The following is a 106,893-nucleotide window of genomic DNA, read 5'->3' as shown; positions in this document are numbered from 1 at the left end:
TGCTCGCCGGGCGCGCCCCCAGCCTCAGCATACCCTGTGGCCCCCAGGTTTGGGGCCTCGCTCCGCGCAGGCTGTACTGGGTGACAAAGATTCAAGTTCAGGTTTGTAGCCCAACAGGAAACGGGATGAATAGGTTTTCCAGCCAAATGGTGTGAAGGGCAGCTGAATGGAAGCTGTATCCCCACATTCAAGAGTGCTGTAGCGGGATTAAGCATCTTCTCTGAAGAAAAAAAGTTTACAAAACGGATTTCCGATTTTAATTTGCCGTAGAATCCTTTCCAGTTACATCTGTTACACTTCTACTGCCGGCTTATCATCCTGTAATTGGAAAATAATCTCATTTCTGAGCTGAGGGTGGCATTAGACTAGAAGGAAACGCGTGCTGTATTTATATCTGGTTAAGTCCCCAGTATACAGATGGTCAGAGAACATCAAGAACATAAGAAAACCAACATTTGAAAACATGTTAAACTTTGCAGGTAATTAAACGTTTGGAAAAATAAGGTAGCCAGAAGGCACTATTTCATACCTACTTAAATTGGAAACTTTAAGTTAAAAAAAATTTTTTTACTATCTTTATAACAGAAAAAGAATTGGAAAAATCTAATTATCCAAAAATGAGGAAAGATTAAACAAGTACAGCTGTCTAACAGAATGATATGCAGGGAGTACAACTGAGAAACAGAATTCCCAGATTAAATGGAAAGGCATACTTGAAATAATATTAAAAGTAGAGCAATTATATTGTTAACAATTATGTAAAACTATGAATAGCAATTAGAAGAAATAATGGAAGAATTGTGATTAGTGAAAGGGTTTATACTGTATAAATTAAATGTTAACAATTTTGAATTGGCTAAGATACCTTACAGTATTTCCACTCCGTTTGAATTTAATAACTGCATCTAAATTACTTTAAGTTAGCCTTTGTACTAGATGATCTTCAGTTTGTTGTTCAGTTACTTAGGTAGCCTTACTTAAGCGTTGTTTTTTTCATTTTTCTGTGCATAGCAAGTTCACATTTTGAATATACTTTTGATAGATGTAGCTAAATCATGGGAGGGCACAGGTGAAACAGTCCAGGAGTGGTTAGTTTACCTCAGAGGTAAGCTGGGAATAATTAGGTTTGTCAAATAAGCCCTCTGAGACTTGTAGAATATTACTGATATCGAATGGGTGAGATGTAAAGAGGTATTAGTTGGTAGTGAAAGTTCTTTACATATTTAACATAATGATGGAGTAACCCAATTAAAATGGCTTGTGATTAATAGTTGAAAATAATGTAATTGGAAAGCAAATGAAAGCACCCAGGGCTAAAACTTTAGATATATAAAACCTTTAAAGTAATAAATAAAGGCTAAGTGTTAGGAAAGCAGCTTTCAAAATAATTTGGAAGTTCTGGTTCTTTTATACATTTCTGAAAGCCTCAGTGTTTTTTGCTTTTGCGTTGGAGATTGTTTAGAGTCTTGGGTTCTTACTTGTTTTCATATTTACATAAAATGTCAAAAGAAGTGCTAAATAAATGAATCTTCTTTGATTGTATAACCTATTTTGCACTTAGACTAGAAATACCAGTAGTGATATCTGCAGCAATAAAGTAATCCTATCTCCACTCCCCAAGTAATGAGTAAACATGCTACCAGGGAGATCACTTGAGGAAATTTACTTTCACTAAATGTGAATGGCTTTCTTGATTAATTTCAGTTGATAATAAACACAAGTGAAAATTATGAATGGTATTTAGTTTGCAAACTCCATTTTATTCATAGTTTGTTTCTGAGTTTTTTTTTTTAAAACTAGTTCACAAATCTGGTACATACAGGCAGTTAAAACTGGTTATCACTTTGATAATCAGAAGCCTCTGGTATAACACAATCTTTATGAAAACGTAAAACAATACATGATAGTAATCTCTTCGAAAGCAATGGTTGCAAACATCCATGTTTCTAAGAAAATATAACTTTACATATATATTTTAAGCAAGCTATACCCTCTTACATAAATCCAGACAATAGAAGAAGTATGCAATCATAATGCTTATTTTATGGGGAAAATGAAAATTATAATTATAACCTAAATGTTTTAAGTAATTAGAGTCCTGGTCAATTGAATATAGGGCATAAAGATATCTTCCTTAATGTACAACCATCCTGGTCAAAAAGAGCTGAGAAGTTGGTCAGTTGGTAGGATTGCCATTTCAGTACCAAGTAAATTTAACCTAAATTCTTTAGGTAGAAATTGTAAAATTTTCCAATTCTAGCTACTTTAGTTAACTGAGTGAGAATAGGCTTCAGTTTTTAAATGAAGACTGTTTAAGGAATTGAACTTTTTATTAACTTAGTTTTTATGACAGGGTCATTTTTTAAATTGGGTTTAGAGATTATTTCATGAGCTCTAAACATTTCTAGTTCTTTAGTCAGTAGCAGGATGGACTGTCCCACACAAATGCCAGCAGGGGGCAATACTCTTAAGTCAAAAGATCTACATATCAGATAGGAGACAGTTCAAACCAGAATGAATCAATGCACACTCCTCCTGGAATAGGCTCCGGTTTAGAAACTGGAATGAGGATTACCAACACATTTTACAAAAACATACTGGCGTGCCATCCTGTAATGGGGGTGCTTCGTTATTACCCATGGCCTCTGAGGTTAATGAGCTATGAAATCAACTTAAGCTTTCTATGGAGGCACCAAGGCCACGGAGCTTCTTTTCCAAAGGACACAGAGATTAAAGACAAAGAAGGTAAAGGACTCTGAAAATTTTCTCTGATTTAATTTCCTCTGAAAATTTAAATTTACATAATGGGAAGAATGTTTGCTGAAAGAATACTGACAAGTAAAACTGATTTAACAGTCAAGATAAATTGTACTGAAAATACAATAACAAATTTTAGTCTGATAACCCTCATGCTGTCTTACAGCAAAACACAAATTCATGCAGCAGAGAAACTGGTGACGAGAGGACTTTTTCTCCAGACTTCCTGGGGGGCAGAAAAGGAAAAAAAAAAGGCAAATATACTGTTTTCTTCTGTCTGCTTTTGTAATGAATTATTCTTCCTTTTAACTGACTTTCCCAAATTGTCCCAGTCATTTCTGATGAGAAATCATTCTTCAGTAGGAGGAAACCAGGTAAACCAGGTGTCTTTTGAGTTCCTTCTGTCAGCTAAAGGAGCCATCAAAGAGGTTCTGTAAAACTAACTCCACAACTGAAATGGCTGGTAGAACTGGAACAGGAGTTGTCATCAGTATACCTGTAATAAAGCTTGTTCTGAAACCACAAGGGCTGGTAAGAAGAAAGGAGCCTGTATAAAAGCTACCGGGTTCCCTAGAAAATGGATACAGTATACAGAATGTGAGAATATATAGAACTCACACTCAAGTTATAAAAATAGACATGGTTCTTGGACGAAAAGCAAACGAGTACAAAAGAATTCTCCAAACGAACTATTTTTAAAAGACACATCTATATAAAACAAAATGTCATGTCAGAGCTCCAACAAGTAGTCTGTTGAAATGGCTGAAAAGGGGAGATGAACTTGAGACAGACAGGTCAAGAACCCAGATCTGTCTGACTCTTCTGCTTGGCAGTGTACATTGGTGATCACAGGCAGACTGCTTTGGAGACTGATATATAGATATATATTTATAGTATATATTTATACTGACTATATATATATATATATATATATATCTGGTTGAATGAATGAGAAAACTCAAGATACTAAGTAATCTCTGAAAGTTTATCTCTTAGCTTCTACACTTGACAGTGTTGCACATGAGAAAGGATTCTAGGGTTTTTTCACCCAGAATCAACCCTGCCATTCACAACTCTTGCCCCCATGGTTTCTATTGTGCCCTAAAGGATCAGCCTAGACTAAATATATAATAGAAAATAACTCTGGCCTTGACATCAAAGAGGGGCAGACCAGTAACTCATGCTCAGTACTTATAATCACAAACACTGAAAGTAATGATTTGTTTCCTTTTGACTGCAAAGGAGATGCCATGGGCTAAAGACAAGTCATGAGAGAAAGAAAGTCAAGAAGATAAGGGTAGCAGCACCTTTCCATACCCGCCTGGATTTGAAAGGAGATTTTCACTCCTTATTCCTTTCAAACACAAAGTTCATCAGTTAGAAGAGGGGGGGAAATGGCTCTAAAGTTAGAGAGTCCACAGAGAAAAACAAGCAGTACATGAAATACGCCTTCTGTGGGCTAAAGGACAATTTGCAGAATCAGTTAAGACGCAAGAGGCAGCCCAAGGTCTTAATTATGGTTTTAGCATAGTACAGCACAATATGGACAGCCCTTTTTCAATCCAATTAGCAATTCAGCACCATCCACGTCCAGTCCAAAAAAATTCCTGAAGAGTGGGCTTTCATCTTTGGTACCACCTTTTGAGTTATTCTTGGTTTGCAATAGCTGCAAAGAAGCAAAAAAGCTGGTACCTCCACCTTGTCTGTGAGTACAAATGCTGGGACCCTGATTGCTGCAACCACTGAGGCCAATTAAAATGAAAATAATACTGTAACATATAGGAGTGATGCATCCAGTTCCCGGGTTCCAGATAATAGCAGCCATGCCCACATAGGAGCGGGATCATCCATCCCCGTTGGTTAAGGCCTTCGGTTTGTTGTCCGCAGAGTAGAGTAAAACAGTGTGTTCCCACGGACAAGGAACTCCAGAAGAACCTGTGGTCTACTTTTGGACAGAGATTTTAGGTACCACACATGCCAGGCACACAAACAGGACTGGCCTATGGCTGTCACACTTGGAGAAGCTTCTGTTTTGGCAGCACAAACTTCCTGTGTATTCTGGTTTTAGTCCTCTTTCCTGAGTGAAGCAGCCAGGGTGTGCCAACTTCTGCAAGTCCCCAATCTAATACTCAGCATTAATTTTCTCCATGGTCTTCTTCTACCCAGGCTACAATTTTGCCTTCCCATCCAGGAATGGCATCATCATCGTGGAAAACCTAGAAAAAGAAAAAAGCCACCATGAAAAAATAGAAGATAGGGAGGCCTGCTATACATCTGTGGTTGATTAAAAAAAGATCCCAAACATAAAGGATAAGAAAGTGTATAGGAAAGTCTTGAGTTAGAGCCTGTGTCCCTTTAGTTTTGTCCCTAAAGTTACAACTGGTAAAAATATATGTGTGTGTGTGTGTGTGTGTGTGTGTGTGTAGTGACCCTTGAACAACACAGAGACAACACCCGCCCCCTTCCCTGCCCCAGCCCTGTGCAGTCAAAAATCCACATATAACTTCATAGTCAGCCCTCCATATCCACAGTTCTGCATCCTCAGATTCAACCAACTGCTGATCATATAATACTGTAGTACGTATTCATTGAAAAGCATCTGCATATAAGTGGATCCATGCAGTTCAAACACATACTATTCAAGGGCCAACTGTATAGTGTATATATGTATGATTTATATATCCTTAGTTCCACATCTACAAAATGGTAAAAGCACCCCTCTAGTACTGCTTTGCTCAGAGAGATTTATAAGATTTAATAAATTACTAACCATAGAGCACTTTAGGCTTCTCAGGAGAAAGCAGTACTATAAGCATTTAAAAGAGAAGGGGGAGAAAAATAAAAAAAGAGAAGGGGGGAAATTTTGGTCCCAGGCATTGTAAAGAAAGGGTCAGAAAAAAGGCTAATCTTAACGTGTGTGTGCAGTCCTTTTCATTCATTTATTCATTTCCTAAGTCGGTAATAGAACAAAGTTATTAAAACAGTCCAGTGAAGAAATTTGGTTGTTTGTGTGTGTGTGTGTGTGTGTGTGTGTGTGTGTGTGTGGCTGTGCCATGTGGCATGCAGGATCTTAGTTCCCCAACCAGGGATTGAACCTGTGCCCTTGAAGTAGAAGCAGGGAGTCTTAACAACTGGACTGCCAGGGAAGTCCAGGAAATCTTTACAAAATAAAAGATTGGCTTTTCCGATCTTTTTCATTCTGTAACCACTAATGAGACCACAGAACTCTTAAAAAAAAAATGTTTCTGGCAGATGTTCTATAAAGTGTAGGCTAAGAAAATAGTCAAGGACTGAGAATAAGCATAGATGACTTTGCAGTTTCCTCATTTTCATTTTCTGAGAAACTAACACCACAATGTACCATTTCATATATTCATGCCAGTTTGTTTATTTTGCTCTACACAGGAAGCAGAAAGTTTTCTAAGGTTTGGCTATAGAAAGAAAAAAGACCCCAAAGCCAAGCTTTTCTTCAATGTGGGTTATTTTCCCTAACAAAACTTTTTCCTTTTTTTTAAATTTTCTGGCCACACCCCAGGGCATGTGGGATCTTAGTTTCCCAACCAGGACTCAAACCTGCACTCTCTGCATTGGAATCACGGAGTCTTAACCACTGGGCTGCCAGGGAAGTCCCCAAAACTTTTTCCTTTTTAAAATAAAAATTCTAAGTTTCATCAGAGTGATTAAGTCCATGAACTAATGAAGCTATCAACTTCTTGGGCCATTCCCTGAAACTTCTTGGTCTAAAGTAGTCAACTGGCTTGAGGCACTGGGAAACTCCACTGCCCTGGTTAGGGAATTCTGGTATTTCTGGGTACTAGATCTTAAGTAGGAATCTGTAGAGTTCAAGAACAACCAGCAATACCACTCAGACTCCCCGTGGGTTCTGTACCTCTTCCTTGACAGTGCCAAACTCAGGATCCAGTGCTTTGAAGTGATACCGATGATTTCCGTCCCGGTCAATAGCCGCTTTAAAATCCTTCAGTGTCACCTCCCCCAGCCTGCAACAAGAGGAGAGAACACTAAAATAGACTGTTTATCAGTGGGCTGAAAAGATAAGATGCTAGTTTTAAACCCAGGCCCCTGTCAAAGTCTCTGCTGGGAGAAACAGCATGGCCTTGTTAGGTCACTGGCCTTGGTAACTCAAATGATTCTATTAGCAGAAGTTAGGGAGTTAGTCACGGTTACGGAATGTAAAGTGTGTTAGTCGCTCAGTTGTGTCCGACTCTGCAGAATTCTGCAGGCAAGAATACTGGAATGGGTAGCCATTCCCTTCTTCAGGGGATCTTCCCGACCCAGGGATAAAAGCTGGGTCTCCTGCAATGCAGGTGAATTCTTTACCATCTGAGCCACCAGGGAAGCCCCATTAGGGAATGTAAATAGCATTACAAATGGGACAATCTGAGGATTTAAAATAGATTTACTGCTTTGACAGAAGCCAAATCACTTTTTTTTTTTTTTTTTCTGTTTCACTCTGGAAATAAGACACAAAGTGTCTGCAATCTAATTTGTTAAACTATCAATATGTCTAAGTTCTCTTGATTTCCTTCTTTGCAGCAATTCCATTTCTCCAGGCTGGGAGAATTCAAACTATACCACTTTACTTCAGAAAGCTCCCCTCTAACCCAGACCCTTTAGGAACGGTAAATCTTAACACCTCTCCTCAGCAGTTGGTTCCAAAGATTAAAAATCTTTATTACAAAGCCATCTACCTTAGAAAGGAGTATATTAACTGAAAAGTTTGAAGGTTTTTAACATGAATTCTCTTTAGATTAGTTGTAGTCATCCAATAGCAACAAAGGTCAATAAGCAATAAATAGCCCTGGAATGCTAGGCTGTAATCCATAGCTCTCAGCAGAAGCTATCTTGAGCACTTTAAAAACTGTTATTCCTGACTTGGAGCATCTTTGTATATCAGGACTGGAAGCATTATTGTGTCTATAGCAGATCCTGACATGTCCCTTGTAATGCTGAAGGTTAGTGGTGAAGCTGGAACTCGAATCTCTATTTCCTGTGCCCTTCTCACTACTCTGCTACACCTTGCAGCTGGTTAGGTGGGCAATAACTAATGATTCTGCCTTCCTGTCCTTTTTAAAGAAATAATGATTCAGAATCTCACCTCTTTGGTATATTAACCATGAAGGGTGTAAGTGACCGGTCAGTAAAATAGAGCACTTTCGTGCAGGCGCTGCTGACAGTTGGAGAACTCTGTGAGTGAGGCAACTCTGCAATCAGAGAGACACCTTGTGGTCAGAACATTCAGTTTGCTTCCAGTAACCCATATGATTTCCAGTTATTCAAAATGTCCCAGGAGAATGAAGCTGCCTGAGGTCATAGCACAATTTTGAAACCCTTGCCAAACACCTTGTCCATAGGGTGTGACCCATAGGAAGTCACCGCTGGGGCCACTAAGACAGGAGGTGCTTCGGACATGGATGCTATCACAAGGACCATCCCTTTTCACCTGTTCCAGGTGATTCTAGCAGGGGAACAGCAACTGTTCTGACAGGCACTGCTGCCAAGAGTCAAAAGAGGTCAGAGAAGCCAGGCAAGACTTCAGGTAGGGGACTTCCCTGGTAGCACAGTGGATAAGAATCCACCTGTGAATGCAGGGGACACAGGTTCAATCCCTAGTCTGGGAAGATCCCACATGCCATGGGGCAACTAAGCCTGTGCACCATAACTGTTTAGTTGCCGTGAGGCACGTGGAACCTTCCAGGGCCAGAGATCGAACCAGTGTCTTCTGCGTTGGCAGGTGGATTCTTAACCACAGGACCACCAGCATAGTCTCAGTCCCCACAGTTTTTAACTCAGATTTCTTGATCCATACTTTGTCTCTCTTCTTTGAATAGGTACTGATGGAAAAAGCAATAAATAGCCCTGGAATGCTAGGCTGTAATCCATAGCTCTCAGCAGAAGCTATTTTGAGCACTTTAAAAACTGTTATTCCTGACTTGGTTCACTGATGCTCAGTGAATTACTTATGATTATGAATTTAAGAGAACAGAAGAGACCAGTTAAAAAGTTTTATCATCAGGACCAAAAACAAACTTTTATTAAAAACATCTCCTGCAATTCCAGATACACAGGTTTTCTTAACTTATTCTAGGCCATTGATCCCAATCAAACTGGCAACAACCAGAGAATAGTTCTAGGAAGAGTTTTCATTTTTTTAAATATTTGTTATTTGGCTACACTGAGTCTTAGTTATGGTGAGCTTAGTTGCCCTGGGGGAATATGGAATCTTAGTTCTCCAACCAGGGATCGAACCCCAGTCTCCTGCACTGCAAGGCAGATTCTTAACCATTGGACCACCATGGAAGTCCCCAGGAAGGGTTTTTTTGTTTGGGGTTTTTAAGGCTTTTGTTTTTTTTTTTTTTGGCTGCACCTCACATTTTGTGGGAATCTTAATTCCCTGACTAGGGATCAAAACCAGACCCTTGGTGTTGAAAGTGTGGAGTCTTAACCACACTTGTGGTTATTAACCACCATGGAATTAACCACCAGGGAATTCCTAGGAAGAGGTTTAAAATAAGGAAGTAGGAGAGATGAATAACACAGAGAAGAAAAACAAGGGAACATTCTCTCTCTGCACAGTAATCAGTTAGTTTTCAGAATTTTTTTCAAAGAATGCCATTTATTGAAACCTGCATGCCACGATGCTCCTTTGACTCCAGCACCAAGGGCCTGGCACACAGCAGTGTTTTAAATAAAACATTCACTTTTATCATTAAATTTTATGATTGATCTTTTCATTCACTCATTCAACAAACAATTATTGAGCACTTACCATGTACTAGATTTTGAGAATATAAATTTAATTATATGTGACCTCTGATCTCAAAGAGTTTATAGTCCAGTACAGATGACAGGTGTGATAACAAATAATTGTTGTTGTTATTTAGTTGCTAAGTCGTGTCCAACTCTGCAATCCCATGGACTATAGCCCACCAGGCTCCTCTGTCCATAGGATTTCCCAGGCAAGAATACTGGAGTGGGTTGCTATTTCCTTCTCCAAGGGATCTTTCAGACCCAGGGACTGAACATGCGTCTCCGGCTTGGCAGGCAGATTCTTTACCACTGAGCCACCTGGGAATCACCTAACAAATACTTAATACATTAAAATCAGATTTGTACAAACTGCAAAGGAAGACCAAAGGTGGAGTAGTTAATTCTACCTGGAAGAGGTCAGAAACTTCCCTTAGTTAAATTGTTTAAACAATTTGAGAATTGTTAAACAAAGCACCTAAAAAAATGATCATATGTAGAATTTGGAAAAGGCATTCCAAGAATGACGGATACTTATAAAGGCATGAAAAAGGATCACGTATCTATAAAACTGGAAGTTGACTAGTAAGGCTTGAGCATAATACCTTGGGAAGTAATGGAAAATGAGGATAATAAGGTAGGCACGGCCCAAATCACAAAGGACTCTGCCAGGCTCAGACATTTAGATATTAGTCTTAAGCTCTAGGGAGATATTAAAAGGAATTGATATGACCAGACTGGCATTTTAGAAAGGTCAATCTAGCAGCAAAATAAAGGGTTGGATGGGAGAAATTCTGGAAATGGTGATCCCATTGAGAGGCAATTAAAATAATCTGAAAGGTGAGGAAGGGTAAGATATAGCCCTGGAGCTAGAGAAGGGATGAATTTGAGAGAACTTTAGAAGATAAAAGTCTTAGTACTTTGGATATAGTTGAATGTCAAGGATAAAAGAGAAAGTGAAAAATAACCAAAATTTATGATCTAGGAAATAGATTCATGGTAGTTACCTAAGACAGGGGAACAGAAGTGTCATCCATTTAAAATGTTTACTGGGTGCCTATTATGTATCAAGAACTAGAGATGCAAAAATAGTGAAAAGTCAAAGTGTTAGTCGCTCAGTTGTGTCCGACTCTTTGCAGCCCCATGGACTGTAGCCCACCAGGCTCCTCTGTCTGTGGGATTCTCCAGGCAAGAATATACTGCAGATAGGCCTTAAAGGAGGGATTAAAGTTAAATGAGGTTATAAGAGTGCACCACTTCTCATCCCAAAGAACTGGTGCCCCCATACAAAGAGGAAGAAACACCAGAGCTCTCTCTCTACCATATGAAGACGCAGCAGAAGCTGACTGTCTGCAAGCCAGGAAGAACACCCTCCCTCAGCAAACCTGACCACACTGGCATCCTCATCTTGGGACTTCCAGCCTCCAGAACTATGAGAAAACAAACTGCTGTTAAGTCACTCAGTCTGTGGTGTTCTGTTATGGCAGTCCAAGCTGACCAATAAAATGTTATACACACACTTTGGGTGAACTGGAGGGTAAGAGTACGTCAGATGTCACACAGAAGCCTGGTAGATAAAGACAGGCGTGGTAAATAGGTCACTGATGACATTAATGAGAGGACTTTCGGGTGACTAGTGAAGAAGGCCGAGTTGGACTGCACAGACTCTTTGAGTAAAAAAGAAAAAGCATAATGAGAGAGAAATAGTCTTACTCCACTTTAAATCATATTGATAAAATGATCACTGTTGTTTCAGGGTGACATTACTATAGAAGTTATATACGAAAACCACAGAGGGAGTTCTCGGGTGGCCTGGTTAGGATTTGGTGCTTTCACTGCGGAGGTCCGGGTGTGATCCCTGTTTGGGGAACCATCTTCTATGCTGCGCGGCGCAGTGAAACTATACATAAATACATAAAAGTAATTTTTAAAAATCTTGAAAACCTCAGAGAACAAATGACCCAGAAACACAGTGTTGTGTATATGTATGTGTAAATAACATACATGATTTTAAAAGGCATCACAAATCAATTTTAGCTTTTATACTGACATGTATGGTTCATTTGGAGTCAATTTTTTATATGTGGCATGAAGTGTGGGTCAATGATCTTTTTTTGATATGGGTCTTTAATTGTTCCAGGACGATTTGTTGAAAAGCCTACCCTTGAGCCATCAAATAGATTTTGCACTGTTATTAATAATCAACTGGTCAAATTCAGTGAGTCTGTTTCTGAACTTTCTATTCTGTTCTAGTGATCTCTGTGTCTGTCTATGCACTTATATGCACTGTGTTGATTACTCCAACTTCATAGCTAGTTTTGAAATCAGGTAGTGTGGCCCGCCACCTCCTTTGTTTATTTTTCTCAACTTTTTTTTTCTTTTTCTATTCACTATGGGCCACAGGTCGGGATTTTATACCTTGAAATTTTTTTTTTTTTTTTTAGTTCTGCAACTTGCTTTTATTTTTTTATTTTTTTATTTTTTCTTCTTTTTTTTTGATGTCTGCCATCAGAAGAACCCAGCTAGGAGACTACCTCCTGACCACCACCCTGGGCTACCCCAGGGCTCTGTATCCTTATCCTTAGCACCACCTAGGCTAGAAGTCCCACGGTTATGCCTGGTTCCAGAGACTGTATTCCTACATGGTTGTGGCAATAAATCTGTCACATTTATTCTAGTTTGTCACATTTTTTAGAGTTAATAAAAGTCCTCTCATGAACAAGATCCATAGTAAGGACAGAACACATAAAACACATAAAACAAAACCACTGTTCTGACTCTATGAATTTGCTTATTCGAGATAGCTCATGCAAGTGGAATCACACAGTATTTGTTCTTTTGTGACTGGGCTTATTCCATTTAGCTATTTTCAAGGTCTGTCTATGTTGTAATCTGTGTTAGAATTTGCTTCCTTTTTATTTTATTTTATTTATTTTTTTATGTTAATAAACTTCTGTTTGATTTTGTCCTGCTATTCTGTCATTTCTTACAGAGATCCTCAGCTAAGAACTCAGAAGGGTAAAGGGAAATATGCCTCTATGTCACCCTAAGTCAGCTTCAATAATTGCCATAGTGAGCAGTCTTTTTTTTGGGGGGGGGGGGAATGAAATGTCCTATAGCTATCAATTAGGTCTAACTGGTCTATTGTACCGTTTAAAGTTTGTGTTTCCTTGTTAATTTTCTGTTTAGTTGATCTATCCATAGGTGTGAGTGGGGTATTAAAGTCTCCCACTATTATTGTGTTATTGTTAATTTCTCCTTTCATACTTGTTAGTATTTGTCTTACATACTGCGGTGCTCCCATGTTGGGTGCATATATATTTATAATTGTTATATCTTCTTCTTGGATTGATCCTTTGATCATTATGTAGTGACCTTCTTTGTCTCTTTTCACAGCCTTTGTTTTAAAGTCTAATTTATCTGATATGAGTATTGTGACTCCTGCTTTCTTTTGGTCCCTATTTGCATGGAAAATCTTTTTCCAGCCCTTCACTTTCAGTCTGTATGTGTCCCCTGTTTTGAGGTGGGTCTCTTGTAGACAACATATGTAGGGGTCTTGTTTTTGTATCCATTCAGCCAGTCTTTGTCTTTTGGTTGGGGCATTCAACCCATTTACGTTTAAGGTAATTACTGATAAGTATGATCCCGTTGCCATTTACTTTATTGTTTTGGGTTCGAGTTTATACACCATTTTTGTGTTTCCTGTCTAGAGAATATCCTTTAGTATTTGTTGGAGAGCTGGTTTGGTGGTGCAGAATTCTCTCAGCTTTTGCTTGTCTGGAAAGCTTTTGATTTCTCCTTCATATTTGAATGAGATCCTTGCTGGGTACAATAATCTGGGCTGTAGGTTATTTTCTTTCATCATTTTAAGTATGTCTTGCCATTCCCTCCTGGCTTGAAGAGTTTCTATTGAAAGATCAGCTGTTATCCTTATGGGAATTCCCTTGTGTGTTGTTTGTTTTTTTTCCCTTGCTGCTTTTAATATTTGTTCTTTGTGTTTGATCTTTGTTAATTTGATTAATATGTGTCTTGGGGTGTTTCTCCTTGGGTTTATCCTGTTTGGGACTCTCTGGGTTTCTTGGACTTGGGTGATTATTTCCTTCCCCATTTTAAGGAAGTTTTCAACTATTATCTCCTCAAGTATTTTCTCATGGTCTTTCTTTTTGTCTTCTTCTTCTGGAACCCCTATGATTCGAATGTTGTAGCGTTTAATATTGTCCTGGAGGTCTCTGAGATTGTCCTCATTTCTTTTAATTCGTTTTTCTTTTATCCTCTCTGATTCATTTATTTCTACCATTCTATCTTCTAATTCACTAATCCTATCAAATTTTTTTTTAAACTATTCTAATCTCATCCATGTAAACTTTAGCATCAGCTTGTTTATATCTACAAAAAGTCTGACGGGACTTTAAAACATATTTATTGGGCTGCTCTGGGTCTCAGTTGTGGCACTTGAGATCTTTTGCTCAGTTCAGTTCAGTCACTCAGGGGTGTCCAGCTCTTTGCGACCCCATGGACTGCAGTACACCAGGCTTCTGTGTCCATCACCAACTCCCAGAGCTTACTCAAATTCACGTCCATCGAGTCAGTGAGGCCATCCAACCAGCTCATCCTCTGTCGTCCCCTTCTCCTCCTCCTCCTTTTGCAGCATGCAAATTCTCAGTTGCATCAGGTGAGATCCACCCTGACCAAGATCAAAACTCAGGCCCCCGGCACAGAGTCCTCGCTACTGGACCGCCAGGGAAGTCCCCTGTTAGGATATTTTTCAAATTTATTTAATTGGACGATAACCCTGTTAGGATTTTTATTGGAATAACATGATGCTACAGATCATTTGGGGAGAATGAACCATCTTCACAAGGTTGAGCTATATTTATCCCATCAAACAAGGCTGTTTCCCAATTACTATAATACTGATAAAGAATAATTTTGTAAGTGGTAAAAAAAAAAAAAAAACCATGTCATAAAAACCAGATTATTTTTTAAAATGTACCATCTCCCTTGTTTCTATTTGTTCCATATATTTTTTGTTCCTTTTCTCCTTTGTCTTTTTCTCCCCACCTTTGGAATGTGTGTATACATGTACATGCATATCTGTATATACATATAGGGGCTTCTCTTGTGGCTCAGATGGTAAAGAATCTGCTTGCAGTGCAGGAGACGTGGCTTCGATCCCTGAATTAAGAAGATTCCTTGGAGAAGGGAATGCTACCCACTCCAGTATTTTTGCCTGGAGAATTCCACAGACAGAGGAGCCTGGCAGACTACAGTCTATGGCATCACAAAGAGTTGGACACAACTGAGCGACTAAGCACTCATGCAGATATGTGTCATACTTCAAAACCCAGTATGTTTAGGTTCTCAGTTTGGATACATCACTTCAACATGTAAATGATATTTTAAACAGTGAGATATTTTACTTTTTTTTTTTTTGGTATTGGATTATTTTTACAATTTCTTATATCTGCTATTAACTTGTTTATTCTTTAAAAATTTAGTGGTTGTTCTTAGATTTATATATATATCTTTAGTCAGTCAGCTCTCAAAGGATATTATACTGCTTCACATGTAAGAACTACAGAAGTTACAACAGTAGAGTCCTAATTCCTCTTTCCTGATCTTTGTATTACTGTCATACATTTCACTTTCAAATATGAAATAAACCAGTAACACATCAATACTATTTTTGCTTAAACAGCCTATTATCTTTCAGAGTAATTAAAAATAAGGGGTAAAAAGTCTTTTATATTTTCCTTCATTCTGCTGCTGCTGCTAAGTCGCTTCAGTCGTGTCCAACTCTGTGCAACCCCACAGACGGCAGCCCACCAGGCTCCCCCGTCCCTGGGATTCTCCAGGCAAGAACACTGGAGTGGGTTGCCATTTCCTTCTCCAATGCATGAAAGTGAAAAGTGAAAGTGAAGTCGCTCAGTCATGTCTGACCCTCAGCGACCCCATGGACTGTAGCCTTCCAGGCTCCTCCGCCCGTGGGATTTTCCAGGCAGGAGTACTGGAGTGGGATGCCATTGCCTTCTCCAGAAATTCCTTTAACATTTCCTGCAGTGAAAGTCTGTTTGTAATGAATTCTCTTGGGTTTTGTGTATAAAAACATATACTCCAGCTACAGAATTCTAGGTTTTTTTTTTTCCTTTCAGTACTTTAAAGATGTTCCCCCACTATCTTATCTACCTGCAGGTTCTGATAAGAATTCTGTAATTCTCATTTTTGTTTTTCTGTTTGTAATATTTTCCCCCATCTCTGGTTACCTTCAAGATTTTCTCTTTTCTTTGATTTTCAGTAATTTGACTCCTTTATTGTCATTGTTATTCATACTTCTTGCAATTTTCAGAACTTCTTGGATCTGTGGTGTGATGTCTTTATATATTTTTGGAAAATAACTGGCCTTTATGTCTTCAAATGCTTCTTCTGCCCTGTTCTGTCTCTTTTGGATCAGAGATTCTAGTTACATGTATCTTCATCCATATGGATATTACCCCATCGCTACCAGGTTGTTTTTCCTCTCGCCTACTCTTTTTCTTTTTGTAGTGCAGTTTGGGTAACTCCTATTCAAGTTCACTGATTCTTTCCTTAGCTATGTTTGTTGAGTCTTCTGATGTACCTACTCAAGACACTCTTCATCTTTGTAATATTTATTTTTATTTCTAGCATTCCATTTGACTCCTTTTCATAATTTCCATCTCTCTGCTAAAATTCCTCACCTGTACATGCATTATATAAACATTTTTACTTCAGCCATTAACACAGTTCCTAAAAACTCCTCTTCTGATGGTTTCAATATCTTAAGTCATGTGTGAGTCAACTCTTGAATAGACCCTTATTGACTTCTGACAGTGGCGTGCATTTTTCTTGTTCCTGTGGATGTCCCATAATTTTTTTATTGACTGTCAGATTTCCTGTGTAAGACTGTAGAGACTAAGGTAAAAAATGTTTATGTCTAGAAATGGGCACATTGCTTGTTCTTCCCGGCCACTGGTGGGAACAGCGGAATCAGTCACATCAGGAGTTGAGCTGAGACTGGAATTTTTGTTAAAGTTACTTTCAGTGCACCATCACCTTCACATTTCTCTAGGGTTATGTTAAGGAGCTGCACCCCGCAGGGTTTTCCCTTAATACCCTCAACTTTATCATTATTAGTTTGGTCACACCACGCCGCATGTGAGATCTTAGTTCCCTGACCAGGGATTGAACCTGCGCCCCCTGCATTGGGAGCACCAAGTCTTAACCACTGTACCAGGAGGGAAGCCCCCACCCTCAACTGCAGACTTGATTTGTGTGCCCCTCCCTCAGAGGCAGACTGCTGGCCCTTCTTACACAGCACTTGCTCACCCTGCGGGGAGGGCTGAGGGAGGCCTGTCTGTGATCCAACCTCAGTCTTGAGGTGGGGCTTTCTCAGTGATCCTACCCTTTCCCCAGTGGAAGGCAACCTCTAATGATCTGAGCTCAAGGCAGTTTGCTGCCACTCCCGGCGGGGTTGAGAGTTCTTTTCTTTCTTTTTCCCCCCTAGCTGAAGTAGGTCTTCACCTTTGCCTGAGATGGGGATGAAGGGGAAACAGGACTTGCTGCCCTTCCTCAGCAGTTTAAAACTTTTGTTCTTTAAGGGATCAAGGCCCAGATGGTTCTTCATGCTTTTCTGGCAGTGGCAGCCAGTCCCTCCTCTGAGCCCCCATCCCCAAAACAGATTTCTCTACACTCTGTTCCCACAACCAGTCTTTGCCATAAGCACCCAAATGGAGGTCAACAGAAGCGTCAGCAAGCAGGTGCAAACTCCTCTTGCATTTGTGGCCCCCAGGGTTCCTAGTCTCTGCCCAGCCTTTACAATTTATTAAAATCTTAGCTGAATTCCTATCTTTGTACAGTGGCCCCATCTTTCTCCTGCGCTCTGCCATAAGTGAGCCAGTGCTGGTATCCTATCTGTGCTTGGAGGCACTGTTTACCTTTCAGGCTGGTTGGCTGCCCTCTGATTTCATCTCTCTGATGGATTTAAGACAGTTATAATATGTTAGACTATTCAACCTTTTCTGTTAGCACAGCTCCTTGCAGGCTTATTATAATTCACTTTTTAAAAAACTGAGGTATAATTCATGTAACACAAAACTCACCATTTTAACAACTTAAAGTGTACAATTCAGTGGTGCTTATTACATTCACAGCCATGTGTAACCATCACCACTATCTAGTTCCAGAACATTCTCATTATCTGAAAAAGAAACCTCATACTCATTGAACTCCCTTCCTAATCCTGACATCTGTCTAATCTACTTTCTGTCTCGATGGATTTGCCTATTCTGGATATTTCATAGAAAAGGATCCTTCCAATTTCTGCCCTTTTCTGTTTGGCATCTTTCACTTAACATTTTCAAGATTCATTTATGTTGAGGCAGGTATCAGTAATTCATTCTTCTTTGTGGCTGAATAACATTCCATTATATGCATATATGCAGAAATTGTTTACCCTTTTATCGACTGATGGACATTTGGCTGTTTGCACCTTTTAGCTATTGTGAATAATTCTGCTATGAACATGTGTGTACACATTTTTCTTTTTTGAACACTTGCTTTTCATTCTTTTGGGTATACACCTGGGAGTGGAATTGCAAAGTCATAGAGTACTTCTATGTTTAACTTTTCGAAGAGCCAGCAAACTGTTTTCTACCATTTTACATCCCTATCAGCAACATACAAAAGTTTCAACTTCTCTACATCCTCACCAACACTTTTACTTATTTTTTCAGAATCATCAGTAGGCATGAAGTGGTAGCTCACTGTGGTTTTGGTTTGCATTTTCCTAATAACTAACAACGTTAAGCATATTCGCATGTGCGTATTGGCCATTTGGGGCTTCCCTGCTGACTCAGCAGTAAAGAATCTACCTGCAATGCAAGAGACGCAGGAGACATGGGTTCGATCCCTGGGTGGGGAAGATCCCCTGGAGGACAGCATGGCAACCCACTCCAGTATTCTTGCCTGGAAAATCCCATGGACACAGGAGCCTGGAGGACTACAGTCCATGGGGTCACAAAGAGTCAAACGCCACTGAAGAGACTGAGCACACGCACATAAACCTTGGCCATTTATTCATCTTCTTCGGGGAAATGTCTATTCAAGTCCTTTGCCCATCTGTTATTAATATCAGATTTTTTTTTGGTCTTCTGTTGCTAAGTTAGAAGAGTTCTTTATGTAGTTTTTATCCTAGGCCCTTAATAGATAAATAATTTTGAAATATTTTCTCTTATTCTGGTTGTCTTCACTTTCTTGATAACGTTCTTTGATCCAAATAGTTTTTAATTTTGATGAAGTCCATTTTCCTATTTTTTTCTTTTATTGCTCATGCTTTTAATGTCTAAGAATTCAAGGTCATGAATATTTTCCCCTGTGTTTTATTCTGAGAGTTTTAGTTTTAATACTTATATTTAGGTCAATGATGCATTTTATATTAATTTTGTACATAATGTGAAGTACAGGTCCTTCTTTTGCATATGTTCTTTTGCATATGGATATCCAGTTGTCCTGACACCATTTGTGGGAGATACTATTTGCTTGTCAAATTATCATAGATGTGTGGGTTTTATCTGAAATCTCAATTTATTCCACTAATCTAATGTGCATGCCTGCTAAGTTGCTTCAGTCATGTCCCTGTGGACTGTAGCCTGCCAGGCTCCTCTGTCCATGGGATTCTCCAGGCAAGAATACTGGAGTGGGTTGACATGCCCTCCTCCAGGGGATCTTCCTGAACCAGGAATTGAACCTGGTCTCCTGCAGCTCCTGCAATGCAGGCAGATTCTTTACCACTGAGCCACCAGGGAAGCCCTCACTAATCCACTGTATTAGTTTTAAAATAATTATTGTTGTTGTTGTTTTCCCTTAAGAGTAAATTGCAAGACAGGAAGTAGGTTCAAAGAGAAGATTTCAGGAGATTTGGCCATCATGAAAAGGAGAAAGAAAGGGCACAGACTTGCATCTCTCATATGCCACACTACACCAGATTATCCATATATAATATTTCACTTAATGTTCACAATCCTTCAAGATTATCTCCATTTCAAAAACACGAAAACTAAAATGCAAGGACGGTCATTAACATTCTTGCTCGTGGTATACTCTGCTGAGAGCTACAGCTGCATCCCAGATCTGTTTGATTCTACACTCTTTTGTTTTCCCCCTCTATTGTTTTGTTTCCAGTTTTGGACATGAGTTTTGAAGTGTCTTCTGACCTGCAGAGAAGATATCCAGATGGCATTCAAAAATACAGCCCTGCAGCTCAGAAAACGCTTGCAGTTAGAGATAAAGTTTAAAAATAATTGGCATACCAGAGTGGTTGAAGCCATGGAAGTAGAAAGGATCACGGATAGAGAATATCAGAAGGCCTAGGTCTAGACCTCCAGTGGAATCCCAGGGCACAGTCAAAGGTTAGGCAGAGGAGGAGAAGAGGAGGACGTTGTACCTCGAGACTACAGTCTAGTAAGGCCAAGCACCACGTCCATCTTGTTCATCTTGAGATCGCTAATGCCTAACAAGAACTCTACATAGTGAATGCTCAATAAATACTTGTTGAACGAATTAACTGGTTGGTACTAAAGTTAAAGGAGAGGAATGTTTCCAGAAGGAGACTATTCAAAGGCAGTAAATGCTTTTGAAAAGTCAATGGAAGATAAGGTATGAAACATGACCACTTTGATTAGGCAACAAGACAGTCAACATGGACCCAAGAAAAACATGAAGTGGAGTAACGAGTAAAAGACCAATTAGTGGATTAAGAAGTGAAGGGGAGGTAACAATGAAGAAAGAGCACTTGGAGATCATTCTTTCAAGAAGTCTGATGCAGAGGAATAAGATAAATAACTCAGTAGCTAGAGGGTTATCAAATTGCATGAATGTTTGTATTTTTAGATGAGAGGCATTTCAGCTTATTTGTCAACATAGGTATTGAATTAACACTCCATTTTATAAGAAACTGTGAATTTATTTGCAGTCTTTTAAATAAGTAAGTCATATACAGAAAAGAATTATTCCAGGGAGGGAGAAATTTACTAGACTTATGAAAAAGAATCTCTAAATATTTAGACCTAGGTACATTGGCAGTTTAAACTAACCTAAAGAAAGTACAAAAGAGGACAAGGATAAAATAAAAAGCCTATCAAGAAAACAGAAATGACTGGTTCAAAACAATGCTAGAAAAAAACATTGAAACTAATTTGGGTACTAATAGTCTATTTCATGGAGAAGGCAATGGCACCCCACTCCAGTACTTTTGCCTAGAAAATCCCATGGATGGAGGAGCCTGGTAGGCTGCAGTTCATGGGGTTGCTAGAGTCGGACACAACTGAGCGACTTCACTTTCACTTTTCACTTTCATGCATTGGAGAAGGAAATGGCAACCCACTCCAGTGTTCTTGCCTGGAGAATCCCAGGGACGGGGGAGCCTGGTGGGTTGCCGTCTATGGGGTCGCACAGAGTTGGACACGACTGAAGCAACTTAGCAGCAGCAGCAGCAGCAGTCTATTTCAGTCTCAGTGTAAATATCTCATTCAAGAGAAAAAAATATATGGAGGTTTGAGAACACTATCTTATCTACTCTACAAAAAATATTTTACCTTTCACATTTGGGCAAATACTTTCTTTAAGTGTTTTACTTTAGCCTTATTAATGTGGTTTTAAAAACTATCTTTAACATATAAAACTGGTTGTGGTCAGCCTTTCACTATTTGGTTTTTATAAATTATTATTTAGATACTTTTAGATCAGGCCTGGGTAAACTATAAAAGATAAGAAAACATGAATGCTATTAAGCCAAAAGGTAAGATATGAAGTAAAATAGAAATTACCAGGCAGGGTAGATTTCCCAACATGTTAGAATTAACAAGAAAAAAAAAATATAACACAGTTAAGTTCAAACAAATTGAATGACCTATGCACTCAAAAGTTTTGGAAATCCCCAAAGAAATGAAACTTCTTGCCTCTGAGAAGAACTGCAAATTTTCTCTATTTGAGACTTTCAAGTGATCTGTATATGTGTTTGTTGTTTTATATTTTGCTTCGTTTGGTGTAACTGTTTGGAGCTTGTTTATTTCCAAAGATATTTTGTTTAAGATATTTTAGCCTTTCTGAATCAGCAGCATCCTGCATGTGGCTAAATGGTACTCGGGGTAACGGTGGTGGTGATAATGATGGTATGATCTTCACACTCCTAGAAGCAACTCGATTCTAGTATTGCTACAGAACAGTGCATTATAAAGGTGAAGTACGGGGACTTCCCTGGTCGTCCAGTGGGTAAGAATCCACCCTGCAATGCAGGCAGTACAGGTTCAGCCCCTGGTTGGGGAACTAAGATCCCACATGCCTTGCCACAACTAAGACAGGATGCAGCCCAAGAAACAGAACAAATGAATGTGAAGACTGTGGTACTTCTTTTTTTAAAAAAAGAGTGAAGTACCACAAGAAAAATTCTGTCTCCAAAATATTAGTAGCATATAAATACTAAATTTCTGATCTAATATGCTAGGAGTCCTTACTGAGCAATACGGAGTACTTACTTGAATTAGGGGGCCAGGACTCCCGGTACTCACTACCTGCTTGAGTTCTGGGTGACTTGCCCCGAACCTGGGGAGTGACACAAAATCACAAGAGTTATGATCAATGGGAGAATTTAACCAAGAAATTTGAATCATAAAAGTATACTTAAAATATATACTTTTCTACCACAGCTTTTTCCACAGAATATAAAATTGGATGTGCTTATCCTAGCAATAACAATGTACACATATAAAAAGCATTCTAGTTTTCAATGCATTGTCTCATATATTTCCTCAACCAATGCCAAGCTCATTCGGGGGGAAGAGGACAGAGAGTAAGCAGTAAAGGGAGACCTGTGGGTCAAGAGCCACAATCCCTTAGACAGCTACACAGCTGCTTAGAGTTATCTGTGAACTCCCTCCTTGACTGTCATACCATGATGAACGGTCAGCTCCCCTGAGAGGAAAACCAAAGAGAAAAGCAACTGTAACCTTCAGCAGGGCCTTCTATCTTAGCACTGCCTTCATCTATATCAAATTGACAAGAGCAGGCTTCTTCGGGGGATGAGAGAAACATCACAGAAAGAGGGTTACCCTTCTTTCTTGCTTCCTCTGGGTCTCCATGGCATGCAGGCGCTCCATGAGGCTGGAGATGCCCTGTTCCAGGCTGTCGATGGTGTGGTGCTGAGGGTCGTGGCCACTGAAGCTGGTGCGTAGGCTGCGGAGGGCGTCTCGCACAAGCTGCAGGTCGCTGCTCTGTGGGCAAAACCGTGGGCCCGCGGTGCCACCTTATTAACCACTTCCCAACCGGGGGGGCTCAAGAGCATACAGGGGAGGGGTTTCCAACAGATCTCTTATTTTTGATGGAGGAGGTGGAAATTCTAGGAAAACTTTTTCCTCCATAGACACGAGCCCACTGATGGCTCACTAATTCTTAACTTTGGATAGTAAGTGCCTCGCAGCTTTACACACCCAACAGATGCAAGAATTGGGGAACAGGGATATAAAAGGCCGACTCCACTGGCGATGACTAGGGTACCCTTTTGGTTTTGGCTGGAAGTGGCAAGTCTGTACTCAAATCCTAAAGACATACCCCTCTGTGAACGACTGAAGCAGCTCCTTTTCCTGCCACTGGAAGGAGAAAACCATTGCTTTGAGAGCTGTGATTGTTGTAGTTGGTCACCTAGAGCAGCAAGAAGAAAGGATGCTTGTACAAGGGAAAATTCCAAAGCAATTCCTCTTATTTTTCTTCTTTACACGAATCACTTCCTGATGTAGTGCAAAGATCTTTTTCCCTTTGGTTCACTGCTGTATCTCCAATACCTGACACTCAGAAGGTACTGCTGAATGCAGAGTTAACAAAATGAAAACCTCCGTTTGGAGTCCCTCGCCTAGCCTCTGCCTGCCCCCAGGAAGGCCTGAGAATGCTGCTCCAGCATCTCCTGCCTTTGCTTCAGTAATAAAAAGAAAAAAAAAGAACAGTGACTAAAACGTTTTGAGCCCAACTCTGTGCCAGGCAGATCTACCAGGACTGTGTTGTTATTTAGATGGACTATCTTATGTATTCTTCATCATGGCAGAGAAGGGCACTGCTATTTCCATTTTCCAGATGAGCCTTATTTCTAAGGTTCAGAAGCTAAGCAACTTAAGGTCACACAGTGGGAAAGTGTGTAAAAAAAAAAATGTTTTTTTTAAAAAAGAGGTAAAGCTGGGATTTGAAACCAGATTTTCTTATCCCAGAACCTGCACTTTTATCCTCCCCATCAAACAGAAACCAACCTGTGGTGCTGGTTCAGCCCTGAGTTAATAACTGAATCTCCCTCTTTGCCCCCGTCAATGCGTGACAGAGACCCCGAGCGGCAGGCAGGTTACCTCGTCTGCCTCTCTTTTCATACAGTGAGCCAAAAGGACATCCTTGTGTTCCAGCTCTCGCTCCAGGTCCACCTGCAAATCGCATACACTCAATCAGACAGGGAGTCCTTCAGGTCGGAGGGGCAGGAAAGTCAGTGGTGAAACCCGGTCCCCACCTGCTGGTAACTGGCCTCGGACAGTTTCCGAAGTGCTTCTTCCAACTTGGCCTGGTTCTGCAGCAGGAGGCGATCTTTCTGCCCCAGCTCCTTCTGCAACAGAGACACAGCTTTCAGACGAGTGGCAAAGCCAAGGACATCCAACAGTTCACCTTTCGTGATGCCATTTCCATCTAAAGAAAGTAGAGTCCCACACAGTCAAAAGCTTTAGCATGGTCAGTGAAGGCAGTTGTACATGTTTTTCTGGAATTCTCTGGCTTTTTTTAATGATCCAATGGATGTTGGGAATTTGATCTCTGGTTCCTCTGCATTTTCTAAACCTAGCTTGTACATCTAGAAGTCCTCAGTTCACGTACCGTTAAAGCCTATCTTGAAGGATTTTGAACATTACCTTCTAGCATGTGAAATGAACACAATTGTATGGTAGTTCAAACATTCTTTGGCATTGCCCTTCTTTGGGATTGGATAAAGATAAAGCCTGGCTGAAATGAAGCTTCCAGACTCCTAGCTCTGAGTTCCTTCTCCTAGCCATGCTATTGACCTTCAGGGTTAGTGAATCAAAGGAACTCAGAAAAGGATTTCCTTGCAGAAAGCAAGGAGGAGAACAGAGTACTGAAGTGTTCTTTGAACAACAGCAACAATAGGCTGTTCACCAAAGGTCAGGTGGAAATAATTTCCAAACTGATACACATTCTTACTTTATATTCTCCCAAGAGCCGATTCCTCTCCTCTAGCTTCCTCTGCAGATCCACCTGCGAGAAGAATAAGACGGAATTCAATGGTGTGGGGGCATTATCTGCCAAACCAGCTAGGAAACCAGTAGGTAACTAGAGCTGATGTTGGCAGTTTACAGGATACAGCACAGAGAGGGCACATCTATGGTAAAAACACACAGCCACTCTCCACATCTTCAGCGAGATAATCAGACTATAGAACCACAAGGCAGCCCCAGGGTCTCAGTGTCCTCAACATCGCAGGGCTCAAGGCCAGTGTGGTACAGGCTTTCATCTAGGAACAAGGAGGAGTCCTCTGAGGGGGAACAGATCTAACAGGACTTCATACTATATCCTATTTGGGGCTCAGTGGACTCCAAGTTCACTCTTTCAACTCACATTCTGGTTGTGCAGCTCATCTTTGTCCATATTTGCCCTCAGTAGTTCCTGTTTGAGCTGAAGGACAGATGCGTCCTGCTGAGTCAGCCTCTGCTGCAGGGCATCCTGAGGAGAAAGCACACTCACTACGTGGTCCCAGCTCATCCATCAGGAAGCTGTTACTAAACCAGGAGACAAACGGAGCACAGGGTCCTGCCACAAGGAGATGAGCAGCAATTTTTCTGTTCCCTTTCAGGACACTAGAATCTAAAGGAAAATCCTATCTGTTGTCCTACCAGACTGATAGAAACCTGATTTTTCCCTCTGTGCTTTACTTGCCCCCACATTCCCCTGTGTTGCCAACAGCATGATGGTCTAGGGGGAGAATATAAGTGGCCTCTGGGATCAGACAGACCTAGTCTCAAATTACACTCCTACCACTTGCTTTCATGACAGTGCATGCATGCTAAGTCGCTTCAGTTGTGTCCGACTCTTCGTGACCCTATGGACTGTAGCCCTTCAGGCTCCTCTGTCCATGGGATTTTCCAGGCAAGATTACTGGAGTGGGTTGCCATGCCCTCTTTCAGGGGATCTTCCCGACCCAGGAATCGAACCCTCGTCTCTTATGTCTCCTGCACTGGGAGAAGGGTTCCTTACCACTAGCGCCATGACAGTGATCTTGGACAATGCACTCTCCTTCCTCCCTCCTTGGCTTTCTTCTCTAAATTCTTGGCCTGTAAATACTCAATCTAGATGAGCTCTTTTGTCCAAGAGGGCTGGGGCCTATCACTGCCTAACACCCTGTTCACAAAGGAGCCCTGGAATCACTCCCATCCTGCCTTCCAGAGCCCGGCCCCTGCCCGGCTTCCACTGCCTTTCACCGCCTTGTCTGGACCAGGACTGGGATCCTATTTACCTGCTCAGAAATGTTCTTAGACCGATGGTTCCTCCTCCCAGTGTAACAGGATCCTACTAATTTTAGGATATCTTCCTCTTAGCTTATACCATCTTGGTTCCCACCAGGCATAGGACAAGGTGGGTTGTACACACTTACTTAAAAGGAGTGGCTATGATACAATCCTCCAACCATAGTGACTTCAAATGGAACTAACAGACTAGAGCTGCATCCCAGGAGATGTGCCCTGACTCTTCTCTCTTTACAGACCGAAAACAAACCATGCAGGCTCTGGAGGATGTGAGAGTCATTCTTAAATATGCTGTCTGCCATGACAGTACATGGCAAGGTGGCCTCAGATGCCCTCGGCACCAGTGGCTCAGACGAATATTTCCCAAAGTGTGCTTCATGGGATGTTAACAAGTGTTACGTGAGAGGAAAAGCACTTCTGCAGTTAACAGTCTAATTGTTTTTTAGGCCAACCTCTTTATGGCAGACCTTCTCTGGTCCTTTAATATGCTATTATTCACTGTGACTCATCAAGCCTGTATGGCACTTCTCAGACTTATTTGAGCATGGAACATGCTGTTTTTTGGCATCTCAAAGGACTAAGACTACAGAACATACTCTGGAAGATGCTGCTGAGTTACACCCTAGTCTGGCTCATGAATGGGAGTGTAGGAAAACAGCAGTTTTAAGAGCATCCTTTTCCACTTCTGAGGTATTATTCATTTAGCACATCTACTCCTACTGGGATGGAATAACATGTAAGCAAGAGGGGGTCGCACAGAGTCGGACACGACTGAAGCGACTCAGCAGCAGCAGCAGCAAGATTATTAGCTAGATCACTGTTTGTATTAGCAAAAGACTAGACATAACCCAGAAGACTTATCAATAGGAACTGATTAAATGAATTATCATATATTTACATACTATAATACTACAGTCTTTATGTACTAAAATAGAATGATCTCTAAGATATATTGTTAAGTGAAAGCAGCAATGTGTCAAGCTGGGTTTATAGTATTCTATTTTTGGGGGGGAAATTACATACATACGTATCTGGGGATAAGTGGTAAGTTGCCTCCAGGAAAGACAGCTAGGTGACTGAGGGGGCAGGGCTGGAAAGCCGACTTCTCAAGGATTATCCTTTCGTACTTTTTAAACTTCAAACCATTTGAATGTTATTAACTATTCAAACCTAAGTAAATTACAATTTTTAAGAGTATGTTCTTCTTCAGAACTGAAGAAAACTGACAAAATACTGAAACTGAAGAAAACCATAGTAACTGATTGTTTTCACACATAGAAAAAATCAAGGTGGCAGAGGGAAGTGGCAGCATCATGAGTCATAACCACCAGAAGTACGACTCAGCAAAGCAAAGGTATGTTCCTCCAGCTGTCTCACTTCCCATCCACAAAGCCCTGTCTCTGCTGGGAGCACAGAGCCTGTGAAAGAGCCCATCAGATGTACATAAGAGAAGGCTATAGGACCCAACTAGTACCCCAGTTCCCTCAGAATGCTTTATTTTGTAGAGTATTTATTTACAGTGTTATATATCTTTCTTTTTACCTTTATCCCCTGTAAGTTTCTGGCTTCTTGTTTATATTTCAGCAGCTCCTTCTGCAAACCAAATATAGTTAGATCAGATGGTAGCATCTGGGTTGCTTCAGAAGCATTACCTCATTCTGTCAGTAAGAATACAAAACTCAGATAACCATTCCAAGGAAAATCAACCCTCCACTGAGGCCAAAGGCAGGTCTGGTCCAGGAAAAATGAAAAGTTGACCCATAGAAATGAACAGGACCCATCTCATTCTCTCCTGTGGCACCCACGCTCAGCTGCCCAGTTGCCCAGTTTCAACTGTTCATAATCTTTCTGGCCAAGAAAGAAAATGCCATACATTCCCATAGGTTCATCTTTCCTATATTTAGTAATCCTCACCAACAGGGAAACTTAATCATCAATCATAATAATCTAAATCCCTCTCCCTAAAATACATGATATCTCAATATACCTACCCCCAACCTCATGAAGTAATTATCTCACTTTTAATGTCCAGAAAGGGTTACAGAGTTTCTGTTCTCCAAGAGGGTATTGTTCTTTATGGATCAAATAAAAACACATTTGGCCCAATAATAAAACACTTTGTTAACTGTCCCTTACAACAGATTAAATATATGCACACGATTGTCACTAGGACAAAGATTTTAGGAGAGGAACACCCACAACTCAGACTCTACTCTCTCTTTTCCTATTGCAATCCCTTCAAGAGTTTGGAATTAACATATCTAAAATGGGGATTCTTCACCAGGATTCCACAGATGGGCTCCAAAGTTAGTCCACTCAAAACTCAGGTCAGTGAGTGCTCCCATGCAAACTGCTGGGGAGAGGGTTAATGGCTTCAGTCATATATACTTATGACTTCAAAAAAGCTAAGACCCACTGATCTAAAAAAATTCTGGGAAGTATTCATTAATAAAAAAAGACCATACTGAACTGTTGTTAATAATACTGTACTGTATATCAGAAAACTGTAAGAGAGTAGATCTTAAAAGTTTTCTTTATAAGAAACAATTTGTAAATATGTTAACTAAGCTGTGATTATTTCACAATACATACACATATTGAATCAACATGTTGTATACCCTGAAACTAATTATGTGATGTCACTTATTTTAAAAATAATCATATTGATAGTAGATCCATTATTTATTTTAATTAAAAGGATAAATATGAAACATTTCAAACATAAAGAAAGGTATAAGTAATAATGACATAGATATCTATTATTCCCACTGAGATTAAAAAGGTGTTACTCTTTTACCGTATTTATGACATCTCTCTCTCTGTCAGTTAAAGACATAATACAGATACAGCTAGTCTGGAGTCTGCATCTCTCCCTTCTCCCCATGACTATACTAAAGTTGGTGTGTAATATTCCCATAATTTTTTTAAAGGATAAAATGTGCATTTCCTGACATACCTTTAGGTCTTGATTCTCCTCTATACTCTGATCCAGACGACTTTGGATTATAATCTGAATACAAGGCAAAAAGAGATGGTTATGTATCTATGCTGTAAAATTCGGAGGTCATTCATCAACAGATATTTACCGAGCAGCTACTAGATGCTAGCCAGGGTAGAGCAGCTACAAAGAACTGCCTTCCAGTGGATGCATATGCCCTGGGGGTGCGAGGAGATGACTATGGATAAAGTTTAGAATGAGTATGTGTATGTTGTGTGCAGAGGGTTTGGCAAAGGGAAAGAGAAATGATAAGAGATGAAGCTCAAGAGGAAAATGGAACAGGATCATGAAAGCCAGGAAGGATAATGGAGGAACTGATGAAAAAGTTTTAGGCAAAGGGATGACAAAACAAGTTTGCTTTGAAGTGAAGTTATTCTTGCTGTTTTAGGGAAAATGAATTAGAGGACAGGAGAGGAATCAGGGAAACCAGTTCAGAGGCCACCAGAATGCTGGATGAAGGCCTGAATTAAGGCAGTACCTGTGAAAATGGAGAAAAGCTGGATGAAGACATTTTAAAAGTATACTGATAAAACTTGGTGACTAAATACTGGAGTTGGTTGCCATTTCCTTCTCCAGGGGATCTTTCCAACCCAGGGATCGAATCCGTGTGTCTCCTGCATTGACAGGAGGATTCTTTCCTACTGTACCACCTGGGAAGCCCTTCAAGTATGGGTGTCAGATTTGTTTTGGGTATTTGGTTACATGGATAGTGATAAAAAACAGAAACTTAAAGGACAAATAGTTTTGAGGGTGGGGAGAGAAGGGAGAGAAAGCTGTTGAATTTAGGACTCATTGAAATTGAGATGCTTATGGGACATACAGAAGAGATAACAGGCAGGTGCATGTTGCCTTTACAAATGTAGAACTCCATGGAGAGAGCTAAAAATAAATATAAATTTAAATAATTATATAAATGTATTTAAATAAAACAATTAAGTTATTTCATGCAGAGCTAGAAATAAATATTTGAGAGGTAACATATGAGACAGGTGGGAAGTGAATGAAGCCATGGCAGCAGGTATTGCCCAGGTGAACGCACAGGACAGAAGAGAGCCCAGAGTATAGCCCTGAGGAGCAGCAACACTTAAGGTGTAGTTGTTTTAGTGCCCAACTCATCTGCGACCCCATGGACTGTAGCCCACCAAGGTCCTCCATCCATGGGGTTTCCGAGGCAAGAGTACTGGAGTGGGTAGCCATTTCCTTCTCCAGGGGATCTTCCCAACCAGGGGTTGATTCTGCGTCTCCTGCTTGGGCAGATTCTTTACCACTGAGCCATTGGGGAAGCCCAAAACTTTAAAGGACAGGGAGAAAGAGAAAAGCTTCAAAGGGGATGTGAACTATTGCCGCCTGCCGTTCATTAAAGAAAGGCAGCCATCAAGCCACCACGTAACAGCTGCCCAGGCAGTGAGCCTTGAGGGGACTCAGGGTGGAAACAAAGGATACCGGGATCTAGCAGGCAGCTGCCGCAACAGGACACTCAGGGTGAGAAAGCACGGGATACTGGCCCCAGGTAGCTGAGCTGCACATCAGAGGATCGAATTCAGGGAGCCCTGACTCTTGCATCTTCTCCTACATAGAAAAGCGCTAAATTCCTTGAGATAGCTGGTTTTCTTTTACTAACAGTGATTTCTGAAGTTCTGACTACCTGGTTTTGTTGCAAAAATTCCTATAATGTCCTGGCTTCCCCTATTCCTCTTCGGAACAGTCTCTCAGAATTATCTGAGATGCTGTTTCCCAGGCTTAAGTCCTTGGTTTTGTCTACCGAATAAAACATAACCTTCAACCTTTAGACTGTGCTTTTTTTTTTTTCAGTCAACAGGGACCTGAGTGTAAACTCCACAAGGAGAGGGTCTGAGGTTTCATCTGTCGTTTCCGTGTCTCCAGTTCTTCAAACCGTGTCTGCACATGGTCAGCATGCAATAAATATTTGTGGAAGAAAGGAAAAAACAGTCGAAAACATATGAGGAAAACCAGCAGAGCTGAAGTCAGGGAAGGGAGCATTTTACGAAGGCACAGATGAGTGTCCAATGCTAAACATAAATCACACACACAAGCCAGATTATTCCGTGTCCAGTCACAAAAGAGGAGCTCACCAACTGTTCCTCGGGATTGACTCCTGGTTCACAGAGGGCCAAGGGCCTCTCCTGTTCATCTTCAGGTAAGGATCCATTGAGCAGTAAGGCCTGGACAACCACAAAGGCAGAAAGAAATTTAACTCCTGTCAGATGACAGAGTCTAGAGCTGGGCGGAGTAAGCTTGTCCCAAAATGAAACCACAACTGGGCTTCCTCTGGAAATCTGCCTGATAACTGTGGATCTTTAGATTCTGCCAATTGCTCATCATAGATCTGTCTGGATCGCCTTGTGTCTGGCCCATGCTTGACGCCTCTTTCATCTCTCTGGATGTACCTGAATCCTCTGCTCCAAGGCTCCTTAGCCCCAGAAAAAATTCTAAAAATAAACTTAATTTTAAGAAGTGACATTGTTGAACCAGAGCTGGCTGTACAAACTGAATTTTACCAGCTGGAAAGTGAACTAAATGCAGTGCAGAATTATCCTGGCTTAGAAAAGTTTATTATAAGGAATTATCTGGAATACATTTATGTATGTATGTATATATGTATGTAGGCATTGGCTGCATTAGAGCAGCTCGCAGGATGTTAGATCCCCAAACAGGGGTCAAATCCAAGCCCACAGCAGTGAAAGTGCTGAGTCTTAACCACTGGACTGCCAGAAATGTGGGGGTATTTGATTCTTGTTTGACTTAGCAATTCTGCATTTTTGCTCCCTAAGGCAACCTGGATAGAACAAGAAGAAAAACATATTTGCAGAGAGGTGTCCTTATTCAAGTCTTCACACTTGGCTTTGTTTTTATTAGAATATGGTGGGGCGGGGTGGGCAGATTTATTCTGAGGCTAATGAAGCTCAAACCTCAGGGCCCCTCCCAGGCCTGCTCCTCCTAGGGTTCTATATCTAACATCGTAGTCATAATCTGTAATCTTATTCTTAAAGAAGGCCCCCCAAGTGGTACACTTTAGAACCCAGAAAACTTGGATCTACCCCTGCAGGTAGGTATTAGGAGACCTATGGGCTCAATGAAAGATTTAAAAATCTATAGCCACTTTGTATACAATTTTTTTCTCAATCCAGTCCGAAGAGATACAGAGATTCTTATTTCAGTAAATATAACATAAATTGTATCACAAATGTTGGTATATAAAAACATTTTACAATCCAGACACTATCAAGTCTACCAAGTACTAATTAATAAAACAATTTTAGTCAGTCTACTGGATGTGGTTCTCCCACGGAGTTGTGGCAAGAGGTGTAGACAAGTATAAGAAAGCACAAGGAGCTGAGGAGAGTGACACTGCAGAAGTCCTGACTCTAAGAGCAAAGCGTTCACAGACTCTAATGAGGTACGCTAACCAGTCAGCAATCCCGGACGTGGCTCAGCATGCAACGGGTTCATCCCCGAAAGAGTTAAGGAGCCCAGTGGATGCTGAGAGCCCCATTGTATTCTGTAATGGGACTGAATTCTCATTGTGATCATGTGGCTGTGAATTAAAACTCCTCTGTTTGTGGGGAATATTAGGATGCTGACTTTCTGCCTGTTGATTCTCTTTTTTTTCTGTCTAATCTGCCATGGGATTTCTCCCAGACTGAAAAATGCAAACCAAACTGAAAACCAAACTGATGGATATCTATGTTCGTACAATGAAATGATCCTGAGAAAAACCTGGTTGAACGTAATCCCAAAATTCTTCATGCTTTAATCCTTCCTATTAAAAGCACACACACACAAATCCATTGCATTAATTAAACCATTCCTTACTGGAGTAACGAGAAGAGAACTAAAAGGCAGACATTTAAAAATACAGAGCAAATGGGAAAAGCGCAACAACTCTCCCTGGGAATGTTTGGGCAGTAAACATTCCTCAACGCCTCTCTGGGCTCCTGGGGCAGACAGTGTGTAAATTGTTTTACCACTGCACCAACCCCCCGTTTTCTTTAGGACCCCTTTGTGTCCCCACCCTGTTGCTGGCCGGTTGGGAGCACGCCCTCCACCGCCTGCCGCCTGTCAGAGCCACTCACATAATGTGGGCTTTGTTTATGTGTCCATAAATATTTGACAATTCAGAAGCAGTGCAGTTCCCAGCACAAACAGAAAGGAATATTCCTGGGCAATTTCAGGGTCATCAGAACACTATAAGGCCTCCCCCAAACAGGGCCACATACACAAAGGTGGAGGACTGAGGGGGTCATTCAGGCTAGGAACTAAGTCAAGTGGGTCAGTTGGCCTCTGGGGGAGGCTTGCTGGCACAGAAGGTGTAGGAAATACTGAAGGGCTCAGTTGCCCTTCTGTCTGATCACTGTACCTTGGCGTCCACTTACGAACGCACCAAGGGTGAGCTAAATCCCTTAGCTAGACTCAGGTGGAGACCTGTGTCATTACTGGCACTTACAGCCCTCCTCATGGTGAATTCCTCGCAGAAAATCTTGATTCTTCACAATTCCATTCTTTGGGGGAAGCTGCCATTGCAGGTCTGTGGCTGCAAATAGGGGAGAAACCCACCCACAAAGCAGAGAGCCAGGGTGGAGGTTTGGTAGGGGAGGGTGGATACGGCTCCCAGGCAGAACTCCTAACAGCTGTGCTGTCAACAAGCGTCCAGGAGGCCCGTTTAAGCGAACTCACATGTAAGGGATTTTTCTGCTCTTCGCACTCTACCCTCTCCATCTAAACTCAGCTCTGACCTCACAGAAAACCGAATCACTTTATTTTCAACTGATCCTACTGAGTTAATAAACAATTGGTGCGGGAATTCCCTGGCAGTCCGGGGGTTAAGTGATCCAGGTTCAATCCCTGGTCTGGAAACTAAGATCCCACAAGCCTCACAGCATGGTCAAAAAACAAACCAAAAAAAAAAACCCAGCAACTGGTGCACCAAAGACAAACGACAAGGGAAAGAGCTACCTGTAATCCTGATATCATTTTCTTGGCTTCCTCCATTTCTTTTTCCAAATGTTCTTGTTGTTCCAACAGCTGCTCTTCCCATGAAGTCTCCAGGTAGGTCCGGGGGCTGCCTGGTCTCCAGTCCCGGGGTAATGGAGAGTCTGTCTCTTCTACGAGATGGGAGGAGGGAGTACAGCTCATGGTGAAGAAAACTGAGTTAGGGAGCAAGCCCTCGCCGACCTCGGCGTTCACAGGGCTGGGTCACCTGCCTTCCGCACCTGCCTCACTGCGCAGGCTGGACTCTCCACCAGGTGGGGGTGTGGGACAGGAGGAACTGGCCACTGACTCCACTAACCCCGGGCTCCGGGGAGCAAAGCTGAACTTGGTTGAGGCGGTCCACCCTCTTCAGAACCTTAAGGATTCCCTCCCGGGGAACCCTGGTAGGGGACAAGTTTTACTCTTTATCTAGAACTGGCTCTCCCAGGGCTCGGTCCCTCAAGCGACAAAGAGAGGAGCTGTCAGATGCAATGAAAAGGAGCTTCAGAGGGGAGACCTCAACTCATATTCCTTTGACCATTTTGGGAGGACGGAACCCCTTTCACATATAACATTGTGTGAGTCACAAAAACAGGAAGCAGACCAGTATAAGCAAACTCTGTACCTCCCTCTCCCCAGTTTTATTTCCCTGTCTTTACAGTCTCTTTTTCTGATTTCATTGGTAAGAATGAATATTATAATAAGCCTAATCCCTCTGGGTTGTTGTCTGATTTCACGAGGCAACTGTGTGTGGGACCCGTGGTGCCCGGCCCAGAGCAAGCACTCTGTAAAGACCTCCCTCTCCATCCCCAGGGTCCCCGGACTTTCTGACTCAGTAACATAACTAACTTTCTGGGTACTGATGCTAGGGCTAGATGGGGTGTGAAATAAGGAAGTATTTAATTCCAGTTTTCCTTCAGAGGACTTCGGTTTCATTATCTCTCTTCCAGGGAAATAAAACTCTTAAGTCACGCACTTTGCTTCTTCCTTGCTTTCCTCTGTGTTTATCTAAGAAAAAGGAGACTGAGACAGAGGAAGGAGAAGTCTAAACAATGTAGCCTTTACACAAAACAGGATGCAGACCTGCTCTCTGCTGTATATTCTTAGACACCTCCGCTCTGTATATTCCTGGCCCCAATATAAGTTACAGAAGTACTGAAATTACTTGCACAACACAGAAATGATAAAAACTTTTTACTTGAGCAGGCTTCTGACAGTTCCAAAGTCATCTCCTAACTTCACAGGTGGTCAGCTGTCTACACTGCCGCAGGACATCTGACAGTTTGGACAACGGAAGTGACAATTTGTGAGAGGATACTACATTCTCTCGGAGAAGGCAATGGCACCCCACTCCAGTACTTTTGCCTAGAAAATCCCATGGATGGAGGAGCCTGGTAGGCTGCAGTCCATGGGGTTGCTAGAGTTGGACACAACTGAGCGACTTCACTTTTACTTTTCACTTTCATGCATTGGAGAAGGAAATGGCAATCCACTCCAGTGTTCTTGCCTGGAGAATCCCAGGGACGGGGAAGCCTGGTGGGCTGCCATCTATGGCGTCGCACAGAGTTGGACACGACTGAAGTGACTTAGCAGCAGCACTACATTCTCTGGCTCCAAAGCATTAGAGCTCTCTAGAATGGACCCTGCATGCACAGACTATGTGTGGAGAAGGCCAGGGAGCTGATAGTAGACAGTCAGGACCCCCAAACTCTTTGCTGAGGGCTGTTCCTTGAGCCACCCCAGGCAGGCCGAGAAGATAGTACCTGTTCTGTTCTCTACTCCTTCGGAGGGAATAATCACGAAATCTGCCCTCTCCTCCGACTGGGTTATAACAGATTCGCTCTTTGCACTGTGGATAGGACTGGGGGAAGTCAGGCTGTGACCGAAGGAAAAAGAAGAGAGAAACAATTATTGCAAACAGTTGTTTAGAAGCCAACTTTCCTAATTTATTCCAGAGGTGGGTTCTTATTCATCTAACTCCTACTGCCTAACACGGTGCCTGGCCCACAATAAGAAGAAATACTTATTGAATGAATGGTGAACTTGTTAAATGAATGAAACGAATGCTGAATGACCCATCCCCAGAAGCTTCCACAACAAAGTTTCCTTTAAGTCTAATTCACTAAGAGATTTATCAAACTGGTGGATAATGTAGCATTTTAAAGAACTCCACTCTTGTTTGGTTTGGCTTTTTGTTTTTGTCTTTCACTTACCACCACCACCACCTCCTGCATCATGATCCCTGGGCCCAAGCTCAGAGACTGATGGACTATATGCATTTTAGTAGCTTTGGGAGCTGGAAGGAAAATATTTTTCTAATAACATTGATCTATCACACACACGTGCAATACCAGCAGAGTAATCATGGCAGATCTGCTCTGGGCTGCTCCCAAAGGCAGAGACAAGGTGAAGGGTGCCTCAACGGGGAAAAACTGCGGAGTGTGGACAGTGCCAGGCTGAGCAAAGGGTAGTGATATATCAACAACGCTAGGATATGGTACAGAAAAGGGTGTAATATCTCAAAAGGGGACAAGACCTGCTAGGGGACAATAAAGGTTTACTTGATTTACTGCCAAGAGTTATTCATATCTCTGCCACACTAATTTTTACATTGTCAGAGGGCTTCCCTGGTGGTGTAGTGGTTGGGAGTCCACCTGCCAATGCAGGGGACAGGGTTTGATCCCCATTTGTGGAAGATTCCACATGCTCTGGAGCAACTAAGCCTGCGCGCCACACCTACTGAGCCTGTCCTCTAGGTTCCAGGAGCCGCAACTGCTGAGTCCATGTGCTGCAACTCCTGAAGCCCGAGCACCCTAGAGACAGTGCTCCGCAACAAGAGAAGCCACCACAATGAGAAACCCAAGCACCGCAACTAAAGAGGAGCTCCCACCCGCCGCAACCAGAGAAAGCCTGAGCAGCATCGCAGACCCAGCACGACAAAACAACAAATAAATCAATCTTTTTTTTTTTAACTGTCATCAGAAATCTTGCAACAATTCTTAAATTCTAGTATAACCACTAGCTTTGGAAGGAACGGTTTGCATTTGGGAAGAAGCAGAATTTTAAATCTCCAGAAGCAAATCTAGAGGATATGATGGAATGTGAGGCTGACACTGCCATCTGAAGAGCCCTCTTTCTTTGCACCCACCTTGAGAACATCAGCACCAAAACAATCTCAGGGGTTGTGGGGTCTGCAGGCCCAGCCCCCTCTCAGGAATTCTTTCCAAATCCATCACCCAGACAACAGTGAAAGTGTCTTGGATTCACTGACCCACTTAATGTGCCCCTGAAGTCTCCCAGGCTAATCCTCACAGCCACGATCAGGAGTTAACATTTCATCTTCCTAGAAACCACGAAAAACAAGAGCCAAGCACAGTGGAGGCAGCCAGCGATTTCAAAAAGCTCTGAAGCAGCCTGACGACTAGTGTCTCAACCTCCTCAGTGTCCCGGGTTTTGGGCTTTGGTGGGAATGACCTCAACCAGTAATACACTCTCATCCTTATCAGAACCATATGGGAAAAAAGTTGTCTTTTGCTCCTGCAAATTAAAAAAAGTGTCACTTAACAATATCTATAAATTTACAACCCAAACAGGCAGACAGGTGGAGAAAGGCAAGAAGTGCTATTTAGAAAAGGAAATTGCTCCAGGGAACTCTCTTATCCATCTCTCACCACTTAGGCAATCTGACTTCCAGGTCAACATGAATTAGCTGCTGGAAAAGCACCAGTCTAGGGGTACCATTCACAAGAAGAATAGATTTATGCTCTTCAGGCCTCAGCATTCACCTTCTTATAGAAATAGGGATCCGAGTGCAGAAAGAGGCCTGCACCCCAGCTGCTCCTCTTTGAGAAATGGTAAGACCACACTTTCCCAGCTGACAAGGCGCTGTGGCTGACGGGTGCCCCTGCCTGCATCCGGCTGGACCACAGTGGATATGTGTGAGACGAAGGGGGTGGGGGGTGGGAGGAGTGGTGTGAACCTAGGATGCGGGGAAAACTGCTTTCCTGAGAGCAGAGACGCATGCTCAGCTAGATCAGCCCAGCGGCTCCCTCCTAAGTGAGCCGTCTCCCATATAAGGGCAGAAGGAGGCGGATGTCTGCATACCCAGCCCCACTGGGGGAGTGGCAGAGCAGCCAAAGAAAACAACATTTCTCTTTCTTGAATTGGGGCTGCCAGTATGTGAGCCACAGAGAGATAAAACCCTGAAACTAAACGCCTGGGTCTAAAAGATAAAAGAAATCTGAGGAAGAAAAATCCTGAGGCACATGTGAGAGCATGATGCCTTCCCCAAGGAAGAACCTCATGCAGGAGGATGGTACACTAACGTTATTTTAATGCTAATTAATTACATGGCTTGGGATCTCCCTGATGAGCTTAAAAAACTGTTTTATAAACAAGTAACCCCCTACTTGCCATTATAATCCTGTCAAGACAGGGAACAACTGATTACAAACCAGGTCTCACTGATACATTCCTAATTCCCACAGGTCTAACATCTCTCCAATCTTAACTTGTCAGACAAGCAGTCTCCCAGAAAAGATATCTCCAATTAAAAGTCCAATCAATTTTTTAAATGGGTACGAGGCAATAAGAGTTCCGTTATGTCCTGAAGTGCTGGCTTCAGCAGAGACCTGCTGCTGCTGCTGCTGCTACTGTTGGTGCTGCTAAGTCGCTTCAGTCGTGTCCGACTGTGCAACCCATAGACGGCAGCCCACCAGGCTCCCTCGTCCCTGGGATTCTCCAGGCAGAGACCAGACGTGCGGTCAAAAGCCACTCCTTCTCCCATGCTCGTTGCAGCTTCTTAAATAAACCCACTGTATTTTACAGTGCTCATCTCAGGCCCTCAAGCAGGCTGTTCTCCCCAGTACAGCGCCCCCACCGATCCCCCGTCTGTCTCTGGCCAACAGCATCCTCCAGTCCTGGCCCTGCTCCCACCCAAGCCCCCCACACACACCTCCAAAGCCGAAGTGGCTTCAGCTCACCATTTGACCTGCGTCCCACCCATGGTCCCCCTCGTGGCTCCGGCTTCAGCAAGTCGGCTTCCCTGGGTGTAGCGGGAGGCTGAGAGTCACAGCGCTCCCCGATTCGGGCATGTCTCCCCGCGCTGGGGGCCCCCGAAGAACGACTCCCCCTGGCAGGCCAACTACGAGAGCCGATGGCCCCAGTCCCGGCAGAGAGCAAGGAGGGCAGAGAGGCAAGCGTCTCGGCCCCAGGCACGGAGATGCTCCGGGTTCCGGGGCGCGCCGTCCCGGCAGCTTAGACACTGCAGCGGCCCGGCCTCGGCGGAAACCGCCTCCCCTCGCAGGCTGCCGGCCCCCGGCAGCCGCATCCGTGGTCCCCGCGGCCGCGCGGCTCCGGGAGTGCCCCCGGGCGCAGGCATCTCAACCCATCTCCGCGCCCCGGGAGAAAAGCCCTGCCCGCGGCTCCGGCCGAGCGGTCGAGTGCCCGGGCGGGCGGCGGTCCCCGCTCCGCGCCGCCTCCCGGTCCCGCCCTCCCGCGCCCTCCTCCCCACGCTCTCCGAGCTGTCACACGCGGCCGGGCAGCGCCGGGATCCGTCCGACCCCGGCGGGCGCTCGGCGGGTCGGCCGAGCCCCCGGGGCAGAGCGGGGCGGGGCTGCGGGGCCCGGAGGCGGCCCCGCGCAAGGCGGTGGAGGCTTCGCGGGGTCGGCAGAAGCCCGGGAGGGCTGCGTGGTCCCCTCCTTCGGAGGAGCCCGGGACTGGCGGCCGTGCCTTCTCTCCTCTGACCCCTGCTTTCCCGGGCACCGAGGTCGGGGTGGGTCTAACTCGGCTTCTCGCGGGAGGGGGTTCCCCCGGAAACCCGCTGAACGCTGGTCTCCACACCACCGTCCCCCCGCCCCTCCCGCCAACCTTCCCCTCGGGCGTTTCATATGTTCTTTTTTTTTTCCCAACTAAGGAGCCTTTTGCTTGGATCCTGAGAGGCTGGCCCGAGGTTTATGGGTCTGAGAAGCAACAGGCGAGCAGTCCGGCAGGGCTTTGCCAGGATGTCTGTCAAGGAGCAGGGGGAGGGGACCAGACTTAAGGGGCTATCTTCTGAACCACTCTTCTTTCCCGAGTCACATCCCGGGGGTCTCCTGGCCTTCACGGATCACTGAGACATTAGGTGGGCTTCCCCCTGCGTGCGGGTTGCGGGGAGGAGCAGGGCAGAATGTCCCAGAGCCTTCTGGATGCCAACTGAGCATCCCAAAGAGGTGAGTGAGAAGGTGGCCGAGAAGAAAATGACCGAATCAGGAAGAGAAAGAGGAAAGCCATCTGTTCTCTGAACGCTCTCCTAGAAAACGGTCACTGCCAGCCCGATTTCCAGCAGCCCCGAATTTACACTGTCTCATGCCCTGCCCCCAGTCTTGAGTCCTGCCAGACAGGAAGGAAGCAGGTGCTCTCAGGAAAAAAATCCGGACTTTTTTTTTTTTTTCTCTAACTCTGCCAAGCGCTATCAGTCACAGGAAAGTTAAAGGCCTGTAGCCATACAGGAAGCAATAGATCTCATTGTACAACAGAATATCTTTTGATTCTGTACCAAGTGATAGTCCAAGCAGAAGCAAGGAAAAACTGGTTTAGATTCTCAATAAAGGCACATCTACTGCTTAATGGACACACGGCTCCCTTCTGGGGTGATGCAAATCTCTCTGAACCGGATAGAGGTGATGGGTTGCACAGTATTAATGAAGGTGCTACATACCACTGAATCATACACTTTAAAATGATTAATGGTTAATTTAATGTTGTGTGAATTTTGAAAATAAAAAATCTATTAAATGTGAAAATTAAAAATCAAGCAAGGTTACCGGTATATGAAAATGATGGAAAGAATTCTATTTAATTTCCAAGCAAATTAGAAAATGGCCCATCAAATTAAGACGGAATTTTATGAAGAAAAGAAATAGGAGGAAGAAAACAAAGACATGGAAAATACATACATGTCAGACAAAGAACAATAGGTTTAACTGGAACAGACTAATCTGTGTTGATGAGAGAAAACGTCATAAGAGCTTAAATTAAATATGATTCTGCAATGAAATTAGTAAATAAGATGACAACATCTGGGGATGTGTTTACAGGAGCATGATTTACGTAAGCCAGGAAAATAGTCTTTCTCTGCCACCATACTTGGCATTGATCAGGCTTTTATTAGCACACTGTGTCCTGTTTTGGTCTCTGCAATTGGCTCTAAGGGATATAGACAGCCTTTCAGCTACAGTCACTCACATCGCTAGCCCATGCAAATGTGTACTAATCTGCCACAATTCCCAGCCCTACAAATGAAAACTGGAAACATTCTTAAAGCACTAAGGCAACTCTGCTCATTTCCTCTTGCTATGAGCTTTATACAACCTTCTCAGGCACAAAGGCAGTGCAATGGAACTGGCTCTCATAAACACTGGCAGCTGATAAATAAATATCAAAAAGATCCAGCTGGGCGCTGACAGGTCTCAGTCATGCCCCCACATGGACACAGCTAAGCCCTAGCACTGGTATGTGGGAAATTCACAAGCATCTCACCCTGCCCTCTTGCCAGCACAAAACCACAAGGCCGTGCTGAGGGTTACCCCTTGTGAGCCACACATAAACTGAGGGAAGAAGAGAGACTTTGGTGCCTTATTGCCTGTTGCGTGGGTACCTGAAGCTGCCAACCCTGAGAACCTCCATGAATTGAGGACTGTAGCAATGAAGAATCTGAGGCCACGGTTACCTGGAGCAGCTGGACTCAGACGGGGACCTTTGCTGTCCTTCATACTGCTGCACCAGGGCTCGCACGCTCCAGCATGGATTCTCAATCTCCTCATCCATGCTGCTGTTCCTAAAGTCGGAGGGCACCAATAAAGGAGAGGGTGTCAGTCCTTCGGGCCCACCCACTAACTACTGACAGATGCCACTCTGGACTGCTGAGGGTAAAAAGACGGACGAGGCAAAGCCCCTGCCTTAAAGACATTTGAAACCTGGCAAGGAAGGTAGAGAAACCAATAATTTCACCAACACCTCAGAGTCGTGTTCCCTCTCTGACACACAACCCATGAAGCATCTCCAGCCATGACTCTCTGGGACACCCAACCTTCTGGATACACACCAGGGAGAAACTCAGGGGTGAATCAGGATGGTGGTCCCACATACCTCCCAGGGCAGAAAACACACTGTACCAAAGGAATATGTTTAAAACTCTGGGCACCAGAGAAAAGAATTACGTATATGATTCCTTTACATTCTGCTAAAGTCAAAATGTGCACGTGCGTGCTGAGTCACTTAAGTCGTGCCCAATTTCTTCGTGATCCCAAGAACTGCAGTCCGCCAGGCTCCTCTGTCCATGGGATCCTCCAGGTAAGAATACTGGAGTGGGTTGCCATGCCCTTCTCCAAAAGCCAAAATAAACATGCCTAAAAGAAAGGTTGTTTTTTTTTTTTCTCTTTTGGAGCACCCTCTCCAACCTCCACTCCATCCGCTTTTCTGCAATGTGGGCTGTTTAGGTGATATTTCTATCTACCACACCATTATCATTTAAGGGAAGAAATATCAGCGCAGGTCGAATTCCCATCCCCAGATTTCCATCCTTACCTCTGTCGGTATCGAAAGACATCCCGCCCAGACCGAGACATGTCATGACACACATCGGCCAGAGCAGCGGCTGCTCCCTGGGCCACAGCAGTGGCACAGTGAGGCTGGTGAGTCTGCAGGGGGGCTCCGGCATCCCGTCCTTGGCTCACTGTCCTGCCGGAGCCAGGTTTGAAATGAGCTGCCAAGGCCAGGACCAGCCTCATGATAGACTTCAGGTTGCCTTCCACGATATCTAAAGATAAGAACAGACCAAGAGGTCCTAAGAGGGAAGCAGAGTGCTGAGGACGAACTTGGTTCCTATGCATCTGCTAGGGAACAGGAAAGCAAGGCAGTCAAGCTCTCTGTCCTCACAAAGCTGAGTTCAATAGGGAGATCGAAGATTTAAAGCAATGACAATACAGTGTAATAACATAAAGTGAAGTCGCTCAGTTGTGTCCGACTAGTTGTGACCCCATGAGAGGCTCCTCTGTTCGTGGGATTTTCCAGGCAAGAATACTGGAGTGGGTTGCCATTTCCTTCATACAATAGGAAAAGTACAAGATTCTTTGGGAACTCAGAGGAGAAGCATCTGTCTAGTTTAGAGGGCTCAGGGAAGGATTCCCAGACAAGGTGAGTTCTAAACTGAGGCTTGACCAACCAATAGAGGTTCATCAGATGAGCAAAGAGAAGGAAAAATGTATTCCAAGAAGAGGGAACAGCAGGCATGAAGGTCTAGATGCCATCCAGTATGGGAGCCACTAGCCACATGTAGCTGTTGAGCACTTAAAAGGCAGCAGTGTGGTCTTAACCGAAATGTGCCATGAGTGTATTTAGCACACACACACAAACTGAATGAAAAATCTTGTGAGATTTAGCATAAAAAAACAGAATGCAAAATATCTCACTGATAGTTTTTCACATTGATTATATGTTGAGCTGATAATATTCTGGATATGCATGTGTGCGTGCTAAGTCACTTCAGTCGTATCCAACTCTTTGATACCCCATGGGCTGTAGCCCGCCAGGTTCCTCTGTCCATGGGGCTTCTCCAGGTAAGAATACTGGAGTGGGACTGCCATTTCCTTCTCCAGGGGATCTTCCTAACCAAGGGATCAAACCTGGGTCTCCTGCACTGCAGGTGGATTTATTACCAATTGAGCCACCATTTTGGATACATGGGTTAAATAAATGAGGGAAGCCCTCATTTTGGATACATGGGTTAAATAAAATATATTATTAAAATTAATTCCACTGATTTCTTTTTTATAATGTGGCTATTTAGACACATTCAAATCATGAATGTGACTTACTTTATATTTCTATGGCACACCCTGGAAGAGGAACAGAAAGCAGTTTAGCGTAGCCAGAGTTCAGAGTTCAGGGGGAGAGGGGGAAAGACGAGAGGGATGAAGTGGAGGTCAGGTCAGAAAGGGCATAGTAAGCCAGAGAAAGGACCCTGGATTTTATCCTATGGGCCCTCAGGTGCAGAGGAATGGCATGAGCATATCGTACTCTTAGAAAGATCATTCTGGCTGCAGTGTGGAGAGCAGACGGGAGGGGGACAGAAATGGATGCAGTGGGACTAATTAGGAAGCAGTTGCACTTCTCCAGGTAAAAGACAATGATGTCCTGAACGACTGTTCCCTCAAAATAGCCGACTTTAATGGGCCAGATCCCCAAGCCCACTCCTCACGGGGCCTGGATCAGAGAAATATCTGACATTCTAAATTTTGTCCTAGAAAAAAAAAAGAGAGAGAGAGAGAGAAAGGCAGACAGAAAATAACATGATGGGTCTGGTTAATGTCAGAAAATAGACAAAACTGTATTTTTTTCAGCTTCACAGCCTTGTAAATATGCAAGGTTTCCAAAAGGATTGATGGATCCCTGCTATAGGACATTCTCAATGGTCAGTAACTGTCCTGCCTGAATGAGCCCAATACAGAGAACACTAACAACACGGAAAGGAGGGCTCCCCCCTACCTCCATTCTCATCAGAGCCACAGGCAATCAGGCCCAGAAACTGAGGCTGAAACAAACCAGACTATAATCAGTTCCAGAATCAGAGTGAGAGGACCAAAGCCTGTGCCTTCTGAGGACAGCTACATCCTTTCTCCCCTGCAGCCTGGGCTCAAACTGCAGTGAGAGCTGTCCTTCATCTGGCCATGTGGCTCCAGGAGAGTGCATGTGTAGAGGTGAAAGAGCCTTTTGATCCTGCCTGGAGATGTCCTGTGATGTTCAAAAAAAACTGCTATCAAATATTTTCCTTCTGGAAAACTGGATAGAAAAAAGTAGGCTATTATGATCTGAGATAATAACTGGCATGAAACACTAGGAACACACAAAAATATCATCTATCTTCATGTTTGATATCTTAAACAAGATGTTCTAAAATTAATATCCTAATGTTGTCATTTCTTTTCTGTTAATTTTCCTACACACGCTCGACCAAAACTTCATTCAGTTAAAATGAAGAGCTTCTACCTTCACCCCGGTCTCCAAAGCACCTGGATTTTGACAATCATTCCATCCCAAGAGGATGACTTTCCTTATTCGGAAAAAGATGTGAGGTCATCAGCCTAATCCCACTCCAGTCTACTCCGAGCCCTCAGCTACACTGTGGATGGTTCTTCTGAAGGTGGCAATCCCCAGGTAAAGATGAGTGTACTCAGCCACCACGGACAGAAGGAAGCACTGACCTTTAGCTGAAGTCTGGTGCATACGAATCTTTTTGGAGGCTACAAACTGTAACACTTTTTCCACATTATTCTTCATTTCTTGTTGGTTACTGGGACTCAGCTGTACCCCACTCAGCTTTTCTCCTGCTGTTAGAAGAGAGAAAATACATGAAGTTATGGGGAGGAGTACTATCACAGGTTCATAGTAGCCAGACACAGAGAGAATATTTGCTGTAAACACGAAGATTATCTATAAATATGTAAGGGAGTTAGGCCTTCGTGTTTGTAATCTGGATGGGAAATAGGAAAATGAAAGCATTCTGGAGGGGCTTCGAATTTTCACAATTCCCTGGGGCCTGTGAAGTTACTCTGTGTACATTTATTCATTCAACGAATATTCACTGAGCACCCACTGTGTGCCAGGTAATGTTTGAGGCACCAGAGAAAGAGCAGTGACCAAGACATTGTCTGTCTGTCCTTCCATCGTAGAGTTTCTATCTGCAGGGATGAGAGATGGCCAAGATAACAGATAAATGTTTGACATAATTTCAAGTAGTGGTAAGTGCTGGGCTGTGCTAGTCACATCCGACGCTTGGCGACCCCAAGGACTGGGGTCCACCAGGCTCCTCTGTCCACGGGATTTCCCAGGCAAGAATACTGGAGAGGGGGGTACCATTACCTACTCCCGTGGATCTTCCCCACCCAGGGATTGAACCCGGGTCTCTTGCGTCTCCTGTGCTGGCCTGCAGATTCTTTACAACTAGCACCACCTGGGAAGCCCAGTGATGAGTACTATGAGGAAAAACAAAGACGAGTAATCATGGTCTTTCTGATAACACGTTTGGGGGGAGACTTGAATAAAATCAGAGAGGAGAAGATTTGCAGAGGTAGCATTCCAGGCTGAGGAACCTTAAGTACCAAGGCCAAGGCGGGAACAAGATCAGCTTATCTGAGAAACAGCAACAAGACCCTATGGCTGGAGTGGAGAGAGCAAGGAGTCCAGTTCTAAGACAGGTAGGCAGGCAAGCAAGGCCAGGTCATGTGGGGCTTTGGGAACTAGAGCAAAGATCTTGAATTTTATTCTATATGTAATGGGCAGAAAATGCAGGCTTGGAGGTAAGGGAGTTCAGTTCAGTTCAGTTCAGTCGTTCAGTTGTGTCCGACTCTTTGTGACCCCATGGACTGCAGCACGCCAGGCCTCCCTGTGCATCACCAACTCCCAGAGCTTGCCCAAACTCATGTCCATCGAGCCAGGGATGCCATCCAACCATCTCATCCTCTGTCGTCCCCTTCTCCTCCCGCCTTCAATATTTCCCAGCATCAGGGTCTTTTCCAATGAGTCAGTTCTTCATATCAGGTGGCCAAAGTACTGGAGTTTCAGCTTCAACATCAGTCCTTCCAATATATATTCAGGACTGATTTCCTTTACGACTGACTGGTTTGATCTCCTTGCAGTCCAAGGGACTCTCAAGAGTATTCTCCAACACCTCAGTTCAAAGGCATCAATTCTTCAGCGTTCAGCTTTCTTTATAGTCCAAATCTCACATCCATACATGACTACTGGAAAAACCATAGCCTTGAACTAGACAGACCTTTGTTGGCAGAGTAATGTCTCTGCTTTTTAATATGCTGTCTAGGTTGGTCATAGCTTTTCTTCCAAGGAGCAAGCATCTTTTAATTTCATGGCTGCAATCACCATCTGCAGTGATTTTGGAGTCCAAGAAAATAAAGTCTGTCACTGTCTCCATTGTTTCTCCATCTATTTGCCATGGAGTGATGGGACCAGATGCCATGATCTTAGTTTTTTGAATGTTGAGTTTTAAGCCAGCCTTTGCACTCTTCTCTTTCACTTTCATCAAGTCTCTTTAATTCCTCTTCACTTTCTGCCATAAGGGTGGTGTCATTTGCATATCTGAGGTTATTGATATTTCTCCCGGCAATCTTGATTCCAGCTTGTGCTTCATCCAGCCCAGTATTTCACATGATGTACTCTGCATATAAGTTAAATGAGCCAGGCAATGATATACAGCCTTGACGTACTCCTTTCCCGATTTGGAACCAGTCTGTTGTTCCATGTCTGGTTCTAACTGTTGCTTCTTGACCTACAGATTTCCCAGGAGGCAGGTAAGGTGGTCTGGTATTCCCATCTCTTGAAGAATTTTCCACAGTTTGTTGTGATCTACACAGTCAAAGGCTTTGGCATACTCAATAAAGCAGAAGTAGATGTTTTTCCGGAATTCTCTTGCTTTTTATATGATCCAACGTATGTTGGCAATTTGATCTCTGGTTCCTCTGTCTTTTCTAAATCCAGCTTGAACATCTGGAAGTTCACAGTTCACATACTATTGGCGCCTGGCTTGAATAATTTTGAGCATTACTTTGCTAGCATGTGAGATGAGTTACCTGACCTGCTTAATGCTTTTAAAAGTTGACTTCATGTGGACATAGATTCTCTAAAGGGGAAACAGGGAAATCTGTTAGAAAGGAAATGAAAATAGTCAAGTGAGAGATAATGATGGTTTGGGAAGAAGCTGAGAGGTGAAAACTGAGATACCAGGTATATTTTTAATATAAAGCAAACAGCACACGTGAAGCACTGAATATGATAGATGAGAAAAAGAGAATAATTAAAGACAACTTCTAAGTGTTCTGCTTCAACAGCTGAGGGAATGGTACTGTGATGTGTTAGTCAGATGAAGGATCTCAGAGGACAGAGGGATCAGTGGCGTGAAGGAAAAGTTCTGATTAGGACACGTGAAGTGAGAGTTGCATTTTAGACATCCAAGCAGAGAAGTTGAATAGGCAGCTGATATTCACATCTAGAACTCAAGGAAAAGCTTAGGGCTAAAGAGTCAAATTTGGGAAGAGACCACTTAGGGATAGAGAATATACAAAAGAACTAAGGTTTGAACCTCTAAGGAGAACTTCCAACATTTAGAGGTCAGGAGGGCTTCCCAGGTGGTACAGTTGGCAAAGAATTCACCTGCCATTGCAGAAGATGGAAGAGACACGGGTTCGATCCCTGGGTTGGGAAGATCCTCTAGAGTAGCAAGTGGCTACCCATTTCAGTATTCTTGCCTGGAAAATTCCATGGACAGAGGAGACTGGCGGGCTACAGTCGATGGGATCACAAAGAGACACGACTAAGCACGTGCGCACGCACACACACACACACACACATACACACACACACACACACACACACACACACACACACACACACACATTGAGGAGAAAGCCAGCACAGCAAACAGGAAAGGCCAGTGAGGAAGGAGGAAAGCTTCAAGCCCACAGGATCCTGGAGACCGAGGGAAGATGTTTGGAGGAGGAGGGAGTGATCCACCGTGTCAAGTTCTGCTAAGTTGAATAAAATGAGGACTGAGCCCTGGCCACGGGATTTGACAGAGCAGAGTTGTGACCTCAAGGAGAACAGTTTCAGGGGCATAGTAGTAGGGTCAAAAGCTCAGTGAGGGCCAGCTCAAGAAAGAACGCAATCTCAAGTAGTGAATTCAGAGAGATTTTCTCTATAGCCAAGTTGCAACAGAATGCAGCATTTAAGAACCTGGGTTTTGAAAAACAAGAATACACATTCATATTGCCTGTATGCTGCTGCTGCTGCTAAGTCGCTTCAGTCGTGTCCGACTCTGTGTGACCCCATAGACAGCAGCCCACCAGGCTCCGCCGTTCCTGGGATTCTCCAGGCAAGAACACTGGAGTAGGTATTGCCTGTATATGCACCATTAAATATCTCTGGAAAGAATAGCCAGAAACTGCTAACACTGGCTGCCTCCAGAAAGAACAAATTACTGGCAAGAGGACAGATGGAGGAAATGGCTTTTGATTTTCTATCTTCTTGTGCTGTCTGGATTTTCTAACTGATTATATTTCCAGGATAATCTGTTCAAATGTGTGAAAAATTAAAAGTTGAAAATTAGCTTTGGAATTAAAGTAAATCCAGGTTTGTACCTCTGCTTTACCCCTATTCTTATGTGACCTTGCAAAGGTGCTTAAGGGCTTCCTTGGTGGCTCAGACAGTAAAGAATCTGCCTGCAGTGCAGAAGACCTGGGTTCTGGGTAGGGAAGATTCCCTGGAGAAGGGAAAGGCTACCCACTCCAGTATTCTTGCCTGGAAAATTCCATGGACAGACCTTTCTAAATCTCAAAAAATAAGTAAAATACTTAAATGCTATCCATTATCATAAATCAATCAAAGTAGCGTGTTTAGCAATGCTTGATATATATGTACACACACATATATGTGTGTATATATATATAAAGTGCTCCTGGAAATGGGGGTAATATTATGTTTCTCAAACATTGATGATAAAGTGAAATTAAATGAGACAGTGTTCAATACACAGTAGCTGCTATTACTATTATCATGGTTATTATCACTATAAGTGAATAATGAATATATGAACTGTCTGAATGAGGTATTTCTGGACAGGCTGCCTGATGCAAGCCTGCCTTCTTACATATCACTCAAACCCACATCCCTCAAATATGTCAATGAATGTTTGAGTACCTGTTATGTGTCTGGCACTTGGTTAAGGACTGTGGAAACAGGGGGAAAAAAATTATACTGTACCTGCTCTTAAAGAGCTCAATCTATACTGGAGAGGTAGATAATAAACAACCATCATTTGGTGAGATAAATAATAAGAGATGTGGACAAATGCTGTGGAAATAAGGTTATGATACCTCCCTGATTGCTCAAAGGTTAAAGCGTCTGCCTGCAATGTGGGAGACCTGGGTTCGATCCCTGGGTTGGGAAGATCCTCTGGAGAAGGAAATGGCAACCCAATCCAGTATTCTTGCCTGAAGAATCCCATGGACTGAGGAGCCTGGTGGGCTACAGTCCACGGGGTCACAAAGAGTCGGACACAATTGAGTGACTTCACTTTCACTTTCACTTTCAATAAGAATGACAGGCAACAATTCTGGGGCTTCAAGAAAACAAGGTCTTCTTATCTTAGTCGGGTCCTTTTGTTGGTAACGCACCTTCTTTTTGCCTGGCTGCCACTTCCCTTTCCAGCCTCAGTGTAGACATCAGATCTTCTGGCAAGCCATCCTACAATCCCTAACAGTGGGTTGCGTGCCCGCCCTCTGCTCTTATCTGTGCTTGCCCCATCACAGTACTAAGTACATTACTGGAAGTGACTTCGCTCTCCAGTCTTTCCAACTAGATTGGGAGACTCTTGAGAGCTGTGACCGTGCTCCTCATCACACTCCCAAAGTTTAATGTAGCTGAATGGCAACCCACTCCAGTATTCTTGCCTGGGAAATCTCATGGACAGAGGAGCCTGGCGGGCTACAGTCCATGGGGGTCACAAGAGTTGGACACGACTTAGTAACTAAACCACCACCAACAATCTGCTATGAAGGGCACATGGAGGGTAAAAAGGCCATGTTCTGTTTTAAGCTAGCATCAGAGTCCAGGGCCAACCGACCTACAATCTCAATGAGATACGCCAGGATCACCCCATCCCGGAGATCTTGTCGGAGGTCCTGCACTGGCTTCACCGCTGGCCTCTTCTTCAGCTGTGCGTTCACCCAGGCCACGTACGCCTGCAGCTGTTGCTGGAAAATGAAAGCAGGAGATAAGGAAAGGTTGCATGTTACTCATATCCTCTTCCTTGCACCCTCTAAGGCAGCATTGGAGACTGGGCAATCTATACCTGATTTCCCAGGTGGCCCAGTAATAAAGAATTCGCCTGCCAATACAGGAGGTGCAAGAAACATGGGTTCAATCCCTGGGTGGGGAAGATCCCCTGGAGTAGGATATGGCAACCCACTCCAGAATTCTTGCCTGAACATTTCCATGCACAGAGGAGCCTGGCGGGCTACAGTTCATGAGGTCACAAAGACTTGCACACCTGAGCAACTGAGCAGTCTATACCCAGAGAGAGGAGGAGAAGTTTTAAGGATAGAAAGATGGTTAGACATGGAGTATGCTCTAAAATTCTCTGGTTTTATGCTAGTCTCCGGGATGAGCTACCCTCTGACTTGGGTGGTGGGTGTGGACAAGGTATGCAGATGAGCGTTTCGGAGACAATGACTCCTGCTTTCCTTGACTTTAGCTCTGTCGACCAGGAATAAAGCTGGGCCAGAAGCACAGCCCGTTTTCGAGTGTGACGAGAGCTGCCAGTAGCCCACTGCACTTCCCAGGAACGATCTCTCGTGTCCTGTGTGCACAATGGCCTGTGACATTCCTAAGAACTGATCCTGGGGAGCTAGGAATCCACAGTTAAACCGATCTCAGAACTGCCTCTCATAGCTGCTTTCTTCACAAAGAGATTTAACTGAAACCAACCCGGGATTTATCCTCCTGAGCCCATAATCCTGGGATTGCTACAGAGTTAGCTTTAATCCAGGCTTTATGTTGTCAAAGAGGATCTGGTTACCTGAAACCTGCACAAAGAAAGAAAAGAAAGGCTAGGATGAGCAGAGTTCCTGAAGACTGGGGTCGGGGTCGGGGGAGCCTTCATTTTTTTTTTTTTTGGCTGACAACGCTTATGGTCCAGTACCATCAGAAACCTGTCAGATTCAGACAGGACACAGAACTCATGGCAACACTTAGATAACCTTTCATATTCCATTTTAAACAGGGCTTGTATATTCAGGTGTTCATCCTGATTATTTGGGCACTAAATATCAAAATAGCACAAGAGCAAGGTCATAGTACAGGCTGCAGTTCTGGCTGATGTCTGTAGAAACCCAAGACTCTGAACCTGAAAATTAAATTAAAGGGCTAACAGTATCAAATTATAATTTGGTTAAAGTATAGTTGATTTCTAAAGCTCCAAGTACTTCCTTGATGAAATAATATCAGAAATTACTCACTGGCTGCTTCCTGAGCTTAAATTAAATCTTCAGTATTTTCTCTACGTCAATTTGTGGGAATAAATAAAGTCTTTTGGAAGGTAGTACTAAGGCAATGTTCTATCAGCTACTGACAAACTGTAGGAAGTGCAATGATTAGCAGGAGGTAGGGGGAAGAATCTGGTATTTATTGAGTACCTATCATGATGCCAACAAAGGTCCATCTAGTCAAGGCTATGGTTTTTCCAGTGGTCATGTATGGATGTGAGAGTTGGACTGTGAAGAAAGCTCAGTGCCAAAGAATTGATGCTTTTGAACTGTGGTGTTGGAGAAGACTCTTGAGAGTCCCTTGGACTGCAAGGAGGTCCAACCAGTCCATTCTAAAGGAGATCAATCCTGGGTGTTCTTTGGAAGGAATGATGCTAAAGCTGAAACTCCAATACTTTGGCCACCTCATGCGAAGAGCTGACTCATTGGAAAAGACTCTGATGCTGGGAGGGATTGGGGGCAGGAGGAGAAGGGGACGAAAGAGGATGAGATAGCTGGATGGCATCACCGACTCAATGGACGTGAGGTTGAGTGAACTCCGGGAGTTGGTGATGGACAGGGAGACCTGGCGTGCTGCGATTCATGGGGTCGCAAAGAGTCAGACACGACTGAGTGACTGAACTGAACTGAACTGAACCATGAATTAAACACTACTTTTGATGTTTTATATGTCTTTTAATGACTCACTAATGTATCTGGAGGGCTTCCCTGATGGCTCAGTGGTAAAGAATCTGCCTGCCAATGCAGGAGGTCTGGGTTCAATTCCTGGGTCAGGAAGATTCCCTGGAGTAGGAAATGGCAACCCATACCAGTATTCTTGCCTGGGAAATCCCATGGACAGAGGAGGGCTGGCAGGCTACACCCCGTGGGGTAACAAAAGAGTTGGACACAACTTAGCAACTAAACAACACAATAACAATATACCTAGAACGCAGCCACTGAGTTGATGTTTACTAAATGGTCATCATTATTTTCATTATCATCATCTAATTCAGTTTTCACAGAAGCACTGAAGGGTTGGTATCATCTCTGTTCTGTGGATGAGATTCAGAGAAATCATGTAACTTCTCCAAAGTCTCCATCCCTATGCCATGGCAGACCTGATTAGCAAACCCAGTAAAGGCGGTCCAAGGGCCTCCTGCTATACACTCACTCTGCAGGCAGCTGTGCCTTCTGCTTTCACAAGGGCCAGATTCCTGTCCAGGTGAGCTCCTACCCTTCAGCCAAAACAGCAGGACAGGCAAAGGGTGCCTCCAGAGCAAACCACTCTGCTCAGGGCCACAAAGGCATCAGGGTAACAGCTGGGTCTGATTACCTGGCTTACATCAAAATCCCTACCCTCTATCGAGTATCACCCTCAACCCTCCCCCGACACATTCCTGCTTAAAATCCTTCACTGGCCTCTCATTACCCGCAGGATAAAACCCAGCCTCCTCAGCTGCACTTCAGTCTGTCCTGGCTAGTCCTTACCTCTCCTTCAGCTTTGCTTACCCATTCACATTTGCCCCCCACAACCCCACGTTTAAGGTTGGTCCAAACTATGTTTGTACGGAGAAGGCAATGGCACCCCACTCCAGTACTCTTGCCTGGAAAATCCCATGGACAGGGAAGCCTGGTACGCTGCAGTCCATGGGGTCACTAAGAGTTGGACACGACTGAGCAACTTCACTTTCACTTTTCACTTTCATGCATTGGAGAAGGAAATGGCAACCCAGTCTAGTGCTCTTGCCTGGAGAATCCCAGGGATTGGGGAGCCTGGTGGGCTGCCGTCTATGGGGTTGCACAGAGTCAGACACGACTGAAGTGACTTAGCAGCAGCAAACCATGTGCAGTGCCCCAAACACACCATGTCTTCTGGCCACTCTACCTCCCTCCTGCCTCGCATCTCTTCTTAAACCTCAGCTCAAGCATCACCACCTCTTCCAGGCAGCCTTCCCTGACCCTCCCACACACCTCAGACACTGATCTCCTTGAGGATGTCCTGTGCCAGGCAATCAGTTCAACTACAAGGTGGGTGCAGCAAGTGTTCTGTGACAGGGCTACAAAGAGCTTTATGCCTTGAAGAAGTTTGCAGGAAAAAAAAAAATCAAGAAGAGAGGAGAAGGAGGAGCAGCTTGCAGGTTGGTGAGACAAGTGCTAGGACGGGGGTGTGCGAGGTGCTAGGAGTGTTAGCTCAGTCTGAAGCCCATGCTCAGGGGGCTTTCCTGAGGAAAGGAGGCAAAGAGGACAGTGAGCTCAAAGGGGCTCAGGTCTCAACTAGATGCTCCAGGCAGGACGTTACAGGAGTTCAGGATTGTTGGACTCAGAGTAACAGGCGCTCAACAAATCTCTGTTTGAATCAGTGAATAATGTGTCAAATTTCATCAGGCCAAGACTTATGATGATTCTAAAAGTTAATTATGCAGGGGAAGACAAGAACAAGTATTTTTCATCAGGCCAAGATAATTTTACTTAAGTAATCATAGCCTTCTTTTGGCCAATGAATAGAAGTAAGTTGTCTCTGGTGCAAAACTGCTTTGGGGTTCCTCACAGAACTTTTCACACACATTAATCACAGTTCTCGGCTTCCAGTAAAGAGGATTCTATTGCATGCTGCTGCTGCTAAGTCACTTCAGTCATGTCTGACTCTGTGCGACCCCATAGACGGAAGCCCACCAGGCTCCCCAGTCCCTGGGATTCTCCAGGCAAGAACACTGGAGTGGGTTGCCATTTCCTTCTCCAATGCATGAAAGTGAAAAGTGAAAGGGAAGTCGCTCAGTCGTATCAGACTCTTAGCGACCCCATGGACTGCAGCCTACCAGGTTCCTCCATCCATGGGATTTTCCAGGCAAGAGTACTGGAATGGGGTGCCATTGCCTTCTCTGATTCTATTGCATAAGTGATAATTGTCACCACTTTTCTGAACACCTACTCTGTGTCTAGAGCTATGCTAGGTCCTTTAGACACAATTTCTCTAATGCTAATCTGCTAGGGAAATTTTTATTTTATCTATTTTGCTAACTGTAAACCAAGACTCCAAAATGGTGAAATAATGTTCAAGGCCACCCAGACTCTAAACTACGAATATGAAATTCACTCTGTTTCCCAAACCAGTGCTCTTTCCACTCTACCACACTGTCATCTAAATAAATGCATCCCTGAGGTTTAAACAACCTCACCAAAACTCTCAGAATGGAGGTTACCTTAGCCTAAACCACTTCTCCCTGCGCAGCCAGTGCTTTGAGTCTCCTGTGTAATAACCTACACTAGGGAGCTATCTGCTAATCAAAGAAGGCTCAGCAGATGAGCAGCACCATCACCAGGGGCCTCTCAGAAAAGCAGACGCTCACGTATCACTGTGAATCCACACACTTCAAATGCAGTAGAATAGAATATGCAAAATAGGATGGAAATGCAGAATCTCAAACTCTGCTCCAGTTCTAATGAATTAGAACCTGTATTTTTACAAGATCCCTTCATCTTGTATTTTCTCTTCTCCAGCTCTGTCATCAGCTATTTGTCAAAAGAAATCACTTTTGGCTCCTCTTGCTGGAGAGTAGTTTTCAGAAATCAAAATTTGGGCACGAGGTATACTCATCCTACTGGGGGAACACTCTGGGCCCTCTCAGGAGTCAAATAGGAAATACAGGTATGTATCACACCTAGACACATACTTCCATCTACTTATCTTGACAGACAGATGGAGAAATAGACCATGAATTATCTGGATCCTGCCTCTAGCCCAGTACCACAGGGTTCACCTCTCTTCTTCCTTTTCCTTATTTGTAACTCCTTCTTCCCCACAGTGAGAAACCTGACTCTATCCACAATATATTTACTAATATTTCCTCAGTCCTAGAAAACACATCAGAATTTGACTTGCTAACCTGTACCTTGTATGGATTAGTATAGTCATTTTTAAAAATATTTGTTTATCTATTGGGCTATGCCAGGTCATAAAAATAAATTTACTAGCCAGAAATTGATATACAAGTATATAGTCCTTTTTGTCTTTAGCCTTACAGTGTACACTCAAAATACTGATTCCAAAGTGACTTAGGTTAATTCTTTTCTTTCCTCTGCCTTCAGTGTGGTTGTTATTAATTTGTAATACAGTTAAGTACATTTATTACAATTGGTAGACCATTTTGGGTTGTCCTAACATTTTGGTAGATTTTAATTAATTTGGGGGCAGGAGAAAGATTAACATGATTCTAAAAGTCAGAGCTATAGAAAAACATACATTCAGAAGTGTCATATCTCCATCTTTCTCTCTACTCCATTCCCTTTTCTCTAGTCTTTCCACCCTATTTCTATCCACTCCTATAGATAACCGATCTGATTCGTTCTACGTTACCTGGAAAAAAAGATATATGTATATTTTATTTCCCTTTTCTTCTTATGTGAAAAATAGCATAGTAATTTTTTTAAAAAATTTTACTTATTTACTGGGCCCTGCTGGGTCTTTGTTGCAGCATGTGGGATCTTCAAACTTCGTTGCATTCGGGATCTAGTTCCCTGCTGCTGCTGCTGCTAAGTCACTTTAGTCGTGTCCAACTCTGTGCAACCCCACAGATGGAAGCCCACCAGGCTCCCCCATCCCTGGGATTCTCCAGGCAAGAACACTGGAGTGGGTTGCCATTTCCTTCTCCAATGCATGAAAGTGAAAAGTCAAAGTGAAGTCGCTCAATCGTGTCCAACTCTTTGCGACCCCATGGACTGCAGCGTTCCAGGCTCCTCCGTCCATGGGATTTTCCAGGCAAGAGTACTGGAGTGGGGTGCCATTGCCTTAGTTCCCTGACCAGGGATCAAACCCAGGTCCCCTACATTGGGAGCTTGCAGTCTTAGCCACTGGGTACCAGGGAAGTCCCCAAAATAGCATTAAGCACTGATATTCCCTGGTGGCTCAGATGGTAAAGTATCTGCCTGCAATACAGAGACCCAGGTTCAAGATTGGGTTTGGAAGATCCCCTGGAGGAGGGCATGGCAACCTACTCCAGTATTCTTGCCTGGAGAATTCCATGGACAGAGGAGCCTGGTGAGCTACAGTCCATGGGGTCGCAAAGAGTCAGACGCAACTAACATACACACATTCTTTTTACACCTGCATTTTTCACTTCGCTTCAGTTAATATTTGCTTAATATATTCTGGAAATCACTCCAAATTGGTCTAGAAATCTTCCTTATTTTACAGCTACATGGTACTCCATTATGTAGATGTATCATAATTTAGTCAGTCTTCTATATACGGGAATTCAGAGGTTTTTTTTCAATATTTTGCAGTTAAAAACAGTGCAGCAATGAATAACATTATGCATATGTATTTTCATGTTGATTGAGGTCTATCTTCAGGGTAGATTCAAAGAAGATAGCTAAGTGAATATAGATACATTAAGTAGATAACTTCATTCAGTTCAGTCGCTCAGTCGTGTCCGACTCTTTGCGACCCCATGAATCGCAGCACACCAGGCCTCCCTGTCCATCACCAACTCCTGGAGTTCACTCAGACTCACGTCCATCGAGTCAGTGATGCCATCCAGCCATCTCATCCTCTGTCGTCCCCTTCTCCTCCTGCCCCCAGTCCCTCCCAGCATCAGAGTCTTTTCCAATGAGTCAACTCTTCCCATGAGGTGGCCAAAGTACTGGAGTTTCAGCTTTAGCATCATTCCTTCCAAAGAAATCCCAGGGCTGATCTCCTTCAGAATGGACTGGTTGGATCTCCTTGCAGTCCAAGGGACTCTTTCAAGAGTCTTCTCCAACACCACAGTTCAAAAGCATCAATTCTTCGGCGCTCAGCCTTCTTCACAGTCCAACTCGCACATCCATACATGACCACAGGAAAAACCATAGCCTTGACTAGACAGACCTTTGTTGGCAAAGTAATGTCTCTGCTTTTGAATATGCTATCTAGGTTGGTCATAACTTTCCTTCCAAGGAGTAAGCGTCTTTTCATTTCATGGCTGCAGTCACCATCTGCAGTGATTTTGGAGCCCAAAAAAATAAAGTCTGACACTGTTTCCCCGTCTATTTCCCGATAACTTCATTAGATATTGCCAAATTCCCCACCAAAAGCATTGTATCTATTTGCATTCCCATCAGCAATGCATGAGAGTGCATTTTCCCACAGTCTTGCCAATAGAATATGTTGTCACACTTTTAAATTTTTGCTAATATGATAGGTGACAAATTGTATCTTAGTGCTGTTTATATTTTAGTTATGAATTTGAGCCTCTTTTGGTAGGTTTAAGAATTCAATTTAAATTCATCCTTATCTTTATATATTTTGTATATGTACATGAATTACCTGTTCACATCTCTCCCATTTTTCTATCTTTTGTACCTTCATTTAAGAGCTCTTCATGTATTAGAGATGTTACCCTTTTGTCTTTGATACATGTTGCAGAGATTTCCCAGTTCATCAGTGATCTCCCTTTCGGGATATTTATATTTATGTATTTGGCTGCCTCCCGGGTGGTGCAGCAGTAAAGAATCCACCTGCCAATGCAGGAGACTCAGGTTTGATCCCTGGGTCGGGGGAAAGGCAACCCACTCTAATATTCTTGCCTGGAGAATCCCATGGATAGAGGAGCCTGGTGGGCTACAGTCCACAGGTTGCAGCGTCGGACACGATTGGGTGACTGAGCACACACACACATTTCTTGGGCTGTGCTGGGTCTCAGTTGCAGCACATGGGTCTTTAGTTGAGGCACGCAGGAGCTTTTAGTTGCAGTATGTGGGATCTAGATCCTGACCAGACATCGAACCCAGGCCTCCTGCATTAGGAGTGTGCAGTCTTAGCCCTGGAGCACCAGGGAAGTCCCTATCAGTCATCTTTTGACTTAGTTTATGGTGGTTTTCTGGCTATGAAAAGAATTTCATTTTTATATAATCAAATTACTGATATTTCATTCCTCTGAATTTTGGGTGATGGCTAGAAAGGCTTTCCCTACACTAACGTGAAAGAATTCGCTTCTGCTTTTTCTCTAGTTCTCATATGGTTTCAAAATTGCTTACATTTATATCCCTGTTCCATCTAGAATTTATTCTTCTGTATAATGTGAGATATAGATCCAACTTAATTTTTTAAAAAATGGCTACCCAGTTGCTCCAGCACCATTTACTAAAGTCAATCTTTACCCCAGGGATTTGAGATGCTGCCTTTCAGTTCAGTTCAGTCGCTCAGTCGTGTCCAACTCTTTGCAACCCCATGAACCGTAGCATGCCAGGCCTCCCTGTCCATCACCAACTCCCGGAGTCCACCCAAACCCATGTCCATCGAGTCGGTGACGCCATCCAGCCATCTCATCTTCTGTCGTCCCCTTCTCCTCCTGCTCTCAATGTTGCCTTTATCATACGCTAAATTTCCATAGTTCCTGGGTCTCCTCCTGGACTGCATAGTCTGTATCACTTGTATATTTGCTCATTCATGGACCAGTACCAAAATGTTTTATTTGTAGAGGTTATATAGTATAATTTAAGATCTGGTGCAGCTGGTCCCCCCCACCGCCCCCACTGCCCTGAAATTTTTCTCTTTTTAATATTTTCTTGAATATTCTTACAAATTTATTTCTCCATACAAACTTCAGTATATATTTATCTAACTTTCAAAAAAAAGCCTGTTAGAGCTTTTATTGGGATTATATTAAATTTATAAATTGATATAGAGAGAACCATCATTTATATGTTGTTGAACCATCCTACTCAAGAATAAGGAATGTCTTTCATTTGTTCAAATGAGTCTTTCCGGAGAGTTTTAAAGTTTTCCTCCTGTAAGTTATACACATTTCCTGTTAAGTTCATTTCTAAGTATTGAATTCTTCTTAATTGAGATTAAATGAGGTTTTCTCTACCATCACTTTCTCTAATTGGTTACTCTGTGTATGTGAAAGCTGTTAATTTCAGTAGGTTCATTTTATATTCTGTTATCTTATCTTTTATTGAGTTTCATTGAGTTTTACCAATAATTCTCAATAATTTCCAGGATTATTACCACATCATCTACAAAAAGAAATAGTCTTTAATAAGCTTTACGCCTCTAATCAATTTCTATATACCTCTGGTACAACGTTGACTAGTAGTGGAGATATTGGGCATTCTTCCCTTGTTTCTGGACTCAGAGAAAATACTTGAAGTGTTTCCCAGTTTGGAAAGTGAATGGTTTCTGGAATAAAGTATATAAATTTTTATCATGTTAAGAAAGAATTCATCGAGTATTATTTTCTTTTTTTTTCTTTTATTTTTATCACGCACTACAAAATATACTGCATGCTACACAATACACTGCATAACCTTCTAACAGGGGTAGACGAGCATAACCTAGCTATTTCTCATCAATCAAGAAAATGCTCTCTTAATGTTCTCCAAACCCTTCAACACATAATGATGATCAACTCCAGAGATGCACCTATCTCTTTCCATCAAACTTCACCAATGTGAATAATGGGCAACCCTTTTCCCCTTGTTACCATTAGTGAATCCACGGATGTGTGCAGCGGCCATTTCTGGAATGAAGTATGTGGCCATGAGGACAATCCCAGGGAGAATCTCGAATTACACCGTCACTGCTCTGTTCCCAAGCAAGTCTTATTTTCTTCAGTGGTTTTATAATGAACGGATGTTGAATTTTGAGGAAAGTTTTGTCATAATTTATGGAGACAATTCTGATTATTTTTCCTGATAATATTCCATTATTATGGAATACATGGATTTCTTAAAAATGAACCTACCTTGCATTCCTGTGGTTAACCCTACTTGATCATAATGAATTACACTTTAATGTGATGTTGAACTTTGTTCACTAATACAGTATATATATTAGAGCTATATTAGTACTACATTTGTTGTACTTTTTCATGGTTGCTCAGTTGTTTAGTCATGTCCAACCCTTTAAGGGCACCATGAACTGTAGTTCCTCTGTCCATGGGATTTTCCAGGCAAGAATACTGGAGTGGGTAGCCATTCCCTCCTCCAAGGACTCTTCCCTACCCAGGAATCAAATCCATGTCTCCTCTGTCTCCTGCATTGAAAGTAGATTCTTTACCCACTGAGCCACTGGGGTCTTCTTTTCACAGGTATTCATAAGTAATATTTATCTGTAGTTTCCTTTTTTGCACTACCAGGTAGATACATTTTTAAAAAGAAGGAGCAAGTTTCTCCTTTGTTTCATTCTCTGACATCATCTGTAGAGCACTGGGGCTATCTGATAAGTAGAGGTTTGGTAGAATTCCCCCGTGAAATAATCTAGGCTGGTACTTTTTTTGAGGAATAGTTCCTTATTAAAGTTCTCTATTTCTTTCACAGAAATTGGTCTGTTTAAATATCCTGTCTCTGTCAATTTTAGTAATCAGAATTTCCCTTAGAAATTATTAATCTCATCAAGGTTTTAAAGTTTATTTGCACAGACATGCAAAGACTCTTACAGTTTTGTTTGTTTCAACGGTTATTTCTCCACTGTTATTTTTTTATTTTGTATATTTGTGCTTCCTCCTTTTTCATCATGTTAGCTACCAGTTTGTCTATTTTTATAATTTTTTCCCCAAAAATCTTAAAAACAAAATGGTTTCAAGAATTATTGCTATTCTGGCCTAAATCCCTCTAAAACCGTAATACTTAGAACCAAACACAATACCCTGGCTATAAAATCAGACAGTCAACTTTCTCATCCAAGACATTTCACACTCTTTTTCCCTCTCTTCCCATTCTTCCTCTTCTTTTTTTGTTACCACCTCACACTGTTGACTCACACAATATTATCAACCACCTCCCCTCCCCAAATTTTTAACATATTCTGCGGTGAGGCCAATCTCTTCCATTTTCATTCTTGTATAACTGGCCTTCTTGATGCATATTTAACAAATTTCAACTTATTAGATCCCATCTCACAAGATACTTCCAGACCCTGTCATTTCATGTATTCATTTATTCAAATTCAACCAACATTGCCAGGCATTGTGCCAGGCCCACTGTTTACAGGCGTATAAATAACTCTGATACAAAGTGATCACTGCAACAATGGAGCAACGTTTTTTAAAATCCTATCTATGCACAAAAGGAGTAACAGGGTGAAAGGATGAGGACATCACGGGAGGGTCAAGAGGGAAGAAGACATCTGTCTATTCTTTAAGGATATTTGCCAGGTGGGGAATAGAAGGACATCCCAGGGAGAGGTGATTTTAGAAAAAAGAAAGGAAGAGCCTGAAGGTATATGGTATCTTGGAGGAATGGCCAGTTAACAAATTTGTGTATGGGCCGAGCTGTGAGTGGCAGGTGGCGATGATTAAGAAATAGGTCAGCACAAGACCTACCAGAACTTAGATTTAAGTCTTAAAGAGTTTTAACAGGAAAGCATGGAGCCTTGCAACAGGAAAGTGAAACTGTGAGACTTGTATCTTAGAAAGGTCACTCTGGACGCACTAGAATATGACAGCCTAAACTGAAGCAGTACAGTGAGAAAAGGATAAACTGCAGAAATAAGTCAGAGAGATGACTGCCAAGAGGCAGGCAGTAACAACGAGAGAGACAGTCCAAAAAAGTCGCACCTGAATGGATGGTGATGCTTTAACCGAGATGAGAGCATGTGAAGAGCAAGTATTGGGGGGCAGGGCGCGGGAAGGGGGGCGAAGCAAACAGTTTGGTTTTGAACAAGAGCCTGAGCCATCTGCAAAACATCAGAGTAGAGATGTTCTGCCGCCAATTGGCAAAATCCAGGTCCAGGGCACAAGAGATGGGTGTGGGGTGGGAGTGAGATGCTTGAGAGTATCTGTGTGTGAGAGAGCAGGGACCGCTCTGGGATAACAACACCATCTGCTGAGAGCTTACTGCGTGCCGGGTGCTGCGCTGGGCACTGGACCACGTCTTTTCATATATATATAGTGTGTGTGTGTGTGTACAGTTGACCCTTGAACAACACAGGTTTGAACTGCATGGATCCACTTACACAGATTTTTTCAGTAGTAAATGCTGTAGTACTATATGATCCACGGTCAGCTGATGCACTTGTGAAGGAACCGTGGGTGCAAAAGCCTGACTCTAGGTTACACAGTTTTCCACGATGCATGGGGGTGGCACCCCTAACCCCCATGTTGTTCAAGGGTCAAATATACAAATATTTACTCCCCCCTCCAACACTGATCAGAGATGTGGAACTACTATCACCGAATTACAGATGTGCAAACCAAGGTTCAGAGCAGCAATGAGCCTAGAGTCACAGGACAGGTAAGAACAAGGATCTCAACCCCATGCTGACTTCACATCCTGGGCTTTACAGCACTCCCCAAAGTAAGTCGAACTACAAGAAGTTATTCAGCAGCAAAGGGAGTAGGGAGTGGGGGGAGGATACCGAAGGGAGAGAAGACGATGAAAATGCACTGAGTGCTTGTCCCTGTCAGCAGCTGAATGAGGCCCTCGACGTGCACCACCTCCTTTAATCCTCATATCCAGTCAATAAAGTTGATATTATCGGCCCCATATAGGAAAACTTGCTCCAGATAACAGCACTGGTGAGAGGTGAACATGGAATCTGAACCCGCTCCATCTTACTCTAAAGAATGTATTATTTCTATCATAGCAAAGCAAGCATACAGGGACTTCCCCGGTGGTCCACTGACTCTGCACTCCCAACGCAGAGGGCCTGGGTTTCATCTGTGGTCAGAGAGGGAAGTACATCCCACATGCCACAACTATGAGTTCACACGCCGCAACTAAAGATTCCACATGCCGCAACAAGGATCAAAGATCTCAAGTGCCACAACTAAGACCCGGTGCGGCCCAATAAATAAATAAACATTAAAAAGGAAAGGAAAGAAAAGCACACAATGAGAGAAAAGGAAGGAATACTCAGTGCAGAGGCTGGGGTACATCAACATCAAAGGGACAAGTGAAGTGAGCAGCAAAAAAATTATTTGGGGGAGTTCCCTGGTGGCCTGGTGGTTAGAATTCCAGGCTTTCACTGCTGTGACGCAGGTTCTATCCCTGGTGGAGGAACTGAGATTCAGCAAAAAAAAAAAAAAAAAATTTTTTTCAAACACGCAATCAGAGGGAGAGGAGAAGAATCAGGAGAAAGTGTCATGTGGGAATCCAAGACCAGAGAATGTCAGGACATTGACAAGAAGGTCAAATGCGGTAGAAAGTCAGACTGAGGACTGGAAAGCCCACTTCATTTAACATTTAAGAGGCTTTGGTGACCTTTCTGAGAACTGACATCAGAGCCAGGGCGGGGTGGGGTGAAAAGTCAGATGGCAGGGAGAAAACATCAGGGAGCAGGAAAACAGAGACAGCGAGCGGGGGAGAGAGGGTATTCATTGGAGAGGATGGTGGGAAGGAATGAGGGGATTTCAGGATGAGAGGACACTTGCAGGCTGAGATGGGGGATTGGTGAAGGAGAAACAGATACAGAGGGACGGCAGGAATGACGCGGCGAGGTTTCAGAGGAGGGGAAGAGGCCTCTTCCTGCTCTCATGACGAGAAGCAGGAGTAGGAACCTCTGTGGGGAAGCAAGGAGGTGAAGAAGAGGGCTGTTGAAGGAGCTCAGATCCCACTGCCCCTCTACCCATGATGAAGTGGGCAGGTCTGTCTGTTGAGAGTGAAAGGGACAGGGAGAGCGAAGGCGGCTTCAGTAAAGGGACCCTGTGCAAAGCTGAAAAGAGCTAAAGGTTTGCTGGCCACACCAAGGACTCAGCTGGTGCTGGAAATCATAATTCTGTAATTGAGTCAATCCACTAGGTTATGTGATTTCCTCTGGAAGTGCTTAGCAGGCCTAGACCCTGAGTAGAAGCAGCCAGAAATAGGCTAATGCAGGACCAGAAATGGGGCTTCCCTGGTAGCTCAGCAGGTAAAAATCCGCCTGCAATTCAGGAGACTCCAATTCGATTCCTGGTTCAGGAAGATCCCCTGGAGAAGGGATAGGCTACTCACTCCAGTATTCTTGCGGTTCCCTGGTGGTTCAGATGGTAAAGAATCCACCTGCAATGTGGGAGAGCTGGGTTCGATCCCTGGATTGGGAAGATCCTCTGGAAGAGGGCATGGCAACCCACTCCAGTATTCTTGCCTGGAGAATCCCCATGGACAGAGAAGCCTACAGTCTGTGGGGTCACAAAGAGCTGGACACGACTGAGTGACTAAGCACAGCACAACACAGGACCAGAAATAGCCAGAGGAGAGGCAGCTCAACCAGGGCAAAGGCAGTGAGGACAGTGGTGGTGAGAGTGTGCGTGAACGGACTGATCATGGAATCTACACCAGGGAGAAGAAACCAAAGGAAAGTTATACACTGAGAAAGTGGAGAGGAGTAAGGAGAAGAGAAGTTGATGTGACTGAAAATAAGTTGAATGGGAATGTAAGAATGTGGGAATTGGGGCTTTGAGCGGGCTGGAGTTTCAGAGTTTGAGACTTCAGGTTTAGGACAATTCTGTGGAATGAGTTTCCAGCATGTGGCTTCAGTATGTGGCCTAAGTGAGGAGGCGCTGGATGGGGGACAATCATGGCAGTGGGGAATGTCAAGCGACCAGGAGGCTGGACCATCTTCACCGTGGACCCTGAAGTCAATCCAGGAGAACTGTAGATGGTAAGATGTTGAGGCTATCTACTATTCTGCCCAAATTCACATGATTTTAAAAACTGATAAGCATGCCTTCAGTGAAATTACTGATTAAAAAAATTTCAGCTGAAGAAAAGCCCTTGTCAGGTCATTACTATGACTCCTTGTTGATCTATTAAGTGGCATCTAACATAGAAATCAGAGAGTCACAACGGAGTGGAGTGGTGTTTGTCCACAGGTTAAGGGTCACATTGACTTCAGGCCTCCACCCCTCCCTTTAAATCTAAGTTGGGAGCCAACCACTAAACTAAGCCTTGGTTTGTCTCTTCTTTAACTTGAAGATGTCTGGGTCACAAACAGCTGGACACAACTTAGCAGCTGAGCACGTATGCACGCACGCACGCACGCACCTGAACCTCTCACCCAGGGGCCACGCAAGACTTCACTCTTGCTATGAACACCTAGTGCTGGCTCTGAAACAAGCTGATTTGAAGGACAAAGTAGAAACTTGTGAGGACCAGCGATGCTGCCCACTTTCCTTCCCCCACAACGATATCTGTCTTAAAAGAGGCCTGCGGTGCAAGCCCAGGCCCTGACTATTCCTGCTGCTTGCTTTACAACTGACTAGTGCTGTCCCTGCGGCAGAAGAAATACCAGGTGCTTTCTGTAAGAGGCTGTTGCCCTTTGGGAGGTAGACTAGGAGTCTGAGTTTGAGTTTTCTCCTCCTTTTTGCTTCATCACGTTTTTCCAAAGTATAACTCCTTTGAAAATCAGATATGCAAAATAAGGAAAAGCAGGACTTCTCTATTAGGGCAGGGGGGAAGGAATCCATAGGCCAGTTCATTCACTTTCCTTTTCCTCTACCTTCGCCCACCCCTACTCAGACCCCCAGCTATCGGAAGTAACTCCTTAGGGATTCTTTCAGCAGGTAGGGGGCGGGGGGAAACACTGGATTTTGTTTCCTTCTGGCATGGTCATTTTATGTCTATTATTCAGTGAAGACAAGATGCAACAGGTTCCAAAATACAAAAATATCTTGGTTATTAAGAAATACATCTTGAGCATGCCCCCAGGTCTTGATCTGTTTCCAACAACAGCTGGAGAAACACAGTAGGACCACAGTCAGGTTCAAATCAGGCCCCTGGGTATTGTAGCTCACAGTTCTTGGGGGTATCCGCCCAGCTCACAATGATATCTTCTCTAGAAACATCCCTCCTCTGCAAACACAGGGGTGGGCCCCAGGACCAGCTGGTCTCATGTAACCCCATTCACTGGCCACAGGTGATTGTCTCGAGTTGATTGGTTGAATCCAGTCAATTCCTGGAATTTTTTGATTTGGCATTTAGGAATAGAATCAATCTTCTCTCTGACAAAGTTGTAAGATATAAAATTTAGATGTTCCCATAAGCCATGGTGCCCACCTGAGAAAGGAAAGTCATCTGGAGTGAGAAGGAACAGGGCTACCCACAGAAAGAAGCAGAGATAAAGAGACAGAGAGCAGAGGGAGAGATCCTGCCAGTGTTTGAGTTCTTGATTTTCACGTTTCTGAGAACCTGCCCCATTCTTGCCCTTTCTACGGTTTAGTTTTCCAGCCTTCCCTTGGACTCCACGAGTCAGTAAATTCCACTTTCTGTCTCTGCCAGTTCAAGATGGGTTCTTGACACTTAACAACCAAACTAGTAAAGAAACCAACACAATCAAACAAAGTCAGTGACAGCACAGATCTAATCTCAGTCCAGAATTAACACCTCTAACTTGTTCTGAGGGAGCTAGAAGGATGTCTGTATAATCATGAAGTCTACAAAGACTGGGAGTTTTTATGACAACCTGAGTCAGGCCTCAGAAGGAGGAAAAGTAGACATAGCCAGACACAAAGCAGTGTGAGCAGGATTTTACCTTGATGACACTGGACTGCTCTAAAAGTTTTGAAAGCAGTGGTCACACCAGGGAATGGCTGGAGGTATCTCCGTCAGTTTCCTCCTGGTCACTCCAACTAACAATGTGTTAAAACTCTTCCAGGATAAACAATCCTGTCCACATTCTTCCTTTGTACAAGAAGGCTTGACCTTGAAAGCTTTCTTGTCACCAAATGTAACTTTCCTTCTGTTTTCCTTTGGGAGCCGCACTTGCTTCCAAACAACTGTGTACACTCAGCCTCTGCTCTCTATCTCCTCTGAGCCTCTAGGTCAAAGAGAATTCCTACAGGGGGTTAGGCAGTTAGACTTGCAAAAGCACCACCTGGGCTTCACCGGGAAGTCTGTGAGACCTAGTGTTCGCAGTGTAGAAACATCCAAGGTTTTGGCTCCCTGGCTCCCTGCTAGCAAGCAAGAAAGGCAAACACGAAAAGCAGAGGACTCTTGTGATGCACTGGAGACGGAGCTCAGGAGGAGACCTGAATGGCTCAGGAAGGAAATCAGCTCTGCTGTGAAACCAGATACCTGTTCAGAACTCTGAGATCCTCCAGCTGCAGCAGAATGAGATGGGGGTGGAAACGCTGCTGCAAAACGGAGAGGAAAGCAGGAGTTTGGAAATCTTGAGTTATTACTGGCCTAAATTCTGCCCGTAAAATAATGCAATATTATATTTCTTTCCTATTAACTCTTTCAGGCCTTTACTGAATCAGGAAAAGCTGTTCATTGAGCCTGGTGGGTAATTAGGTAAAAATAAAGTTCGTAAGTAAAAATATCACTAACCGTCTTCTTCCCTGTACGGGCAGAGCTCTTTGTATTCCTGTTCAGCCCAGTGATCAAAGAATAATGTAGCAGAAAGCAAAGAGCTGAAAACTTTCTGAAAGCGATCATCTGCTAACCTTATTTCAGGCCTCCCTGGTGGCTCAGTGGTAAAGAATCCACCTGCAATGCAGGAGATGAGGGTTCCATCCCTGGGTCCGGAAGATCCCCTGGAGGAGGGCATGGCAACCCACTCCAGCATTCTTGCCTGAAGAATCCCATGGACAGAGGAGCCTGGCGGGCTACAGTCCATAGGGTCGAAAAAGCGGGACACAACTGAAGTGACTTAGCACGCACACATACAGTCTTATTTTAAAATTTCCAGGGGTCTTTCCTGGTGGTCCCGTGGCTAAGACTCCATACTCCCAACGCAGGGCGCCTAGGTTCAATCCCCAGTCAGAGAACTAGATCCCACATGCCGCAACTAAAAGACTGTGCATGCCACAACTAAAATATCCGACGTGCCACAACAGAACAAATAAATACTTTTTTTAACAAAAATTAAAAAATAAAATTTCCATTTGTTATGGGTTCCACAAATACTTTATTCCTTCACGAGCACACATTCCCAAGTAAGTGCGCAATAAATGCATGTGAACGGATAAATGATCACTGTATGATCTACGAGTGTTCCTTACCCTGGAAACAGGGCCTGGAGCCCACCATTAGGGCCTTTGGGATTGGTTCCCTACCCCCTTACCATATCTGATCACCAAAGGTTATGTCCATGACCACTCACATGGGGCCTGGTATGGAGATAACAAATAAGGAAATACACTCAGGAAAGCGTGTGAGTTGGAACCTTTAGTAGATAACAAGAAAATACACTCAGGAGAGCGTGTGAGTTGGAACCTTTAGTTCTCACAGCCTAGGCAGCGAGGCCAGTCATGGCGGCTGACAACCATCCAGGGCTCCCCTGCCTCTCGGAACCGCCTGGGGGGGTGGCACCTGGCAAACAGCGCCCTGTCGCTGGCTCTACACGCCTGGCCAGGCCATCACTCACAAGGAGGAACATAAAACTGCCTGATAGCCTGCCGCCAGGGAGCATCTGTTTAGCTGGCACTGACTCCTGTGGGAACACAGCCAAGGAGCCTGGGCGAGGAGAGCAGAAATCAGTCAGGATAGAAGAAAGAAGGTTAGGGGGCATGGGGCTCGGTTACCCTGAAGACTTAACAGGCCTTTAATTTCTACAGCAAAGCACAGAGGAATTCATCGTGGAAATGACTGAGCGCCTCTGGCTGGCCCACACTGCAAATCCCGCTCCACGGAAGAAGGCATGGGGCTCTCAGGAGAGATGGCCCCGCAGTTGCTCCCCCTGCCAATTCCCTTCCTCACTGCTTCTGTGTCCCCATGAAGGCACCACACTGCACAACGGCTTTTCCCGTATGTCTCAGGGCCTGGCGGGCAGATGACTCTCCATGTGGGATGTAAATTTCTATTTTTCCAGTTGGAGGGAAACATGTGGGAAACGTGTAGGAAAAGTCTTCCAAGTCGTCTGTTGAAAAGGTTAGGGCTCAGACAACTGACTTCCTGTCGACCAACATTGTAATAAATCATTCCCACAACTTCTGGTCTCTCGGGCCATGACGCTGCAGCCAGGCACAGGCTGGCTCTGCCTGACAAGCAAGATTTCTGTATCGTCACAATTTTCCCAAGGTTCCACTCTGGACACTTGCTCTGTGTTCCCTGGCCTGTGAGCTCCGCTTAGGCACAGATTCTGTGTTATTTGCCATCCATTTCCAGAGCCTGGCACGGTGCCTGGCAAACACAGTAATTCACTGGATGTCTGTGGAATGAGTGCCTGTGTGCATGTTTACCAAACGAGCAGGAAAAGGAAAAAGTCTGGCCTCAGTGATCAGGTCGGTTGGTAAGTATTTGGTGCTTTTCATGATATCATTAAATAAAAGATATCTCTATGATCTCCCACAAGCACCACCTCTTTTATGATGCTTACCACATTAAACATCCCACATGGTTCTTTTAGCACACCTATAAATCTCTCCCTATAAATTTCTTGGAAGCAGAGACGAGGTGTTTTTTCAATTATTTTATCCATCCTCTCAATAATGAACCCAATAATGAACAAAGCAGCTAAATGAACGAATGCCTACTGCCAAAACATACTATAGTCTCAGGTCTGTCAAAACCTTTCAACACAAACACCAAAGTCTTTTTTTTTTTTTAAAGAAAGTTCAGCCCCTAGAAAAAACACTGCCAGAAATTCATGTTGGCACATGAATCAAAGACAACATTCATATGACAACATCAATACCAAGAGGCAGAGAAAACAAATAGCTTTGAGGCAGAGGCAGAATGGGGAAATTGTGACCCACAGAAAGCCTGGCCAGGAGACACAGGAGACAGGGAATGACAGCCAGGGTGAGCCGCAGAGTGAGGCAGGAGCCAAATCTTGTGGATAATTCACAATGCAGATCCGCCATGTCAGTATAAGGCACTGTACTGACAGCTGTGACATGGATCAATCCTGTGGAGAATTTGTTAGGTGTGTGGAGGCAAGGGTTTTCTTCACGGAAGGTGGTAGAAGAAAATTCTGTTGTGCATATTCAGGCAGGATGGCAATCAGACTGAGACCAGAGGCCAACCGTGTAGAAAGGGAAGCCTTGATTCAGAGGGCAGGGTTTTGCTGCTGCAGGGTTCCCTTATAATTAACCAATTAGGGCCACAGCTTCATTTCCTCTGGCAGTTTTCTCTGCCATAGAGAATGAGGTCACAGCCCTAACCACATAGACCTATAAAGCATCTGGGTGATAAAGAACAGCTTCAGATATACTTGGCTCATTCCCAGGAGATGACTGGATACATATGTGGTATTCTTAGCTCCAGGGGGAAGAGTTTCTCAGAGAAATTGAAATGTATTTTGACAACAGCTTTTAAGTCCCTCTTTACACCCTGATCATATGACTCTAACAGAAGGGACTGAACATTACTGGATTTATTAAGCAACCCAAGAGGCTGGAAAAGGTCAAACAGGGCTCATCAACTCTGAAATGACCAACTGCATCATTATTCAGTAGCACTACGTGTGATACCATATGTGAAAAGCATTATTTAATGTATTATGTATATCAAAGAATTATTTAAACTATAAGGGATCAATGAGATTAAATGTATTACTATTAGTATTATTTACATGATGTCAATTTCTCAGAGAAAACTAAAGTTCCTATTGGCTATCAGAGTTCAAATCTACTAAGGGAACGGAATGGACTATACATTAGCCTGTGGCGGGGGTGAAGGGAAGCCTACAAGATGAGTAGAAAAATCCGTGTCAGAGGGAAAAGAGGTTATCACTATATTCTTCTCAAGATGAATTAATTATAAAGTGGTCTGTTGTTCTCATGAAGACTCTTATTACCACCACAAAAAGAAAACTCTCCCACTCTGCTTTGCCCTTGTATTTTCCAAGAATTGAATGCCACGGGGCACTTATGGAAACACCAAAGCATGAAAAAGAAAAAAAAAAGACAGTCCAGCCTCTTGGTGTACCTGGCTCTTCAACTGAAAGGTTTGGAGGTGAAATGAGCGGACGGCAAAGACTAGGACTCACTTTGTGCTGGTTTCCTCCCCCAATAAGACAGTGGAACCTGATCCCTGGGGGCTGACTTACAAAAATGGAAGGTCAGAAGAGGGCCTAAAGAGCTTCTGTGATCAAGACCAAGGCAGGCTCAGAGGCAGAGTGAAAAAAAGAGGAGCCAGGAATCCTGGAAGCACTCAAAGAGCTGGCTTCCTGGCTTGTCTGTGTTTCAGCTCAGACTGTACCTCTTGGTTAATAACCCCCTTCCGTGTGTTCAGAGCATCTGACGCAAAGATGAGGACCTCTGCTGTGCAGGCGGGACACAAGCTCTGCCCTTCCGTGAGGGCCGCGACACCCCCCAGCCAAAGGAAAACTCTGACTCGGTTGGTTGGTTAGGTAGGGACAGCATCTGTGCAGTTTTCAAACTCTCTGCATCAGGAACAAGGCACAGGGGCCAGGACAGGGGGAAGGTTCTCAGACAGGTCAGGCTGCAGAGCTTCTTAATGAAAAACAGGAATTAAGGCAAGAGCCTGCAGTGCAGATGTAGAAAGAAAATGCTATGCACAAATTCATGACAATGGTTACCTCTGGGGAAAGCCAGGATGGCAGCGGTAGACCAGGCTCTCAGTCTTGCTTGTAATGTTCATATTTAAGAAGCAAATGTATTCATACGTTAACTGTTCAACAAAAAAAACTGGTTAAAAAAAAAACAACTGAAACTTAAAGAGTGGCATAAAGGGACGAGAAGAAGAGGCAGAAAGAAAAGGAGGGAGGCGGAAAGGAAGAAAGACCGGACTAAGGGTCCAGCTCTGCTTGCAGGGGTCTCCCTGGATGCTGAGCTAAGGCAACCCAAGGGTGGGGTGCAGAAGCAATGGGAGCGGCTCGCAGCAAATCCCGAGGGGCAACGGTCCTGAACCAGAAAGTCCTGGGTCACGAAAGAGAAGAAAAAGGAAACCTAACAAAATTCTGAGAGAAAACAAGTAAAGAGAGAGAGACTCCCCCTGTCAGCCCCAGCCCATACTGCCAGTCCGGCTGAGACCCAGTTTCCAACTCTCCACAGAAAGGAGCAAACACCACTCCCCCCCGCCCCCCACCCAGGAAATCTCTCCTCTCAGTCCTCTCTGCCAATCATGCCTGAGGGTGAGGAGAAATGCACCGTCCTAGGTTTAGAAAGAGATGCGAACATGAAGAGGGCACTTCCTGTGGACCACCCACTCGCCCTGCCCTCTCAAACTTTCTACCAAGGCAACTGCCACCCCGCCCCTCCCTCAGCTCACCCACTGAACCAAAAGGAGCACCTTTTCCATATATTCACGGGCCTCCCTGGAGGTTTCCTTAAGGTGGACCCCGGGGAGCACGGAGACCACTTCTTCTGGAAGGAGAGGACCTCTGAAATCTGTGGTCCTGTCTTCTGGGCTCTGGCAAGCATTAGTGGAAGGTCATGGCCCAGCATAGCGGGGAGAGGTCAGCCCTTTTGATTTCACCAGGCTCGACAGGACCGTACCCACCACCTTGGCCTCCTTAGGGCTCTGTGGGGGGATTGTCTTTGGGTCCCGATGAGGATGGGGGCACAGGAGGACCCGTCCCGGAGATGAGGCGGGCGGCGCCAGGGCGAGGGGGCCGAGGGAGTGGGAGGAGCAGACGGTTACCTCGTTGAAGCCCTCCTGCAGGACGTCCAGTAAGCTCCCCCGGGTCAGGCAGGCTAGCATTGTTCCTGCCGGCCCCCGGGCGGGGTCTCCGGGCCGGCGGCCGCTGCCTCCTCCTCCCAGTGCACACAAAGCCTCTGGGCTCAGCTCATTGGGATGTCTGCGGAGTCCCGCATGCCACTTACTGGAAACCTAGACCCGGGCCAAACTAGCGGCCTCCACTGGGCATGCTCGCGAGGGGCTCAGCAGGAGGGGCCCGGGCGCTGCCGCGGTTCCTATAGAAACTGCTGGGCGCGCACCCGGCGGAGAGGCGCTGGCGGGGGTGGCCCCAGCCTGGTGTGCGTTAGGGAGAGCCCCGCGGCGCGCACACATGCACGCTCACACACCGGGCCGGGAGTGTGTGCATACGCCGCAGACACACACACACAGAGCAGGCCTGCAGCCGGGCGTGCCGGTGTGTGTGTGCGCGCCCCGAGACTATACAGGCACGAGCGCACACAAACATAAATACGCACTAACACACCGGCGGGCATGGCGGCGTGTGCATGCGCTCGCTAGTGGTCACACAGACGCACACGGCAGGTCTGCAGCCGGGAGTCCTGGAATCTGTGCGCGCCCCAAGTATACACGCGCGTGGGCGCGAACACACCCGCACTGACACACAAGCGGGCAAGCCGGCGTGTGCATGCGCTACACACACACACACACACACGCCACCGTGTGAATGTGCCACACACACATACACACACACACACATGCGCGCGCGCCAGCACGCGCTCTGGTAACTTGAGGCCTCAAATGCCCCACCACAAGGTGGGTAGGAAGGTGAGTGAATTATAAGATTCCCCCTCCACCGACCTCAGACTAGCCGAAAACTGCAACCTTTTTCCACCTGGGGCCTGAACAGTGAGGTCAGAAGGGGACCTAAAGAAGGGGAAACAGAAGGAAGAGACAAAAAGAAGATAGAGAGGCTTTAGTTATTGACGGTATTAGGATACATTTAATAAAATAATGGTAAATCAATCACAGAATAACAACAGATGCATCAAGGGTAAGCCAAGGATGAACAAAGCTTTACCAAAAAAAAACTTTCTTCTTCCTTTCTTTTAAAAATAAAGGATAAAATGTAAAACCTGTATTTTAAATGGGTTTAAAATTAATTAAATGGGGTTTTAATGAAAATCACTGCAAAATCTCCTGGTGCTTTGCAAAGAGCTAGGTAAAAGCTTCCTCAAGTGAAACAGAACTCTTCCCTCTGTTTCTCATTACTTCAGTCAACGGTCTTATTTATTTTTAAAAATACGAGTCATCTGTACTCTCAGTGCACTGCTCTTGTCTCTATAGGAAAATTGGAAGCTTGAAAGAACACCCGTATTATGTTACACCTCGTGATCCCAGATGAGGAGAAGGGTTTCCAGAGTGTTAGGGCTCACAGAAGGTCAGACCTTGCCCCCGGGGACACAGCGGGGCAGTGACAGAGGCTGTGTGAAGAGCTAGAACTCTATCCTGGTGATTTTGCAAAAGGCCAGATTCCCTCCCCAAACCCTCATTAGTACCTTGGCAAGAAAAGTCAATAACGGTTCTTATTGAAGCTAATGGCCTCCTCCTCAGGTCACTAGAGAAGAAAATCCTTTTCGGAGCGGAACTAGCCTTATCTTGCCTGAAAGTCTAAAGCTGCTAAACACAAAGATGCTTCTGAGAAAAGACACACCTCCTTCTGACCACAGCAAACAGGAAGTAGGAGTCAACCGAGGTGTTAAGTGACTGCTGCCGGTGAATGCTGTGGGTTCAATTCTGGCTAAGGCTGGGGGAAAAGCCATGATACCACATCAAACTGAACCTGAGCAGCCCACACGTCAGCAGACCCATCCTTCGAGCTGGCGAATTTGGTTGCCAAGAACTCCCCTTGCCACCTTCACAGTTTATGGTGTAACACCCTCGGTTAAGTCACTGATGCAAATTAATGCAACAAGCCCCCTTTTTAAAGAGAAGTGTGAAATTTCCAAGAGCATAAAATTGTATGCAGCACATCTACATACATAGTGATGCGCAACCAAAACACCCAGCTGGTGGATCCCTGGCTGGAGGATACTGATTGGCTGACAGCCCATCATGCTCTGGACGCAGCAAAAAATACTGAGACACCAGAGGCAGGTCCTGTGACAGTCATCTATGCCAAGAGGTCACTGTTTCTCAGAGGACAAGCTATTTATCAAAGTAGGACCTGTGAGCTCAGTGTTCCTGGGATGAGATTTTTTAAATCACTGAATTTTAAAGCTCCAAAAAAAGATCTCATCTGGCCCAACTCTCTCATCTCACAGATAAAGGAACCAAGGCTAGCAGAGGTGCTCACAGTCACTTAGCAAGTCAATGTGTGCCCAGTCGCTTCCAACTCTTTGGGACCCCATGGACTTCAGCCTGCCAGGTTCCTCTGTCCATGGGATTTTCCTGACGAGAATACTGGAGTGGGTTGCCATACCCTCCTCCAGGGAATCTTCCTGACTCAAGGATCAAAACCACATCTCCTGCATTGCAGGTGGATTCTTTACCTGCTGAGCCATCGGGTAGCAAGTCAATACAGGAACTAAAACCTGAAAAGTCCTCTCAGGCCCAGTCCTATGCTATTCACCGTCTGCTGGAGGAATTAGAGAGAATTGTGGTAAATAGACACACAATCTATTATAGAGCATGTGGTCCAAGATTGCACTATTCCTTGGAAGCCTATAATAACACCAACCACATATCCCACAGCAATAGTGTCCAACAGATCTTTCTGTGATGGTGGCAATATTCCATGTCTGTGCTGTCCAATCCAGTGGCTGCTAACCACATGTGGCTAATGAGAACTTGAAAATGTGGCAAATGCAAGGGTGGAACCAAAATTTAAACAGCATTTAATATCAATTCATTTCTATTTAGGCAGTACAATTTCAAAATATTCTGTTCTACTGTCCCCACACAACTATTAGCATGTTCCCCAAATTATAATATGTTCACATATAGTCTGTGTCTCAGACTTGGAAAAAGCACAAAATTCTTGTTGGATCAGATAATCTCAATTTTTTTTTCTTTTTTTGCTCAAGAGATATGTTCATCATACTTATTATCATGGTCTGAATTAGAAAGTGACCCAGGTAAAGAGTCAAGCTTTAGCTCTAAGCAACACTAACATTTCCTCTTCCTTCTGTCCTCTCCATCTCATCCCATTGTGATATCAACACAAGAGCTAGGAGGATAGATGGGCTAATTCAACGACCTAGGCATAACTAGGACAATGATCTACATCCCGTGATGTCCGAACAAGGGAAAACTGCAAGCCAGTCCAGGTAGCTGGAACCACTCGCACCACTGCAGGCCTGTTACTTACTCTGCCTGGAGGAGAGGCAAAGAGTACAAGCAAGCTACTTTCTGCATAGCTCTGCCATGCTGTCTCGTTTTTGAAATTATACCAAGCTTCCTCAGTCCTGCCTTACATTAACATTGAAGGCAATGGATAAACAACAAGCTCCCACTGTATAGTACAGGGAACTATAATCAGTAGCCTCTGATGAACCATAATGGAAAAGAATAGGAAAAAGAATGTAGATATATGTATAACTGAATCACTTGCTGTACAGTAGAAATTAGCACATTATAAATCAACAATACTTGAATTAAATACAATTTTCCAAAAACCAATAAAGGCAGATACTTTCCTCACTAACGAAAACTTACCCAAGTATCTACCTACAACAGTATTAATAATAGCAAAATTGAGCTTTTACTATGTGCCAAGCCCTGTACTAAAACACTTATATATATTAGTTCAGCTGATGGTCACAGTTACCACAATTAGTAAGTTATTTTTATTGTCCCCACTTTACACATACAGAAAGAGAGATCTGAAGGATAATTTGCCCCAATTCAACTATGAAGCAGTGAAGCCAAAGTCCAGATTCTTAATCATTATGCAAAACTTTTATATGATGTTACAGCATACAAGGAACTCACTATATGTTTTTAGTTGTATAAAAGAATGAGCCAGTGGAGGAAACCCTGGCAAACTCATTCACGACTTCTATTAATACAAACAATAACATGTTAGCCTAAGTAAGCTTTGAACCTTTAACAAAACTGTCATTTGCTAAAAATATTGACTCTGACTTCTCCCTGCGGAGAACTAAGACGTGTGAAATTCACACCTATGTAAAATTTAACACATCTATTACGGGCAATCATTAATGACTATAAAGAAGCAGAAAGATAAGTCTGAATAAACAATGAAAATTGTCAATGGAAATATTCAAAATGACTCTGAAATAATTTCTTAATCTTTTTCTGTTTTCTCACATTAGCAAGTTCCTTGGCAGTAACATATGTTTACAATTTCTATTGCATTTATCTTCAGAGACATCACCATAAATACATATACACAAAAGGGCTCATGTCTACCAGCAAAGTCCCAAACGTGTCCTGGCTCCTAAACTGCACCTCTTTATCCCCAGGCTTTTCTGCCAGTCTGCATCCCTTAATCTTCCTTAGACAACACATTCATCTTGCTGTTGAACTGCTTTAACATCTTCAAACACTGACTTCTGCTAGCATGTCAGATATAAATCCCTCATGTCCAGCTTAAGGCCTCCCCCTCCTCACTGCCTATGCTCACTTTGTTGGCTCCCCATGGTCTCATAGATTCACAAGGCTCATTTTCACCTCTATACCTTCATGACTATCACTTTGCCTAGAAGGTTCCACACTTCTGCTACTCAAATCTTCACGATGCGCAGTTCAAGTTCCACTTCTTCCTGGAAAACTCCTCTGACCACTCTTGATTTTGTTCAAATCAAGACAGAGCTGATCGTAATCTGTCCGGAACACTCACGTCCCAGACAACCCATGGTGCCTCCCTGCTCTTGTTTCAGGTCTCGGTCTAAATGTGTTGATCCTTTTGGCCTTTCCTGACCACTCTACATAAAATGATACCACCTTCTCATGTCAGCATTCCCAGACCTCTTTGCCTGTTGTGTTTTCCTAACATCCTTCACCAGCTTTGATACTCTATCAGTTCAGTTCAGTTCAGTCGCTCAGTCGTATCCGACTCTTTGCGACCCCACGGACTGCAGCACGCCAGGCCTCCCTGTCCATCACCAACTCCCGGAGTTCACTCAGACTCACGGCCATCAAGTCAGTGATGCCATCCAGCCGTCTCATCCTCTGTCATCCCCTTCTCCTCCTGCCCCCAATCCCTCCCAGCATCAGAGTCTTTTCCAATGAGTCAACTCTTCGCATGAGGTGGCCAAAGTACTGGAGTTTCATAGTTACTTGTTTATTGTCAGCCTCCCTTCTGCCCAGAACGTAAGCTCCGTGGGGGCAGGGAGTTTTGTATGTTTCGCTACTGATTTATGTCTAGAACCAAGAATATTTCATGGTGTATAGTATATGCTCAGTAAATACTGGCTTCTTCTCTTTAAAATCCAAAGTGATAGCATGCCCTTATACTATATCAGTTAGTATTTTATAGTTCATTTAGGAATGTGAATTTTTTGTCTCTTTCACTATATTTTGAAGATAAATATAAATAATTTCTAGTATCCTCCTATATTTTCCTCTCATTCACTAATGCAGTCTTTCATTAAACATTCATTAAATGCATATGGAGCACCAGGTCCTATTCTTCGGCAAAAACTTCAAGAAGTTACAGTTACACATAAACACACGCACAGAGGCAAGAAACAAGACTGAAAGGAAAAATAGTAAAAGGAGGACTAGTAAAACAGAGAATCCAATATTAATATATGGGGACAGAGTGTACAGAGTGATTGTGACAGACTGAGTGGGGAGAAAAAAGAAAAAAGAGACAGAATGGTGTGAGACTAGAGTAGGATTTTGCCAAAGTAATCACCAGATGCTAGTGCTTAATATAAACTGTACCAAAGAAGATATGCAAATATATCCTACACGCATTTAAAAAATTCACATTTTAAAAGTTATTTGCCAGCTATCCTACAGGAAAAAAATTAGATTAAGACTAGCGCCCTCTAGTGGATATTCTGGATGTTACCCTAAATTTTTCTCTTACTACACAAAAGACTTGTAAATGCCCACATATCTCTGGTCTGCCACTCATAATGCGTTAGGGTTGCATATGACTAATTCCACTATCATGAAATAATCTTTCTCCAGGACCCTGGGTCTCGCTGTAAGAAGTCGCCCCATTTCTAACAAGGACGTTCCTATCTCCCAACTGATGTCCCTCTACTTCTGAAGAATGTATACAAAATCAAACACTACAATTCCTCTTTTAAAAAGTAAGTTATTATTTAAAATGTCCACATCTTTTGACCTAACATTCTACTTCTGGAACTCTATCCTAAGGGAAAAAAGTCTTAAATGAGAAAATTAGTTAGTTATTTACAATGTGGGGCTTCCCTGGTGGCTCAGTTTGTAAGGAATCCACCTCCAATGCAGGAGACCTGGGTTCGATCCCTGGGTTGGGAAGATGCCCTGGAGAAGAGAATGGCAACCCACTCCAGTATTCTTGCCTGGAGAATCCCATGGACAGAGGAGGCAGGTGGGCTACAATCCACGAGGTTGCAGAGTCAGACACAACTGAGCGACTAAGCACTGACACATTTACAATGCAGGGAGAGGAACCGACAAATCCAGCAACAAAGAAATGGTCAAGAAAATTACAGCTGTTATGATGAATACCAAACATTTGTATTCATATTCAAACAAACATTTTAGCAATTTCATGTTAATAAACATTAAGTCAAAAAAGCAAAAGATAAAAACTATGAGCATATGATCTCAAATACATAAATAATATATGTAGAAAAAAAGAACAGAGGAAAATATCCTAAAATAATAACAGGATTGCTTCTATATGGAAGGATTATGTTTTTTTAAAGAAATGCACTATTTCCCAAATTCTCTATGATTCATGTACATTGTTTATATAAAAAATGTTATTGAAATCTTTTAAACAACCCATATGTTCTGACTGCTGCGGCTGTTAGTCACTAAGTTGCGTCCAACACTTTTGTGACCATGGACTGTAGCCCGCCAGGCTCCTCTTTCCACGGGACTTTTTGATTAATTGCTTGAAATTTTCAATCTCTGCCTGATTTTATTAATTCCAGAAAAAGATAATAATCAAGTGAGCCAGTCTTTCCACAAGAAGGGGAAGCTAGAAAAGAAAGCAAACATATTACAGTTTTGTTCCAGGATCTGAATCCTGATGGAGAAATCCCCCAGTTGTTGAGTTGTACTGAAATTCCATTAACATCATCACACTTCTCTCAATAGAATGCCAGAAACTTACGGAGGGCTCTGCTGGCAGCAGGGAGTTACAGAGTCTCATAACCACTTGGGTACCCATCTTCAGAATCCCCAGAAGAACCAGATCAGGGCCACCTTAAAATAGAAAGGGAAAGATACGGGCAAAAATACAGGTCAGGAAAAAAAATTCCAAAAGTTAAACCTATGTAGAGGGGTCAGGTTCCTACTGCAGACTAACCCTCATTTAAGTCATCTGGAAGTATAAAAAAATAGGACCCCTGTTAGCAGGAAATCCAGCCCAAGATACCATAATTACAACAGAGCTATCCCAATGGCATTTTAAATACTAAACATTTAGGTTTTAATAGTAAAAAAGCAAAAACAAATGCTTCCCTGTCATTAGTCAAGCAAGAATGCATTTTCCCTCTACCCTAAATGTATCACTCTGTTGACAGAAATAATCAATAAACAATCTATAATAAGAGAAGAAAGGAATTTTATTTGAGCCAACCTGAGGACTATAACCCAGAGATAGCCTCTCAAATAAATCTAAGCAACTGCTCTGGAGAAGCATGATTTTCAGCACAGTTTTAAATCTTGTTGGAACAAAGAACATCAAAGAAGTCAGAGATTCGTTCCTTCAAGTTTTCAAAAAAACAGATCAGCATGTACACAGGAAGTTGGTTTGGCCTTGGCACTTGGGAAGGGAATCTTATCACAGAAGGAGTAACAGCACTGGTGTCCCAGGAAGAGAGGCATTTAATCTTTACTTTTAACATGCATGTTCTGTATTTCTAGTCAGTGCACCTTTTTCTATAACGATTAAAACAGATGTAAAATATATGTTTGATAAGCCGCAAGCAGGCTGTTTTAGTTAGCACAAAATACAAGTTAAATCATCTATAAGTTGGAATGACTTTCTCAAACCTCAATATGTGAAAATTTCCTCCATTAAGTCAAAAACCATAGGAAGGATTCTGAAGACAATGAGGAAAAATAACCAGGAGCTGTGCTTCTGACTCACTTTTCCCTGCATCCTCAAGAATTGTTTTAACCTAGAATGGGAGCACTTATATTTCAAGGCAGAAATTTTTATAAAGCACTTGAAGTTTAGAAACGGCTATTACCTATATCAACTTTATTTGAAATAACCCTTGGAAATAGAGTTCATTTTATTATCCACAACTCATAACAGGTGAGTGGGTTGTTCTGCCGATCAGTAGCACAGGCGGGGTTCTAGCCACGTCTTCTGAATCCTCTCTGGAGGACACAGAAAATAATAGTGGTGATAATGATGATGACAGCAGCCAACGTTTGTCCACATACTATGAACTCTTCCTAGTGCTTTAAATTCCCACACTCTAAGAAATTGACCCTATTATTTCTGACTTTTTTTTTTTTTTCGCTGCCATTCCATTTTTCAATACTCTATCCATTTTAAGAAATCTTTCCTTCCAGGAACAAAGCCAGGGGCCGCGGTATTTGGGGAGAATGGTGTACAGCTTGAGAAAGGGAAGTCTTCAAGCTCTGAAAGTATGACTCAAGGACAGCACTCTTAAGAACCTGCAAAAGCTCTGAGAGGGTTTGGAACCTGAAACTTCCACCTCCTTCCCACCACACCCTCACCCCTCCGTTTGCCCCCAGTTCTGATCTGGGAAGTTTAACCGGTGATGATAATACTTTCCAGCTACACACCACCTTTCAGCACCTACCTTTTAAATCGTCGGTGTGTCTGGTTCCTCATCTCCGTCCCCAGCCTTTCTGAGAACCACCTCCTCCTGCTGTAGTGTCGCCTCTGCGTGCCCGTTGCCATGGCGACGGCAGAGCCCGGCCTGGACCGATCCGCCTCCAGCGGGCGGGAGCCCGCCTTCGTCCTCCCGGGCTCCGCCCCCTACGGACCTAACCCCGCCCCCTGCTTGTCCAGATCCGCCTCCTAATGGCCCAGAGCGCATTGCCTGCCAGCCTTCACCACGCCTCCTGCTGGCCAGGCCCCGCCTCCTGAGGGCCAGAACTCCGCCCCTTGCCCGTCTAGACCTGCCTCTTGCTGGCTCGGACCCCGCCTCCTGATTCCCAGAACCCTGCCCCTGCCTACTCGACCCACCTCTTACCGGCCCAGACCCCGCCCCGGAGCTCCGCCTTCGCAGCTGGGAAGCAGCCTTCAGTGCTTGCCAACCGCACCCGGGGGGCTCTGCTTCCGTAGCACCCGGTAGGGTGTTGGAAAGTGGTTGGTCTTCCTTACCGCCCTGAGTCTGAATGAGAGCTCGCAGACCTCCACCCAAGAAAACGCACCAACCAGGTTCCTTATGCGATTTATTGATCCTAACGGCTCCGCATCGCTGAGAGAAAACAGTCCAGCTTAAGGGGAAGTTTCTGGGCCTCGCAGTGCTGTCGACATCAGTGACTTGACGTCCTTGCAATCGATGGTCCGAAAACACTTGCTCCATACTTCAGTCCCTGCCCTCACTTGTTTGTGTAGGGTCTGGACCCTTTTGACCCAGCCTCTGAGGAATTTGCCCAACCCAGATCTAGGAGCTGTGTACAAGAGCTCTGAATGCTTCCCAGAGCATCTCTTCTTCAGCTTTGGAGCTGAAGGTGTATAGAAGAGACACCATCAAATGAACTCCAATAAAGTCAGCTCAAGTGCAAGTGCTTCAAGGGTAACCTGTTCTTTCTGCATTTCCCAGAGGCCAGGAGCAAAGATAGGGGTCAAAACCCCACCTTCTTGCACACTCAACTTAGTGCCCTCATTCTGTACAACTCCATCCACCCCCAAGTAACTCAAATATGACCCCAAGCTAATGGTGGCAAATAAGAGATAGGCCGAGGCAGAGCACAGGACTGGGAGTTTGCAATTCCAGGGTCTCTGGAGTTCTTTAAGCCTAAAAGGTGTCCACTGTTCCTAGGCTGCCAGCCAGTCCCCCGAAGCCGTAGTGATCAAATGATGCCAACAGGTACCTTCCCCATCAGGGCTCACACAAGGGTCCCGTTCTTGCTGTCATAGCGAGGTGTGACCTGGGGGAAGCGAAGGGTCGCATACTCTGTAGCATTTTTTAACTGCAGGTGCTTCACCTCCTGGACAGAGCGTGGCTGGGGAAGTCTGTACAGTTGAATGTCTGCATAATACAAGCTGCCCTCCTCCGACCTGAGGCTTTGACGACTCCTTTCCTGAGACACAGGCTGCCTTAACACCTGCTCGTACGTGTGTCCCATTGTGTCGTGGTCCTGAGAGGAACGAACAGCATTAAGGGAGATTCTTGGCTTGGTTGCTCCCTTTCCCCCTCTGTCTCAGGCTGGACAAGCTGAGTCCTGGGGTGCCAGGTCTGAACGGCCTCCTAGGAGGGACCGAGGCTTGTCATTACCTTCGTGTCATTCAGTTGCCGCCACCACTCATGCTGCGGCTCCTGCTGCTGCCGCCTCAGTGTTCGTCTTGCTTGGCTCCCTGAGAGGAAGAAATCCGACTTTAATCCGCTTTCTCTTCTGTCTCTATTGAAATTGCCCTCTTCAAATCTCTGTTAAACTATGACGGTGGGCTTCTGATTAATCTCCCTACCTCTCCTCTCATCTCTCACTTCCACCATTCCCACATCCAAACTCCTTAGCAGAGTATACAACCTGGCCCTTTTACGATCTGCCAATAATACCTTCCATCCTAATGTTTCAACAGCCCCTAACATAATTTTACAATTTTATGTTGGGACTTCCCTAATGGTCCAGTGGTTAAGAATCCGCCTTCCAATGAAGGGAATACAGGTTCAATCTCTAGTCAGGGAACTAAGATCCCCACATGCCAGAGGAGCAGCTAAACCCATGTGCCATAACACAGTCCTTGCACCGCAACAAAGACCCAGCACAGCCAAAATAAAGTAAAAACAAAAAACCCCAAAACAATTATATATTGAGAGCCCACGGCATGCCAGGCTCTGTGTCCGCATTCTGGGGATAGAAGGATGAGTTGGCTGTTTTCTCCACTGCAGGGAGCTTGCAGTCGACTAGGGGAGACCAAAGTATATAGACACAGTCCAATGTGGTAAGAGCTCAGCTTCAGCAAACATTTGATCAGTTTTCATAAAGTCATTCTCTTCTCTCTCTTCCTGTTTCTGCATGCTCCCTGCTTCTCTTCCACCTTATAAACTTGCTATTATTCCTTCAATATGGGTGTTTTCCCGCCTTCTTTAACAGCCTGAGTGTGGTGCTGTTGGGAGCACTGGTGCATGGCATTACGATTCTTTGTTTATGTGTATCTCTCTCTCAAACTTGATTTTCAGCTCTTCTAGGGCCAGACCTCGGTGTACCCTTCCCCTCATGCCTCTCTGCCTCCTCCAGATCCTGCAGAGTGCTCCACATACACTATAAGTGTTCTGTAAATTTTTGCTGGATGAATGAAAGAATGAACAACCAACCTCGCCACTCTGAGATAATGGAAAGGATGAGGTTCAGAGTTTCAGAGGTGGTCTGGAACACAGTAACCTAAAGATCTCTTTGGTGGACTATCTCCTTTTAGCCTTGCTCCACCTTACACCCTTTCTTAAGACACTGGTTCTATTATTCTCTTTTCTCTAATTTGCACTCCCCCCAGCACTCCCCACCCCCAACTCCCATTACCTATTTTCTTCTTCCTCTGTAAAGTTGATGTACAGCTCCTGTGAAAGGAAAAACAGATCACCCATGTGTAAGAACCTGGCCTCTGTCTTCTCTCCTGCATCCTTTGCTCTGTGGTCTCCTTAACTTTCTGGTGGGATGACTTTCCCTCACCTCCCTCTAACAAAGATTCACCCTGAGCCAGCCCCAGAGCATTTCTCAAGGGTAGCACACCTCTCCCAAGGGGATGGTTCTGGAAGGAGGAGTGGTACAACTGACACAACCAAACCCAAAATATAGCCCCAGGCAAGCAGGCGCTACATGCCGGGGATGTAGCTGGGTTGAGGGCTATTCTGGGATTGTCTAACAGGCTAATCTCAGCAGAGGGTAAGGGAATCCTGCCAAATAAGGGGATATTCCTGGATTCAAAGACCCTCTTGCTTTTCCTTTCGCTTCTTTTTTTCAGGGTCTGTCAACCCAGGATTCTTATCCTGGGAGTCACAGAAGCTGCCACAACCAGGGTTGACTAATTAAGGCTCCACAAAGCCCCTTCCTGACAGGTGACCTCCATCCCTGCTTCTTTGTCCTTGTTTCTTATTAACAGAGAGAGAAGTTTAACCTTTGACGTCCACAGCCCAGGAAGCTCTGAATTTGGTGAGTGACTCAGCTACACTGCCTTCCCTGCAGGACAGCTCTCTTTATACTTATTTCTGAGCCCCTAGGGTCCCTGCTGGAGCCAGCATGTCTACATGATTGTCAACTGTTTGATGGCCAGAGAACAACACTTGTCTGAGGAAATAGGCTGAATACTTCGTGGCTTACTCCGGATGCTTTTTCTTGCTAGTACATTTCCAGCTCTCACCAGAGCCAACTCTATTTGTCTGACTTCTGTCTCCCCAAGGAAGTTTCCTTCTTTAGCTAATTAAAAAGAAAGGGGGAAGAGGACTTCTAAATCATGTTCATTTTACGACTCTAGAAAACTTAGGATTTTTCCACACATATCTGACAGAGGTTTGTGTTTTGGTTTGATTTTTGGTTTTAATGCAGCTTGCTGAGTTGAGAGCAGTTAGTCTCCATCCAAACTCTACAGGTGGTTCAGAAAAAAAAGCTTTGAAACTATTTCTGGGTCTGGGTACTTCCTCTTCTGCCACTTCAGCTCTTCCTTTCTCTTACCATTGCATAAGCATAGCCTAATCCTAGCCTCTAAGTCCTTGCTCCTGGTCACTACTCTATTCCTACTTACTTCTACTTAAACTGATAAAGAAAATAATAATTCTAAAATAAGATCCACTTGGGTGACTCAGATTTAGTGAGCAGAGCCTGTTCCCAAGTTGGATGTTGCACAATGCCGGGACATGAACCCAGATGGAATATTCAGTTAGACTCGTGGGTGATAGGATTTTATTTTTAGCTCAGAATTAAGGAAACCAAATGAGTACTCTCCTGTATTGGTAGTAAGAATAAAAATTGGTGCAATTTTTCTAGAATGGACTTGGCAATAAGTATGAGAGGCCTTAAACATAAATGTATGTAACCACTGATGTAGCAGTTCTAACCTATAATCAGGTGCATATATGGATACTTATTATAGCATTATTTATAATTTCAAAAAATAGGAAATATTCTAAATATTCAACATTGGGAACTAACTAAATAAATGGCATCTCCAATCAATGGAATATCATACATTGATTTAAGAAAGATGTTGGAAGAACACCTAATAGCATGGAAATTTTCCCTCTTTATTAAGATAATAAAAAGCCAATATGTTTTGGAATAAAAACTATGCATATAAAAATTTTAAAAGGATTACATGGAAATACACTGAAATGTTCCTGTCATCTCTGGGTGCTTATATTTATGGTTGTTTCTTACTTTCTGCTCTTTGGTATTTTCCAAATGTTCTATAATGAATATGTATTACTTTTGTAATCAGAAAAAAAATTTCTATAAAAGTCTTTTCAATTGTCGTAGTGCCTTTAAGTTTCTGGAAGTTTGAGAAATAGAGAAGAACAATATTTATCCAATCCTACTAATATTCAAGAGGAAAAAATATATATCTTGGTTAGGTTATCTGGTGTAGTGTTTCTAGCCAGGCTCTAGATTTAGATTGACAGTATCAGACTAGCTCTATGATCTTTAGCAAGTTTTCTACTTCATGAGGCTTCCATTTTCATTTTATTTATTTAAAAAAAATTTTTGACTGTGCCACATGGCATGCAGGATCTTAGTTCCCTGACCAAAGAACAATCCCATATCCCCTGCAATACAAGCAAGGAGTTTTAACCACTGGACTGCCAGGGAAGTCCCTCCATTTTCTTATTAATTAAATGAAGATAATAATAGAAATTAAACCTCATGAAAGTGAAGTTGCTCAGTCGTGTCCGACTCTGCAACCCCGTGAACTGTAGCCCACCAAGCTCCTCCGTCCATGGGATTCTCCAGGCAAGAATACTGGAGTGTGTTGCCATTCCCTTCTCCAGGGGATCTTTCTGACCCAGGGATTGAACCCAGGTCTCCGCATTGCAGGCAGATGCTTTAACCTCTGAGCCACCAGGGAAGCCCTTAAACCTCATGGCATTACTGTAAAAATTAAATAAAAAAATAGATGTAAAATACTCAGCTAAGTGGCTGGTGTATAATGAGCAATGGTAAAAGCTGACTACTATGACTACCGTCATCAAAGGAAGAAATAACCAAACATGAAGGATATGAAAACTTGGGAAAAAAGGGAGTAAAAGACACTTTACACCCCCTTCTCTGGGATTTTTTATGTTTCTAGATGTCTTATGTCTATAGGATATCTCAGAGTTGTAAAAGTGCTTCATTTGTTTTTTCAATCCTGACAATATTCTGGAAAATTATTTGTTCTTGTTTTATAAATGAGCCAACTAGGGACCTAAAACTTTGGTGTCTTACTCAAGAAGGCAGGGACCAAATTTCTTATTTTTACTTTGCCTTCTGACTCTATCATTATGGCTGGTACACATAGGTGTTCAAAAAATATCTGTTTAACAAGTGAATGGATACATGAATGAATAGTAGCAACAGGACATGAATCCAATGTGCTTTTCAATGTACCTCACCTATCTCTCTAAACATGATACTTTATTCAGAAACAGGATACCCTCAAGACAGATGCAGGCCTGGAATAGTATAGAAGAAAGAGGTGGACAGGATAAAACCAGGTCCAGTGGGTTATAGTGTTAAAAAGAAATAACAGGCCTTGAAGGGTGTGGCTTGATGTGGCTGATCTCACATCATCAAACCATGGCTTGATACCTAGCATAACTGGAGTTTCAACCTTCCCCGGGAACATAGTCTTATATGCTCAGTTTGGAATTATCTGGTCAGCACCAGTGGGGTAGTCTGTCACATAGACTTCTTCCATTGCCCAGAGGAAAATGAGGTCATCTGCTCTTCTCTGACTCCTCCCTCTTCTGCCTATGAAAGCCTTCCATTTTGTACAGCTTCTCAGAGCTCCTTTCTACTCGCTAGATAAGATGCTACCTCATCATGAGCCCTTCAATAAAGTCAATTAAATTTTGAAAATTTACTTCGCTGAACTTTTGCTGTTTAACAACAGTGATGATAATACTGGAAAAGAACAATAAAGACAATTCATTTATTTTGAGGCTTTCCCATATTATCTGCTCTTCAAGTCTGTGATCTAAACAACATAAGTAGTGTTATCTAGTGTTATCTACATTAATGTATGAGGAAGAAGAGAAGTCACAGGATTTGCCTAAGGTCACACAGCAAACAAATGTGAAAGTTATATTCCAATATTCCTTAGATATTCTTCTTCTCACTTCTACCCTTTAAATATTTCTCACACAGCAAACAAATGTGAAAGTTATATTCAAACATTCCATGGATATTCTCCTTCTCCTCACTGCTTACCCTTTTAAATAAACATTTCTCCAGTTGATTTACTTGATTCTGGAGATGGTATTATGTAGTGGTTAAAAGTATGGGCTTTGAGGGGCTTCCCTGGCAGTCCAGTGGTTGACTCCATGCTTCTGATGCAGGGGGCGAGAATGCCATCCCTGGTTGGGAGACTAAGATCACACGTGCTGTATGGTATAGACAAAAAAAAAAAAAAAAAGTAGGGGCTTTGAAGTCAGACAGGTCTGGGTTGGAATCTTGGTTTATTTGCTTACTAGCCATGTGACCTCAGACAAATTAGTTAACTTCTCTGAGCCTTAGCTTCTTAGCTGTAAAACAGAAGGGGTAAGGCCACACCTCCCTCCAAATTGTTGGGAAAATTAAAGGAGATTATTAAGTGCCTGGAACATAATAAGTTCTCAAGTTATTACCATTATCTGGGGGAGAAAGGAAGAGAATAAAGGGAACGAGGAGGAAGAGGAAGACAAACAGAAGAAAACATCGATTCACCATTCCATTTCTGTCCTCCTCATTTGGCAGGCAGCTGCCTTGGCTGTGGTTTTGAGGTTTCCTGAAAGGAGGGGGCAGAGAATGGGGTGCTGCTCCTGGGGGTGCCAGGTGAAGAAGGTGACAGTGGGGAGTTGGCAGAGCGCTACGCGCAGGCTTTCTCTTATCCTTGGGGCCTCTGGGTCCACCAGCAGAGACCTTGCCCTCTGACCTTTCCCCCTACTCACCAGCTTCTCCCACAGCAGAGCTGGTTTCCCATGGTGCTCTGTCTCCCGGGGAGCCCGGCTCTTTTTCCACCGAAAGAGGCTTGTGCATTTCCTGGTTCCCGGTTCAGCTTTCAGCAGCAGCTCCCGGGGACTCTCTACCAGTGTCAGATTTCAACCTAACTGGTTGGACTTTGGAAGCCACCTGCTGGAAAGATTCCCAGGTGACTGCTTCCAGCCGGAGGGTAAAGGAACACACACGAGCTCCAGGTGAGAGCGATCTCACCTTCGGGATTTGGAGCTGCTTTGAGAAGTGTCAACTCTGAGCCTCAAGCTTCAGTAAAAAGAAACCTGAGACAGAAAAGGGTTCTGGGTTTCCTTAGGAAATGTCTTTCTACTACATCACACTGTCATTGAAATATATCTTCTATAATAAAAGTCTTACCTATGTGTCCCCAGCACTACTCAGGTTTAATTGCGTTTCACTTTGATGGTTACTGGTATCAGTCTCTTATTATCCTTGTCCAGAATCTGGGTTTGAAGACTGGACTCTTTTGGAAACTAAAATTTAGGGAAATGTATTCCTTTTGTGTTCTCTCTTGCTAGTGGAATGAATGTGGGCAAATCACTTTTTTTCTAGGACCTGTGAAAATAGAGGACTGAACTCATTACTTAATGCCCTTTCTGATTTTATGATTGGAGTGATCTCAGCACTTCTTAACCATTCACTTCTCCCTTGTCAGTACAGAACTATGGAATCTCCATTTAATCTCAACTCAGCTTCTCCAATGACCAAAATTAGACTCATTCCACACTCATTGGCAAGTAGGATGTAGTTGAGCAAATTCCTTAGTAGAAAATAGGGACTCTTGGAGAATTTTTGGACCAATACTGCAGTGTTCCCACCCCATCTTTAGTGTATTGTTTAAACACCCAATTATTTGTGTGTCCCTTAAGGATGTTCAGAATCCAGCACTCAGCCCTGTACTCCACAGAGAGTACCCTGGACTCTTCATTCTTCCTCCATCTTCTTTCTTTATGAAAAACAGGGATAAAAACAGTGACAGACTTATAGGATTGGGGTGAAAATTAAGTGAGATAATGTATATAAAACTCTAATCCAGGACCTGACACATGGGACCCTTTCAGTAAGTCCTAGCTATGGTTATTATTATTATTTTTTGTTCTCAGCTAATTGTTAGATGGTATAGCATCTTGCCTTATTATCTGGTGCCAAACCATTGCACTAGCCTCTTATTTCATGGCCATGCTTCTCCCTGGCAAACCACTCTGTACTCTACTATTAACTGTATTCTTTTCATCCTGTTACCCAAACTTCTTAGCCTGGAACTCAAAGCTGTTCATAATCTGGTCCCTTTTCAGCTACTTTCTCTAATTTAAAGGAAAACGCACTCCAAAGGAACCAGCACTGTGTTGTGGCAGTCAGAAAACCTGATACACTTTAAGCAGCATTAATAGAAGTCTAGAGTGATAAACTGGAGAAGGCAATGGCGCCCCACTCCAGTCCTCTTGCCTGGAAAATTCCATGGACGGAGGAGCCTGGTAGGCTGCAGTCCATGGGGTTGCTAAGAGTTGGACACGACTGAGTGACTTCACTTTCACTTTTCACTTTCATGCATTGGAGAAGGAAATGGCAACCCATTCCAGTGTTCTAGTCTGGAGAATGCCAGGGATGGGGGAGCCTGGTGGGCTGCCGTCTATGAGATTGCAGAGTTGGACACGACTGAAGCGACTTAGCAGCAGCAGCAGCAGAGTGATAAACAAGGGTATTGATTATTCCACTGAAATATGTACCAGTCAGTGCATGATTGGAATAACAGTTTTAGGTTTACATGTTGAATTTCAAGTTACACTTCAAGAGGCAGTGTATTCAAGAGAAAGTTGTCTGAGTTGTAAGTGGTATGGAAAGTCCCATAAAATATGGTTAAAAGAATTAGGTATGTTTTACTGGGAAAGAAAACCAGTGGGAAAAAGTTACTGAAATGCAGATTTTGGTTCAATAGAAGGAAGAATTTATAACAGATGTGTCCAAAAAGAAAATGAAGTGAGCTACTTTATGAAGTTCTAAGCTCTCTGTCACTGAAAACGTCCCAGCAGTTGACTAAGAATCTTCAGAGTGTTTGAATGGATTGGGGATTTGGACAAAATCAGAGGTTGCAATTTTTTTCTAGCTAAGGAAACTTTTCTTTTAAAGGAAGCTCAAGTAAAATTATAAAACAGATCAAAGCAAAGCTGTTGTAATAGAAGTCTAAAGAGGATCCTTTTAAAATTACTTTTCTTCTCAACTAGATGTTAAGATTCTTGAGAGTAGACAGCAAAGGACCATAGTTTTAAATTTATATTTACAGTGTATAACCTCCATGCCATGTTACTTGGGGGTTAAATAAATATTTGTTGAATGAGTGAACAAAAGAATGTATCAATAGTTATTTCTCTAAGGCATGCTTTAATTTTTAACAGATGGCAATCTTTTAACCAAGAATTGAATTATTTAAGTGAGGGTTCTTTTCCTGGGAGTCCACAGATCCTTAAGAGGGCATATAAATGGATCTCAAGAGCTGTGTGAACCTGTTCAAATTGTGCACCACATTTCAGAGCATGTGTATTTTTCTGGTAAGAGGATCTATTGCTTTTGTAAGATTTTCTCAAAAGGGTCTATGAAAAAGTTAAGAATCAACCAACCACTTTAATGGGATAATTTCAGATGTCCATTACAACCTAGTAGAAGATGTATTTGGGGTCAAGGAGGTCTTCTGCGCATTCATTCCTCCAATCATACACATTCACGCTGTCTTGATTACAGAAAGAAATTAAGAGGTCAACCCTCCAGGCTTTTTTGAATACACCATACTCCTAGTACTGAGACTCTACTGCCAAAGGAAGCTTCCCTGGCCATCATCACCAAACCAATACCCTTGGACTGGGTGGAGGGATGCAGGGATTCCTCTCTTTGGGATGTATCACGACTAGAAACAAGTGCTTTCTCTCCCAGGCAGAGAGTGGGGAAACTTTGTGGTTCAGCAACAATGGCAGAGGCTTCTGTGTCTATGTTGCTGGCTCTGCATTCTCGATCCCTCAGAATCAGAGGCCAATTTCCGTGGGCAGACCAGGGCTTTAGGCATCTCTGCATCCAAAAGCCGTTTTCCCAACCCCTACCCAAAACAGGCCAGACAGTCTGGAGACCCTTGTTTTTGTGTCTCTAATCACCAGCTCAGACAGTGCCCTCCGGGCTGTTTGGATGACATATCCCTTTCCCCTCCCAGGATCACACTCTCTTTTGTTGCACTGTGAGAAAATCCTGGCCAGGAATTTGATGTGGAGCCAGTGTCAGCTTCCGGATGTGATCTCAGCATCCACGCGTGAGTTCAGAGTGCTGTGAAGTTGGGTCCACCTAACTGAGGACGTTTTTGTCTCCTTCCCTGCCCATGCCCTCCTCCAGGCCACAGAATAGGGAGCAGCACAACAAGGCCCTGAGATTTGGGTTTATTCAGCTCCACCCAAAACTAAACGACACAAACAAACAAAAAAAATGCTATGACACGTCCCAAGGGACCAAACCATACACTGTGACCATGCACGTTTCCCTTCCCCCAAGGATGCGGCTACCTCCGGGGTGCTGGGCAGCTGCTTCTATCAGGGGCCGGGAACTAGAAAGGGGTTCAGTGGGTGCTGGGTCTGTGGCGCTCAGGGCTCAACACCGACGGCCTCCTCCTCTTCCTCTGGATCAGGGGGCGCTGGGAGCAAGGAGATGTAGACCTCGTTGACCTCTGTGTCCAAATGTCGGCCGCCTCGAGGCGCCTCCAGGTTGAGGATGCCGTCGTGGGAGAGCGCGGCGCGGACCCGCCAGGGGTCAACGTCGGCGGGCAGGACGTAGGTGCGGCAGAACTCGCGCGACACGAAGCCGTGGCGGTCCAGGCGCTGCGGGTGCCGGGCGGACACCTCCAGGAGGTTGTCCACAGTCCTCACGGTCACCTCATCTGGGGTAAAGTGGCTCACGTCCAGAAACGCCTGGAACTTGCCCTCGCTGAGCCGAAGCTCGGAGGCCCCTGCCCGGCTGCCCTCCCCACCTGGCGCGGCCCGGGGCCGGACATAGTAGCCGTGGTAGAGGGTAGGGGTCAGGATCTCTTCTGGCAGGAGGCCTGCGGGACAGAGAGAGAGAGAAAGCGAGAGGGCGGGATGAAGGAGGATGAAGTGAGAGAGCAGGAGGCCTGCTGAAGGCGGCAGCCGAGGAAGGAGAAGCAGGGGAGGGTCCCGCAGGCTGCAGGGAGGCGGCTGGGGAGAGGGGATGGAGAAAGGGGATACACTGGGGTAGAGGAGAGCAAGGCAAACGGGGTCTGGGTGGGCCGAAGAGGGGGGAAAGGCCCTGGGGGGCGGGGTAGGGTGGGGTGGGGTGGGGGTCGCTTAGGGGCAGATTCCGAGCCCTGCGGGCAGCATCTGCACCGAGGCCAATAGGAAGGGGAGCGCGCCCGGCTTGGAGGGGGCGGCGAGGGGGGAGTCTGGGGTGGGAGATGACTCGCCCCAGGAGTTCAGTTAAGCCCGGAGTGGGGTGGAGGCCAGTTACCATTGGGAGGTCAGCCCAGAATCTCCGGAGGTGGGGGTGGGAGGCAAGAGGGGTGGGGTGGCGTCCGTGCCATACCTTCCCCGAAGCGCTGCTCGCCCAGGCGGCTCGGGTTGGCAAACTCGTACTCGGCGGTGGCCGGGTGGGCATGTGGCACCGAGCGGCCCGACATGGCTGCAGACGCGCCGGCGGCCCCGGTCCGAGGTGCGGCCCCAACAGGCGCGGCGGGACCCCTCCAGCTGCCGCGGAGCCGGGGCGCGGCGGGGGTGGGGGCGGGGTCTACACCACCCAAAATAGTGCGGAGCCCGGCGGGGGAGGGGCGGCGAGAGCCCGCGACCAGCGTGTGACCCGCGCCGCCTGGACCCCCGTCCCCTCCCCTGCACACCCTTCAGCTGTCACAAGCCTCTCCCGCCCTGCACCTCCACCCCAACACCCCCCCCCCCACCCCGCACCGGGACAGCTGGGGGTCGGGGCTGGGAAGCGAGCCGGCGTGGAGAGGCTGCTGCCCACGGCCGGGAGAGGCCTCGCTGAGACCCTCACCAACAGTTTGCACGTTTTTCTCCACCTCCTCTTCTCCTCCCCAGTGGCAGACAATCGGCACCCCACTTCATACAGCTCTCCCCTCGGTTTAAGGTTCTGCCAGCCGCGGAAAGTGAAAGATGCAAACAACATTCTACCCTTTATTTGGGGGTGGGGTGAGGAGCCTTCCCCGCGAATGTCAGGGTCCTCTCTGAACCCAGCGCAACCCAGGGCACCACGTGGAAACCCGCCACGGCCATGCTGGTGGTCACTGCTCTCCCCCAGGGACCCACAAAGAGTTAATGTCCCTGGGGCCCAGCCTAGGAAGATTCCAGTTCCTGCCCAGGCCCAAGATAGCTGCTGGCCCCATTCCCTTGGCATGCAGGGCGGCAGGGGAGGAGGAGGGGCACACTGCCCGCCGCTTGGGATTCCTGACTCAGTCCCAACTCCAGAGGAGGGGGTGGGGGTGGGTGCCATTGGGTGTGGACAGAAAGCTAGTGAAACAAGACCAGGACAGGTCACTGGCCAGCTCAGGCGCGTTTGTATTTCTCTTTTCTTAGCTCAGTGAGTACTGGGTATGTGTCATACTGCCAAATCCCCAATCACAAGTCCTCATGAACGGGCGGTGAGCTGGGATAATAAAACTCCTGACATCACCATTCCAGAAGCTTCACAAGACTGCGTATATAAGGGGCTGGCTGCAGCTGCGGCTGAAGGAGCTGACCAGCCAGCTGACGCCCCACACTCACCTAACCACCATGGATATCGCCATCCACCACCCCTGGATCCGCCGCCCCTTCTTCCCTTTCCACTCTCCCAGCCGTCTCTTTGACCAGTTTTTTGGCGAGCACCTGTTAGAGTCTGATCTCTTCCCAGCTTCTACTTCCCTGAGCCCCTTCTACCTTCGGCCGCCCTCATTTCTGCGGGCACCCAGCTGGATTGACACTGGCCTCTCAGAGGTAAGTCTCCCCTTTTCCCGGACAGGAGAGTTCATTCTGGAACCTTCTGGAAGCATCTCCATCCACTGTCCTTTTCCTCCTGGCCTAAATCTATGCCTAAGGGTCCTACATGTCTTAGGCACTTGTGTGTCCTGCAGTGAAGACGGGTGAGGCCCCTAGTTCCTCTCTTCCCCAGTCACCTATTTGTATTTGGTGTGCTCCTCTGTATCCTATTTGTTACATTTTCCATGCACTATGAAGGCCATTCTCTATTCCTTATCTTCTGGGTAGGATGTCCCTTTCTGGTTTGGTTCATAACAATCTACAGGGAAAGAGTTGCCTTCAGACTCCTTTGCTCACCCCTTCTAACACCTCACACTCCTGACAAATACTGTCATCTCACGTTTCAGAGCCAGGAAGACAGTCTTGCCTCATCCTGAGCTTTCCACCCCTGCTGCATGGAGCTGGAGACAGCAACCACTATTTTCTTCCTTCTTATTCCCTCACCTATGATTTTCCGGGTTTCTAAGGGTTGTGACAGGGCGCTGGCCTGGGTCCAAGCCTAATGAGAATAGAATGTAGGTCCACTTTAGGGACCCCCCCCAGTTGTCCTAAGACGGTGGGAGAATGGGGTGAACAGATAAGAGTGACAGAAGCTGTCACAGATAACACTCTGGTTTAAAAATATTCAAGTGTGAGTAAACAGGAGCTGAGTGGGCAAGGGCTTTGGAAGGACAATGGGAGCTAGCAGAACATTCCAGATTGAGTGGGTGGGAAACTTGGCAGAGACCTGAGTAAGAAGAAGGGGCCTTTGTCTTACAGACAAACGACAAGGCCAGGCCTTGGCTTGGAGAAGCAGCACAAGGCACGCCGCGGCCCGTCCTTGTACTTTGTCCCCGGGGTGGCCTGTCTCCTTCCCTGTCCCTGTAAATAAAGTTTGGGCCTGACGACCAAGTGCTGTGCCTGGGGTACCACTACGGTGATGCCCCTGAGCCAGAGGGCATGTTTATTCAAAAAGGAATTTTTAGCTAAAAACAGGAGGATGAACGACCTGGACAGAGAGCAAATCTGCAGAGTGATGAGATTGTACTAGTATCATTTACATTCCTACCCTTTCTCTTACCCCGTCCCCACCTTGCCATTTCCAGATGCGTCTGGAGAAGGACAGATTCTCTGTCAACCTGGATGTGAAGCACTTCTCCCCAGAGGAACTCAAGGTCAAGGTGCTGGGAGATGTGATTGAGGTGCATGGCAAACATGAAGAGCGCCAGGTATGTAGCTGACTTTCTCTTCTGCTCTTTTTCCAGGGCATGCTATATGCCAGATACTGCCCTCAGCCCCTGAGGCCTGCAACATTCCAGTCCTAAGCCACTGGGGTCAGGAACAGGGATAAACCTGTTGTTGTTTTGGCCAGATCTTTGTTGCTTATTTTGATTTGATTGCCTCAGGGATAGATGGGATGTTAACTTCCTGTTTAAGCCAGTGGTTCTCAACTTTGCCAAAGTTAAAATTACCAGAGGAATTAAAAAAAAAATACTCATGCATATCTCAAATCATTTAAATCAAGATTTTTAAAAAGCTCCCTAGGGAATTCTAATGCACAGTCAAGGCTGAAGACCACTGACTTAAATAGTGGTTTCAGACATCTGATTGTTTTACATAATTGTATTAACTGCATGCACTTGGAAGGCCCTTGAATTTGAGACTTTTAGGTATTCCAGAAGTCACTTCTCTTTCAGTTCAGTCAGTTCAGTTCAGTCGCTCAGTCGTGTCCGACTCTTTGCGACCCCATGAACCACAGCACGCCAGGCCTCCCTGTCCATCACCAACTCCCAGAGTTCACTCAAATTCATGTCCATCAAGTTGGTGATGCCATTCAGCCATCTCATCCTCTGTTGTCCCCTTCTCCTCCTGCCCCCAATCCCTCCTGGCATCAAAGTCTTTTCCAATGAGTCAACTCTTCGCATGAGGTGGCCAAAAGTACTGGAGTTTCAGCTTTAGCGTAATTCTCTTTAGCCCATCTTAATGCTGAACTACTTCGTTTGCCTAAATTTCAGAGCTGTACTCAGCTCCTAATACGCTAGACCCGTGTGGAAATCAGTTGACAGCCCATCTAAATAAATGTTTGAGATGCATGAGTTATAAAGGTTAGGGATGGAATTTTTCAGGAGAATTCTAAAGAATGAGATAACTGCTCGTTACTTTCTGGGAGAGTTTTTCAGTGAGTTTGCTTCTTACTGATTAGTTATAACACAGTAACTTGTGCATCCAATAGTCTAGTGTGAGGTCCTTAGGCTGTTTCAGTTTTGCTGATTTAATTTAGATCAGTCTTCTGGGTGTAGTCTTTATTATTGTTTTTGTTATTATCATTATTATACCTATTGGTCTGGAACATTCCTGAAGCATCAGGACAATTTCTGGGCTTCCTTAAGAGATTCAAGTTTTAAATCGAGATGATATTCCAAATCCTGTGGGCCCAACAAACACTGATCCAAAACCGTTGGGAAATACTGCTGAACATATCCACAGCTCAGGGCTTGGAGAGCTAAGAAGTTTGGCTGTTCAGACCTCTCAGATTCTCATTGGTAGGAGTGACCACTTAGGCAATTCCATCATAGACCCAACAGAACAACCATTTCGCTTTCTCTCATGTTGCCATGCATTTGGCCACAGCTAAGGGGAAGGAGGATGTCTGAGTGTTAGACAAGTGATGCTATTTCCTGTTCTTATCTACCTCTTTCCTTCTTCTCTTGGTTTAGGATGAACATGGTTTTATCTCCCGGGAGTTCCACAGGAAATATCGGATCCCAGCTGACGTGGACCCTCTCGCCATTACTTCATCCCTGTCATCTGATGGGGTCCTCACTGTGAATGGACCAAGGAAACAGGCCTCCGGCCCCGAGCGCACCATTCCCATCACCCGTGAAGAGAAGCCGGCTGTCACTGCAGCCCCCAAGAAGTAGATGCCCTTTCTCTAAATGCATTTTTTAAAACAAGAAAAGTTCCCCACCAGTGAATGAAAACCTTGTGACTAGTGCTGAAGCTTATTAATGCTAAGGGCAGGCCCAAATTATTAAGCTAATAAATATCATTCAGCAACAGATACCTGTCTTGCGTTTGAATATTTTGTGTTAATCATCACATTATGTTTTAGGGGGCTCCAGGGACATTAGAGTCTGAATGACTGTTTCCAACACTTACTAATGGGATAAATTTAGCAAACCACTTAAAACTTTATGGTCTTTAAGTCTTCCACTTATAACATGGGGTGCTTATTCCTACACTCATTGTAAAGAGTAAATTAAGGAGAAAAAGTAGGTAAAGCTCTTGGCAGAGCTCAAAGAAGATCAGTTCCTACCTCTCCTCCCTCTTTGATTTTGGCCCTGGGTTCCAATAACACATCTCAATGATGTCTCGATGACAATGCAGAAAATGCCTTAGTGCATCTCTGAAATGAATCATGTCACCAGGGAAGAGATGGTATCCTCAACTTTGATATTTTCCCACTGATAAGCATTGCCTTCAGCAGACTTACAAAAGCAATAAATAGGACAGGTGATTATCACCAAACAAGCCTCTCAGGTGTAGTCTTTAAATTAGCTAGTGAACACTTACTAAGACTGGGAAAAACACAATTCATTGATCCATCATTTAAAAAGTTAAAGTTTTTTTTAATTTTTTAAAATACTGAAATCCAGTTGATGAACAGGCTTCCCAGGTGGCACTAGTGGTAAAGAACCTGCCTGCCAGTGCAGGAGACATAAGAGATGTGGGTTCGATCCCTGGATTGGGAAGATCCCCTGGGGGAGGGCATGTCAACCCACTCCAGTATTCTTGCCTGGAGAATCCCATGGATAGAGGAGCCTGGCAGGCTACAGTCCCTAGGGTTACAAAGAGTCGGAGATGACTGAAGCAGCTAGCACGTGCATGCACAGTTGATTTACAGTGTTGTGCTTATTTCTGCTCTCAGCAAAGTGACTCAGTTATCCATATGTATAGACATTTTTTTTCATATTCTTTTCCATTATGGTTCATCACAGCATATTGAATATAGTTCCTTGTGCTGTACAGGAGGACCTTGTTGTTTATTCATCCTACATATAATAGTTTGCATCTACTAATCCCAGGCTCCCAATCCTTCCCTCCCCATTTGCCCACCACCTCAGCAACCACAAGTCTGATTTCTATGTTTGTAAGCCTGTTTCTGTTTCATAGGTATGTTCATCTATGTCGTGTTTTAGATTCCACATATAGGTAATATCATATGGTATGTATCTTAAGTTTTAAGAATTATAGTAAATGATCAATAAATGATTCTTATTTAGGTTAAACAAAGACGTGTGTGTGTGTGTGTGTGTGTGTGTGTGTTAGTTGCTCAGTCGTGGCCGGCTCTTTGCGACCCCATGGACTGCAGTTTGCAGGCTCCTCTGTCCATGGAATTCTCCAGGCAAGAATACTGGAGTGGGTTGCCATTCCCTTCTCCAGGAGATCTTTTCCACCTAGGAATCAAACCCGGATCTCCCTCACTGCAGGCAGATTCTTTACTGTGTGAGCCACCATGGAAGCCCAAAGAAAGAAAGACATACTACTTTACAATAACACCTCTGCTTCACTTCTGTGAGTCTAGACAAACTTCTGATTCAATTAATGAAAATAGCCCTGGTATAAATGCTTATAAACAACTCATTTTTTTTCTGTAGCCGCTTGCAGTTGATTTCTGATTTCTCACAAGGATTCTTTTCTTCACAGAGCCTACTGTTTGGGGACTGGCCATGCTACTAAAATAAAATACGTGAAACAATTGCCAAAAGTTTTCAAGATACAGGAGTGTGGAGCTAGGACAATATACATTGCGAATTTATGCAGGTTCAAAATGTTTCCTCTTAAAAATACTGCTCCCGGATGGGTCTGAAATGCTATGATCTAGCCAGAAGTCAGATTTTTCTACACTTAGAGCCAATTTTTATGGCTGTGTAGTAGACACTGTTGCCTAAGTAGCCTATTTACCACCTTCAGTCTTGGCAGCAGAACCCCAGAGTGGTTTAGGTATCCACTATATTCTTCCTAGCTATGTGCTTCAGAAGAATGAAAGGTTCATCCAAGCTCCACCCAGATCAACCATGGAAACTCCCTTCCTTCTGTCGAGATTAGTCTTGAAAGGGCTATGACCCAATTATGGCCAATGAGATGGGGGTGGGGGTAGGGGGTGAGGGGAGAATTTGCAGGAGATACTTATAGCAAAACTTTTTACCTTTTAAAAAGAGAGAGTGAGGGAGGGAAGGGGGAGTGAGAGAGACGGGACAGAGAGAAAGAGACTGATTTTTCTTCCTCTCCATGTTGGAGCATAAGAATGTGATAGACTGCAGTAGCCATCTTGAAACTATGAGGGCGCATCCATGGTAACTGATGATGGCTGAGCAGGAGGATGGTAAAGCTCTGAGACCTTGATGGGTCACTGAATTGCTAAACTGGTGAACTCTAGAGCTTCCTTACTTCAGAATGTACTATGTCTCATTTTTGTCTAGTGTATTTTGAGGGGGGGTTTATGTTACTGGTATGCAAAAACACCTTAACTGATGGAGGCTGAATTAAACAGTGTGAAAAATGGAAAAATGCTCTGGAAACCAAGTGTCAGCTTGAATCATTTTAGTGTATATTACCAGATCTCTCAAGCAGAAATAATGATTTGATCTTAAATGAATCATACTTTGTCTATTAGAGTGTAATATTTATGTTTCTGACAAATTTGTACAGGGTTGCCTTTATTATTATTACCACCCCCAAGTTACTCTACCCTTTTTATTGTTATTCTTTTCCAGACCACATGTTTTGCTATAGCTGTTTGTTCACTGTTATTAGTACAGGACTTTTCTAGGCCAGCATATTTGAGGGATTTTTCTTTAGTTTTATAGTTAGCTCACCCATAATTCTACTTCATTCTCTATGTCTGAATTATGCCAGAAGTTTGTTGAGGCAATTTTAATTAGCATTTATTTTGTTTGTTAATGTTAGCTAACATTTATTAAACACTTACTATTAGGTGTGCACTGTGTTAAGTACTTTACCTTTTTTTTTTAAAACTATCATTATTAAAGAATAAATTTGGGAAATGGGTATATAGTAGATATATATAATTTCAATAAGATATATAAATTTGGTTTGGTTTCCACTTAGAAACCAAATGGAAGTTTTGCCTAACGGTTTGGGAATGATACATGTTTGTTCTTAGAAAAATCTTTTTCTATTTGAAACTTCACATTTTATTGAATATTACCCTGGATTTGATCTTTGATCTGAAGATTTACAATCACCATTCAACAACTATTTGCGTGCATACTATGTGCTAGCTACAAAAATAACACATATTTTTTGCCCTAATACAAGAGTGGAAGAGGGGGCACACAAAAAGACACAACTTTTTAAGATTCTATGATGTCCACTCAAAATGTCTGCTCTGGGGACCCTTAAGAGGATTACCTACCTTGTACATAGAAGGAATCCTGCAACAACGGGACGCAGACATAGAGAACAGACTTGTGGGCACAGTGGGGGAAGGAGAGGGAGGGACAAATTCAAAGAGTAACACTGAAACATATACATTACCATATGTCAAACAGATAGCTAGTGGGAATTTGCTGTATGATGCAGGGAGCTCTGTGACAACCTAGAGGGGTGGGATGGGGTGGGAGGAGAGAGGGAGGTTCAAGAGCGAGGGGACATATACCCACAACTGATTCATGTTGCTGTATGGTAGAAACTAATATATTGTAAAGCAATTATCCTCCAATTGGAAATAAATAAATAAAAATTTTAAAAAAGGAATCTTGGAGACAATTATCCCTGACCAAAATTATGTAACAGCTTTATTGAGATACTAGTCACTTACTATACTATTCACCCATTGAAAGTGCATCATAGTTGTATATCCATCACAACAATCAATTTTAGGATATTTCATTAGCCAAGATGGTGACTTATCACCGTCCAATGCCCATCTCTCAAGCCCTAAGCAACCTTTAATCTACTTTCTGTCTCTATATATTTGGACAATTAATGTAGTGGAATAATACAATATCTAGCACTTTGTGACTAGCTTCTTTCACTTAGCAGAATGTTCTGAAATTCCCTCCAGATGGTTGCATGTATCAACACTTCCCTCTTTTTTATTGATAAACAATATTTCTTTACATGGATCTACTGCATTTTATTTACCTATTCATCACTTCATAGACATTTGGGTTACTTCCACTTTTTTTCTGTAATGAATAATGCTGTTATGAACAGTCATGTACTAGTTTTTGTGTGGACATATGTCTTCATTTTTCTTGAGTATCTATCTAGGAGTGGAATTGCCGGATTATATATAACTTTCCATCTAGCCTTCTGAGACTACATTCCAAGGAAGCTGCCCACTTAAAATTCCCACCAGCAGTGTTTATGGGTTCTGATTTCTCAATATCCACACTAACAATTATCATTATCTATCTGTTTGGTTATAGCCATTTCTCAATATCCACACCAACAATTATTGTTATCTATCTGTTTGGTTATAGCCATTTCTCAATATCCACACCAACAATTATCATTATCTATCTGTTTGGTTATAGCCATTTCTCAATATCCACACCAACAATTATCGTTATCTCTCTGTTTGGTTATAGCCATCTCAGTGGGTGTCTCACTGATTTCTTTATAGGTTTATAGGGCTTAGCAAGGTTAAGAGGGAAGAAAATGCATCTAGAAGGAAGAACAGCATGAAGTGCCTAGGCAGGAGCACTGGAGAGGGAACGTGGCAGATGAAGAAGAAAGAGTCAGAGAGTAGAGAAAACATGGCTAAGGAGTTTGAAATTTATTTTGAAGGCTATAAAAGCTGGTGAAAGATTTTAACCAAGTGAGTAGCATGATCAACCCTGCATTTTTAGACTCAATCTGGGAGCGGTATAGTGATTGAAAAATAGGGACTGAAATAGAAAATAGAGACAGCAACCAAAAGGGCAAGAGTAAGAAATGATGGGACAGTGGAATATGGTAAAGGTGACAGAGATGTAAAAAAGAGGGACATGATAGCACAGGGAACTCTGCTCAATGTTATGTGGCAGCCTAGATGGGAGGGGAGCTTGAGGAAGAATGGTATGGCTGAGTCCCTTTGCTGTCCACCTGAAACTATCACAACATTGTTAGTTGGCTATATTCTAACATAAAATAAAAGTTAAAAAAGAGGGACATAATCAAGACATAATGTGTGGAGAGAATTTACAGGGCTTGGTGTCTGTTTGAATGGGAAGGTTGAGAAAGAGGGATATAAAATAATTATTTGCTTTCTGTTTTTAACAACTGTGTGAACTTATTATGCAATATATTAATATAATATTAAAAATAAGAAAGAGTAGTTAAGACACATAAAAGAAAACTATGGAATTCACAAAGATATGAAATATATAAGAAGGAAAAGTTTGGGACTGAAGATTATGAATTCAGCCATAGGTTTCAGGAAATTACCTCAACCTGATATGAAAAACCCATAACCAACATCACACTCAATAGTGAAGATTTAAAGTCCTTCTTCTAAGACTAGGATCAAGACAGGGATATCTACTTTCACCACTTCTATTCAATATATTTTTGCAAGCTCTAGCCAGAGCAATTAGGCAAGAAAAAGAAAAGCATATAAATTGGAAAGAAAAAAGCAGAACTGTCTCTATTTACAAAAGACAAAAATCATACATGCATAAAACCCTAAAGATTTCACCAAAAAAATCATTAGAACTAATAAACAAGTTAAGCAATATTGCCGGATATACAACCAACACATACAAATCAGTTGCATTTCTATACACTAACAATGAATAATAAAAAAGGAAATTAAGAAAACAATTTCATGTACAGTAGCATAAAAAAGAATAAAATACATAGAATAGCTTCAACTAAGGAGGCAAAAAACTTGTACATTAAAAAGTAAAAGATATTGCTAAAGTAAAGAAGGCAGAAATGGAAACTCATCTGTGTTCATGGATTAGAAGGCTTAATACTGTTAAGAAATTAATACTAGCTAAAGTGACCTACAGAGTCAAAGCAATTCTTATCAAAATTCCAATATATTTTTGGCAGAGGTAGAAAATTCCACCCTCAAATTCACATGAGATCTCAAAGGACCCTGAAATAGACAAAACCATCTTGAAAAAGAGGAACAAACTTGGAAGATTCACACTTTGTGATTTCAAAGCTTATTACAAAACTACAATAATTTTAAAAAATGTGGTATTAGCATAAAGGCAGACACAGACCAAGGAAAAGAATAGAGAGCCCAGAAATAATCCCTCACATATACAGTTAAAAGATCATTGACAAACACATCAAGACCATTTAACAGGAAAAGGACAATCTTTACAACACATGGTGCTGGGAAAACTATATATCCACCTGCAAAAGAATGAAATTAGACCCTTACCTTACATAATACACAAAAATTAACTCAAAGAGAATCAAATGCCTAATCATAAGAGCTTAGAAGAAAACACAGACAAAGTTTCACAACATTGACTTTAGCAATGATTTATTGGATATGACACCAAAAGTTTAGGCAATAAAAAAATAAAACCAGATAAACTCAACTTCATCAAAATTGAAAACTTTTGTATATCAAAGGACACTAACAAGGGAATGAAAGAACCCACAGAGTGATATTTACAAATCATATAGTAGTTGATTAGAGATTAATATCCAAAATATATAAAGATATATAAAGAACATCTACAATTCAACAACAAAAAAGCAAACAACCCAGTTCAAAAATGAGCAAAGCAGTGGTAAAGAATCTGCCTGCCAATGCAGGAGACACAGGTTCAATCTCTTGTCTGGGAAGACCCCTACATGCTGTGGAACAGCTAAGCCTGTGCACCACAAATATTGAGCCAGTACTCTAGAGCCGGGGAATCGCACTACTGAGCCCTTGCACTGCAACTGCTGAAGCCCATGTGTCGTAAAGCCTGTGCTCAGCAAAAAGAGAAGCCACTGCAATGAGAAGACTGTGCACTGCTACTAAAGAGTAGCCCCCACTCGTTGCAACTAGAGAAAAGCCTGTGCAGCAACAAAGACCCAAGACCCAGCACAGTCCCAAAATAAATAAATAAAATTATTTAAAAATTGAACAAAGGACTTGAATAAACATTTCTCCACAGACAATATACAAATAACTGAAAAGCACATGAAAAGATCCTCAAGACCACTAGCCCTTAGGAAAACACAAATCAAAACCATGAGAGACCATTTTACACCCACTAGGATGGCTATTATAAAATGGAAACAAACAAACAAAACACCAGAAAACATGTGTTGGTAACGGTGTGGGGAAATTGGAACCTTTGTGTGTTCATTATGGGTGGGAATGTAAAAAAGTGCAGCCACTATGGGAAACTGTGGCATTTCCAAACTGTTAAATAGAACTAGCACATAAGCTGGCAATTCCATTTATGGGTATATGCCCAAAATAATCAAAAGCAGGGATTCAAACAAGTACCTGTGCACCAATGTTCATAGCTCTCCTGGTGGCTCAGGGATTCTTCTGGTAAAGAATCCAATCTGCCTGCAATGCGGGACACACCTGGGTTCGATCCCTGGGTTGAGAAGATCTCCTGGAGGAGGGCATGGCAACCCACTCCAGTATTCTTGTCTGGAGAACCACCATGGGCAGACGAGCCTGGCGGGCTGCAGTCCATGGAGTCGCAAAGAGTCAGACAATACGAAGCGACTAAGCGCGCACACAGCACAGCAGTGTTCATAGCAGCAGAACCCACACTACCCAAAAGACGAAAACAACCCAAGTGTCTACT

At 43.7% G+C, this 106,893-nt stretch overlaps 4 protein-coding genes and 1 pseudogene across 19 annotated transcripts; 1 reads left to right on the top strand and 4 right to left on the bottom strand.

Moving 5' to 3' along the window:
- Positions 1 to 1,739: 1,739 nt before the first annotated feature.
- On the bottom strand, positions 1,740 to 82,733 carry DIXDC1 (DIX domain containing 1). Of its 14 annotated transcripts, none has more exons than XM_086339186.1 (22): positions 82,565 to 82,723; positions 80,896 to 80,987; positions 60,203 to 60,309; positions 50,750 to 50,879; positions 45,321 to 45,443; positions 42,646 to 42,877; positions 41,789 to 41,896; positions 35,844 to 35,956; positions 34,066 to 34,214; positions 31,185 to 31,274; positions 29,050 to 29,103; positions 27,636 to 27,686; positions 25,189 to 25,293; positions 24,775 to 24,828; positions 24,077 to 24,169; positions 23,922 to 23,993; positions 23,143 to 23,232; positions 22,644 to 22,805; positions 22,071 to 22,137; positions 7,874 to 7,979; positions 6,647 to 6,755; positions 1,740 to 4,973 (listed from the first exon to the last, which is right to left on the bottom strand). In XM_086339186.1, exons 5-22 carry the CDS (start codon positions 45,394 to 45,396, stop codon positions 4,893 to 4,895), a joined length of 1,812 nt encoding a protein of 603 aa, XP_086195312.1. In that variant the 5' UTR covers positions 45,397 to 45,443; positions 50,750 to 50,879; positions 60,203 to 60,309; positions 80,896 to 80,987; positions 82,565 to 82,723; the 3' UTR covers positions 1,740 to 4,892. The 14 variants fall into 14 exon arrangements, with proteins under 14 accessions (XP_086195312.1, XP_086195311.1, XP_086195310.1 ...); XM_086339185.1 differs by lacking the exon at positions 60,203 to 60,309 and adding an exon at positions 74,451 to 74,516 and having other exon boundaries at positions 45,321 to 45,446; positions 82,565 to 82,680; XM_086339184.1 differs by having other exon boundaries at positions 45,321 to 45,446; positions 82,565 to 82,674.
- Positions 60,365 to 60,698, bottom strand: LOC147357429 (NADH dehydrogenase [ubiquinone] 1 alpha subcomplex subunit 1 pseudogene; annotated as a pseudogene).
- A 412-nt stretch (positions 82,734 to 83,145) lies between the features above and the next one.
- On the bottom strand, positions 83,146 to 90,497 carry C15H11orf52 (chromosome 15 C11orf52 homolog). 3 transcript variants are annotated; one of them, XM_086339206.1, is made up of 5 exons: positions 90,053 to 90,216; positions 87,786 to 88,013; positions 85,455 to 85,492; positions 84,212 to 84,291; positions 83,146 to 84,074 (listed from the first exon to the last, which is right to left on the bottom strand). In XM_086339206.1, exons 1-5 carry the CDS (start codon positions 90,082 to 90,084, stop codon positions 83,823 to 83,825), a joined length of 630 nt encoding a protein of 209 aa, XP_086195332.1. In that variant the 5' UTR covers positions 90,085 to 90,216; the 3' UTR covers positions 83,146 to 83,822. The 3 variants fall into 3 exon arrangements, with proteins under 3 accessions (XP_086195332.1, XP_086195335.1, XP_086195334.1); XM_086339209.1 differs by lacking the exon at positions 87,786 to 88,013 and having other exon boundaries at positions 90,053 to 90,497; XM_086339208.1 differs by lacking the exons at positions 85,455 to 85,492; positions 87,786 to 88,013 and having other exon boundaries at positions 90,053 to 90,228.
- Positions 90,498 to 93,516: 3,019 nt separating this feature from the next.
- On the bottom strand, positions 93,517 to 94,813 carry HSPB2 (heat shock protein family B (small) member 2). Its single transcript, XM_086339173.1, has 2 exons — positions 94,686 to 94,813; positions 93,517 to 94,188 (listed from the first exon to the last, which is right to left on the bottom strand). Exons 1-2 carry the CDS (start codon positions 94,777 to 94,779, stop codon positions 93,734 to 93,736), a joined length of 549 nt encoding a protein of 182 aa, XP_086195299.1. The 5' UTR covers positions 94,780 to 94,813; the 3' UTR covers positions 93,517 to 93,733.
- Positions 94,814 to 95,838: 1,025 nt separating this feature from the next.
- Positions 95,839 to 99,167, top strand: CRYAB (crystallin alpha B). Its single transcript, XM_086339174.1, has 3 exons — positions 95,839 to 96,085; positions 97,213 to 97,335; positions 98,824 to 99,167. Exons 1-3 carry the CDS (start codon positions 95,885 to 95,887, stop codon positions 99,025 to 99,027), a joined length of 528 nt encoding a protein of 175 aa, XP_086195300.1. The 5' UTR covers positions 95,839 to 95,884; the 3' UTR covers positions 99,028 to 99,167.
- Positions 99,168 to 106,893: the final 7,726 nt, after the last annotated feature.

Source organism: Bos grunniens, chromosome 15 (assembly GCF_055505025.1).
Source record: "Bos grunniens cultivar Pamir isolate PY7600 chromosome 15, Bosgru_T2T1.0, whole genome shotgun sequence".
Lineage (NCBI taxonomy): Eukaryota > Metazoa > Chordata > Mammalia > Artiodactyla > Bovidae > Bos > Bos grunniens.
This window is presented reverse-complemented; position numbering and strand designations above follow the sequence as displayed.

Bases quoted from the DNA above. Each gene is read 5' to 3' on its own strand.
- DIXDC1 (XM_086339179.1), bottom strand. From the start codon at position 73,655: ATGCTAGCCTGCCTGACCCGGGGGAGCTTACTGGACGTCCTGCAGGAG. The intron at 41,897-42,645 runs GTAAGGATGGAA...CTCCGACTTTAG, and splicing joins GTCTTTCGATACCGACAGAG to GAACAGCAGCATGGATGAGG. The intron at 31,275-34,065 runs GTAGCTCTTTCC...GTGGTTGTCCAG, and splicing joins AAATGATATCAGGATTACAG to GCCTTACTGCTCAATGGATC.
- CRYAB (XM_086339174.1), top strand. From the start codon at position 95,885: ATGGATATCGCCATCCACCACCCCTGGATCCGCCGCCCCTTCTTCCCT. The intron at 96,086-97,212 runs GTAAGTCTCCCC...TGCCATTTCCAG, and splicing joins TTGACACTGGCCTCTCAGAG to ATGCGTCTGGAGAAGGACAG. The intron at 97,336-98,823 runs GTATGTAGCTGA...CTCTTGGTTTAG, and splicing joins GCAAACATGAAGAGCGCCAG to GATGAACATGGTTTTATCTC.
- HSPB2 (XM_086339173.1), bottom strand. From the start codon at position 94,779: ATGTCGGGCCGCTCGGTGCCACATGCCCACCCGGCCACCGCCGAGTAC. The intron at 94,189-94,685 runs GTATGGCACGGA...TCTGTCCCGCAG, and splicing joins CGAGCAGCGCTTCGGGGAAG to GCCTCCTGCCAGAAGAGATC.
- C15H11orf52 (XM_086339206.1), bottom strand. From the start codon at position 90,084: ATGGGAAACCAGCTCTGCTGTGGGAGAAGCTG. The intron at 85,493-87,785 runs GTTTAATTTCTA...TTCCTTTCACAG, and splicing joins AGCAACTTCACTTTCATGAG to GAGCTGTACATCAACTTTAC. The intron at 84,292-85,454 runs GTAATGGGAGTT...TCTTCCTCTCAG, and splicing joins ACAGAGGAAGAAGAAAATAG to GGAGCCAAGCAAGACGAACA.